The sequence below is a fragment of the Mirounga leonina genome, unplaced genomic scaffold, assembly GCF_011800145.1.
Source record: "Mirounga leonina isolate KUSES-001 unplaced genomic scaffold, KU_Mleo_1.0 Mir_82, whole genome shotgun sequence".
NCBI classification, from domain to species: domain Eukaryota; kingdom Metazoa; phylum Chordata; class Mammalia; order Carnivora; family Phocidae; genus Mirounga; species Mirounga leonina.
Genome location: NW_023270825.1, coordinates 55,656,034 through 55,800,212, shown reverse-complemented (window position 1 = coordinate 55,800,212; position 144,179 = coordinate 55,656,034). Strand labels below are relative to the sequence as shown.

General features: G+C 35.1%; 1 long non-coding RNA gene across 1 annotated transcript; it reads left to right on the top strand.

The window, feature by feature from the left end:
* Nucleotides 1–49,882: 49,882 nt before the first annotated feature.
* On the top strand, nt 49,883–110,075 carry LOC118002216. The gene is made up of 2 exons (XR_004676988.1): nt 49,883–50,158; nt 109,374–110,075. It is a non-coding gene; the product is annotated as an uncharacterized LOC118002216 (long non-coding RNA).
* The last annotated feature ends 34,104 nt before the right edge of the window (nt 110,076–144,179 follow it).

Genomic DNA, 144,179 nt, shown 5'->3' with positions numbered 1-144,179 from the left:
CTCACATGTTTGGATAGAACAATAAAACCAACATTAACTTGACACAGGGCAGAGATAACTAACATTCAATAAAAATCTGTTAATTCCTCTATACCTCCCAGCACCCTAATTTATGTGGAGTGATATGATTAGTTTTGGCTAATAAATTCAATCTGAAATGACTTGTGTTACTGAGCCAGTATAAAGCACCCATATGGCCAAGCAGGTCTCAGTGTCTTTGTTGTGTTAACATAATACCCACAAGTTGAGACTATGGCATCACAAAGTGGAGGCAGTCCGGATGACTGAGTCTAATACTGAGCTGGCCTATACAGTTCTTCTTCTTTAGTCAAATCAGCTACCTGAACAGAGTCTCTGGTTCCTCCCTCTACTTCTGAACTTGGATAGAGCACAACACTGCAGGACATTGGGTCTGGTTTCCTTAGAGTTTGTGCAAAAGGCCAGGAGAATGACCTTCAAGCAGTGGAATTTAGGAGGTAGGATAGAGCCAGCATAGTAATCCACCAACTTTTCTCTCATTAAGTATTCCTAACTTCAGTTCCCAATACAGTTGGTCTGGAGATGTCACACATGACCAAACAATATTTTGTATCTATTTAGGCCTTGTCATGAAGTGGTGCTCAGCATGGAAATGCATCATAATTCACTTCTTACTCTTCTCTGCCTCCCATGCTTTTTCCATCGCTCTGCCTGCCCTGGGAATGCACCTTACAAATAAATCTTTAGCAAGTAATTCTTAAAGCAGTTTTTTTTTTTTTCCTAGTAAAACAGGGATAAGGTTACTGACATTGAAAAATGTTCTAGAAATATACTTTCAGGATAGGTTTTTTGAGTTGTATTGTGCAGAATGGCAATACGGTGATATTCTGGTGGTGCCTGGGGTAGTAATAACCCCTGTCAGGCAGGAGCATCACACTTACTTAAGCTTTCCTCTGTTGCTATTTGGGATGAAGCTCAAGTGGAAGGCAAGGATTAGGAGATAAAATTATACAGTTGTTAATCTGGTGGGATCCAAGGAAGTTACATGCATTTGGGACAGAAAATCTGATTAATGGGACTAAAGACAATAAAGAAAAGGTTAGACTTGAAACAATTCATTGCTAACTGACATTATGATCTGAAACCCAGAGGATATCAATAGAACCTTTGAAAATAACTTTTATCTTGTGTAGTCATAATGTAGTCATAAGGCAGACATAAGTCATAAGTGCTGATAATCAGAAAAGAATCTACCAAAAATATTAAAGAGGTGAAAAGGTAAATAAATGCATAGTCTTGACATACTTCCTACATTAAAGTAAGGACATTGATAGGAAAATAATGGGACACCAATACCTGGAATTAAGACAATTTTAGAATTTTGAAGCCTCACACTTTACTGAGGTAGTAAAGAAACACCTCTTTCTTTTCATAAGAGAAAATTGTATCTTTGTTGAAGAACATGGAATAATCTTACCTAAAGCAGGTACCTCAAAAGTTGAGGTGTAGTATTTTTTTTTTTAAAGATTTTATTTATTTATTTGACAGAGAGAGAGAGAGAGAGAGAGCAGGAACACAAGCAGGGGGAGTGGGAGAGGGAGAAGCAGGCTTTCCGCTGAGCAGGGAGCCCGATGTGGGACTCGATCCCAGGACCCTGGGATCATGACCCGAGCCAAAGGCAGACGCTTAACGACTGAGCTACCCAGGCGCCCATAACTTTTTTTTTTTAAGATTTTATTTATTTATTTGAGAGAGAGAGAGACTGAGAGAGAGAGCACATGAGAGGGGGGAGGGTCGGGAGTGTCAGAGGGAGAAGCAGACTCCCCGCCGAGCAGGGAGCCCGATGCGGGACTCGATCCAGGGACTCCAGGATCATGACCTGAGCCAAAGGCAGTCACTGAACTGACTGAGCCACCCAGGCGCCCTGAGGTGTAGTATTTTTAAGAAAAACTCCCATCACCTGTCAATGCATCCAAGTTGAAACTAGCATTCATTCTAGCAGAAAAAGAATCATGTCACAGAAAAAAAAAATAACCTAAATGCTAAAGATTTGGGAGATATATACACACACACACACACACACACATATGGGAAATATATACATATGATGCAACAATGGATGATGGAGTAATATAAACCTGAAGAGGAGAGATTTCATTGAATAAAGGAGCACTTATCTATAACTTGACATTTGATGTTTTTTCAAGTACACTTGGTGCTTGAAGCTGATCTAATATTCTGAGATGGCTTTTTAAAACCTGAATTTAACAATGGTCTACAGGAGATATTCTTAAACTTTAGTGTGCATAAGAATTATTTGGAGGTCTTATTAAAACACAAATTACTGGGGCTTCTTCCCAGAGGTTCTGATTCAGTAGGCATGGGTTCGGGCCAAAAATATGCATTTCTAACAGGACCCAGATTTTGCTTGTGCTGCTGGTTGTGGCACCATATTTTGAAAACAACAGGCCTACAGTAAAAAGAACATAGATACTAGAAATTCCTTGGAAATTTTTGTGAAAACTTCCTGGAAATTCCCAGAAGATCCATTCTATTTGAATGGGCTGATTATATATGACCTGAGAAACCACCCCCTGAAGATGATCCCCAAGAGAGCCTACAAGACAACTTCTTTAATAAAAAAGTAAGAAACATGCCAGTGATGAAAGCTCTAGAATATTTGAGAAGCTTAATAGCCCTTACTAGCAGCCAGGGTTGAGATTAAGAATGCTGCTATGGAAAGTGAGCTCTTCCGTATCTACAATGATGCAATCCTGGAAAACACAGAGGCAGAGTAGCCATACTTAAGCATTAAAGTCAGAGGGGAGATAATTCCACTTATAAGCAATATAAGAGTAGTAATCAGAATGCCATCTGATGATTGAGAGCTCTATGGTAGATGCACTTTGTTGGGCATTTAGCTGTGCTCATTCTGAAATGTCCATCCACATATATCTTCCATGGACTTTCTTTGCCACCAGCTTCCCAATCTTGTTACCTCTAAGGCCTTGGGCATCAAGCCAAACTATTACTAATCTCTTATGAATTGGTGGAGATCTGTATTGATGGCCATTTCTTACTTCAAACTAAGTAGACACCCTCTGGTACCAAAGTGGAAGTAGTAGTGTTCATCCTCATATTTTTTTCAGATATATCCCTGAGTGGGGCTCTAGTGCTTAAACTGTCCAACCTGTTCAGATTATGCAGCATAAAATGTATAGTAGTCTATAATCCACACTTAAATTTCTTCCATCTTAGTCATCTAGTCATAAGGAGCTTCCTCGGATTCCATAAGCATGGATTGAAAGAGAAGAGGCAAAACAATAGGGATAAATGTCAAAAGAGTCTGAGCCATCTGCTCATCCAACTTACTTTCACTTCTGGGTTTGCCTGAATGCATTCTCTTATAAATCATTTTCATTTGATGATATATGACTGCTGCACATGCTCCACTTTTATGGCAGGTTCAATCAGACAATGCTCAATTCATGATGGGAAGCTTAGGCCTCATGATTATTAGATCTTTTATGGTTAGACATTGTCTTTACTTAAGTCCATTAGCAAGCCAGAGTTATTTGCCAAAAGAGTAGATGCCTGCAGAATAAGGAAGATATACCAGAGTTCTGTGCTATGACTTGCCTACTGATCTTTCCAGAGGCTTCATACAACACTGATGCTTCTATTCTACTAGATCGTAAGGCTCAGGTACTAGAGCAGTTATGCTGCAGGCTAGATTTGCTACAGAGGTGTCTCTAGGTGTCCCTAGAAACTGGCAGCCTTGAAGGTGAATTTGTAGATGGGATAATATAGTCCACACAACTATGGTATATTTAGCCTCTCAGATCCAAAAAGACCTAAAATTATTGTTGTTCCTTTTTCAGGGTAAGTGACATCAGGCTCAAAATCTTGTCTCTGGTGCATTTATCTGAATATGCTCAAAATCATAGAACTCCCAGAAACTTTATTGAGGTGAAAATGCTCTTGCTTTCTTTCAGGTTTATATCCCACTGTCTATTCCATACATCTCTCATTAAAACATCTAAAGCATTGCTATTTTCTGTTCACAGGTCAAGTCAGCATAATATCATTAATATAGTGGGCTAGTATGATGCTTTGTGAAATTTCAGGATTATAGAGATCTCTCTGGAAACAATTTCTGCCTTAGACCAAAATGGAGTAACATTAATCTTATTTACCCTCTCAAAATAAACAGCTAAACTGACAAAAGCTAGAAGTGTCTGTTTTCAGATGTTAGATATCAAGCAGCCCAGTCAAGGCCCCCTGAAGAAAAGAAACAAATGACTGAGTTCTGCAATTGCCACAAATTACAGCTTGGAGAGAATTTTCTGGATGTAGCAAAGAAAGGCAGAACCCAGTCAAAGCACATCAGTAGTCTTGAGTTGAGTATATGGAATTAGAATCCATGGGAGTTCAAGGAACGTAGAGTTTGCAGAACAGAGTGTCAGAGAGTAGAGGTGTGCATTCTAAGGGAGCTCCAATGCCCTGTTACTCCACTGTGGCTGGAAGAAATTTGGTGATGGATGATTTTTTTTCTATACAAATATTTTTGAGCTTTATGCTGGGATATATTGAATCTTCTTGGAAACAGTTTGACCCCTTAACAGATTATCAGGTAGAAACAGAACAGCCTTAATCCGGGGCTTATTCTTCCTCCTGCATAGCAACCAAAACTTGGTGAAATATATGAAAGAATATATTGAACTTCATGAGAAGGACAGTAACCCTTGAGAGACAGGAAACAAATGCTGTAAGCACAAAATTGCCCAAGCTTACTGTTTGAAGAAATACAGAGTTAGGAGTAATCCCTGTCTCCACCAGTTAGAATGAAATACTTCATTATTCATGGAATATTAGGTAAAGTACTCAAAAAGAATTTTGCCTCAGTAGAGAAGAAAATTATTCCTTGAGTAAATACTGCACTAATCTCACCTAACAGAGGCTCATATTTGTCCATTTCAAATCCTTGGGCAGAAAGCCATTCACATGAATTTTATAGAATCATTTAAAACTTCCTTTTTTCCTATTTCTAATGAATATGCAAATATGGTCATAATTGATACATTATTTTCTTTTTACATTATAAAACATTTTCTTTTCACAACTCAAAACAGGACTTCTTGCTGAAACAACTTATTTACTTATACAAATATCTGAGAAAAAACATGTTTTCAGTTCAAACATTATCTAACTTTCATATATATTAAAGAAGATTACTGTTTTCAGCTACAGTTTAGTATATCTAATCATTGTAATTAGGTTATGCTGTTTTATTTGGATAATGAGCTCAAATATTTTTACTGATAATACATGAATATTGAATTAAAATGCTCTATCAAAATTTGTTAAAACTCAACTGCACTGTACCATGGCGTTTGAAATCTACTACCAACGATTGCATGTAGTCAATTAAAAAATTATATATTTAGCTTATTATTGAAAACATAAAGTATCTTCTCTTTGAAATTTTCATAGCATTTAATTAAATTTGTATATACATTCATTTGGCTTATTTTCCATTTATTTTCTAGAACTAACTTATAATATTTGTCTTGAGAGTATTATTTTATATTCTGTGTCTGTGAAAAAAAATGTATTTTCAGTGAATACAACAAATTTTTCTCTATGGTAAGGAACCATTGCTTTCTTTAATTTCTCACATTATTTATTATACCAAGATTGCATTCATTTTAATACTCTTAAATAACTACATATAGCACATGGTTAAATTAACTCTTTGGGGATATACTCAGTTGTTTTCAATTGGAGTGAGGTCCTATTATTTAAGTCATTGCATTAGGTACTACAAAGACTCAACTACAAAATCTATGGCATGTTCACTGCCATAGAGGAAGCTGAGTAAGGATGATGAAAGTAACATTGATGACTACAAAAGAAGGTAAAATACTACAGGAAAGTTATTAATAATATAGGAAGATAGCATGGAGCTGTAATTCATATAGATAGGGGATTAAGAGATAGCTTCCTAAAGTCGGCTGCATCATTTTGGAGTCTGAAGAGCTGAGGAGTATGGGGCAAAATTTCATTCCTGGGGTGCCTGGGTGTTTCAGTCTGTTGAGTGTCCAACTTCTTGATTCCAGCTCAGCTCATGATCTCAGGGTCGTGGAATCAAACCCCACGTCAGGCTCTGTACTCAGTGGGGAATCTGCTTGAGAATCTCTCCCTCTCTCTCTGCCCACCTTCCCCTCTCAAATAAATAAATAAATAAATAAATAAATAAATAAATAAATCTTTTTTTTTTTTAAACGAAATTTTCATTTCTATCAAACTTAAAGCTCAGTGGTGGGATGTTAGGTCATGAGATAGGTGGAGATGGCATCCAAGAATAATAAAGGCTCTGCTCAGAGTGAGAAAGGTGTTCACACAGGGTTTTGATCCACAGAGAGATTGCAAAGCCAATAAGCTTCTGAGAAGGTTAGCCTATACCAGAGAATCAGAACCTGCATGGGGAGAAGATGTCTTTTCCCTGGTAGTGCAACCCAATGTGGGATGTGAGTTTGACTAGGGACAGAAGAGCATTTGTGTAGGGGAGAAGGGCCCTAGTGGAGGTAGGAGATTTTTTACATAAGAATTGATTAAATGAGAAAATATATTAAATCAATGTGAGCAAGATGCCTCACTGCCAGAGACAGTAGTTAGAAACAGGGAAAATAAAATGTACTATGTGCTGCTGGACTAAAATTAGAGATCTGTATAAACTTGTGGTTTTTCAACTGACAAGTAGATATATTGATTGATAAATAGATAAATAGATGGATAAATAAAGACCTAGATGTACATATTTATTACAGTATTATACTTATATACAAGAATTGCCTAGTTCTCTCTAACAAGATGGTCTAGAAGCAGCAGCCCTTTAAATGTAATAAGCATATCAGCATACCTAGCACATAACTCTTGCCTTCTATGACATTTTTCACTAAATAAATGAGGACACCTTGGAGTAATGTCTGATCTGAGGTCTGGGCAATGAAAGTACAAAATGAGTCTAAAGCATCTTGTTCTTCCAGAAAATGAGAAAGTGTTCCAAAAAAAAAACAAAAAAAAACATGCTCAAAGAATGATACCGTATCAAAAGGACACAGAAACCAGTTGCCATTGGTCAAATCTAGGACAATTTAAGCTAAAACATAAATAGCCATCTTAAAAAGTTATAACTCATTGCATAAAATATAAAGACATAAATCTATTCTGATCTAAATAATGAACAAATTTAAGTTTAATAAGAGACAAAATATTATACAATTACATGGTGTCTTTCCACAAAATAATTGATCACAAAAGGGAAATAAGAATAACTTCATAATGGAAAAAGTATGTCAGTCTCCATCTTAATGAAGTAATTAAAGTGAACTTCATCAGTACTGGGACAAATTGAAACTGTTCACCATCTGTTGGCATGCAGTTGAGTACCCAGCATAACTGCTGTGATATTCCTGCCAAGTATACACACCCTGAATCAAATTGGAAGAAAATATCAAACACATTTAAACTGATTAGCATTCTACAAAATAAATGACCTATACACTTAAAAAGGTTATGACAGTCAAAGAAAGAATAGGACCCTATTACCTTTGTACTCTTTGTTTAATTATGTTATATTATACCTGAGAATGTTCTAAATAGTCTCTCTATATTGCCTCCTCCTTCTAAAATTCATAATTTTATGAAATCAATCTGGCAAAAGCATGGCTTTTTACATGCTAATATGATAAATCTAAAATTTCAGCATCATTATATACCATCCTGGTCCGGAACTTGCCCCACTACCTTCTCTAGCTTCTACTTCTTGCTTACAAGAAAATTATTTCAAATCAAATTACTTTCTGATTATCAAATAGAACTCTATTTCATTTCATTCATTTTTTTTCTGTGAAAATATTCTTCAGGACTACCTCATCTTTTGTCTTCTTTATGAATTTTTTTTGATTCCTTAGATGAATATAGCTTCTTATTTCTGCAAACTCATATTGATTATATTTAAATAAATCAACCCTGTGTTTTTGATATGTATAAACAAGTATTTTTCCCAATTTTATGTATATTCCTTATTAGTAGAAATTCTATTTTATCTTCCACACTAATTAGCAAAAATTAGGTGCTCAAGAAATTATTGAAATTGTGAATTATTGCTGTTCACATACTTGATTGAGAAAAGTCATTGAGCATGTAAACATAGCTAAATATGAAACTGACATATGATACTTTATATAAAGAGACTCCTGCTATTTGGATAAGCACTGGTAATATTCCTTATATTTTAAAATACAAAGCTAAGTGAGAATTTTTTTTTTTTTTTTTTTTTAGTAGACTCCACACCCAGCATGGAGCCCAGCACAGGGCTTGAACTCACAACCCTGAGATCGAGACCTGAGTTGAGATCAAGAGTTGGAAGCTTAACTGACTGAGCCATCCATGCACCCTGAGAATTTTATTTATAAATTAACTTCAAAGTTGGATTTACTTGTTCCATACCTTCTAGCACCAAAGAGTTAATACCCTATGCTATTCTTTCAAGGCATAATAAATGCAATAGATTATCAGTGAGTTCTGCATGACCAGAGTCATGAGTAATGCAGTAAAATAAAGGGCTGAACTTTATGTCTTCACATTTTATCTTTGGAAGTTGCTGAGATAGGGAAATCAGAATAGACTCTAGAAGCCTCAAAATCCATCTCCTAATGAATAAATTTTATCTTCCTTATAAATCCATAGACCTCTATATTAATAAACATATTAATATTTATCACTTCAATGTCAGTGTCATTCAGCCATTCATTCATTCATTCATTCAATAAATATTTATTGAGCACTACCCGGTCATGGTACTGTTCTAGGTCCTGAGGATATAGTGGTGAAGAAAAAGGACACCTACTCTGCCATCATTGAGTTTATATTCTATAATGGGAGAAAGGCATTGATCAAATGAAAAAAAATAGTATAATTTACTGAGGTGATAATGTTATGAAGAAAAACTAAAGCAGATTCTACAATTACAAAATACATATTTTTTAAACTAAGATAATTGTGAAAGTCTCTATGGTCAGGAGACATTTGAGCTAAGATCTGAATGAACTGAGAGGCAGTGTGCCATGTGAACATAGAAGGGAAGAGATAACCACTCTTTTCCTTGTTTAAACAACTGTCTTCAGTACCACTCCTTCACACTCTGCCGTCATTTGCATTTGATATTACAAATATCTTGAACTACCGCAACATATGTTAACATGAGACTTCATGCTTCTAGGCTTTTAAATGGGATATTTCGCTTTTGTGGATACCCCTTCAACTCCCAGTTTTACCAAAATTCTAATATCCAGCCTTAAACACGCACACCCATGCAACTAACATATAAACAAAAAATAAGCAGTATAGGGGTCCCACTGCAGTCAGTACCATACCAAGGTTACCATTATCTTCACTTCCTACACCATAAGTTAGTTTTGCATGTTGTTAAACTTAAATGAATGGAATCATACAGCATCACTCTATTGTGCCTGTATTTTTTTAAGCTAAATATTATGTGTCTCTGATTTGTCTGTGTTACTGTGTGGTGTTAGTGTATAGCTTATATACCCTTATGGTTATTTGTCCCACATATGAATTTTTAAATAGGATTTCTACATCAAAGATTTTATGCTCATGAGAAAGAATATATCATGATTATTTTTTCTTGTCTCTTTTTGTGTCTCCTTTTGTCGCATTTTACAATTAGGCTTACTGTGAGGCTTAAAACAGCCTTTTAAAATAATGTTGAGTAACTTCCTTTCTTTTTCTATTCTCCAGAACACTATAGCATGAGTATCTGCTGGGTTGGAATGGTGACTGGCTAACAGAAAGCTATTGATAAAACATGTATTCTACTTAGAGATAATTATATGTTTTATTTGGCATACTGCATGAAAAATCTGATTTAACCTTTGCAAATGCTCATCTGGTAGCAGGTAGTTTCAAAATTACTACCCTTAAAATCAATTTGAACTATATTTTTAGAATCTCTGATATTTCACTATACAGTCATTTCTCAAGCTTGCTTTGTAATGTTGAGGAAATATTGATGTCGATGTATTTTTGTTGAACATATTCCTCTTACTCATAATAACAACTAAGGAATCTTTCTTAAGAAAAAACAATCAAGCAAATATTCCTGGCCATTTATTAAATAAATAATAACATTACTAGTGATGTTTAGGTGAATTTTCACAGATATTTGAATTATCAGAGCTGTCTTTTTATACTATCTGGTCTATCTTAAAAGACTTATTTAGCTGCTATAAATTCAAATATACCTTTTCTTTTTTTGACGAGGATTTTTATTCAGGTTTTAACTTAGACATCACTTTCTTCAGAGATCTTCCAAGACCACCCTAGCTATATCAGCACCATTAACTCCCTACTACAAAATACGATTTTATCTTTGTCACTAACCTTATCAACAACTGCCATTAACTTATCAACTCATTGGCCTGGCAAGATGGGATCCTCAAGAGCAGTGCCAGGCCCCAGGAGGAGCTCTTTGACCAGTTGATGGCTGTGTACTAATGGGGGGTTTCCAAAAGCCAGTAGTTACATGAATTTCTTGTTTATATTCCTGTGGTGGTGTTTATTTTTGTCTTTTATTTAATTCCACTATGGTTTACATACAGTGTTATATTAGCTTCAGGTGTACAATATAATGATCCAACAATTCTATATAATACTCAATGCTCATCATGATAAGTGTACTCTTAATCTCCTTCACCTAGATCACTGATCCCCCCTCCCCCTGGTAACAGTTTGTTCTCTATAGTTAAGAGTCTGTTTTTTGGTTTCTCTTTTTTTTTCTTTCTTTTTTTTTTTTTTTAAGATTTTATTTATTTATCTGAGAGAGAGAGAGAACACGAGCGAGGGTGTGGGTGTAGAGAGAGAAGCGGACTCCCTGCTGATCAGGGAGCCAGACCCAGGGCTCCATCTGGGGCTCTGGGATCATGACCTGAGCCAAAGGCAAACACTTAACCACTTAACCGACTGAGGCTTCCAAGCATCCCTCTTTTTTTTCTCTATTAATTATTTTTTTTTAAGATTTTATTTATTTATTTGACAGAGACATAGCGAGAGAGGGAACACAAGCAGAGGGAGTGGGAGAGGGAGAAGCAGGCTTCCTACAGAGCAGGGAGCATGATGTGGGGCTCGATCCCAGGACCCCGGGATCATGACCTGAGCCGAAGGCAGACACTTAATGACTGAGCCACCCAGGCACCCCAATTTATTTTGTTTCTTAAATTACACATATGAGTGAAATCATAGTATTTGTCTTTCTCTGACTTATTTCATATAACATTATATTTTCTAGATCTATCCATATAAAGATTTCATTCTTTTTTATGGCTAAGAAATAGTCCTCCATATATATGTATATCTACATACCATATCTTTATTCATTCATCTATTGATGGGCACTTGGGCTCCTTCCTTAATTTGGCTAATGTAAATAATTCTGCAACAAACATACGGGTGCATATATCCTTTTGAATTAGTGTTTTTGTATTCTTTGGGTAAATACCCAGGAACAGAATTATTAGGTCATATGGTATTTGGGAACCTCCATACTGTTTTCCACAGAAGCTGTACTAATTTGCATTCCCACCAACAGCGCACAAAGGTTCCCTTTTCTCCACATCCTCACCATCACTTGTTGTTTCTTGTGTTTTTTATTTTAGCCATTCTGACAGGTGTGAGGTTATATCTCATTGTGGTTTTGATTTCCATTTCCCTAATGATGAGTGATGTTGAGAATCTTTTCATGTGTCTGTTGGCCATCTGTATGTCTTCTTTGGAGAAATGTCTGTTCATGTCTTCTGCTCATTTTTTAATTGGATTATTTGTTTTTTGGATGTTGAGTTGTATAAGTTCTTTATATATTTGGACACTAACCTTTTATCAGAGATGTCATTTGCAAATATCTCCTCCCATTCAGTAGGTTGTCTTTTTGTTTTGTTGATTGTTTCCTTTGCTGTGCTTTTTATGTGCTTTTTATTTTGATATAGTCCCAATAGTTAGTTTGCTTTTTTTTCCCTTGCTGCAGGAGACATATCTAGAAAAATGTTGCTGTGTTGATGTCAGAGAAATTACTGCCTTTGCTCACTTCTAGAATTTTTGTGATTTCAGGTCACACATTTAAATTTTTAATCCATTTGAGTTTAATTTTTATTTATGGTCAAGAAAGTGGTCCAGTTTCATTCTTTTGCATATAATTGTTTAGATTTGCCAACACCATTTGTTGAAGAGACTGTCTTTTTCTCATTGCTTATTCTTGACTACTTTGTTGAAGATTAATTGACCATATAATTGTGGGTTTGTTTCTGGGCTCTCTACTCTGTTCCATTGGTTTATGTGTCTGTTTTTGTGCCAGTACCATACTGTTTTGATTACTGTAGCTTTGTAGTATATCTTGAAGTCTGGGACAGTGACACTTCCACTTTTATTCTTCTTTTTCAAGATTGGTTTGGCTACTCAGGGTCTTTTGCAGTTCCATACAAATTTTGGGATTATTTGTTCTAGTTCTCTGAAAATGCTTTTGGTATTTTGATAGGGATTGCATTAAATCTGTAGATTGCTTTGGGTAGTATGAACATTTTAACAATATTTGTTCTTCCAGTCCATGAGCATGGGATGTTTCTCCATTTCTTTGTGTCATCCTCAATTTCTTCATTGTTTCATAGTTTTCAGAGAACATATCTTTCACCTCATTGGTTAAATTTATTCCTAGGTATTTTATTATTTTTGATGTAATTGTAAATGAGATTGTTTTCTTAATTTCCCTTTCTGCTATTTCATTATTAGTGTATTGAAATGCAGTGTATTGAAATGCAGTGGATTTCTGTATATTTGTTTTTATACTTCAAGTATTGGCTCTGGGCTCATTCCCACAGGTGTCTGTCTAGGCTGGGGGTATGGAGAAGAAAATGACATCTGCCAGCCCTTTTGTTCTTGGAGAAGTCTCCCAAGGATCCCTGCCGCTCCAGCCCAGTCTCTGAGATTAGAAAACAAATCTCCCTTGCATATATTTCAGGCATTTTTCAAACTGCTGCTTCTATGCTGTATCTCAGGGGGGGCTATTCGTTGTGCTGTCTCTTCAATGGTAAGGACTTTAATGGCCAGGCTCTCCCAAAGCTGAGCCTGCAGATTTTTAAAGTTCCAGGTGTTAAGCCCCTCTGAGTGGAGGAACTGGCAAAATTCAGCCCCTCCGGTTTTCAAACCACATGTTGTGAGGATTTGTCTTACCTGTGTGGGTTCCCTGTGCCTGGGGTGCCTGGTGTAAAGGTGTGTTTCACTCACTTCTCGGTGCCCACAGTGTCCTTCCCTCCCATGGACAGTCTGTAAGTCAGTTTAGCTCCTGACTGCATCTCTGCCCTTTCTATCTTTTAGATGTGGCCTCTTCTCTACATTTAGCAGTGGAGAGTCTTTCTGCCAATGTTTAAGTCATTTTCTGGGTTATTTACACTGATGTGGATGTTATCTAGTTGTATCCATGGGATGACGTGAGCTTAGGATCTTCCTACACTGCCCTCTTCCTTGGAAGTCTCAAATATATTTTGATGTTTGGCAAGTCATTAGAAGAAATGGAGGGATGCCTGGGTGGCTCAGTCAGTTAAGCACCTGTCTTCAGCTCAGATCACGATCCCAGAGTCCTGGGATCGGAGTCCCGCATTTGTCTCTTTGTGCAGCAGGGAGCCTGCTTCTCCCTCTGTCTGCCATTCCCCCAGTTTGTGTGCACTCTCTCTCTGACAAATAAATAAATAAAATCTTTTTTTTTAAAATGGAAATTTTCTTATACACATTTTTCATTTAAATATTAGATTCTATCAGTGGTTTTGCATTTAGACTATCAAATGATTGAATCTAAGAAATAAAAATTAAAATATACTCTTAGTAGGCCAAAAATTTTTAATAAATGAAGACTTAGTGTTCACAATACATACAAAATAAAAGGTCAAATGACAGATATTTAGGTTTTGCCTGATATGTGACACATTGTTTTAAATTTTTCATTTACTTATTACTGTTTATGAATTTGTGACTTAAAATAATTATTTCATTTATTTTCATGGTTGTGTAATGGTAAATTTCCAAGTTCCTTAAGCTTTTTATTTATTCTTTATATTGTTTATTTTATATTCTTTATTTTATGTTTTATTTCATATTCTTACTATTGATGATGATTTTCTCTTCATTACAAAGCTAGAATGGAATGTTGATGAGCCAATAATCAAATCTAATTTAGAAAGTTATTATGGAAGTGATTGACATCTATTTCAAATTTTGCTTAAAATCAAAGTTTTACAGCTGCCTTGAAAACATGACTTAAATATGAGTTATAATTTACATTTTATGATTTGCCATAACATATATCAACTCAAAACAATGAAATTTTGGACACAATACTTATGAGAACATATTTTAACAATTCTTTATATCATCAATTATTATTGATGATAATAAAACTGACACTAATTAACACTGACATAAAATAGAAAATTAATTGGTGAACACTACAAATTAGCTTCAAAACATTACGCATTGTCCAAATGCATGGCTAATTAGTTGATAAAATTCGGCAACTATGTAAAATATATTTCAAAACAGTATTGAATTAAGGGGCACAAACAATGAAGCCAAAGTGAAAAATATTTAGCATCTATCAATAAAAATGCAAAGCAATACAAATTTGTGATTTTAAGTTTTATAATAGCCACAGTTTTAAAAAATCTAAAAAATAAGTGAAATTAGTTATAATAATCTATTTAACCAGCTATACCCCAAATATTTTTATCTCCATGCTTAATTAAAATAAAATTATTAGTGAAATTTTTTTTGTAATAAGTCTTCAAAGCCTCGTGTTTATTTTACAATTATAGTACATCTCAATTTCGATTTGTCCTATTTCAAGTATTCAAGAGTCACATGTGGCCAATACCACTGTATTAGAGAGTGCAGATATAAAACACGGGTCCTTACATTGTCAGCTTCAGGCTTTGAAAATCCTGATTCTGTGAATGGTTGGCAGCTGTATTGTGACTAAGGAACTTAGACATTTAAGGCAGGTCTTAGCTTCATGAGGGAGGTAAAATATGAAAAATATGTGTGTGTGTATGTATGCACATGCATATCTACATGTATACATATGTATATACATACATAATGTAATGTTCTCTTATCTTCCCCATTTAATATGAGGATTCTAAAGCTTAAAGAAAACAAAAATTACCCAATGTCACATATTTAATCATTTTCAGAGCCTCTCATGCCATTTTCTAAATATTTCCTTTAAAGCCCACATTTTTTTCCAAATGATTTGATTTGATTTTTTTAAGACAATGCTGTTTTTCTTTTTATTATGTTATGTTAGTCACCATACAGTACATCATTAGTTTTTGATGTAGTGTTCCATGATTCATTGTTTGTGTATAACACCCAGTGCCTACATTTTAAATCACTGAATAAATTATCATGTCACCTAAGAATCTTATTTAAGACGAAAATGCTGGATAGAGGTCACATCACTTAACTGGGTCATTCTTTTTTCTTGAAGGAAATAAAGAATGTCATATAAACCTTATTGATTATGCTAAATAATTTTCTGATATATATTTGCTTTCATCTTCTGGTTTGCTTTTATTTAGTTATGATATTTATTTCAATGTTAATGAAGTCAAATAACTTGAAATAATTTTATTAAATTTACTCTCAGGGGATGTTAGAAGGTATCATGTTTTACATTTCTGATTCCACAGCCTAATGATTTGTATATTTTATAATAAGTTTAATGATATAAAGATAATACCAGAAATATTGTGTATAAGTCTGTGTGTAAAGGTATATTCTTCAAAATGTAGTTGCATATAAACAATGTACATTTACATAAGTTGGTAGAATTTAAAATAGAAATTAATGTAAGCTGATTTATAAGGAAGAGTACCATTATCAATACCAGATATTTAAAGCACAGATCAGGCTGCTATTCTGCTGTATATTGGGTAGTGGGATTATAACTAGATCAGGCATTTGATAAACACATGAGCAGATCTATAAAAGCAAGTCATGTTAATAAGTTTTTCTTGCTTAATTTGAAGATAATTTTTAAGGTTAAGCCCTCTGGGAAAAATCCCTTGATATTTTCTTTAAAAAATGCATTCTTAAATAGATATGAAAATGTTAAAATATTCATTTTAATATGAGCCTGGGAAATAGATCTTTTAGAATGAGTTCTCTGTTAGCTTTTAAAATGGTCTTGAATTATTTAATGTATTTCTAAGATCTTCAGTGAATCATAGCATGATAATTTTTTTATGAGTTCAGTCATCACAATGGTAGAATTTTAAGGTTTTTAAAATTCATTTCCTTTTTACTTTGAAGGCGAATAAAATAACTCTTCAGCTCATGTAGACCTAGTTTCCCTAAATTGATGGGGATATGTAATGAGAACTATAATGTCTGATGTTGCAGTTTTTTGTATAAGTATGAAGTTATGATATGTTCAATATAAAATTTATATATTTCCTGGTTTCTGTTTCTGCTGAGGCATCAAAACTCAAAAAATAGAGGGGAGGGTCTGAACTGCTAGGAGATTTATGTAAAACTAGACAAGAAACCATCTCAAAACAGTCTGATCATTGCAAACCTCAAGGAAATATAAAAGGATGGTAAGGAATTGATCAGAAACTTAGTAATTGGGAGTTCTTTGTATAGCACTGGACTTGGAAATTGTGCTTTCCCTCTCATCCTTCAAGTTACATCAAAGGATTTTCAAGATTTCTATTCAGAAACTCTAGTATGTGGTCACCAGAACTCAGGGGAGGGTGAAAACACAGGGACTAATACCCGAGCCTTTAGTGATTTAAACAAATGAACAAACAAACAAACATCCTAAAGCTAAGAGGCAGATTGGAATGATCTGTGGTGAAAGGAAGTAGTTTAAAATTATATTGCAGTGGTGAGATAAGATTCATTTTCCAAATGGATCTGTGGAATGGAGCCAGTCATGATTAGACAGACTTGATCCAAGAGGCTCACTGTAGTGTGATTGTGTGTGTGTGTGTGTGTGTGTGCATGCTCTTGCATGTGTTGCAGAGAATTGTTCTTGGGACTTCAGGAGTGGAAATTTTTCAATGTAACTTTTGTATTTTTGCCATACCCAGAATGAACTAATGTTAGATTATACCCACAACAGCCATAACACTTTAGCCACTTTACCTAATTCCTCTCTTCATTGACCCTAACTTTGTACAATTTTTTTTAAAGATTTTATTTATTTATTTGAGAGAGAGAGAGAATGAGAGAGAGAGAACACCTGAGAGGGGATAGGGTCAGAGGATGAAGCAGACTCCCTGCCGAGCAGGAAGCCCGATGCGGGACTCGATCCCGGGACTCCAGGATCATGACCTGAGCCGAAGGCAGTTGCTTAACCAACTGAGCCACCCAGGCGCCCAACTTTGTACAATTTCAAATTCATACCTTGTTGTGAGTGAAAGAAAAGAATACTATGTTTCCACCTGTCAGGAGCTCAGCTGTTTGGAAAGGAGAGAGAGCAAGCTGAGTTGCCAGGTGTCAGAGTAGCTGATTAAAGCAACAAACCAAAAATGATAGAGTTAAGTCTAATCGCTTACTGATATGGTATAAGCAAGAGTCTAAAACTTAAGAAAGCCCCAATTCATCCTGTTCTATTTTCCTGCATGGAATGGTGCTGAGGTGGAGGGCCAGATGGATCAGCACAAGCATGGGGGTGGTAGTCCTACTGTTGAGGGAACCCTGAGCAAAAGGCTCCAGCAGTTTTATGGACCCTGAGCTTGGGAGGAGTATGAAGGGAAGGGCAGGCGTAGAAAAATACTGGGGTCTGAGTGAGACTGGGGAAAAGAGTGGCCTCAGTGAGGGGACAGATCTCTGCAAAGGCCTCAGATAAAGGTACGTAGAAATGCACATGCCTGGGTCAGGAATGTAAATATGTAAAGAGAATGACTGGCCAGAGGGGTGTCCATCGTCCTTAACTATAACTCTTTTCAGAAACTGCAATGTCTTGGCTGTGCACTGAGTCTGGTACAGGGAAGGCAGCTCTCTCCCAAGAGGAGAGATAAAGACTTTGTTATTATCTGTGATCTGTCCTGAAAAGTTATACATAGGTTTTTAAAGGGGAGCCAGACTCCTCTTCTTTTCAAATTAAAGGTTTACACATCCAAAATAGATCATAAATGAGAGAGGATTAATCCTTATTTGGATAGGACATTGATGTTTTGGGCGCCTGGGTGGCTCAGTTGGTTAAGCGACTGCCTTCGGCTCAGGTCATGATCCTGGAGTCCCAGGATCGAGTCCCACATCGGGCTCCCTGCTCAGCGGGGGGTCTGCTTCTCCCTCTGACCCTCTTCCCTCTCATGCTCTCTCAAATAAATAAATAAAATATTTTAAAAAAAGGCATTGATGTTTTGTTATCAAAGTGAACTGGAAATTTGTTCCTTAATATTTCTATAAAAGTTATAAAATAGATGTGGACTCAGAGTCTGGAAAGAAAAGACATCAGTAAGAATATATAAAGTTTTTTTCTGACTGAATGCTACTAGCCCATCTCAGTCAATACACAAATTATACATAGGTATATATTAAGATATTTCCCATTTAATGTTTTTCTTAATATAAAAACAGTGTATGTTTGGCATAAGAATCTACCTAATAAAAAATGTAAGGTATAATTGAATTGTCAGTTATACCATTGTAACAAGAGAGCATGTCCTCAATTTCCTCTTTGCTCATGCAAGCATGTATAAGCCTATATAAAAAATATGTTTCTATTTATTGGTATATTTGTCTTTTTTTTTAATTTACCAAAAGAATCCTATAACTTTTTCTAATACTCTACTTCCTTAGTACGTGCTGTATCTTTAAAATTAAATGAGCTTCTAGTGAAAACAAACCATGTACGTTTTTGTTAGTTCCAAGCATAGGGATAACTGAGGTTGAATCAGTGCCTACAAGGCACCTAAAGATGAATGTTGATGCTATTATTATTAATTTTTTTATTTCCTGTATGTGCCTAGTTGGTTTAGAAAGCAACCACAAAAACAAACAAACAAACAAACAAAGTCATCTAGTAATTTGCAGAGGATACAACTGAGTATTCAGGTGCCGAACCCAGTGAGAAAGCAGAGAACCCTCCTTTTCCTTGAGAGCCAGATGAGGAGTGTTCCTCATAAGGTACCCAGTAGGTGCCCTTGAATAAGACTCAACCAGAGGTATCAGTGAAGTTCTGTAGGACAGACAGAAAGGCAGGAAACAATTCAACTGTTACTCTGAGACTAGATAAACTTTCCACTACATCCAGTCATTATTGCAGACTGGAAAAAGCAGAGAAATTCCTTTTGAATGGAGTAGAATGAGGTTTGATGACAACTTTGAATTTTTAATTCACTGAGTATATCCAAAAATTGAATGTATTAAATTTAAAGAAAATGGTTTATGTTAGAAAATGCTAATCTACTTTTAATTGACAAAATTTTTAAAAATTGTGTTCTGTTAAGAGTGGGCATGAGCCCTCGGGAACTTTGAGCTTTGTTATAAATAATAAAGAAAGCTACATATTTTTTGTATATTTGAACAGAAGAGTAAACATTTCGTCTTGACTCTAGAAGTGAGATAAACAATTCAAGAAATTATCATTGAGGCAGAATGGAAATTAGATAAGCCATAAGCATATATATAAATAATAGGAGATACAAAATTAGGGTATGAAATAGAAAGAATCTAGACGTTAGAGGGGTTATCTCAGCTTCTTTCATGATATGACATTAATCTCTGTAGTTTAAATAAAAAATATAGTTTAAGTTAATGAAACAGAATTGACCTTAAATTCCTAATAGTATTCCAGTATTTTCTCCTTAACTTTCCTTAGAGAAGGATTTAAGAAACCAACACTGCTTGTGGAGTTTCAGCAATAGTTTCAGCAATTCCTTCTTTTCAGTTCTTTTACCATTAAAAGTGAAATGTAATATTTTATTAAATAGGGACATGGATGTGGAGTTCACACACATACATACATGTATCTATGTACCACATATCTGTGATTTCTCTCTGTATATATAATCATGTATATAATCATAAGTGAGAAGGATAATACTATCCTGCCCATCCTGCCCATCACCTACTCCCACCGGGCAGCTCAGTGGTGTTTAGTCCACAGAAACTAGCCCAGAACCTTGAGTGGGCCCCTGAGAGAGCCAGGTGGCTTGGGGCTCCCCTGGTAGTTTCTGTCTGTTCCAGATCTCCAAGTGGGCAATGGCTCTAGGCCAAGACTTGAGTCTAGCCTCTAGGATGAGACCCCAGAGCCACAGTCAGAGGACTGTGCTGCCTGTCTCATAAGGTTTCTGTGGAGCTGGATTTTCTCTGCTGCAAACATACCCAGCATCTCTCTCTCCTTTTATTCCTGGATGGTGGACTCCTCATGGAGCTCTAAGCAGGCTGTAGTTTGATTCTGGCAATAAAAAGATTCTGGATGCTATAAAAAAAAATAGCCAGTTAATTTACCTGAACTTTTTTCTAAGGGACCAAGTGTTTATTCAGGGACTTATAATCTGGTCGACCCAAGTATTGTCAAACTTGATCAAACTTGGAAAAGGGACATTTTAAATTGACCCTACATGGACAGTTGAATTTCAGAATATCTCTTCTTTGAGAAAAAAAATTAAGAAGTTCCAATAGGTGCTAACTTGTCTGCCACTTATAATCCTGTATGTAAATCTGAAGCTGCCTCAACTTTAGAAATGTTCAATGACAAGCAGATTAAGTCAGCAGAAATGTCAAAAATGACAACTTGCATCTGGGGTGTATGGATTCTCAGCAATCATCAAGACGTCTCCAATTTGTCAAATACAGACTAATAGGAGTAACAGAAAAACATATAGTACTGCAAGTATAAGAAATGGACATTTCAGGAATAACTCAGCAAGCTAGTGCACAAATTTAGTTATACACTTAGGAATGGCTAACTATGGTGTTTTTCAAAGGCATCTTTTTATTTTATGCTAAATATGTTCCTGGATTGAAAATTAGGACTTGCATAGGCCCAGTGTTTCTGAAATGAGAAATTAAAACATGCATCAAAAGAATTTAGAGAATTTGTATACATAAATAAAACAAATATTTAGATCCTTCATTAAAAAAATAAAACTTTCCTATTTCCAGAATATCTCAGAGCACGCTGACCTATTTCAATTCTTGTAAATTATATTCTCTGTTCCCCACCCCCCACTCCAAAAAAAGACATACTTATGGGCTTATGGGGCCTGTGACAATAGAATTGTTTTCTTATCCAGAAGAACTGTGAGTGAAGAACTAGAACATGAAATATGCTACCAAGTTGATTGAAGGTATCTCTTATTTAAAAATATGTTTTTACTCAGTATTTTAATAACATATAAGATATACTCAAAGGATTATTTTGCCTTTCATCTAGCATTATATATTTATTTTATTAATATTATAAAAAACCTCTGTGAAGAAAGTTTCTTTGAGGAAAAAAGAAATAATACTGCTGATAAATTTACATATAAATCTGAAAAATGTTAAACTTTGAATTAATAAAGTGTCACTGATTTAATACTGCTTGACAAGAATTATTTGACATATGAATGGTCTAGGTTGTCTTCTGATATAACAAAATCCATTTATTTCAGAGTCAATCACGAATTAGTTAATGTACACTTTTTCATCATCAACCTATTAAAAATTATATAGGAGACTATTTGCAGTGGCTTTTAATTCTTCTCAGATGACTTTTGTGAAGCAGAAGAAAACTACCTCTCCAAGTCTTTTGTTTAGGTGAAGGCTCATTCAATCTCTCAGCTCCTCAACCTTGTTAATGCACCCATGGTAAATGGAATAATAGAATCATTTATTTTTGCCCAACTTTATCTTCACATGTGATTTAATCAAGTACTTTCAAGACTGCAACTGTTTCCAGAAGACTTTTTAAAAAGCAAGTTATTTTTCCCTGTTATATTATGTCTCAAATAATTGTCTTATTTTCAAACTAGAGAAAATATATTTTGATTTTTTAAAGAAAAATGCCCAAATACACATGATTTACAGTCAGAAGAGTGAGAAATGTATTTCCTTGATTGATTTCCTACTTTAGAGAATGTAATTTTGTATTTTAAAACAGATGTTGGAGCATACTCTTAACTTGCTTTATATTAAGTACAATCTTTATCTGGTCTCTAACTTCAATAGAAAGAATGACAACAAAATACTATTTTGTATTTTATGGAAAGTTTGGCTATAATGCTAGTTTTTTTTTCTTTCAAACATATATACAAATAATTGACAGATATGCTGTGTGATAACATTATAGAATAAAACTCCATGCATATCTCAGTAATTTACCTATGGCCATTATCACAGAAGTGAACTAGTATGCATTTTACTGTATATGTGAAGTATAGGAACTTCGTACATTCAGTATATCTTGTGTAATGAAAAGCCTAAACCTCACTTTGTTTTTAATACACACTTTTCCTTTCTTCAGCTTTATTTCTGCAAATGTGAGAATGAATGGAAGGAAATTTACTCCTTTTAGAAATGTTTTAGACTGAACTTTGGTATGGTAAGGTGTAGTACAACATATTTATAAAATATATATCAAAAACCCTGGTTAAACTTGAAGAAATATAAAATTAAACTTTATTAATACTTACAAGTTTTAAAATCTTTCTTTGCCAACCTAAACACTCATATCATTAATGAAAGATACAGTAGGTTCTCTTATATTCATATAATTTCCTCATTTCTGAATGATATCAATATCAGTCTCATGTGGAAATGCTCTCCAGTATCTGTAAAACAATGGCTATTTGCGCCTCATGATTCACTGTCTCCTAGAATCTACGCATATGTGTTCAATCCTAGCAACACCAAAATGTTGCCTCCTTCAAATAACCCTGGCCAGTGATGACGGGCTAAGTAGCACACCATTAAGAGGCAGCACAGGGATAGCATCAGATATAATCCAATCAGAAAACCTAAAAACACTTAGCAAGAACTATTTTCAGTGTACTCCCATTTGCAGACTCTGCACCTCTGAATATTAGGGAGCCTGATGTGCTCAATATTTGAAAACATATTCCATTCACTCTTTCTTTCTCTTCCCAACCTTCAACTCCTCTAGTACCTGATGCCCTTCATTATTTTAACCCTCCATCCTTTTTTTTTCTTATGCCCCTTTAGATTTTCATTATGATTGGTAGGGTACTGCACAGTCCTCTTCCCAAGAAACAGCACATACAACTTGAACAGGAAGCATTCTTCCTAAGACTTTTGCTTCATTAACCATTTTACAAAAAAAATATTGTATTCTCTTTATACTTATGATTATATGGGACTACTGGTGCTGATAAGTACTGCCTATTCTTAATAGTTTAAATTTTCCTTAGGGGCACCTGGGTGGCTCAGTCATTAAGTGTCTGCCTTTGGCTCAGGTCATGATCCCAGGTCCTGGGATGGAGCTGAGCATCGGGCTCCCCCTCTCCTACTCCCCCTGCTTGTGTCCCCTCTCTCACTGTCTCTCTCTGTCACATAAATAAATAAAATATTTAAATAGGATTTTTTTTGAGATTTTATTTATTTATTTGAGAAAGCGAGAATGAGAGAGAGAGCACATGAGAGGGGGGAGGGTCAGAGGGAGAAGCAGACTCCCTGCTGAGCAGGGAGCCCGATGTGGGACTCAATCCCAGGACTCCAGGATCATGACCTGAGCCGAAGGCAGTCGCTTAAACAACTGAGCCACCCAGGTGCCCCAATAAATAAAATATTTAAACAAAACAAAACAAAAACAAATTTTTCTTTATCATCCGAATCACCCTTGATATACACCTTTCTAATTCAACAGGTAGTTACAGAACTAGAATTTGAGTTCTACAAGGCCAGGGCCTTTCCTGTATTGTTTACTGATCCAAGCTCCTGGAATACTTCCTGGCACATAGCAGTCAGTAAATAAATATTTGTTGATTAAACAAATGATTGAAAGTAGAATTTATATTCATGGTAAGATATATAGTAAATACAAGCAGAATTGCTATATATGGCTATGCAAATCTCAGAATTTCTATTTGACTATTTATAGATTTCCAAATAATTATGCACCATTGTATTATTATCATTTGTCTTCTCCCATTTTGAAATATTAGTTTTGATAAATGCATTCAAAGTTAATTCAGTGACTATTTATTGAACCTCTACAAAGCACCATGTGCTGAAAATAAGCTAGTGAAAAAATTATGATAAATAAGAAAACTGAGGAAGTTCTTAAATTTAGAAGTGTTAAGTTTTATTAAAGAAAACAGTAAAGGAATGGAAAGCGATTGGTACAAAGGTAGCTGGGAGAAATGTTAGGGAGCCTGTAAAGAGAAAATATTTGAGTGGAAATATGGAGTCATGTAAATAAACAGCTGGGAAAAGGGCATTTCAGATGGAATGAGTAGCAAGGAAATGCCCTACAGTCTTGGAACAATCAGAAAACAGCAGGAAGCCCAGTGTAGATGATGCACAGTCAGTAATGAGGAGAGTAGTCATGTTTTGCAGGCAGTGGTTAAGTCATGGGATTTCACTTGATCGTGATGAAGTAGTTTGGATTTTAAACAGCAGAGTGGTATAATCTGACTGTCTCTAATCTCTCTGTAAAAATAAAAGCATCACTCTGATTGATGAGTGGATAATAAATTATGAAGGATCAAGTGTTGAAAAGCATAATGAGAAAGAAAGATTTCAGGAAAAATATAGTTGAATGACCATGCAGTACTAAATAAATGTGAGATTAGTGGTCATGTGTTTTAAGTGTGACTATAATACAGTGAAGTATTAACTGGAGCTGCTTAACTGCTTAAGTGGAGTCATAGTATGTGTAAATTTGAATCTATGACTGGAAATTTTTATTTGTTTCCTTGTTTGTTTTGTTTTTGCTTTATTAGTTTTAGTGTGAGGTTTAAAGAGTAGAGCAGGAGAGATGAAAGTAAATGTAAGGGATTCCTTATTAATTTTGTTGTATTTCTATCTCAACTATGTTTCTCAAATACAAAACATGTATATTTCTGAGAGAACATATGTTACCACCTCACACATGTCAGAATGGCTAAAATTAACAACGCAAGAAACAACAGACGTTGGGAAGGATGCAGAGAAAGGGGAACTCTCTTAACTGTTGGTGGGAATGTAAACTGGTGCAGCCACTATGAAAAACAGTATGGAGGTTCCTCAAAAATTTAATAATAGAAGTACCCTACAATCCAGCAATTGCACTACTAGGTATTTACCCAAAGGACACAAAAATAAAAATTCTAAGTGGTACATGCACCCCGATGTTTGTAGCAGCATTATCAGCAATATCCAAATTATGGAAAGAGCCCAAATGTCCGTTGACTGATGAATGGATAAAGAAGATGTGGTATAAACTGGAGGGTATTATGCTGAGTGAAATAAGTCAATCAGAGAAAGACATGTATCATATGACCTCGCTGATATGAGGAATTCTTAATCTCAGGAAACAAACTGAGGGTTGCTGGAGTGGTGGGGGGTGGGAGGGATGGGGTGGCTGGGTGATAGACATTGGGGAGTGTATGTGCTATGGTGAGCTCTGTGAATTGTGTAAGACTGATGAATCCCAGACCTGTACCTCTGAAACAAATAACACAGTATATTAAAAAAAAAAAAAAAAGAAGAAGAAGATAGCAGAAGGGGAAGAATGAAGGGGGGAAATAGCAGGGGGAGACGAACCATGAGAGACTATGGACTCTGAAAAAACAAACTGAGGGTTCTAGAGGGGAGGGGGGTGGGAGGATGGGTTAGCCTGGTGATGGGTATCAAAGAGGGCGCGTTCTGCATGGAGCACTGGGTGTTATATGCAAACAATGAATATGGAACACTACATCAAAAACTAACAATGTAATGTATGGTGATTAACATAACATAATAAAAAAAAGAAGATGTATATATACACAATGGAATATTACTCAGCCATCGAAAAGAACGAAATCTTGCCATTTGCAGTGACATGAATAGAACTCAAGTGTATTATGCTCAGTGAACCAAGTCAGTCAGAGAAAGACAAATACCATATGATTTCACTCACAGGTGGAATTTAAGAAACAAAACAGATGAACCTTAAGGAAGGGGAAAAAAAAGAGAGGGAAGCAAACCATAAGAGACTCTTAACAATAGAGAACAAGCAGGGTTGCTGGAGGGGAGGTGGATGGGGGATGCGCTAAATGGGTGATGAGTATTAAGGGGGGCACTTGTTGTGATGAGCCTTGAGTGTTATATGTAAGTGATGAATCACTAAATTCTACTCCCGAAACTAATATTACAATATGTGTTAACTAACTAGATTTAAATAAAAGCTTAAAAATATGCTTTTATGATCTACACAGAGGCATGCTTAAGACCTCTTGGATTCCAGTTCTTTTTACTAACCAATATTATTCCATTATTCCAATCCCTCAAGGCTTCCAGGAATGCTAGCTTGATTTAAGTCTATATTAAGTAACATGATAGAATATATATATGTACACATATGTACATATGTATATATGTAAAGTAAATGGTAGAAAAAATATATATAGCATGTGTGTGTATGTGTGTAACAACAGAAACAACAGTTTTGTATGCATCTTATGTTCTAGACTAATGCATTAAATACTTTACACATATCATTGCATTTAACTCTTATAAATTTCCTATGAGATAGATTATATTGCTATTTGTATTACACAGATGAAAAGCCTTGTTGCAAAAGAAATTACACAGGTAGTAGAAGGTGGAAGTTGGATTTGAATTTCTATATTAGTTAACCAGATACTTTACTTTTATCCACCAATTTTCACTTTTTTTATATATCTGAGAGGTAAATAAAATAATTATCTTACAATCTGTAACTACTAAGATTCAGTGGAATATAAAGATCTGTATGATTATTAGTACTCTGTTTATCTTTCTTTCTTTTTTTTTTTTTTAAGATTTTATTTATTTATTTGACAGAGAGACACAGTGAGAGAGGGAACACAAGCAGGGGGAGTGGGAGAGAGAGAAGCAGGTTTCCCGCCGAGCAGGGAGCCCGATGCGGGGCTCGATCCCAGGACCCCGGGATCATGACCTGAGCCGAAGGCAGACGCTTAACGACTGAGCCACCCAGGTGCCCCTCTCTGTTTATCTTTCACCTGGATTCTTATCATTTGCATTATAAAACAACTTATCTTTTTCTCATGTTGTCCACCTTTACTCTGTTTGAGCTTTTTCATTTATGTTATCATTCAGAGTACTACTATAGTTCTGTCAATAATCATTATCACTTTAAGCTCTGTTTTTTCATTTAAATATTCAGAACTGGAAATTATTCATCTTCAGTTCCAGAAGATCCTTTACTGTTGATGCAGTTTCATTAAGCATCTTCATTCTTTCCAAAAGTTCTTATCTGTCACCTCTATTAGGTCTATTTTATTTTTTTATTAAAGATTTTATTTATTTATTTGAGAGAGAGGGAGAGAAAGAGAGAGAGAGCAAGCATGAGCAGGGAGAGGGGCAAAGAGAGAGAGAGAGGAGAGGCAGACTGCCCAACACGGGGCTTAATCCCAGGACTCTGGGATCATGATCTGAGCCGAAGGCAGCCACTAACTGACTGAGCCACCCAAGTGCCCCATTAGGTCTATTTTAATAGGTACCTCTCAGATTTTCCTTTTTTTGTTAAAGTTAGTGACTTTTGGGATATGGCTTGTAATTTTCCTTTGCTAAGTCATGTGAGAGAGTTTCCTAAGCATGTAAGATATATAAATAAGGGTAATGCTAGCCCCAGACCTCTTTAGCTTAATACAAGTGAATTTTTCACCCATTTACAGTGTAACATATTTATTTGTTAGTCAGCCTTCTATATGGATGTTCATGAACTCAAGCTCCTTCTATCCTTGGGTGTATCAAATTCCCTGAGCACTTGAAGTCTTTTGTTTCAAATTTATGGGAAGAGGAAAAGAAAAGGTGAAAAGGATATAATCTATAATATAGAAAATATAATTTAGACATGTGTCTATCTGGGACTGTTGAACAATTTCTGTCATGGAATAAATGACATCTCTGATAAATATAGTTTTATGACACTATTTGGAAGAGAAGGAATAGGGCTCTCAGTAGTATCTTTCAGTTACGGATGAAGCATTTTATACACATTTCATAGAATGGGACAAATTCAACCCACTATTGCTGCCCCCCAAATTTTCCAGTGGTGCTAGTCCCAGGCAAAGAGGATTCTACCAGTAAGGCAGATGCAACTATTCCCTAAAATAATTAAATGATCCACTACTGCCTAGGTGTCACCATCACTTAGGAGAAACTTGCTTCAGACTCACTTTCTTACTGGCTTTTGGGCTCCCCGGAATTCTTCATCAGAACAGGCAAAGTTGTCTGACACATGCTTTGCCATGTAGAAAAAAAGCCTGGGTTTAAAGGTTTCACTGGTAACCTTAATCTGGCTGATGAAAAGGGACTAGGAAGAAAGATGAAAAGGGACTAGAACTAGACACATAGGCTAATAATTTTTAAGGAACTCCTTTCTTCTGAAAAGAGAAAAAAGAAGATCTTCAGCATAGAAGGAGCTTTCTTTTTGAAAATGTCCTCCCTTTTGTCTCTTATCCTTTTTGGTCTAGTAACTGTATGTCTTAACTAAATAAGTAATACTACACTGAGTGGCATTACAAAAGAGTGAGTTAAAGTTGGACTGTTTAATTAATGATACCTATACAATTGGCTGTGCATATGTAAAAACAGGGTATGAGTAAAAATAGTATACGAGTAAATACCTACACTGTATCTTATCAAAGTTATTTTTAGAATGATTAGGACCTCAATATGAAAAGAAAAACTCTAAATTATCTAGAGTATTTTCTTATGATAAGATCTAAGATAAGATTTCTTAAATATGCACAAGACACATAAATAATAAGTGGAAGTTGGGTAAATTTTAGTACATTCAAATAAAAATCTATGTGAACATATAAACATAGTTTTTTTTTTTTAATTACAAAATGGGTGACCATATTTAAATATATATATAGAGAGAAAGGAGCTAAGATGGTGTGGTAGTAGGATGAACCTAGGCTTGCCTAATCCCTTGAACACAGCTAGATAAATATCAAATCATTTTGAATACCCAGGAAATTGATCTGAGGACTGAGAGAACACAATGCACAACTAGAGAGAGAGAAGAGGCCAGTTGTGATACATAGGAGGTATAGAGACATGGTTTGTGGGAGAAACAGATCAGGGGTGCTGTGGAGGGGAGGGAGTCCTGGTTGTAGAGAGAGGAGAGAGAGAGAATGAGAGAGAGAGGGAATGAAAGAGAGAGGAGCACACAGGGGATGACACAAGGAAAACACTTCGCAAAGCCATTGACTGGGAAAACAAGACAGTCTGCTTTTCCTGAATTTTTTTAACCAGCCGGGCTCAAAGACTGGAGTTTTAGACATCTGTGGAGTGTCTGGTGTGGAGCCCTGAGGGCACTGCAGTGCTCCTAAGGAGAAAGAGAGTAGATAGCCCTGGAGAGGACGTTATGATCTAAGGATCCCCTATGATGCACTGGGAGAGACTGTTCCCCCTTCTTAGAGTGCATCTGGGAGAGGTGACATTGACTCTCCAGGAACAAAAGTGTTGGCAGTTACATTTCCTTCCCCTTCCCCTCAGTATAAACTAATTTCAACACGGCACCAATAGTGGTGGCCTAAACTGCGTATACCAAGCCCTGCTCCCATGTGCTCTGCTGGTACACTTTTCTCAGAAGACTGTGCCTGAACCTGTGCAGTGGGCCCCTCCCCCAGAAGACCAGAACAAACCCTGCCCCCCAAGCACCATGTCTACTGACCATAGAGTTCTGCAAATCATCAGCTCTAGTGGAAATAGCATCAGATCTCTTTTAAAAAGCAGACCAGAGCACGCCTAGGTAAAACTTGCCACATTCTGGCCAAGGTCCAAACACTCCCAACTGCAGGTAAGGAGAAACTCTGCCCAGTACTGACCTGAGGGAAAGAGCAGCCAAAACAGAATAGCAGAGTGCACATGGCATACACCAGAGACACTTCCTGAAGTACAAGTCTCTGGACAGTGTATGACCTGTTCTTCATAAAGCCATTACTCTCAGGAGCAGGAAACATAACAGACTTTCTTAATACACAGAAGACAGAGACCTAGACAAAATACCAAGACAGAAGAATTCACCCCAAAAGAAAGAACAAGAAAAGGTCACAGGCCAGGGATCTAATTGAAACAAATATAAGTAATATGCCTGATGCATGGATGCTAGCTGGGGTTGAGAAAGCATAGAAGACACCAGGGATTCCCTTATTGCAGAGATAAAAGACCTAAAAACTAGTCAGGCCAAAAAGAAAAATGCAATAACTGAGATTCAAAACCAACTGGATGTAATGACTGCAAGGATGAAAGACACAGAGGAATGAGTAAGTGATACAGAAGATAAAATTATGGAAAATAATGAAGTTGAAAAGAAGAAGGAAAGAAAAATACTGGATCACTAATGTAGACTTGGGAAACTCAATGACTCCATAAAGCATAATAGCATTTGTATTGTAGGAGTCCCAGAAGAAGAGAGAAAAAAGGAGGCAGAAGGTTTATTTGAGGAAATTATAGCTGAAAACTTCCCTGATCTTGGGAAGAAAACACATCCAAATCCAGGAGGTACAGAGAAATCCCATCAACATCAACAAAAGCAGACCAACACCAAGATATATTGAGGTTAAATTTATAAAATATAGAGATAAATAAAAAATCCTAAAAGCAGCAAAACAATAGAAGTCCTTAACTTACCAAAAGAAGACAAATAAGGTTAGCAACAGACCTCTCCACAGAAACTTGACAGACAAGAATAAAGTGGCATGATATATATTCAATGTGCTGAATGGGAAAAATCTGCAGCCAAGAATACTCTACCCAGCAAGGCTATCATTCAGAATAGAAGGAAAGATAATTTCCCAGACAAACAAAACCTAAAGGAGTTTGTAACCACTAAACCAACACTGAGAGAAATATTAAAGAGAACTCTTTGAGTAGGAAAGAAAAACCAAAAGTGACAAAGATTAGAAAGGAACAGAGAAAATCTCCAGAAACAAAGACAAAACAAGTAATAAAATGGCACTAAATTCTTATTGATCAGTAATCACTCTGAATGTATGGACTAAATGCTCCAATCAAAAGGCATAGAGTGTCAGAATGGATTAAAAAGAAAAAAAAAAAACAAGATCCATGTTTATGATGCCTACAAAAGACTTATTTTAGACCTAAAGACACCTGTAGATTGAAAGTGAGAGGATGGAGAAATATTTACTGTGCAAAAAGATATCAAAAGCCAGAGTAGCAATACTTATATCAGACAAACTAGATTTTAAACCAAAGACTGTAACAAGAGATGAAGAAGGGTACTGAATCATAATAAAAGGGACTATCCAACAAGAAGATCTAACACTTGTAAATATGCCCCCAACTTGGGAGCACCCAGATATATAAAACAATTAATAACAAACATAAAGGAACTCATTGATAATAATACAATAGTAGTAAGGGACTTTAACACCCCACTTAAATTAATGGACAGATCATCTAAGCAGAAAATCAACAAGGGAAAGAATAACTTTGAATGATACAATGGACCAGATGGACTTAACAGGTATATTCAGAACATTTCTTCCTAAAACAGCAGAATACACATTCTTTTTAAGTACACATGGGACATTCTCCAGAATAGATCACATACTAGGTCATGAATCAGGTCTCAACAAATAAAAAAAGAGTGAGATGATACTATGCGTATTTTCTGACCACAATGCTATGAAACTTGAAGTCAATAACAAGAAAAAATTGGGGAATACCACAAATACATGGAGGTTAAAGAACATCCTATTAAAGAATGAATGGGTCAACCAGGAAATTAAAGAAGAAGTGAAAAAAAAAAAAATACATGGAAACAAATGAAAATGAAAACACGATGGTCCAAAACCTTTGAAACCTTGCAAAAACAGTCATAAGAGGGAAGTATATAGCAATACAGGCCTACCTCAAGAAGCAGGAAAAATCTCAAATATACAACCTAACCTTACACCTAATGGAGTGGGAATTAAAATAACAAATGAAATCTAAAGCCAATGGAAGAAGGGAAATAATAAAGGTTAGAGCAGAAATAAGTGGTATAGAAACAAACAAACAGATCAACGAAGATCAATGAAACCAGGAGTTGGTTCTTTGAAAGAATTAATAAGATTGATAAACTCCTAGCCAGACTTATCAAAAAGAAAAAAGAACCAAATAAATAAAATCACAAATGAGAAAAGAGAAATAACAACCAACACCACAGAAATGCCAACAATTATAAGAGAATATTATGAAAAATTATATGCCAACAAATTGGGCATTCTGGAAGAAATGGATAAATCCCTAGAAACATATAAACTACCAAAACTGACACAGGAAGAAATAGAAAACCTGAACAGACTGATAACTAGCAAAGAAATTGAATCAGTAATTAGAAATCTCCCAGCAAACAAAAGTCCAGGTCCAGGTAACTTCCCAGGGGAATTCTAACAAACATTTAAAGAAGTGTTAATACCTTATCTTCTCAAACTGTTCCAAAAAATAGAAATGGAAGGAAAACTTCCAAACTCATTTTATGATGCCAGCATTACTGTGATTCCAAAACCAAGGACCCTACTGAAAAGGAGAATTACAGACCAATACCCCTAATGAACATGGATGCAGAAATTCTCAACAAAATATTAGCAAATCGAATCCAACAGTATATTAAAAGAATCCTTTGCCACAATCAAGTGGGATTTATTCCTGGACTTCAGGGGTGGTTCAATATTTGCAAAGAAATCAACGTTATACACCACATTAATAAAAGAAAGGATAGGAACCATATGATCCTCTCAATAGATGCAAAAAAAGCATTTGACAAAGTATAGCATACATTCTTGATAAAAACTCTCAACAAAGTAGAGATAGAAGGAACATACCTCAACGTCATAAAGGCCATATGTGAAAGACCCACAGCTAATATCGTCCTCAATGGGGAAAAACTGAGAACTTTTCCTCTAAGGTCAGGAACAAGATAAGTATGTCCACTCTCACCACTGTTGTTCAACATAGTACTGGAAGTCCTACTCTCAGCAATCAGACAACAAAAAGAAATAAAAGGTATCCAAATCGTCAAGGAAGAAGTCAAACTTTCATTATTTACCTGATACTCTATGTAGAACACCCAAAAGACTCCACCAAAATATTGCTAGAACTGATAACATGAATTCAGTAAAGTCACAGGATACAAAATCAACATACAGAAATCTGTTGTATTTCTATACACCAATAATGAAGCAGCAGAAAGAGAAATCAAAGAGTCGATCCCATATACAATTGCACCAAAAACAATAAGATACCTAGGAATGAACCTAACCAAAGTGGTAAAAGATCTGTACTCTGAAAACTATAGAACACTTATGAAAGAAATTGAAAAGAACACAAACAAATGGAAAAACATCCCATGCTCATGGATTGGCAGGACAAATATTGTGAAAATGTTTATACTACCCAAAGCAATCTACACATTTAATGCAATCCCTATCAAAATACCACCAACATTTGGGTAGAACGAACAATCCTAAAACTTGTATGGAACAACAAAAGACTCTGAATAGCCAAAACAACCTTGAAAAAGCAAAGCAAAGCTGGAGGCATCACAATTCTGGGCTTTAAGTTATATTACAAAGCTGTAGTGATCAAGACAGTATGGTACTGGCACAGAAATAGACACATAGATCAATGGAACAGAATAGAGAACCCAGAAATAAACCCATAACCAGATGGTCAATTAATCTTAGACAATGGAGGCAAGATTATGCAATGGGAAAAAGACAGTCTCTTAAACAAATGGTGTTGGGAATACCGAACAGCAACCTGCAGAAGAATGAAACTGGACCATTTTCTTACACCATACACAAATATAAATTCAAAATGGATGAAAGACCTAAACATGAGACAGGAAATCATTAAGATTTTATTTTTAAGTAATCTCTACAACCAACATGGCATTCGAACTTACAAACCTGAGATCAAGAGCCACATGCTCCACAGACTAAGCCAGCCAGACACCCTTATCCTTTTTTCAATAACAACAAAAACAAAGCAAGAAGAGCAGAAAGCATTTCAAATAGAAATTCCAGAGGAAACAAAAAGCCATATAGTAAACTTGTGTTTAAAATTTGATATTGATGCTTGGAAAAATCTTTTGAGCTTTATGGTTTTGTGAAATAAAATTACATTTATTTCTTAAAATGTAACAATAATAAAAGATAAATCATGTTAATTTTTAATTTTCAAAACTTTTATAATAGGAAATTTATCATAAATTTTAGAAATATAAAATTCATGATGTGGTTAATATAGTTTGGGATATAGTGGAGAAATGATGTGAAAGAACAGTAATTTTTTCATCTCATGTTTAAAGAAATTAAGCCCTACTTAATAAATTAATAAATAAATAGTGTGTATCTGTGTACTTTTTAGTTACCAAAATAACTAAAACAATGGTCAAAACTAAGAAAAATTAGATAAGGGAAAATACAGCAGTAGATAGAGCAGTGTGAGTTAAAGAATAGGAAGTAGAGACTTAAGAATACTATTTAGTTTGAGGTATATTTCTTAAAAATGAATAAAACAAACATTGAAAAGCCATTACTGCCAAAGTCTTGGCCTGAAAATGGAAGCAGATTGGAAGGCTACTAGATTTTATTTTATAACGTCCCATGACAGTTACCCCTATGTGCATGTATTATTTTGAATTAAAATCTATCTCTATTGAGATTAGATGTATGAGGTATATGGATGGATGTGACAGTGAGTTTCCATGGCACAGTGGAAAGTGTGCTTGAGTACCTTGAAGACAGATGGATTTTAGTTGTGTCTCTGTCTTAATTAGCCATTGGATTCTGGATACATTTCTTTCTTTTTTTTTTAAGATTTTTATTTATTTATTGAGAGAGAGAGAATGACAGAGAGACAGCATGAGAGGGTGGACGGTCAGAGGGAGAAGCAGACTCCCTGCCGAGCAGGTAGCCCGATGCGGGACTCGATCCCGGGACTCCAGGATCATGACCTGAGCCGAAGGCAGTTGCTTAACCAACTGAGCCACCCAGGCGCCCAGGATTCTGGATACATTTCTTAATCTTTGTTTCTTACTTTCCTTTTATGAAAATATAATAACTACAGAATAGCTATATATTTTTTCCTTCTGATTTACAGTGTGATAGTCAATATCCACACATGTGCTTTAAAAAACAAATAGTGTAATCTAATCTAGCTGGTGATGTTTTACTGAAAGTTTCAGTCTATAATTTTTCTCTTCTCATTCTTATAGCTCTATTATATTCACAAATCTTGTGGTTTCAAGTAAAAGATTTGCTGCCTAAATAAATTACTGATTTAGTGTAAGAAAAGACATGAGTGGCATTGTATCTTATGCAGCATGTAAAGCTAGTACTGTTTAGGCTACTGACTAAATTAAATATATCCCAAGGCTGTTTTTAAGCCCTACTGTTGTTGTTTTTGATACTGATAGTATTAATAGGAAGGATGGCCATCACAAATAGTCACGTAATTGGTTTTACATAGAATCTTACCACCACTAGAATCTGAATAGTCAGTTTGATTTGATATATAACCAAAAATAACTTTGCATTTTTTTCTAGAATACAATTTAGGCCAAAAAAATCTATAACATAAAAAAAAAAACCAAACATATTAACTTCCACAATAAACTAGTCTTATAAACAACTGCAAAAATCATCATTTCTTATCCACTTTGTAATCACCTAGTAGTGTAAAAAAAAAATCACTAAAAATCATCCAATCCAGATTAGGTTTTGCCAGGGTATATAAAGCTAAAGAGAATTTTAATTATTAAAGTTGATGAACTTTTTTTTTTAAGATTTAATTTATTTGAGAGAAAGCAGAGAATAGAGCACAAGTGGGGGGGGGAGGTGCAGAGGGAGAGGGAGGGGCATAGGTAGAGGGAGAGGGAGGGGCAGAGGCAGAGAGAGAAGCAGGCTCCCCACCCTGAGCAGGGAGATCCTGACCCTGAGACCCTGAGATCATGACCTAAGCCAAAGGCAGATGCTTAACTGACTGAGACACTCAGATGCCCCTAAAATTGATGAACTTTGAAAAAGTTCTAGGCTCAAAGAGTGAAGGAGAAAAATCTTCATTTATAAAATATTACTACTACAACTACTAAAAATAGCAAATCAGATTAAAGGTCAAGAACAAAACACCTTGTTAGAAAAAGAGCAAACTACTTGGTTTGGATGCTGCATTATGGAGAAGAATGTTTGGGTTTATGCAGTACCCAAAGCTTACTGCTGAATAATCAAGTTCAATAAGATGGGCATACAGTAGTCCTCCCTTATTTTCAGGAATATATTGCAAGATCCCCAGTGGATGCCTGAAACTGCAGATATTACTCAACCCTATATATATATATATACTGTGTTTTTTCCTATGCATACATATCATAAAGTTTAATTTATAAATTAGGTCAGCAAGAGATTAACAGCAATAACTAATAATAAAATAGAATAGTTACAGTACACTGTGATAGGAGTTATGTGAATGTGGTCTTTCCCTCTCAAAATACCTTATTGTACTATACTCACCCTTCTTGTGATGATATGAGATGATAAGATGCCTATGTGATGAGATGAAGTGAGAGAAATGAGGTAGGCATTGTAGCACAGCATTTGGCTACTACTGACCTCTGACCACACATCAGAGGACCATCTGCTCCTAGACCGAGGTTGATCACAGGTAGCTGAAACCACAGAAAGCAAAACTGTGAATTAGAGGGGTTATTGCACATGATCCAGAAGTAGCAGGTTATTCCTGGGAGGACTAGATAACAGTGGCCATAAAGTTCTTTTTCTGTGAGAAGGGGAATTGTCCTTCCTCTACCTTCAAAGTAACGTGTCTGATATGCAGTAATACAAGCCATGCTGGATTGGCTTTATGATGATGGAGATGTTCATCCAGGTCATGGTAAATGCTGTGTTTATCTGAGCACCTTTTGCGTGGGCATTCCATGTAAATTCACTGCTGTAAAATCACGCAACCATCCAAATGTCCATATCAGATTTGTTGTCTCAGTTTCCACTTACAAGTTTTAAAGATGTTTAAAAATTAGGGTGATTCACAAGAGAATGGGAAAAGACAGAGTATTGAAATATTTATATGATTATTAAGAAATGGACTGGGTAAGGAGACATGGATGGGATTGAAATGCAGCACTATCAGAGGTGAGGTGGACTGACTGGAGACTTTCACCATTTAAGGGCCTAAACAAATCACCCTATTTAACCCAGTTTGGAGGAATTTTTAAAACTAAAGGCAAAAATGGAAATGAGAAACCTGACATCAAATCATCAGGGATAAATTAATGAGGAAGAGCATTGACAAAGGGACCAGGGTCCTTTGGTCCAACGCCTGCTGTATGCACATGTGTGGGTAAATGGCCAGGGGTAGAGAAGAAGAAATCTTTCTGAGGCTCCTTGACATCAGAACCCAAAAACTGGGTTCTTTAATGAAGTCCTAACAGGGCTACAGTTAGATTGAAAGGATATGTATGTGCAAACATTGATAAATTAAGGTGAAAGTTGGGATAAAAATTGCTTTAGAGAAGATAAGTGCCAGTATAAAAATTGTGGGGCAAGCTGAATTCACTTTAATGAGGAATGGTGATTCAGCAGAAAATGATTTGTTTACTAGAATGAGGAGATTTGAGGTAATTCTTTTCCAGGAGGAACACCTACCATTACTCAAATTTTCCTGAAGCCTAAATGCTATGTCCTTCCATGAAACACTTTCTGTTTACTTTCATTACTATTCTTTACCAATTTTCAGAAGGATGGAGTAACTCTTCTCATCATGAGCCTTATACGTTTCAAGAATTACAGTGGTATCTAGTGCCTTCTACCTTACTTTTTTTATATTAAGATCTTTCATCCTCCTCTCTTATTGCTTGAGCTTGCCTCCTCTACTTCCTCACCATCACACCACAGAGCCATTGAATGCCCTGATAGAATGCTGTTTCCGTCCCAGAAAAACCTGTTCACCTGACAAGTAAACACTCAAGTCGTTTTAGACAAATCTGTAGTATAAAATTGCCTCTCTTAGTTTCTTTGCATCACTTAATTCCATATTCCTTCACAGAAAAGCAGGTTTTCTTTTTTTTTAAAGATTTGTATTTATTTGAGAGAGAGAGTGCGCGCTTGAGTGGGGGGAGGGGCAGAGGGAGAGAATCTCAAGCAGACTCCATGCTGAGCATGGAACATGATGCGGGGCTTGATATGACAACCTTGAGATCAGGATCTGAGCCGAAACCAGGAGTCGGACGCTCAACTGACTGAGACACCCAGGTGCCCCCAGTTTTCATTCTTATGTCTGAATCTAATATTCCATGAGCATTCGTTTTCTATTATTACTGTAACAATTTTGGTGACTTAAAGCAACACAAATTTATTCACTTAGAGTTATGGAGGCCAGAAATCTGAAATTAGTTTGTGCTAAAATCAAGGTGTTTGCAGGGTTGGTTTCATCTGGAGGCTCTAGGGAAGAGTCCATTCCCTTGCCCCTTAAGGCTTCTGTAGACTGCCTGCATTTCTTGGCTCATGTCTGCTTCCTCATATCATTCTAACTTCTGTTATCACATTTGCTGCTTCTTCTTTTGCCCTCATTCTTTTGGCCTTCTTATAAGGACCCCTGTGAGAATATTTAGGGCCAACCCAGATAATATCCAGGGTAACTATCCAGGAAAGAAGATACTCTTAGAATTATCCAGGATAATTATCCAGGAAAATCTCCCCATGTCAAAGTCCTTAATTTAGTTACATTCACACATCTGTTGCTATATAAGATGACATTCACAGATTGTAGAGATTGTGAGGTGGATACATTAGGGGATAATTATTCAATAACTCATCATATCAATATCATAATTTAAATTTGTTAATATTAGTATTTTGAACTATTTAAATTTCTACTTTCTATTTTTTCCTTGCTATTTATAGGCGAAGTATACAGGTGTTCCATGAATCTCTTTATCTGTTTTATAACATGATTTTCAGTTTATGTGCAATCCACACATATCTGGTGTTTACTGCTGGTGGGGAAAAAGAGAATGGAAAACACTAAAACAGTGTCATCAGTCTTTCTTCTTTAGTAATGAGATGCAAGTGACTTCTGACTTCTTGGTTGATTATCTAATTGGAACGTTAAAACAAAAGTCGTCTTGAACTCTGGCCAACTTAGATCTTGAAGCTGCTGTTTATGTGACTCATTTCTTCCCCTGCCTCATTAATTTCCATCTTTTCAACCCATATTACATGAAATTTATCATCAAATTAACATTAATTACTTACCTCTCCCAAATACTCCCTTTATTATTCATCTAGGCATTTTCCTGTCACTCGTTTGACACTATGGTGAATTAACATTTTTAGAGTAGCAAGTATGTTAGAAATATCTAATTTTAGTAGTCAGAAGAAGTGTCCGGAAGGGCTGTTTACATGATTAAATCATTTTAATAAGTGGTAAAATTTTGAAACCCTCCTCTCCTAAATCAAGTAAGTAAAATCTTGATTCTGTATCACAGTAGGTATAAGATAATTTGTGGGACTCTTACCTGTGATATTTCCAGTTTTAGAAATAGTTGGTACTAATATGTTAATCTTAGCAATTAATTCTATGAAAAGACCCTGGTGCCATAGAAATGGCGTGGGTTTTAGAACCAGATACACAAAGGGATTGTCTACATCTACCACTCACTTTTTGGGTGACTTGGCAAGATTCCTACAGTCTTTGTACCTCAGTTTTCTTTTCTGTAAAATGGAGTTAACAAATACTATCAAATGTTATGAAGTAGTTTTAAAGGGTTGAAGACATAATGGATGGAACCACTCTGTCACAACTTAGACATTCAAAATAAGTTCATTTCTGCCAGATTCATTATCATTATAAAATTTATAATTTGGTAATGAATATTGTTTTTCTTAGACCAAACAGGCCTGGTGGATTGTAGAAGGGAGAGGAAATGTTCCAAAATCTTGTTGGTAAATAACAATACCTTTACTGATTACAATAGGTTTCCTTGATTTCATCATAAGAATATGTTAGTTAGCTATATTATGGCTTTGAAAATGTCTTTTATGCACTATAGTTATTCTTTTTTTTTTTAAGATTTTATTTATTTATTTGACAGAGACATAGCGAGAGAGGGAGCACAAGCAGGGGGAGGTGGAGAGGGAGAAGCAGGCTTCCCACAGAGCAGAGAGCCCGATGTGGGGCTCGATACCATGACCCTGGGATCATGACCTGAGCCAAAGGCAGATGCTTAACGACTGAGCCACCCAGGCACTTGCATAGTTATTCTTTTATCTGATTTTCTGCTATTACTGTTTGGAAAAAATTTACTAATTACACTGAATTGAATTTTCTTAAATCATTGGTTCATAAGTATTATATGGCCATAAAGAAATATTTCTGTTTACTTAATGATATCTGATGACCACTTTTACAGAAGCTTAATTATTTAAACACAAAAATTATGGAAGTGTATTTAAAATAGTAAAATAACTTTATTTTTTATTATTATTATTATTTTTAAAGATTTTATTTATTTATTTGAGAGAGAGAATGAGATAGAGAAAGCATGAGAGGGGGGAGGGTCAGAGGGAGAAGCAGACCCCCCGCTGAGCGGGGAACCCGATGCGGGACTCGATCCCGGGACTCCAGGATCATGACCTGAGCCGAAGGCAGTCGCTTAACCAACTGAGCCACCCAGGCGCCCGTAAAATAACTTTATTAAATATAAGCTTTTTCTACATATTTTAGCCATAGTATTATTAAAATTAAAAATGTCAAAGAATCTGCGTAGGTGGAATGTGTTAAAAAATTAAATTTTAATCTAAAGTCACTATTAAAAAAGACAAATATTGAAAAAATAATGTAGAAAATGCTATATTTATATTTATACTCAAGTAAATTCTATTTTATTTTAATATTTTTAAAAAGCAATAAATCAAATTAATTGGTCTGGCATACAGTGTAGAAGAAGAAAGGTCGAGGAAGTTAGTCAATTTACATTCTCATCCCTACCACTCCCTATCTAGGACCTTCATGGTATTTGAATTCATTTTCTTAGACAATTAATACTCATAAATGAGACTACTATGATCCTTTTACCATAACATATATTACTGATTTTACTGTGGTTTATAAAATAATTACTAGTTCATGCTGCATTTTTCTCTTAGACTATATGATCTCTAGATGATATTGTTTTTGTGCATACTTTCTTTCTCTAAAACTCCTAGAACAATTCTCAGAGTAAAGTATTCACATTCACATGATATTAAGTTGATTTCTGTTATTTTAATTCTTAATCTCAAATTTGGTAGGTTTTATCCTCTGTATGATAAAATTAGACACTTTAAAAAATAACATTTCTGATTATATTCTTGTCCAAAAAGTCATCATATAGAAAAATAATACAGTGGGTTGGATCCCTAAGTTGACAATAAGTCTTACACAGAGCTTGCAACAGAAGTGGTATTCTGACTTGCAGTAAAAGAAAAGCACTTTTAGACTTCTAGCTGTCATTGCTTCCATTTAAATGTTTTGAACATTTTTTCATTATTAAGGGCAAAATGATAGTTAATTCTTAGCATTTGGGGTTGCTTACGTTTAGCCAGCTATTGTGATAGGTCTTTATATTTTCTCTTTTACTTTGAAAAACCACACCATGAGGTATGAATTAATAATATCCCATTGTATAGAGGGAGACTTTTTTCTTGTAATGGCCGTATGAATGGCTTAAAGCAAAGAGCCTGGACAATGTTACACATTTGAAAATCATTCTACTATAGTAGTGGTACTCAAAATGTGGTTTCTGGAACTCTAAGGGAAGCTTGATGTCTAAACTAGTTTCCTAGTAATTCTCAGACATTATTTGCCTTTTTTACTGTGTTGAAATTACACTGATAATAAAACACTGCATCAAAAACTAATGATGTACTGTATGGTGACTAACATAACATAAATAAAATTAGAAAAAAAAGAAAAGGCAAAGGTGGGTACTACTGCTGGTTCCTTACCACGAATGAAGGCAGTGACAACAAACCGTGCAAGTATTATTGTATCCTTTACCACCATGCACTTGTAGTAAAATAAAACAAACAAGAAAGAAACAAAAGCAAAAAGCCAGTTTGACTTTACAATATCCTTGATGAAGTTATAAAATTGATCACTTTTATTAAATTTCAACCTGTGAGTATATGTCATTTTAATATTCTCTGTAATAAAATGAGAAGTCCACATAAAGAACCTTTGGAGCATATTGAACAATGATGCAAGAAAAACACTTGCATAAATATGCAACTCCTAAGTTGCTCTAGCTACTTCTTTTCATGCCACACAATTTTTACTTGAAAGAATGATTAAGAGACAAACTATAACCATTAAGATTTGGATATTTTGCAGACATTTTCCTGAAAATAAGTGAACTATATCTATCCCTTCAAGGAAAACAAAGGAGATTATTTGTTGCCAATAATTAAAGTTAAGCTTCTAAGCAAAAAAATAAACATTTGACAAACTTAACCACTTTCATGAGCTTGAGAGCTCTCTAATACTTAAAATGTTTCTGATTACATCAGTGGCTATATTATCAAATTTGATCTTCCAATATTGTATAATGAAATTTTTCAACTTCTGGAAGATCTCTATAATGTAGTGAACTAATACATTTCAAATGAGCAGAGCATTATATTACAACCTATGCGTGGGAAAATGATTCATTCAAAGTGCAAGATAGATCAATAGATTTTAACATAACAAAGTAGGAAAAGTTCATTGATATGGCTTCAGATTCCATACTGAAATTAATCCTTAAAAGTTACTTGTAGAGTTTTGATGTGCCATCAATGAAGAATATCCATAGTTATTTAGAGAAACTAATAAAATACCTCTTCCCTTTCTGAGTGAGATTGGGTATTCTTCATATACTTCGGAAGAAAATAAAATTTTAAGCCAGCTTCAATGAAGAAACCTTTATGATAATTTGGCAGTCTTCTATTTAGCCAAATACTTAAGAGACTTGCAAAATTATAAACAATGCCGTTCTTCTCACCATTTTTGGTTTTGTTTTTATTTTTTTAAGATGTATTTATTTATTTATTTGAGAAAGAGAGAGTGCATGCAGGTGCATGTGTGCACATGAAGGGAGGGGCAGAGGGAGAGAATCTTCAAGCAGACACCTCACTGAGCACAGAGCGCCAGGCGAGACTCCATCTCAGGACCCAAGAGATCACGACCTGTGCTGAAACCAAGAGCCAGACACTCAACCGACTGAGCCAGGCACCCCATCACCATTTTTGGTTTTGAAGAATATTGTTTTTTTTCCATAAGTAGTGATATTTATGTAAACATGGAAGGGGTTATTATATATAGCTTTAAATTAATGAATACATGTATTTTAACTTCTCAGTTTTAATTTTATGTACATGTAATTTATTTCCACAAAAAACTTTGGAGTACAAAGCACCTATAGGTTTAGAAAGGTAGATAATTGTTATACTACATAGCAAGAGAAAAATTTATAGAGATTCAAGTAAAGAGGCACAGAAAGAAGTCCAGAGGTGAACAGTGGGGTTCAGTTAGTGACATTGGTAACAAAAAGATGGGGACAGATTCAGTGGTATTTAAATATAGACAAAACAGGAATTGTTCATCGATTCATTATGAAACATGAAAGAAAGGAAGATTCAGGAATGATCCAGAGTTATCTAGCATGAATGACGATTCAATGGATAGTGACACCATTTACTAAAATAGGAGCAAAAATAGGCTCTGTGAGTTGGGGGAAGGAGGAGAGTAATCTAGTGCAGTGAAGAATTATGAGTTCAAATTCAAAAGTAGTGAATCCCTTCTTTGGTTGGATCCTATTCTTTATTGCCTTTTCATGAACTATCACTCAGTAATTTGTCACAATTTAAAACTATTCCTGCTCTCCTGCTGGAGACTTTACAACAAAAGTTTAGGTAAAACCAACCTCTTTCAGAATCTTATACTTTTTATGAATCCCTTATTCTTGAAACTCATTCACCCCTTGGTTCCAGGAATCTGCTCCCTCTTGGGATTTTTTGTCCTCTTACCCTTGCAATCTTATCCTTCTCTACCTATGTATCAATTATTGGTTATTTTCAAGACTTTAATTTTGTGCTTGACCTGGAAATGCATTTAGCTGCATCTTCAAGGTATGTAGAAATGAGGTCAGCAGATAGCTTTTAGCTTTCAGCTCCTTTAGTGTCTGCCTCAGATGAAGAAAGCCACCTGTCCAGAGGGCACACTATTCCCAACACAGCTATTTCTGATGACTGAACAAGGCAAGAGGTATAAATGCCCAGCCATTTCAGTTCAATGCTAATAAGCAGTTCTTTTTTTTTTTTTAATTTTTTTTTTCTTAAGATTTTATTTATTTGCAAGAGAGACGATGAGAGACAGAGAGCATGAGAGAGAGGAGGGTCAGAGGGAGAAGCAGACTCCCTGCTGAGCAGGGAGCCCGATGTGGGACTCGATCCCGGGACTCCAGGATCATGACCTGAGCCGAAGGCAGTCGCTTAACCAACTGAGCCACCCAGGCGCCCCTGATAAGCAGTTCTCACAGAAAAAAATCCCTGCCAGGTTGCCTCTGGCTTTGTTGGGAATACATTGAATTTCAACTTCTCCCTCCACTCAACCCTATTCCCCCCACATTTTTTCACAGATATTGAGCTCACAAACTGCATCTCAACATCTGCTTCCAGAGAATAAAACCTGCAGAAGTTGATATTGGGATTGGTCCTAGGAGTAGGTTATAAGATGAGGTTTTATAGCTAGGGGATACATGACCCAGTTGGCACTGAGAATCTCATCACCAACATTTTCTGGCACAAGATGGAAGTCCAGTTGTAAAACATTTATTGCTGGTGAATTGGGACAGTAGCAGTTGAATGGAAGATAGAGCAAGTATGATATGTCTTTCATTTCAAACTTATTATGTGAAATGGTACCTGAAAGAACAATGGGATTGGATGCTTTTTGCTAAACTACACTAAACTACACTAACTCAATAGAAAATAATATATTACTAAGGAAAATTAGTAAGTGATTGAAAACCAAGAGGAAAGGCCAAAGGGTTTCTTTGTAAGATAAATGAAACCTTCCTCTCCTTCAGTAGAGAAGCAAAGAAATCTGAGAACCAAGGTAAAGGCATAATAATGGTTGAGTGGCTTAACTTTATAGAACAATGTCTCCAACCAAAGCTAGTCTACCATTCCAAAGTCAGGGCTCTAGTTGGGAAAACCTGGGGTTTTGATAGGTGCAATGGGATATCTAGTTAGATGTCTCCAAAGATTTTGACCACACAGCCTCCTCTGACACTTCTGAGCCTGTAGAAGTGACCCACCCCTTCCTACAAGAACTAGAACTCCCAAATTATTGGGAAAAAATGCAGAGGCATTTCCCTAGAAATCAAAAGTGCTCTTCTTAGGCTACTTCTTATCCATTAGATCTATAATGAGGGTTAATTCACAGTATAACATAGAGAGGACATGGAAGGCCTGATATAAGGGAGGAAAGAATAAACTCCAAAGGAGCTAGGAAACCTAGATATCATATACCAGCAGGGGTAGGGGGAATACATGTGTGAGTGGGTTCCTGGTCTGTGACACCAGGTTAGAAAATTCAGAGGGGAAGAGTTGATTGACCTGAAGCACTCTCCCAAGATACAGGATTTTACCTCCTGGGAAGGACCCCAGGAAATGGTGTGACTTCACTACTAGGATGACTCCCTGAGGAAAATAAAACATGATAACCAATTTTGATTAAAGTTAAAATGTCAAAGCTGTAATAAGAAATGTTGGAGGAAGGGAATAAAAGGGTCAAGGAATTAGATATGCTAGATTGGATATACTATCTGTAGCTGGAGGAGACAGTAAAAATCATTTTTCACCAGAAAGCTCAGAGGTCATACTATTCTTAAAATCTTAAGGTTTTCACTGGAAAGAGGAATACTTTTACTACTAAAAAGATCATGAGTTTCTCTCCTCCCTAGGCAAGGGCTAATGGTATTGAAAACTTATTGCAGAACTTGGCTGGAAAACATTAAAAATTGTGATAAAACCCTGAAACAATAGAATCATGTGGTGGTGATTAAGCACCAGAAGGCAAGTGGATACAATTGTCATAGTGAGTGTCAAAGTGCCTTCCAAGGGGGTCTCACCACATGGACACGCTTAATAAAGCATAAGCACATTAGGGAGAAAATAAATTGATACCCAAAGAGAATTTTAAATTTATGTTGGAATCTGTGGACATCTTGAATATCAAAATAAAATAGGGGACCTAGTTCTATAATATAGTTATCCAAAATATGTTTATTGGTTTTATGATTGACACTTGTATGACAGTTTGTATGTTTGGGATATTAGGTAGAAAAGAGTTGTCTATGTTTGCCATTACAGTGGAGAATGAGCAGGGACAGGAAGGGCATTTAGGACGCATAACAGTAAGTGAAGATATGAGGAGAAATGAGCTTCAAGTAGGGCTGGCAAGGGAATGAAAAAAAGTGGAATGGAAATATTCAAAGACTTTATAAAGGAAAAATAATAATTGGCCACTCCACAGTTTGAAAGTAGGAATGCTGGAGAAATGAGGAGTAATGGGAAATCAAATATGAAGTTAGTTATTTCAAATTAAACTAAATGGGATAATGAAACCTGAGTAAAAATTATTTTATTCACTCAACACATATTTATTGCGTGATTTTTCTGTGCCATTCACTATGCTAAAATGTCAATATTGAAATTACACTCCTTAGTGATGAAATGAGAAGTAAAAAGAAGAACAAATGTTAAGGAAGAAGAACACCTATGCCCTTCTTTGAGCAGTTAAAAAATTACTTTTTTTAGGTGTGAAAGGGTAACAGGTTGGGGGTTTTTTTGTTTTTTTTTTTTTGTTTTTTTAGTAGTGGTACACAGAAGACTAAATTATTATGGATTAAAATATTGAAAACATTTCAAATAACAAAAATCAAACAGAAAACCCCCTGCCCACACCTCCCTGCTTCAAGTAGTATATATGTTGAAATGTCATCCTAGGGCACCTGGGTGGCTCAGTCGTTAAGCATCTGCCTTCAGGTCAGGTCATGATCTCAGGGTCCTGGGATCGAGCCCCACATCGGGCTCCCTGCTCCGCAAGAAGCCTGCTTCTCCCTCTCCCACTCCCCCTGCTTGTGTTCCCTCTCTCGCTGTGTCTCTCTCTGTCAAATAAATAAATAAAATCTTAAAAAAAAAATGTCGTCCTAGTTTTAGGTAATACTACTTACTTCACTGCTTTATTAAATAATGCACTGTATTGTTTTTTATATGTTCCATTTGAATTCATTTTTACATTCCAATGAGATTTATTTTCCATAAAGCGTTGAGGTAAATTTTTTTTTGTGGGGGGAGGGTTGAGGTGTATTTTATAGTTTATATCTAACTCATAATTTTCTATGAAAGGGCCTACTTGATGTACACATTTAATACACATAGAATAATAATGACCTTGTTACAAGTTAATGTAAGGACTCTTGTTGAAGTCAATATATAAAAAGAAATTATACTAAACTTAGAAAACAATTACCAATGTGGTGCAAAATTGTGGCTCCTTAAAATTAAATATATAATTTTCAAATTAATGAATACATAATGTTTACAATATTGTATATTATAATAATTTTATATATAACAGTGGGCGTATAGCATAATATAATAGAAAGTTTAATGAAAGGTGTCACAGGACATAGATGCAATTGTGAGTGCCCTTTATATCTAATAAAATAAAGTATAACTATAATTGTAGGAGAGGTAAGGCATATGATGTGGGTTTGTAAACTCTCTATTGAATATTAAATCAAATAGAACAGCAATAAAATATCAGACTGAGTCATGCTGAGTATAACAAGGAAGCAGAAAAAGAAGAACATGTAATTACATTTCACAGCTGCAGAGTATACCATCCCTGTAGTGTCCCAGCAATATTTCCTATAAGTGAAATCAAAGATTAAGGACACATTAGGTATTGGCTTTGTAGACAATACAAGTATCACATAGTTCTGGGTCAGTGACTATACTAAAATATTTGTACATCATTATTTAAATTGGATTTCAGCAAATTGTACTGAGCATAACTTTAGGTTTTGAAATACTTTCTCAAGTCTAGAAATTTTTGGTAGAAATATTTTTCATTTGTAACATATGGTACTCATCAAAAATGTTTTGAGGACGTCAGAAATGTCATATAAAGCTTAAAAAAGGAATAACTTTGTTTTACTTGAATTATAGATTCAACTAAACTCAATTAGACATTTTATTTAACTATTAGTTTCTATTAAAGACTTAAATATTGATGACTTAAATGAAAAAGGGATTTAATTGCCTGGCACGAAATCCTATTTCATTGAATATGATTTCTTAGGTCATACCATCACAGAATTTAGAACTGAAAGTAGCTTCCACTTTTTTTTTAAGATTTTATTTATTTATTTGACAGAGAGAGCACAAGCAGGGGGAGCAGTAGAAGGAGAGGGAGAAGCAGGCTCCCCGCTGAGCAGAGAGCCTGACGTGGGGCTCGATCCCAGGACCCTAGGATCATGACCTGAGCCAAAGGCAGATGCTTAACTGACTGAGCCACCCAGGCTTCCCAATAGCTTCCACTTTATTTATAGTTCTTCATTGTATAGTTAGGAAAACAGAATCTCAAATAAAATAGATTGTGTAACTTTGCAGAGTTATCTCAAACCAAATCTCCCAATCCTTAGGCCAGTCACTGTATTTCTGAACTCTTTAAAGGTTTTCCAGCATCATTGAGCAATGAACTTATGTCTCTTTAAAAAATTATGTTGATCAGGGGTGTCTGGGTGACACAGTTCGTTGGGCATCCAACTCTCAGTTTCAGCTCAGGTTGTGATCTCAGTGTTGTGAGATTGAACCCCCGAAAGAGCTCCATGCTCAGCATGGAGTCTGCTTGTGACCCTCTCTCCCTCTGCTTTTGCCCCTCCCCACTGTGCTCTCTCTCTCTCTAAAATAAATAAATAAATTAAAAAAAAATTATGTTGATCAAATTTCCCTTTACATATGATCTAAGTGTAGAAAACATGTATTTTGATTCCTGTTTTAAACTATTTAGATGAAACTTAATGGATTAAATAATTTATAGTTAATATACATGCATAATAGAATCATTATAAAATCTTATAAATTTAAGGTCTATTTTGTGCAAAATATTGCATATACATTTTTAATTTTTTCAGTACGATATAGGAAATGTTATATGATGCCAGTCTTCATCTGGCAGGTATAGAAAATAAAGCCCAGAGCACTATAGGACTTTATCACATCAAAAAGCTACTAAATAACAGCAGTATCTTTTTTCAAACTTATTTTTTCATTTAATTTTTAACATTTTATGTTTAAGCTATACCAAACAATTATTTCTATATTCCTTAACAGTCATTAATCAAGTGCTTACTATTGTGAAAATATTGCCCTAGATTTGAGATACAGGAAGGATGCTCATATTCAAAGACACTGAGGTCTAACTCTATTCTATAAACTTGGTCTCTGGGTCATTTGTACCAGAACTACCTTGCTTGCAAAAAAGTGGAGACTCTGGCTCCAAGAATCAGGATCTCAGAAAGCAAGTTCATGGGATTTATCTTTCTACTTTAAACCTCAGATAACTTAATGCATATTACAGTTTAAGAAACATTGACAGTACTAGAAAATGGATGAAGGTGCATGCTGTGTGAATACCAAAATGGTGAATTTGCTTTTTTACATTAGATGGAAATGAAACATCTTTGCAGCAACTCTGAACTACAGATATGGGTATTTTTCTCGTGTTTCCATATGAAGAAATGATCTCGGAAATCCAGATGATATCTCCCAAAGTGATACAATTTCTGGTGAGTCAGGATTTGGTCTTAACTTTTCAGTTGAATCCTCGTAAACTTTATCTATTATGACACAATCATTTTTGAAAATCCAAACGGATGTAGGTCCTTCAATTGCCTATGTCAATATTTTCACTGGAAAATGTGCAAGAAGTAAAATAACCATGCACTTTTTTTTTTCTCTGTTGATTTTTCAGACCTTAGTCTGAAACGTTAGTATAAACTGAAATTCATGAGAATTTAGTCATAAAGGATTCTTAATTACAAAGCTGAGGCAGGGACCCCTGGGTGGCTCAGTAAAGGTTAAGCATCTGCCTTCAGCTCAGGTCATGATCCCAGGGTCCTGGGATCAAGCCCTCACTGGGCTCCCTGCTCAGTGGGGACTCTACTTCTCCCTCTCCTTCGGCCATCCCCCAAACCCCCTGGCTCATGCTCTCTCTTTCTTTCTCTCTCTCAAATAAATAAATAAAACCTAAAAATAAAACAAAACAAAAAAAAGCTGGGGCAGGATATGAGTGAACTTGCATTTTTTTCATATAGGCTTTCTAGTTTTGAAGGTTATAAAGAAGCTGCTAATTATTTAAAAAGATCCCTTTCCCCTACTTCTGGGCATTAGCGAGACCACATTTTCTAACCTTTCTCATTACTGGTATGACCTTGAAACTGAGTTCTAACCATGAAATAGGAAAAAGAAGGGGGATATTTGCCACTTGCTGGCCGGTGTTCTGAAAACTTCCCCCTTTGCTTTTCCATACTCTTTTCCTCCTCTGTTTGACAAAGATGGAAACCCACAGAATTAAAGTGTAAAGTATTTACTAAAGTAAGCCTAGGTTGCCACCAACCATTTTCCTATTCTGTAAACTTAAAAAAAAAATCCTGTGTGTTCAAACCTTTACAACTGTAGTGATTTATCTATGTATTAATTCAGCCTAGCTACAGTAATACAAAGAAGAAAACTAAGTTAATGTTTGGTGAAGACACTTAAATTTGACCATGAGTTTTAGTGGCAAGAAAATGAGTGAGAAATAATAAAAGCACATTTACAAGTTTTAGGCAAAAACTATAATTTTATTATCCTGAATCACATGGTCTATTTATGCATGAATGGCCAATATATCAAATGATATTAGACAGCACCTCTTATTAGATCCAAGTTTTCTCTTGCCAAATTGCTTGGGTTTTTCACAATGATGGGTATTATAATATTTTGTGAAATTAGTCTTCCTGTTTATAACTACTTCACTAAATCTCAAAGAATGATATAGCCTGACACGAATGTTTGCTAAAGCTGAAGTGTGATATAGAGATTTCAGATGTCTGAACATTCTTTTCAAATACCCCTTGAGTCCCCTGACAAAAGGATATTTTGATTTTTGTGTGTTACCTTTTCAAAACAGATTCATCTTTTCCCTTGGCATCTGTGGTAGTTAATAATTCATCCTGGTTCCCATCTGCAGGGATGATAGCCTTGGTGCCCTTCTTTAGTATTTCAGAAATAACCTTTCTGGAGAATCACATTACAGTTCTTGTGATGATACTTATCTACTGAACAGATAAAATGTGAACTTAAAGAGCAAAGACAGCTTTAGCTTTTCAAAAAATGAGGTTCAGTCTAATTAAAAAAAAAACAAAAAACAGTTCATCTTACCTTAACTAACCATTTTCCTTAACCAGTTTATATAAGTAAACATATAACTTCATTTTTTGAGGAACATTAGTCATCTGCAATTTGGTGATGAAAACACCAATGGGGAAATTATTGCCACAAATCAGAAACCACCAGAGGACTGGAAAAAAAGGTCATGTATGTTTAAGGGGGAAAAGGATGTTTTAAAATTATTTTAAGAATATGTATAGGGCTAAGTATTCATATACTAAAATAGTATGTAGATATTAATAATTATGTTTTAAAAGAACTTTCACTGCTATTGAAAAGGGCTCAAGGTATAGTGGTGAAAAAATTAGGGTTTAAAAGTGTGAACTTACTATTTAAAAAAAGAGAGAAAAAGAATAAATACAAAAAAAAAGGAATGATGAGAAACACAGTAGTCATTATCTATTTGAGGGGTTAAGTGTAGTCTTTGTTTCTTCCAGGTAATCTTTATTTTCTTATGTTTTATGTGTTAAGAATCTATTAATTTTTATTATGAGTAAAATGTTTGAAGCAAACACCTACTTTTCTTTTTTTTTTTTTTACTAACAATGTATTTTATTGTTTGACCAAGCTCTCTTAGAGTAAGCTAGTTATTACACAATATAAAAACAATAGCCTCCTATTCAAAATTATTCTTGATTTAGCAAGTTATATTTTTGTAAAGAAATTAAATATCACATTCAAATGCATTTTATATCTATTTTCCCACTTTTGTACCCTTTCTTACTAAGGCAACGATTCATTCAGTCTCAGTTTTGTCACTATCCATGAAAAACTGGCAGACTACAAATAAGCATTACAAGCTGAATTCACAGAAAATATTTTTTTTTTTTAGATTTTATTTATTTATTTATATGAGAGAGAGAGAGAGAGAGAGAGAGAGAGAGAAACAGCATGAGAGGGGATAGGGTCAGAGGGAGAAGCAGGCTCTCCGCCGAGCCGGGAGCCCGATGTGGGACTCGATCCCAGGACTCCAGGATCATGACCTGAGCCGAAGGCAGTCGCTTAACCAACTGAGCCACCCAGGCGCCCCACAGAAAATATTTTAAATGGCCAATTCTGAAGGGAAAACCAGAATTTGTTTTGGACACACGTTCTCATTTTTTTAAGAATTACTTCACCGTCCTATTTTCCCATGTGTTTCTATACCCACCTCTTCTTGGAAATTACAGGCAGTAAATGGATAGAAGGCAGGAAATGCAAACTTCAGAGATTTTTTTTTTTCTTTTGAAGGACTGCATTTCCAAGGAATAAGATGGATGACTACCACTGTACCTCTTTGGTCATCAAAGGAATAGGAGGAATAACAGATTCTCAGTATACTTATCAACCTCATCTGACACTAATAATGTCAGAGTGAAGAATTTAAATGAAAGGTTCAAATTAAAAGAAAAAAAAAGACATCTTTAGAGATAATCCTCTGATATTTCTAGCATTTCATGTGGTTTTTACAATAAACCAGAATAAAAAGAATCCAATGGAGAACTGACACATATTTAAACTAGAAATTAAACAAACAGGTATTTTAAGTATCAAACCCATTTTTCAATTTAGGTTTCATTTCTTTTCAGAACTTTTACCTCATATTTTTATAACTTGAATTTAAAAAGAATGACCTCTTTTATATTTCCCCTTAAGGACACCTACTTTTCATGTTAATTTTTTCTGAAAATAACTTGTGTCTTCTTTTTAACTATCATACAGGAATTTTTTCTATTGTTAAAATTATTTTAGAAAAAAAAATGCAGTATTTATTCAAAGCCTGAATTAATAACTTTTGATCCTGCAAATAAATTTTAGTTAACCAAATACTTTACTCCAAAATCTTCAATACACTAAATTATCTGATTTTTTTTTCATCTTTTAAAGTTGTATAAATCTAATGTGGAAAGAGTCATGTGATCCTTTAAATATGTAATTGATTTTAGTCAATCTTTACAAAATCTTTTAAAATATTAATTGAACTTTGGTATTCTTTACCTTGGAAATTAAAATCTTAAAAAAAAGGCATTTGACATTGCCAAACTCATGCTATTCTCAGCATTAATAATCTAATTTACTAATATCTTTATAATCATGAATTCTTACAAACTTCATACTTTTTAGTAAGTTCACCTTGTTTCTATTAAAGCCACATTAAGCTTCTAATGATTGGCATTACAATCATTCCAAAGTCATAGGATTCTTGATTACTTTTTGTCAAAGTTCAGTTATTAAGGTAAATCACATTAGTTGCTCAATTCCTGGTTTCATCTTTATTTAAAGGTGCCATAATTGTAATATCTCTCATGTATAGTATAAAAAATGAGAAGACTGATGTAAAGAGAATACATACATTAGAATACAACTGCCCAAGGTTTCATATGGTGCTTTTCAAACCTAAGTTACCAGAGGGCTCTCTACCACAACATGCGTTGGTTAACAGAATCTTGATTTAAAATAAATATAAAAACTTATAAATATATTATATGATTTTAAATGAAAAAATCTACTATCATTATTTAATTAATCTTCACAGTTTTATCAATAGGTACTATTTATATTAATGAACATTTGACAAAACTGAATAGTCTTTTCAAAATTATAAGAAACCTATAGGTTTATAGATCACTTTTAACTGACTAATTTATTTGAAAGTTATTTAGTGGGGTCTAAATATATATCTAAATTTAGATAACATTTTAGATTATTTTTGCCATGAATATGTTTATCTTAACTAAGAGTAAGTCCACAGGAGGTAAACGTCCTTTCTGCTCTGAAATAAGTAAAGGTATATATTGAAGTCACCAGAGCAAATATTTCATGTTAGGTAACTACTAGAAGTTTCTGTAGGCCAAGGCCAAACAGTTCACAATGGCAAAGTGCTGCCACTGTTTCTAACTCAGTCTAGATTGAAAAGAAAGTGATGAAAAGCAGGAGTTTTTGATTCAGTGAATATATTCATAATAGATGGTTAGCTTTTTCTTACTACACATTTTTCTTTATCAAGTTTTCTTTCTTATTCATTGTACTGTTTACTTGACCTGACTTTCTCTTTCCTCTTGAATTTTGTAATCTCCCATTTCTTTTTCTTCTTTTATCCTTTTCCTCCACTGAAGAATAGGCAAATTCTGACTTTGACTAATAGAACTTACGATCAGAATATCAAAACAAAAACAAATTATATAAAGTAATCACCAAAATAATCATTCATTAATTTTTATCTGATACTATGTACTAGCTGAATAACAACATCTGCCAAAGACTTTCCAGAATGCCAATTTAACAGATTTTATTGAAACTTGCCATAGAATGATTGCTTTGAGGACAATATTTTGGTCATAACAGATGGACCTGCTTACCCATGGCAAATTTTAATGGACCCTGTCAGAAATCTAGATGTATGCTAATTTGGGATTTGTATGCATTGCTGATAAACCATAGTGAATATTACAATGAAAGTATTAGGAAAACACACTTTAATTTTGATTTGTAGCACCCATCTATATGTCTTTGGATCAAGGTACCTATTTTAAAAAGACTGCTACTCAGCAACAGGCTAAATAACACCTTACTGCTTGGTCATTACCCATTCCTTTTAACTCTCAAAGTAGTAATTTAATATAAAACTGCAGTTGTTGATTACAGTTGACTCTTGAACAACATGGGTTTGAATTGTGTGGGTCCACTTACATGTAGCTTTTTAAAAAAATATCTACAGTACAATACTATAAATGTATTTTCTCTTCCTTATTATTTTCTTAATAACAGTTTCTTTTCTCTAACTTAATTGTGTAAGAATATAGTATTTAATACATATAACATGCAAAATATGTAATTGACTGTTTATGTTATTGGTAAGGCTTTTGGTCAACAGAAGGCTATTTTTAGTTAAGTTTTGGGGGAGTTAAAAGTTATACACAGATTTTTGACTGTATAGGGGGTTGGCATTCCTAACACCAATGTTCTTCAAGGGTCAATTGTATTTGTTTCAAAAACAGAGGGTGAAAAAAAAAATAGTGAAAGGAGATTGGCTTTGATGAATGTTTGTTACATTGAATACAAGAAAGTAAGTAAAGAAGGATCTCCTTTTAAAAGGTTCTTAGGGTACAAAAGTGGGAAGATGATGTAAAGAATTATGCCATAATAAAACTCTCTATTTTTCTCAACTGTATTAGTTATCTGTTGCTATGTAACTACCACAAAACTTAGTAGCTTAAATGAACACACATTCATCATCTCACAATGTCTGTGGGCCAGTAATATGGCCAAAGCTTAACTGGCTACTCTGCTTTAGGTTCTCTCATACCACTTCAGTTAAAGTATGGGCTAAGGCTAGAGTCTCATCCGAAAGCTTGACTGGCGAAAGTTATGCTCATGTGATTTGATAGCAGAATTTAGTTTCTTGAGGGTTGTTGGTTTGAAGGTCTTGGTTCTGAGCTGCTTGTTGCTTGGAGGTCAGGCTCAGTTCTTTGCCATATGACAGCAGTTCCAGGCAACATGGCAACTTCATCTAAGCATGCAGACCATGACGACAGTAGAGTATGCTAACAATATGGAAGTCTAATCACAAAAGTGACAGCCCATAAATATTGCTGCATTTTATCAGTTAGAAGCAAATTGCAAACATGTTAAAATGAGGAGGTGGGGATCATTGGAAGTCATCTTAGAGGATGCCTACTACACTCGTTCACAAAAATGTTTTGTGCAATGCTGGCGTCCATGTTTTCATGTGTTATATTTTTAGGTTTTAACCAAAAATCCATCTTGGCACAAGGTGTTATTTCTATATCTTTAAATCCTCTTGTAAGTATCTTTAAAGGAAACCTGTGTGTGGCTATGCTAAAAGTTAGGAGGGCAGCTATAACTTGGTCTAGGGTAGGAGATGGAGAGCTTCATTTTCTTCTACCTCTTAAATTAGACAATTCACTCCTGGGAATAGATGGCAGGGAAAGGACTGATGCAGTGATGCCTTTGCCAGATTTATAAGTAAGTTTGTGAATTATATCAAGAGAAGGAGAGTATGAATTAATTTTGTGGATAATTTGAGAAAGGTAGAAGTGGTTACTGAAAGTAAGGGATTCAAAAAGTGAGAGATAATACTGGGAATAATGCTATTTATCTCTTCTATAAAGAAATTCTCAGAATAAGGGAATACCTGCTCTGAGTTGTTTCTCCACAGTGATGGGCACTAGTAGGAAAAGCTATCAAAATTGTTTTTTCTTCTAAATGCTATCATCCTGAAACCCATTTATGAGCTTTAAATGATAATTTAGTGGATAACTGGACTAATATTGGAGCGGTCTGTATCCTTTAGTGATCAGAATAAATGTCACTGGATTGGACTTCTCATTTGCTTCACGATTCTTGAACTATATACATTAGCCAATTTTCAGAAAGTCTGAAGGTTTACCTCTGAATATCACGGACCAGTGACCATACAATAATGGGGCACCTGTACCTTGGGACTGTGCTACAATATGGCACTGTGTTGAGGTAGGTGGTTACCTGTTTGATATAATGTTTGCCTGGTATACCAATGCTTGCCGTGTATCCTGATGCTACTCCCAAAAGGACAATTGTGAGGATGCTCTGAAAAGAAGAATAAGAACTTTTCCTGGGAAATTTTTCTAAGACTTATTTATTTATTTTAGAGAGAGACAGAGAGAGTGAGAGAGCATGCACACAAGTGGGGGAAGGGCAGAGGGAGAGAGAAAGAGGATCTCAAGCAGATTCCCTCCTGAGTGCAGAGTCTGATGTGCAGCTCTATCTCACAACCCTGAGATCATGATGTGAGCTGAAATCAAGAGTCAGACGCTTAACTGACTGAGCCACCCAGGCTCCCCTGGGAAATACAATTTTTATAGTTATATTTTAATAAATCATTGAGACAAATCTGCACTCATGTTTTCAGCATATTGTAGAAGCATGGAAGGAGGATGGATTGATACACATATGAAGCATCAGTGTCACTAAATTGATGGGACAGTGTGCCTGAGTGCAACATTGACAGCAGTCATGTACCCTCATCCAAAAGTGATAATGCAGAGTTGACCCAGGGGTACTGATCCTCTGCATAGTCAAAAAAATTATGTTTAACTTAAAGTTAAGTTATGTATAACTTAAAGTTATAGCCTATTATTGACTAAAAGCCTTACCAATAACGTAACACTTGGTTAACGCATATTTTGAATGTTATATGTATTGTATACTGTGTATTATTACAATAAAGTAAGCCAGAGAAAAGAAAATGTTAGTAAGAAAATCATAAGAAAGAAAAAGTACATTTCCAGTACTGTACTGTATTTACTGAAAAAAATCCATGTATAAATTTACTCCTGCATTTCAAACCTGTATTGTTCAAGGGTCAATTGTCCCCTATTAATGACTGTAGAATAGGATGTGTTCTAAGGACAATGATCAGGTCACCAGGAAGACAAGGCAGAGTAGCATTCTTAAGGGGACAATTAAATCTGCCCATGCTATTATTATAGTATAACATTGAAAAACGTGTTCTTCACTGTTCTTCCCTTATAGTTGAATCATAGAGTTAACTATCCTGATGGGATAAACAGAGAAGATAGAACAAACAGTCCTGTATGTACCATGTCATTCCAGAGCTCTTAAAGGACACTTAGAAACCAATCCTGCTAAAATTTTGTTTTGTTTTGTGTGTGTGTATGGGTGTAACGGCAGTATTGCTATATCCCAGACCCATTTGAATACAATGTTTAATCATCAGTGACCTTTCATGACTATTCCTATTTATGTAAATATATGGTAAATGTAATAGGAACCCTTTTGCTGAAAAAGATAGATATTTGGTATAGCAAACATTTATTTAATGTTCGATAAGTTACATTTAATAATTACTGCAGTATAAATATATATACATATACACATATATACATATATATATATACACACAAGGTGATGATGGGTGTGGTAAACATTTCTTTATATTTTATCTAGTACTATCTGTATAATAAAGAAACTTCTGCAATTTCATGGAAATTGAGATCAATATCTTTGCTGATAAGCATACAGAAGATAAAAAGATATTTGGGGAAATTGAATGGCCTAATTGAAAGCACACTATCTCTACTCTGGGTGTTCTAAATCATGCATACATATAGCATTGTAGTATTGTAAATCTCTCCATAAAAAGAGATTCAATAAAACAAAAGAACAGTTTGTCCATGAAGGTATTAATCCAGAATCAGGGGTGGACCAGCAGATCTGAACTCTTTTCTCAGACCTAGGAGTGCCTGGAATTTAATCAGAATTTGCCTTCTGAAACCACCCCCGCTCCCTCAAATGAACAGTGAGCAAAGATAAATGAGGAATATTCACTGAGCCATTATTTGTGAATATCCAAATTGGTTGTTTCTTAATAATTGCAGTGACAGCAGGAGGGGTGCACTTGGCAATACTCCCAGAGAGGCTATGTAACATTAGTAGAAAGAGAAAGAATGGAGGGGTAATTTCTCCAAGTTCATATGGAAGGAAAATGCATCTGAGATTTCATGATAATTCTGAAGTAATGACTGTTTGGCTGAAGGCTATATTGCCTGTTTTATGTATTTGAAGTTGATGGGGTGCCTGGCTGGCTCAGTCCGCAGAGCATGTGACTCTTGATCTCAGGGTCATGAGTTTGATCCCCATGTTGGGTGTAGAAATTACTTAAAAACATTTTTTTAATTAAATTTACCCTCTTTAAAACCAAATAAAGTTGAGTACACTGGTAATCGATAGAGTGTGTATTATGTGTCATTTGATCAAGCCCTACAATTTACTGATATAAGAGACAGTGATTGTGTAGCATGTAATGATGAAACTTGTTACCATTATAAATTCCTTTCTTTTCTGTAAAAACTTTTCTAATTTTTTTTTATTTGAGCATAGTTAATACACAATGTTACATAGTCTCAGGTGTACAACATAGTGATTCAACATCTCTATACATTATGCTATGCTCACCACAAGTGTAGCTATCATCTGTCGCCATACAACACTATTACAGTTATCATTGACTATATTCCCTATACTGTGCCTTTTATTCCCATGACTTTTTCATTGCATAACTTGAAACCTATATCTCCCCTCCTTTTCACCCATTTTGCCCATCCCTCCACCCCCCTCCCCTCTGGCAACCATCAGTTTGTTCTCTGTATTTATAAGTCTGATTCTGCTTTTTGTTTGTTTATTCATTTGTTTTGTTTTTTGGATTCCACATATGGGTGAAATCATATGGTATTTATCTTTCTCAATCTGATTTATTTCACTTAACATAATACCCTTTAGGTCCATCCATGTTGTCACAAATGTTAAGATTTCATCCTTTTTATGGCTGAGTAATATCCCGTATGTATATGTGTGTGTGTGTTTGTGTGTGTATGTATATTATCTACATTATATATATATAATATATAATATCTATCCCATCTTCTTTATTCATTTACCTATCAACTTAGGTTGCTTCCACATCTTGGCTATTATAAATAATGCTGCAGTAAACACAGGGGTGCATATTATTTTCAAATTAGTGTTTTTGTTTTCTTTGAATAAATACTAAGTAGTGGAATTATTAGATCATATGGCATTTTTATTTTTAATTTTTTGAGGAATGTCCATACTGCTTTCCACGGTGGCTGCACCAGTTTGTATTCCCATCAACAGTGTACAAGGGTTCCTTTTTTTTTTTTCGTCCTCACCATTTATTTCTTGTGGTTTTGATTTTAGCCATTATGACAGGTATAAGGTGATATCTCATTGTAGTTTTTATTTGCATTTCCCTGATGATCAGTGATGTGGAGCATCTTTTCATGTGTCTGTTGGACATCTGTATATCTTCTTTGGAAAAATGTCTATTCAGATATTCTGCCCATTATAAAACCTTTTTTTTTATTATTATTATTCTAAAAGAACCCATGTTCATTGAATAAAGAGAAGAAAATTGTCCCTACAATACAAAGCAAAAGGCAATTCTTCTCTAGAGTTTTGAGAAGCAAAGAGTTTAGTTTAAATTTAAAGGTATCAATGTTCCAATTGGCTCAAAGTGAAGCCCACTGGAGTCTACTAGAGCAGGGTTTACTGATTATGGGGGTGATTCAGCACAGGACTGCTGTCAATGAGTCGTGCAGTGTATGGATATGCATGAGAAGACTGTTCAAGTCCTTCATGTCGGAGCAGAATTTTCCCTTCTTACCTAAGATAATCATTGTATTGCTTTGTTGATAGTTATAAAAACAAATTTTATTATTCTTGATGGAGATGAAGAAGGGGCAAAATTTTTGTCACTTTGGGTATTAGAGTTTTTACACTAAACACTTATATTTCTTATCCCTTCAAAAAAAAAAAAAGAGGCCATGGTGACTTGCTTAATCTTCAGATAATATAAATGTTTTACTTTCAAATACATCAGTGACAATTATGCGTTTGTTAACTCAATCTTGTCAAAGAGAAATATTTTTACTTTTACTGATGTTAAACTAATCAAGTTTAACTTCGATTTAAATAAATGAACCAGTAGTAATTAAATTCTAAAGAAGAAATACGTTTCTGGAAAGTAATTCTTCTCTTGTAATGTTTACAGCTTTGTGGTAGTAAGATCTCTGGCAAGTTCATTATGTTGTGATAGATAGGAGCTGGACAAAGAGTAATATAAGGGGCCTGAGTCCCAGTCAGAAGCCAAGGCTTCTGTGGTTCATATATAAATTTAAATGATAATTTGAGACTGAGCTAGACCCATGTCTTCTATCCATTTAAAAGGGAAGCAATCAACAATAAGAGGCCTTTTCACTACTATCTACATCCATTCTGAGGAAGAATATCATGCATTGGGACTCTTTTTTCAGACAGAGGATGGGTGATTGATGTATTGGCCAGATAGTGACATTTTCAATGGCTATTACAGTTAAACCAGTTGAGTCAACACACACTTATTATCTAATACCCACTACAGGCATACCTTAGATGTACTGTGAGTTTGGTTCCAGACCACCAAAATAAACTGAATGTCACAATAGAGTGAGTCGAATGATTTTTTTTGGTTTCCAAGTGCATATACAACTTATGGCTAATGGGTATTAAGGAGGGTACTTGTGGTGAGCACTGGGTCTTGTATGTAAGTGATGACTCACTCAATTCTATACCAGAAACTAATATTACACTGTATGTTAGCTAACTGGAACTTAAATAAAAACTTGAAACTATAAAAAAAAAGTTATGGTTACACTATACTGTAGTCTATTAAGTGTGCAGTAGCATCATGTCTAAAAGACAACATAGATATCTCAAAAAAAATCTTGTTTCTAAAAACCTGCTAACCATCATCTGAACTTTCAGGAAGTTGTAATCTTTGTACTGGTGAAGGGTCTTGCCTCAGTGTTGAAGGCTGCTGACTGATCAGGGTGTTGTTTACTGAAGGATAGAGTGGTTGTGGCAATTTCTTAAATAAAAATGAAATTTGCCATATTGATTGACTCCTCCTTTCCACAAACAATTTCTTTGTGGTATACAATGCCTTTTTTATAGCATTTTACCCATAGTAGAACTTCTTTCAAAATTGGAGTCAGTCCTCCCAAACTCTGCTGCCATTTTATCAACTAATTTTATGTGATATTTTAAATCCTTTGTTGTCATTTCAATGATCTTCATAGCATCTTCACCAGAGGTAGATTCCATCTCAAGAAACTACTTCTTTGTTCATCCATAAGAATCAACTCCTCATCCATTAAAGTTAGATCATGAGATTTAATCACATCTTCAGGCTCCACTTCTAATTCTAATTCTCTTGTTATTTCCACAATATCTGCAGTTACTTCCTCCATTGAAGTCTTGAACCCCTGAAAGTCATCTATCTGTGAGGGTTGGAATCAACCTTTTGCAAATTCCTGTTAATGTTCTATTTTGACCTCTTCCAATGAATCATGAATGCTCTTAATGGCATCTAAAATGGTGAATCCTTTCCAGAGGTTTTCAATTTACTTTGCTCAGATCCATCAGAGAAATCACTATCTGTAGCGGCTATAACCTTACAAAATGTATTTCTTAAATAATAAGACTTAAAAGTTGAAATTACTCTTTGATCCATGGGCAACAGAATGGATGATTTGTTAACAGTAATGAAAATAGTATTAATCTCATTGTACATCTCCACCAGAGTGCTACGGTAACCAGGTGTGTTGTCAATTTTGAAAGGAATCTTTTTTTTTTTTTTTTTCCCCTGAGGAGTATGTCTTGACAGCGGGCTTACACTATTCAGTAAACCATGTTGTGCACAGAGATGCTGTCATTCAGTCTTTGTTTTTCCATTTATAGAGCACAGGCGGAGTAGATTTAGCATAATTCTTAAGGGCCCCAGGATGTTTGGAATGGTCAACGAGCATTGTCTTCAAATTAAAGTCACCAGCTGTGTTAGTACCTACCAAGAGAGTCAACCTGTCCTTTGAAGCTTTGAAACCAGGCATTGACTTATCCTCTCTACCTATGAAAGTCCTAAATGGCATTTTCTTCCAGTATATGGCTGTTTTTTCTACATTAGAAAATCTGTTGCTTAGTGTAGCCATCTTCATTAATTATCTTAGCTAGATCTTCTGGACAACTTGCTACAGCTTCTACATTAGCACTTGCTGTTTCACCTTTCACGTTAATGTTATGGAGATGGCTTCTTTCCTTAAACCTCATGAACCAACCTCTGCTGGCTTCGGATTTTTCTTCTGCTGCTTCCTCATGTCTCTCACTCTTCACAGAACTGAAGAGAGTTAGGGCCTTGCTCTGGATTAGGCTTTGGTTTATAGGAATCTTACTTATGGCTGCTTTGATCTTCTATCCAGACAACTAAAACTTTCTCCATATCAACGATAAGGCTGTTTTGCTTTCTTGTCATTTGTGTGTTCCCTGGTGTGGCACCTTTTAATTTCCTTCAAGAACTTTTTCTTTGTATTCACAACTTGTGCAACTTTGGCACAAGTGGCCTCGCTTTTGGCCTGTCTTGGCTTTCAACATGCCTTCCTTACTAAGCTTAATCATTTCTAGCTTTTGATTTAAAGTGACATACGTGTGACTCTCCCTTTCACTTCAACACTTAGAGGCCATTGTAGGGTTATTAATTGGCCTAATTTTAATACTGTTGTGTCTTAGGGAATAGGGAGGCCTGGGGAGAAGAAGAGAGAAGAGACAGGAGTAGCCAGTCTGTGGAGCAGTCAGAACACACACATTTATTAAGTTTGCCATCTTATAGGGCATAGTTCATGGTGCCCCAAAACAATTACAATTATAATAACAAAGATCACTGATCACAGATTGCCATAACAAATAAAATAATAATGGAAAGTTTGAAATATTGCAGAAATTACCAAAATGTGTCACAGAGACACAAAGTGAGCAAATGCTGTTGGAAAAAATGGTGCCAATAGACTTGCTCAATGCAGGGTTGCCACAAACCTTCAGTTTGTAAAAAACACAATATCTGCAAAGTGCAGTAAAGCAAAATGCAATAAAACAAGGTGTGCCTGTGCATTCCTGTTAATGTGGTGGGCTCTGGGGATACAATGTTTGCAAAATCAGGAGTGCCCTGACCCTCATAAAACTTTACAGGAGAGGGCAAGATAAATAATAAAAGAACACCATACAAAGAAATGCAAAGTTAAAACAGAAATAATTGCTATGAATACAGTTCCTCAGTTTTATAAAAATTTATTAACAGGGACCCTATAAATCTGGGGGTTCAATGTTTATTTCTAAGGGTATTATTTCTGTAGTGACTTTGGAAGAATATATAGGTGCTGACTTCAGGAGAGAGGTGGGTTTGGGTAGAGCTTAAGGCAGAGGGAGCAGCTTGTACAAATCCCCCAAAGAAGACTTATAGAGTAGGAATGTAGAGATCTAAAATCAATGATGACAGTAGTGCAGGATAAAACTAGAGAAGTAACCATGGGTAGGACTAGTAAGATTTTACAGACAGTTTTGATGATGTTTTGTAATGCTAAATAGTAGTAGGAATCTATTAGAGGGTTTTATTTTATTTTATTTATTTATTTATTTATTTTTTAAAGATTTTATTTATTTATTTGAGAGAGAGAGAGTGAGAGAGAGCACAAGAGGGGGGAGCGGGAGAGGGAGAAGCAGACTCCCTGCTGAGCAGGTAGCCCGATGCGGGACTCGATCCCGGGACCCCAGGATCATGACCTGAGCCGAAGGCAGTCACTTAACCAACTGAGCCACCCAGGCGCCCCCGTCTATTAGAGGGTTTTAAACAGAGTAGTTTAATTAGATATGCATTTTGAAAAGTTCATTTAATTTGCCCTACTGAGAGTAATTTGGAACCAGATGGGTGGTGCAAAATCAACAAGGAGACTATTACAGTAGTACAGGTTGAGAGATGATGGTAGCTTTCATTGAAAGGATTACATTTGAATACATAGAATCCTTTTTTATTGTCTGGTTGTTAAAGAATGCTGAATTTTACTGAAACTTGTAGGTATTCCAGGGAGAATTTATTTATTTATTTTATTTTATTATTTTATTTTTTTTAAGATTTTATTTATTTATTTGAATGAGAGAGAGCACATGAGAGGGGGGAGGGTCAGAGGGAGAAGCAGACTCCCTGCTGAGCAGGGCGCCCGATGTGGGACTCGATCCAGGGACTCCAGGATCATGACCTGAGCTGAAGGCAGTCGCTTAACCAACTGAGCCACCCAGGCGCCCCCCAGGGAGAATTTAAATAAGCTTGTATAATGTAAGCCATTTCTACCAGTGACTATTCTTCCAGATTATGTCTGCAATTTATTTTTATTACATGCTTTCTCTAAATTACAGAATTTACCTACTGTAGAGTGACTTAAGTTCCTTAAGAGTGTTTTGTAATTTATCACAAAAACTATATGTTGTAACTATTATTATTCTTTTTTATTTTACAAGTGAGGAGGTTAAGTAATTAGCCAAAGATTGCTCAGCTAGGAAGTTTCAGAGTAAATAATTTAAATTTAAGTAGTGTGAAACTCAGCCATGGTTTCACCACTGTGTCAAATATAGTAAGTAGATATTCACAAATATTATACCAAAGGGGCAAAGAAAAGCTTTTTTTATTTACTGTAAGTGATCTGATTTTTCTCATATGCGTCCATCTACTCTCTATGAGTGTAGGGGTCATTGAGTTGAAAGGGGTGTTGGAAGAGTTTCTAACCTGGTGCTTGACCAAGATGGCATTAACATTCCCCTCAGCTTGACTAAACCTCAGACAGGTTTCTTCCTAACTATAGGCCCTCGACCTCCCTTTCTGTAGAATTTACTTAGCATTTTCTTTAGAAGATTTGCAATTGTAAATTCTTTCTGTCCCCTTTAACTGTATATAAATATTCTCCCAGCTGCTTGTCAGTTTTGCCACAGGAATTGTCCTTCTCAAGGACCAGGAAATCATCTCTTTGAAATGTAAACATTGAAGGAGATAACACTCCAGTCTCTAGTCTCTGTGTGAGATAGGAACTTAACCCCAATGGGGACAAATCAGGAAACACTGCCAGCCTAATCACAAAGGAAAATACTTGCAAACTCAGGAATAATGTTACATGCTGGACACATCCAGCTTTCCCCAGACATCCTCTGGTATTTTTCCACAAGCTCACCCCAGAGCTTAAAACCCTCTCCCTTCTTGTTTCAGCAAAGTTGAGTTCAGTCTCTGCCATGTTAATAGTCTTAAATAAAACCTTCCTTGTTTAACTTTGGTGTAGTGTTTGCTTTGATATGCTGAATATTTATTAGATACATTTTTTTTTTTTTTTGTCCTCTTAGTTACTACAAACGATATTTTGCCCACATTTCTTTTTGTCACTACACAATATGGGCACCATTTTTCCAACTTTTATGTTTCTTCACTGCCCTCTGCCTAGCTCCACAGCAATGCCACATATTTCAGGGATTCCCCCCCACCTTTGGCAGTGTCCCATTTCTAGTACCAATTTTTTTGTATCAGGCAGCTACATCGTCATAATGCACATGAAAAACTCCCCCACAATTCAGTGGTATATACATGTAATTTCTTATTATTCCCATTTTAGTTTTTCAGGTAAGCTGGTAAGGCTCAGATTTTGGCTGTGGGTCTGAAGTTGAGGTGTTGTAGCTCTGCTTCAGGCTGTAGTTTGGCTAGGCTTGGCTGTAATTTCTGGATCTGCTCCATGTGCCTCAATCTGTGTCAGGGCTGACTGGCCAGGAATTACACAAGGCATGTTTTTCTCTTGATACTGCCAGAAGTATGCAAAAGACCAAAACACCTTCCAAGTCCCTTCTTACATTACATCCACTAACATCATATCAGCCAAAATAAGTCACAGCCAAACCTGAAATTAAGGGGTGGGGAAGTACACTCTGCCTACCATGAAGCCATGGAAAGGGTGCAAATATACACAACTCTTTCAAAGGTCATAATGTTTTTCCTAGATAATTGCATTAGGATCCATACTGCCAGAGTCCATTGTCCAAAGCTGCAGAAACACATCTGGAGTAAACAGTAATAGGTTGATTTAGTTTTTAATTTGTTGTGGTGAAGTAGAGCTGAAGGATTGTTGGCATCTTGGAAAAAGGGAAAGTGGAGGGTTGGAAAATACTGTAAAGGATTTGGGCCTGTGTGGAGTGATTCTGAGGGGTGTCGGTGAAATGAGAGACAGTTTTGGAGTGGATGATGATTATAGAAAGGAGCAATTGAAAGATAATATATCTGGGGGGTTCTTAAAGTAATAGGTGAGTACAACAGTGTTAGAGTTTTCATTGATAAATGTAGTCACCCGTATTACCTGGAAGTGGAGGATATTTAGTTGTCTTAATAGTTGCAGTGGGTTTTATGTCATGGCTTCAGAAGCAGAAGGTTTCTGCTTCCTTAAGGTAGGTTTGGAGAGATTCAGAAAGCAAGTAGGGTTTTATGTCTGTATACTACAAAGGGAGTTGCTTGCTCTTTCAGATCTTCTGCCCTGCCTCCACCTTTCCTCTGAGCACCAGGTGGAGACTCAAGTTGGTGAGTAGGTGAGACTCCTTTTGTGTCTGGGACTTCAGGGGACTCTTAACTGTTACTCCAGGCCATATTAGCCCTTTGAGAGCCCATTAAAATTTTTCTCATTTTCATACCCATGTTTATGGCTGACACCTCTTTCTCCCATGCTTTGCTAAAGGTGAAACAATTTCTCCTAGGAAGGACTTAGTTAACCTTTTGGAATTCAGCTCACCTGCTTGCCTTGAAACTCATAAACTCAAGAACATTTGTGATTTTGGAGTTACAATAGATTTTTTTCTCATTGTAGGAGTACGTTCTCTTGTGACTTCTATGCCCTAAGCCTCTAATCTGTAAGGTTTTATTTTTAGGAAAACAAATGTCATAGCATTTGATATATTAATTACAATTGTCAAATGAGTTAGTTATTATTTTCTTTTTTAAAAATGAGAAAGCCAAATCTCAGAAAGGTTAAGTAACTTGCCTCGGGTCAGACCACTAACATTTGATATGGCTAGAATACAAATCTTGCTGCAAGGTCCAGGTAAATAGCACTATACCATACTGGCCCCAAATGATTTTTCCAGGCCCTGCTTCCTTGTTTCATAAGTGCTAGACTAATCAGTTGTATATTTAAATTGCATTCCCATGCCCTTCTCCATATTGTTCTTTCTGCCACAGAATAGTATCTAAATTTTAAAATTTAACATGTACAAACATGTGTTTATATTTGCATTCTTTTTCTTCTAGGGAGTCTCCCAAATTGAGTAAGTACCAGGCTTCACAAACTTTGACCCACTTATGTCAGGGGGTGCTAATTGGGCATTAACCTGAATTTTAAATTGATAATGCTCACATAATCCCTATTATATAACCGTAGAGAATTATAGTCAGTAGCACATGCATACATGAAATAAGTTAGGAGGAGTAATGATAACAAGTATTTTAGGTATTTATTTTAGAAGAAAAGACCTTTCCATTTTAAAGGGCACACTAATTTACACCCAAGAAGTGGAATCACTAAGGCACAAAGCCACTTTGACGTCAAAATATGTCTTGAATTTTGTGTTAACTATGATTGAATTGTGTTTTAAAGGATGGATCTTTTAATATTTTTGGTCAAATTTACTCAGTGGAGCAGTCACAACCTAGTTAAAAAAATGTCAAGTGTGACACTATAGATGTTATGAGAATATTTTGTAAAGGAGGAATTGAAGTAAAGTGATCTATCTTGGATCTCACTTTCAGCTAGGTAATGCTATTATAGTCCTGTCTCTTTATAATAGAGATGCTTTCTCTAAATGAGAAATAGCATCACTAAGAGGTTCTGTGTGATCCCTACCAATGACTCTGCTTCATTCTATGTGTTTAATGATGCCTGTAGGAAAGCTTACTTACTCTGACAAGATATTTCCATCAGCATCCTTGAGTTGAGCAGAATAAAAATGATGTGAAGATCATGCCTGCTTTTCATTTGGGTGAAGATCATGCCCTTAAGTGTTTGCTTTTAATGTGGCATTTAAGAAATACAAATTTCCATGTTAGAATTTTTAGCAGTTAGTGGATATACCTGGAAAGGTAATAAAAAGAATTTCTTCACAACCAGGATTAAATGTACTCTATCAGTAGACATTATTTTGTCTCAAATTCACATTTTTTTGATTCCCATAGGTTGATACATGAATAGCATTAAATCACCAGAAATACCTAAAATGTCTGTACAAAATGGTAAAGACATTGGGCTCTTCATGGATTTATTGACTTAAGAGTTTGAGACAAAAATGTTTAGATGAGGAACTTAACTATAGCAATATCAACATCATTTTCATTATCAAGAAATTTGCCCTTAATGTCCAAAGTATATTATCTTTATTGTCATAATGGTAATAACAACAACCTATACAGGATGATTCATTACAGAATTGTATACTTCCATAAATAGATTAACAAGCTTATATTAAGGATCTAGACAAAACTACCTTGTAAAAGTTAAAAATTTTCCCTTTTAATTAATAAATATTATAAACATGGAGATATACTGTTTCTCTACAAATTTTCATTTACTAATTATAGCATCAGTTGATCATTATTGCTAGAATGAATATTATCTGAGTTAATTATTTCTGTTAGTTGACAATTGGTGATTAATTCCACCATTACTTCTACATGTATTTAGTTTGTATTTTATTTTAGGAAATAACTTTTCCTATTTTTTATGTATTTATTTATTATTTATTCATTTATTTATTTATATTGTTGTGGATTCATAGATTCCTCACTTGTTCATTCCTCTTTATTAGATTTTAATTCATTGCTAACATTATGTTGGAATAGTTAGGCAAAGAACATTGTCTTAACGGTTGTTATAAATATGGACAACAGGGGTCTTGTTTCATTTTGTCATGCTCCTATTCTCCTATGAGTACTGTCTTTCTTTCTGGCAAAATATGTTGTGTCAGGCTCCCAAGGTCTGGGAACAGCCATTTCTCTGAGGAACCTTGGTTCATTTAGGTAGGGAATACTATTTAGATACCAATTCTGGACACTAGATATGCCAATTCCTGAGTGTCATTATATAGCATAATTCAGAGACTAAAACTGGGAAAATATTTTTATAAAAAAAATTACAAGTTCATACTAATACTGTACATTGAATCCAGGAACACATGATTTTTTTCTCTTCTTTACACATTTCACATTTACATCATCCATCTTCCACAATGAAAACTGTGTCCTGAACATAATATATTTACCCATTTGCCCTACGAAGAAAGAAGTTTCTGATATAGTTCACTTCTTGCATCACATAAATTCCTATTTGCTCTTCCATTACATTTAGTTCCCATATTAAAACAGGATGCCTTTATATTAATGGAAACAAGATGCTCACTTCCTATCCAGAGCAGGGGGGAAAGAACAAGTAATCATCTACAAAGTGTTACTCAGCCTTAATTTATGAAAAAACTAGACAGATTTGGTAGCTGTAGTCATATCCCTGCAGCTGGTCCCAAAGCCGTAAGTGATATTTGTCACCTTATTCCTCCACTACTTTCTAGTTTTTCTTTCTTGATCTGAAGTTTGATTGGCTTTAGCTCCTTGTCTGACACTGAGACACAACTTTATCTCTGAATGACCTTAAGCCTTAGATTCCTTACCTTTATTAAGCAACAATTCTTGAAATTGCCCATTTGCCATTATCACTGTGTATGGAAATGCCAAGAGCCACATTCATTAATCCCTGAGTTCAAGAATAGGTCTGTTTGTTTGTCAGTACAGTAATCTCTTTCTCAATCAGCTGGGATAGAGTGCCCAATGTATCCATTAGATAGTCTCAACTTCAAGTTTAGTGGAATATTCAGTTAGCCCTTGAAAGAACATTGTATTTGTGGAAATCATCAACTCAGTTTTGTAGAGTCTAAGGTGTGGGAATGTTGTTTTCTTTTTTTTTTTTTTTTTAGGATTTTACTTATTGATTTGACAGAGAGAGAGAGAAAGAGAGGGGGCACAAGCAGGCAGAGCAGCAGGCAGAGGGAGAAGCAGGCACTCCATTGAGCAGGGAGCCCAATGTGGGGGCTGGGATCATGACCTGAGCTGAAGGCAGACGCTTAACCAACTGAGCCACCCAGGAGCCCCTAAGGTGTGGGAATGTTAAACAAATTCAAGAAGTATGTTAGTCAGAGTTATAGTGTGGCAGCCAGGACTACCTACTTTTCTGGTTCCTTCACCTCTATGTTCCAGTGCTAGATATTAGCAATTATTTGGCAAATAAACCACATCTTAGAGGACGATGTCCCAAAAGTGAAGGAAGTTATTCCCGAGTCAGCATCTTTGCCAAGTATCAGGCCATTGTATTATGACTAACTGCTTTTGGATATTGTATATATGGATATGTATATGGTATATGCTAAGATTATATGATACCCTTGTCAAGAACCCATTGCCCCAACTCTTCTTTGATATGAGTCAATATCATGTGGAATTCCATGCTGATAGATTAGTCATTTTGTAGGTGATGAGAAGATAATGCTGTAGGAGGCGTCTGGGCAAGGAAGGTAAACACAAATCCAAAGAAGGTATCTATTCCAGTAAGGATGGATCAATGTCCCTAACAGGGCTCCATTATAATCTCCATGTCAGTTAATGGCTCACTTGCCTCCCTGAGCAACATTTCCATATAAAAGTCTCAGGATGGTCTCTGCTGCTAGCAGATTGGGCATTCATAGTGGCAGTAGTTAGACAATTATTGAAGATAACTGCAAACAGTCCCCTAAACTTATGATGGTTCAATTTGCCTTTTTTTTTTTTTTTTTTTTTTTTTAGGATGGTGTGAAAGTAATACTCATTTAGTAGAAATTGCATTTCGAATTTTGAAATTTGATCATTTCCATTTCCTGGGCTAGTAGTATGCAGTGTGATACTGTCTCGTGGGCAGTGGTAGTGAGGTGCAGCTCCCAGTCAGCCACACGATCACGAGGGTAAACAACAATATACTTACAACCATTCTGTACCCATTCAGCCATTCTGTTTTTCACTTTCAATAGAGTATTCAATAATTTACATGAGATATCAACATTTTATAATAAAATAGGCTTTGTATTAGATGCATTTGCCCAACTGTAAGCTAATGGAAGTGTTCTGAGAATGTTTAAGTTAGGCTAGACTAAGCTAGGATGTTTGGTAGGCTAGGTGTATTCACTGTATTTTTACTTAGGGTATTTTCAACTTGTAAAGGGTTTTGTGAGGTGTAACTCCATCATTACCTGCGCCAGATCTGCAGTTCATAGTTTTAGTTCCACATGTAGTCTTATCATTAGCCCATTTTGGCAACAGTGGAAAGCTACAGAAAGAGGCTTCCTTACATCCACAGGATGAAAGATGAGTATGTGAACTTTGAGAACTTGTGTTAGTTTCCTGTGGTTGCTATAGTAAATAGTATAGTAAATTGCCCCAAAGGTGGCAGCTTAAAATGATGTAAATTAATTCTGTCATTGTTCTGAAGGTCAACATAGGTCAAAATTCTTCCTTGCCTCTTCTAGCTTCTGGTGGCTGTTGTCATTCCTTGACTTCCTTGGCTTGTGGCCATATCACTCAACTTTTACATTGCTACCTCCTCGTTTGTGTGTCTGTCCTCTGTGTGTCTTCCAGAAGGACAGCTGCCATTGTCCATTGCATCATCCACAATGATACCATCTCAACATTCTTTTTTCCTTATTTCTTTTTTTAAGTAGGCTCCACACCCAGCATGGAGCCCACTGCAGGGCTTGAACTCACAACCCTGAGATCAAGACCTGAGCTAAGATCAGGAGTCGGATGCTTAACCGACTAAGCAACCCAGGCACCCCTCATCTCAACATTCTTAATTTATTTCCATCTGTGAGTAATCTTTTTCCAAATAAGGTAACATTTACAGATTCTAGGGATTTGGCCTGGACCTATCTTGAGGGCCATCATTTAAGCCACTATACCTGGCAAGTGTGAAACCTTCCTTTTCCTCCAGGAAAGTATTGATATCACCCACATGTCATTCATCTTTTAGCAAACTTAAATTAATTTTATACTGATAACATAATTTCAGTGAGGACATTTTAAAAAATCAACAACAAAAACACGGACAATGTTGCATCCTCATTATTACATATTCTAGGATGTTTTATTCTGAGATTTGCCATATTTGATATACAGTACAAAATGAAAGACATCCTAAGTTCTAGTTAATGCTGCCTATAAGAACCTTTCCAGACTCTGCATCAGAAGTGCAGTGTGGGTAACTGCTGGAAACTGGAAGATGGCCTGGTAGGTGGGAGTTGCTCCTATCCACACAGTCCTATCCACAGAGGGCCTAGATGCATGACAGGTGTGAGGGAGAGAACTTGCATGCACGTGCCTCATGCCTGAACATCCAGGGATGTCCTGGGATGGGTTCTCGTGTCTGGGCTTAGTGCGGATAGACTCCTGGGCCACAGGTAGGAACTTCTGGGGGACACACAGTGCTGCTCAGCTCCAGCCTGCTGGAGAACAGAGATGCCAAGCTATCATATTTTGAACTCACTAAGAATTTATTTCCCTTATTTGGAAATAGTACTATTTTACAAACAAAAATTAGTAATACCAAACTTCAGTATAATTTATAGTATAATGGCACAATCACTACAAGATTAATAGGGAAATATTTACAGCAACAATATCACAAACAAATATTTCATGCCTTTAATATAAATGTTTAAATCTAATTTATTTATAAGGGGCCATCTAATTTTCACCAAGTAATGTTATGTGCTGGTTCTCAATTGTAATTATTATTAGATGTAACTATCAACATTAAATCATAATGTAATTTAGTAACCTGCCTCAGACTAGAACATTTTGTCCATTCATTAACAGATATTTAGTCATGTTCCTAACATATTGATGGAAAATCTGCATTTTAAAATGATCACCTTTGAAATAGGCCTAGGGGTAAATATCAACATTTCAACATTTCTGAGTTAAATTAAAATTCCTCAACCAATAATTAATTGGGTACTCACAGTCCAGAGAAGAAAAAAAAAAAATCCTACAACTTCCTTTTTTTTTTAAAGATTTTATTTATTTATTTGAGACAGAGAGAATGAGAGAGAGAGAGCACATGAGAGGGGTGAGGGTCAGAGGCAGAAGCAGGCTCCCCGCCGAGCAGGGAGCCCGATGCGGGACTCGATCCAGGGACTCCAGGATCATGACCTGAGCCTAAGGCAGTGGCTTAACCAACTGAGCCACCCAGGCGCCCCAAATCCTACAACTTTCTAACTGGGCCATTCAGATGTGTGGATTTTTAGGAAAGAATAAATAGTCTCTTTATACAATTTTAGCTTTTTCTCCAAGAAGTCACACGTAAAGAAGCAAAGAACATGATAATGAAAACTGGAAAGAAGACAAATATTCAGAGCCTTTCAAAAGTTTTTTATTTATTTATTTTTATGAGGTAGTGTAATGCTTCATAAAAAGGATAAAGCCAGAGAAATTGCAAGGTGGAGCTGAGCAGATTTGCCACATACGGAATGCTACATGCACAGGAAATACACGAAGATTGCCTTTTTTTTCTGAGTTTTTAACATAGGCATCCATAAATGAAGAGGTTGAAGAAGCTTTCTGTTTTTTAAGTCTGATTCTCTTATATAATAAGTGTGCTGCAGTTGTTAGTAGCACAGACTTTGGTCTAATAATCTTAGGTTCAAATACCAACTTCACAACAGGCTAGCTTTTTGCCTTGAGCAAGTTAATTAACTTTTCTAAATTTCAGTTTCCTAATTTGTGAAAATGGGACTGCTGTAAAGATTAGCTAAGGGACTGCATGAAACTTGTATATCAACACCAGGTACATAGAAACCATTAAAGAAATGGCTAAAATACAGCTAAACAGAGTATTAATATTAGTGTTATTGTTGGCTTGATATTTCACCTCTTCTAGCTCTTTGCTCAGTTGCCGTTTCTGTGAGAAGATTTTGATCTCCTTGTTAATATGCATAAGCCCTACCCCTTTCCAATTCTTTTCCTCAGCCTATTTTATCTGATAATCATTTATTATCATCAGAGGTACTCTATTTCATTACTTAATAATTAACTAATTAATTAATTCCCTGTATCTGTCCCTCTGTTAGAATTTAAGTTCCTTGAGAAAGGAGTTTTATCTGCTTTGTTAACTCTGCTTTTCCTAGTGACTACATTCTAGATCCTAGAACAACGCTTGGCATAGAGTATATGCATAATAGTCTTGAATGAGTTAATATTATTAAACTATTGTGAACTTCAGCTTATAAGAACAGTTTTAGACTCCAAGAGAAGACTCATCTCACATATAAAGGTTAAGTCTTACCACTCATCTAAGTAGTTTATCCAAAATCAGAATACAATTTAGTAGTGGACTAGAGCCTATTCCTCTGATTCCCAACAATCTTTTGCTTACTTAATAATCATGATCTTTGGGGCGCCTGGGTGGCTCAGTTGGTTAAGCATCTGCCTTTAGCTTAGGTCTTGATCTCAGGGTCCTATATCAAGCCCCACGTCAGGCTCCCCTGCTCAGCGGGGCATCTGCTTCTCCCTTTCCCTCTGCTCCTCTCTCTCTCTCTCTCTCTAATAAATAAATAAATAAATCTAAAAAAAACCCCCACAAAAACAAAATAATCATGATCTTTTATACTTATGCTTTGTTGGAGAGTAGTACATGAGTATTTCTACAATTGATGTCTCACATATTGTGGATATTTAAATTCCTACATTAAAGTTAAAAGAGAGATATCATTTTCTTCACTTGTAAATGATTTTAGAGACTCAGTTTATTGGTGCCTCTCTCCTCACCTCCAGTTTTTTCCCTAACTACCAAGTTGGGACAGTTTTTAAATTTTATTGGCTATTAGCCTTCATTGTTTCAAAGACCTATCACCATTTAATCACAGAACCTGCTATTATGTCTTCCCTTAAATTCTCATAGCTTAGAATAAATAACCTGACCCTAAAGATTGCCAAATAAGACATTGCTTTCTATTGTGCTGTAACATATTTTACTTTTGAAACATCATCCAAAATAAACTCTCATAAATTGAGAATTTAATTTTTTATTACTACCGTACAGGGTCATACATAAACATGGATGTACTGATCATTGATGATGGCTTTTTGAGTACTTAGGAAATCTTACTCCTTTATTAAATAAATCTCTGCCTAAAATTAGACAGAGAGTTTCTAGGTTGGCCAATGAAGCTGATCAAATTGTGCCAAATTTGCTTCTTTGGCTTACCTATTTTTCATGTCCTGTCAATTGCATTTCCACTGACAAGATATTTGAAGAAATGTTTTCCTTTCAAAAACAAAGAAAATAGAGAATTATCAATTAAAAAGACAAACTATTATTTACCGAGTATGTACCAAAACTGTTAGTCACTCTACATGCACTATTTCTGAAAGGTAGCACCATTCCATTTCTTCACTGGAGGAAATAATGCTCAGGATTTACAGTTGATCCTTAAAAAATGTGTAGATTAGGGGCAGCAGCCCCAGTGCAGTCAAAAATCCATGTGTGGGGCACATGGGTGGCTCAGTCAGTTGAGTGTCTGACTGTTGGTTTCAGTTTAGATCATGATCTCAGGGTCATGAAATAAAGCTGTTCATGGGGCTCCGCACTCAGCGGGGAGTCTGCTTGGGATTCTCTCTCTCTCTTTCCCTCTGCCCCTCCCCCTGTGCATGTGCTCACTCTCTCTCAAAATAAATAAATAAAATCTTTTTTTAAAAATCCATGTGTAACTTTTGACTTCCCAAAATTTTAACTACTAATAGTCTTTTGACTGGAAGCCTTACTGACAACATAAACAGTTGATTAACACTTATTTTGGATGTTATATGTATCACATACTGTTTTCTTAACAATAAAATAAGCTAGAGAAAAGAAAATATTATTAAGAAAGTCATAAGGAAGAGAAAATACACTTACAGTACTGTGTAGTATTTATTGAAAAAATATCTGCATATAAGTGGTCCTGCACAGTTCAAACCCATGTTGTTCAAGTGTCAGCTCTATAAGTAACTTGGAAAAGGGTTCAACTGGATGACCATCCGTATCTTCATACATGCAAAATAAAAATCAATGTTATTTCAAATATGCTATATTGTCACTTCACCAGGGCAGGCCATAGTAGAAATAATCATATACAAAGTATTACTGCTATTAAAACTCCACATTACCTCCCACCCACCCTCCCTTTACTGGATAATGGAAAAAAAATACAGGATGTTTGATTGATTATTTGGTTTACCTTTTGTGTCTACTGGTATTATGAGACTAGGAAATACTATATCTCTAGCACAATTCAAATCAATAATCTTCTACAAAGATTTATGGAAGTTGCAACATATTGAACAGTATTCCCCTCTACTTATCTCTTTCTAATGATCACAGAAATCCACATTCAATGTGAATGGCATGGAAGTGTTATCACAAGTATAGAAAGCCTCAAAGATAATTCATTTTTCTTGGACAGTTGTCTGATAATCCTAATTTGTCCTTGTACATATTTGTATATATTATATTAAATTATATCCAGTATATTATATCCATTACACACTAATGCATTATATCTTAAATGAATACAAATAAAATTAGCATAAGACATATCCCCAAATGCTGAAGAAAAATAAAATATCTAGTTATTCTGGAAGCTTGGACCCACTAATTTTGCTTAGGTAAATGTATACCCATGCCAGCATCTATAAATACATTAAACACCAAACTATATAAAAACCTAAAAATTGGAAAGAGGAAAATCTCATCTCCACTCTTTCTAGAATTCTAAGATATAAGCAAGGGCAGATGATCAACTATCTGATATTTTAGTTCTTGGATGTGAAAATGTGGGGTGTTGAGAATTCTGTGAATAGTGAATTCCTCAGTAATAAGAAATAGGCTAAGGAAGAATGAGTATAAATATATGCTCTTCAATATTTCAATGCAATTTTATTTCTATATCATAATACTCAACAAAAAGAACTCTTGAACACAGCATTATGAATTTTTCAGATTGGCTGTATCCCTTTATCAGTCAGAACTCAACAGAGAAACAGAACCAGTAGGATCCCCCTCTCTCTCTTTCTCCCCCTCTCTCACTTCTCTCCCTCCCCAACCCCCCCGTGTGTGTGTGTAGTGTGTGTGTGTGTCTATCTTTATATATATATAGATAGATAGATATCTATGTATCTTTATATATATATAAATTTATAGGCTGAAACCTCTCAAGCAGAAGCTGATTTTAAGTTGACACATAAAACCGATGATGACATTCACCCCTTGCTAATTTGTCACCAATGCATATATTATCCTTAAATCACACCTAATCTAAACAGAAAGACAATAACAAAGTCATACTTCCACTGAACATGATACAAATGTCCCACATATAACCAAAAATATGCTAAACTTTTCCCCAGAAAATAATTCAAAGTCCTTGGGTGATATTCACTCTTTTTAATGCTTTTTATTCAAGTATAATTAACATACAGTGCTATATTAATTTCTGATGTACAATATGATTGAACAATTCTATACATTATTCAGTTCTCATCACAATGATAAGCGTATTCTTAATCCCCTTCACCTATTTCACCCATCCCCCCACACACCTCCCCTCTGGCTAACCACATTCAATAACCATTTGCCACAGTACATAAATCAACATAGACTTATAACTCTTATAACTTATATCTCCTTTCAATGCAAAATGAACAATCAGGTACAATACTCAAACTTTTCTGCCCACTGGGAGGATTTCCCTTCACCACATTTCCTTCAGGGATGTTCCAGAGAGAGGCTATAGTGCTATAGTTATCTACTTTTGGGCAGTACCAGCATATCATGTAGAACCATCTGTAAGCCAGGCCAAGTTTTCTCTTCATTGGTCAACTATTCATAGGGAACTCTCCATGAGGCAACAGGTGTTACTCGGAGAGAGAAGATAATGTATAGCAAGAGTAGAGATCATGGGCATTGGATCTACTTCCTCATGTGACTTGTGCCTTCAGGGCTTCTGAAGCCCATTATCCTTTGATAGTAGAGTTTTGATGTTCACACCTAACCTTAAGACTTGATGGGTCAATGACATTCAGTACATGATGGGCAACTCAGGTGAAATTATACTTGGTGGCTCATGTTTAAGCATTAAGTGTTTACTAAGGCTCAATAGCTAGCCAAAAGCTGTTTCTCTGCTTGACTTATTTCACTTAGCATAATCCCCTCCAGATCCAACCATGTCGATGCAAATGGTAGGTATTCATCCTTTCTGATAGCTGGATAATATTCCATCGTGTATATGAATCACACCTTCTTTATCCATTCATCTGAACTAATGAATCATTGAACACTACAACTAAAAATAATTATGTACTATATGTTGGCTAATTGAACTTCATAAAAAAATAAACAGAGGGCAAAAAAAAGCTGTTTCTCAAAAGAGTAGTTATCCTCAAAAGATAATGAAATTTTGAAATAAAATCCTGAGAGACTGAGGCCTATAGGGACCTACCACAGGCTCCAAACAACCTCTCATTCTGCCAATCACACTTCAAGCAACATCAGATCTGCTAGATTATATGGTCCAAGTGGCAGAGCAATTAGCGTGGCAGTCTAGATCCGTTGCAGAACCTTTTCTAAATGTTCTCAAAACTAGCAACTCTTTGGGTTACTTGGTAAATAGAATGGAGTAACACATTCAAATGAGGAATAAGTTGCCTCCAAAATCTAAATAGTGCTACTCCATGTTGTACCTCATTTTTGGCTATGGAAGGGGCCAGATGCAATATCTTGTCTTTCACCTTAAAAGGGATCTGTATGTGTGTTACACCACTAGACTCCTACAAATTTCACTGATGTTAGAGACTTCTGAAGTTTTGTCAGATTTATTTCCCACTCTCTGACATGGAAATGTCTAACCAATATTTGGCATCATTGCTACTTCTTGCTCACTAGTCAGCATAATATCATCAATATAATGGACCAACAACATGTCATATGGACCAGCAACATGGTCCTTATGAAACAGAAACGTGATCAAGATCCCTACAAGCTAGAGAGTTTATATGCCTGAGATAGAAAGGAAGGTATATTGCTAGCTGAAAGGAAACTGCTTCTGGTGCTTTTTACTCATATATATCTAGAAAAAAATTATTTTCTTGATCAATAGCTGCATACCACATATGAGGGCATGTATTAATTTGCTCAAACAAATTAGGATCATTTTACATTTTGATTCAACAGTGATCTTTACTGTTAATCCTGATAAAACACTTTGAATAGAGCTATATATGTTAGGTATTCTGAATTTTGATTGATATAGTAAATATTTCTTCTGAATCAAAAATGTAAAATGATCCTAATTTCCATAGCACAAATTAGGACATTTTAAATTAGCATAGAGCAATTTTTAAATAACTATTAGCTTGTTTTCCCTTAGGCTGATTTTAAAGCGTATCAACATGTCAGAATTTTTTTTAAAAAGGTAAGGAAGAGAACTTTAAAAGCCGAAAAAATGTTATGCAATGACAGATTCATAAAACACATGCATGAAGAGACTGAGTTTTTGAAACTGAATAATTTTTGCCTTTGTAATACAGATGTTATTACAAGAGTCAAATTGGTATATTAGCCTAACAGCTCCAAAGTGGCAATTTACACATCATTTAGTACAATAAGATTCCATCAAAGTCTATCATTATTATTATCCTTTTCTTTTTTTTTTTTTTTAAAGATTTTATTTATTTGAGAGAGAGAGAATGAAAAAGAGAGCACATGAAAGGGGGCAGGGTCAGAGGGAGAAGCAGACTCCCTGCCGAGCAGGGAGCCCGATGCGGGACTCGATCCAGGGACTCCAGGATCATGACCTGAGCCGAAGGCAGTCGCTTAACCAACTGAGCCACCCAGGCACCCCTATTATTATCCTTTTCTATTCACTGATAAGATAAATTTGATAAGGCACCATGTTAGTAACTCTAGATTAGAAATGGGAAGCATTTTCTCTTTTTCAATGTAGTAATTATATATTAGTTGTCCTTAGCAATTTCTTTAAGCTATTGGAAAATATCTTTAAAAAATTAATCCATTAAATGAACACTCAGTTCTCTTAAACTAAAAGTGTATGAAAAAGCATTTTATTATATCCAGAGATTCTACAGATGTATACCATCTATTTCCAAAATTACAATCCAGTATTTTCTATAGTAATATAATTTTGAAAAATTGTAATGAAATTTTAATTAAAGAACATTTTACCTTTCTTAACAAATAATCTAGTGATGGTTGACAGAATATCTGAGCAGTTGATTTCATCCTTTAATTTCCACTTAGTATCAGTTAAGGACTAGAAAGTTGCATGTGGCTAAACTCAACTCAAAGAGGCTGAGAATTTACCCTGAGCTCAAGTACTCGAGTAAAATTTGAAATCACCAACCAACTCCATTATGTTCATGAATACAGTTAAAGTATTTGACAGTATTAGCTACTTTATCATATAAAAATCTTGGTTTCTATAGACTTTGTATTATCATTATTAATTTAAAACACTTTTGCCATTTCATGCCATACATTACTAGTGTTCTCCTTACCCCAGCAACATGCTTTTATAGATGACTTTAAACAATAATACATATAATTAATATTTACAGATAAATTTTAAGTAGTGCGTGGGGATCCTGGTAAAGAGAAATATAGGCTTGGGTACACATGCACCTGGTCCTTTTTTTAAAAAAAATTGAAATATAGTTGACATATAATATTATATTAGTTTCAGGTATATAACACAGTGATTTGACAACTATAAATATTATGAAATGCTCACCATGATAAGTATAGTTACCATCTGTCACTATACAAAGTTACTACAATATTATTGACTATATTCTGTATGCTGTATTTTTCATCCCTGTGACTTATTCATTTTATAACTGGAAGTTTGTACTGCTTAATCCCCTTTGTCTATTGGAATCAGAAACCTATTTCACCCACTATGAATCTATTTCTATTTTGTTGTTATTGTTTGTTTGTTCATTTGCTTGGTGTTTTAGATTCCACATACAAGTGAAATAACATGGTATTTGTCTTTGTCTGACTTATTTCAGTTAGCCTAATATCCTCTAGGTCCATCCATATTACAAATGACAAGATTTCCTTCTTTTTATAGATGAGTAATATTCTGTTGTATATATCTACCACATCATCTTTCTCTGTTCATCTATCAATAGATACTTAGGTTGCTTCTGTATCTTGGCTATTGTTAATAATGCTGCAGTAAACATACAGGTGCATATATTTTTCCAAACTAGTATTTTTTGGGTAAATACCCAGAATTAGAATTATTGGATTGTACAGTACTTCTAGTTTTAGTTTTTTCAGGACACTCCATACTGTTTTCCATCGTGGCCGCACCAGTTTACATTCCCACAAACAGTGCGCAAGAGTTTCCTTTTCTCCTTGGCAACTCTTGTTATTTCTAGTCTTTCTGATACTAACCATTCTGACTGATGTAAAGTGACACCCCATTGTGATTTTGATTTGCATATCCCTGATGATCAAAAATGTTGAGCATCTTTTCATATGTCTGTTGACCATCTGTATGTTTTCTTTGGAAAAATGTCTATTCAGGTCTTTTACCCACTTTTTAATCAGATGATTTGGGTTTTTATGGTGTTGAGTTGTATGAGTTCTTTATATATGTTGGATAATTCGCTCCTTATCAGATATATGATTTGCAATTATCTTCTCCCATTCAGTAAGTTGCCTTTTCATTTTGTAAATGGTTTTCTTCACTGTGCAAAAGTTTTTTAGTTTGATGTAATCCCAAGTGTTTATTTTTGCTTTTGTTTCCCTTACCTGGCCCATTAGGATCATTGATACTGTAACTGTAAGGAAATCAGATTATTTTGATCAAATCTAACTAGATTTGAGAACCAACTCCAGATTCCCATTCTTTATGTCCTATGTCAATAATTAAACCTTGACTGACATTGAATTGGTACCTGAATTGGATCCAGAATTGCATTCTGTGGGTCTATAGCCAAGCATTTCATATAAGAATTTGGGTCACAGAAATACAGCAGTTGAGAAAAACTAAACACAGAGTGGAAGATAGTGAAGTTGATCTGGAATTTACCAACTACCCCTGCATCTTCCTGACCCTGTATTTATCCACAGTGATTCAGAAGGTAATGATCACTGGTTTACCTCTATCTCCCAAATCTCAGATAGGTCCCTCTTTGGCTAGGTCTAAAGTGAAACAATTCCAAGAGTAACAAAATTAACAATGGACTCGTATAGTAATTTAAGGCTTTACCTTGGAAAAGAAGGTGAAGATAGCTAATGTAAGTGGGTATAAGAAAACATTGAAGCTGCTAATTAAAGGGAACATGTGAAAAAATGTAAAAACAACAAAAGGTTATTTTAAAAAAAGCTAATAAGTAATACCAAAAGGAATACACATGTACCAATATTCAATTTTTTCAGCTCTCTATATTCGGTGCATTTTGGGTCCAGCCATCATTACCTGGTGGCATAACATACCAGTGTGTTAGAAAATTATGTATGAAACAATCTGACTTCTGCCTTATACTGATATCATTTACCTATATTTTTAAATCATCTATGAGCTACTTTTTATATAGAATTGTTTATTGCAGCAGACTATTCACGTTGCAAATATGTGGACACATAATTCCTAAAATACAGGCTAAGATTACCGGCATAAAGTTACTCTTTGTGTATACATATATATTATGTACATATCTTATGCCTAACAATTCTCCTTCCTATATTGTGTTTAATAGAAATGCAAAGAAATGCATTAAAGATATTTGTTGCAGCATTGTTGAAATAACAAAATGTTAGAGGAAGTATATATGCCTTTTGATAAGGAAAAATTTTAATTAATTATGCTACCTGCATAAAATGAAATTATATGTATATGAATGTGTGTATACAGATATGTGTATGCTATATATGAATGTACACATAAATACACCCCTTATATGTATGCACCATACATGTGTATGCGTGTCTGACAGTATATGCATATGAATACATAGGATCATACACATATATGCATATTCATACAGATACATATACCCATATATGCACATATATATCAATAAACTGTCACTTTATTAGGTTGTGATAACAACAAAATAAATATCTTTGGCTTATAAGAAATACATTTCTGGCACAGAAAAACATGTTCACTGAAGCTCTGCTTCACATACTTTTCCTACTGAGACATTATTGTACATGAGCAGTGAGAAGAGGAAAGGGGAGAGATGGCAATCAGGTGATAACCCTAAGTGCTTCTGCAAAAGAATAGGTATATATTAAATTTGCCCATATTTCTTTAGTCCAAAATAAGTCACATGGACAAGATTGATGTCAATGGGGTGAGAGAGTTAAATTCTTCCAAAGGAAAGGGGACGCAAATATACAGAAACAAGAATGTTGAACAAACACATATACATATACACACACAGAGGAAAGAGAGGGATTAGTGTCTGTCTGTGTGTGTGTGTTTGTGTGTGTGTACAATGGAGGAGCAGATCTGTTTGTTCTTATGTTATGAAGAAGGATATTTGTAAGAATACTTACTACCTCATTTCTTTGACTTTGTATCAGAGCGGAGGAGAATCTTTCATTTTGTTTTTGCTGTATAAACATTTTTTAAAAAATGAAAATAAGAAAGAAGTGGTGTTTAATACTAAACATAAAAATATGAAAACTATTTTAATGTGAAATATAAACTAATATAAACTTTAAAGATCATTCTCTCATGGTTTCATTAGTAGGGAAATATTTCATTATCTTTATAACAACTCTAAGGAAGCACAATCCACTTACAGTGAACTGAGTAAATTCAAAGTGTCTATATCCAAAAATTCTCCCCTTGTTCTTTACCTTAAGGAGTATTCAATTTTTCACCATGACTATAATGTTAGTTATGGGTTTTCCCTATATGACCTTTTTTATTATTATGTTAATCACCATACATTACGTCATTAGTTTTTGATGTAGTGTTCCATGATTCATTGTTTGCGTATAACACCCAGTGCTCCATGCAGTACGCGCCCTCTTTAATACCCATCACTGAGCTAACCCGTCCCCCCTCCCCCCTCCCCTCTAGAACCCTCAGTTTGTTTCTCAGAGTCCATAGTCTCTCATGGTTCGTCTCCCCCACCGATTTACCCCCCTTCATTTCTCCCTTCCTACTATCTTTTTTTTTTTTTTTAACATATAATGTATTATTTGTTTCAGAGGTACAGGTTGGTGATTCAACAGTCTTACACAATTCACAGTGCTCCCTATATGATTTTTGTAGGGCTGAGGAAGTTCCATTTTATTTCTAGTGTGATAGAAGTTTCTGTGTGTGTTTTTTTAAAATACATTGGAGTTACATTTTGTCAAATTATTTTTCTTCATTTCAATATGATAAAATGTTTGAATAACATTATTTTAATATGCTCTGAGTGATTTTCAAATTATTAATTCATCATTGCATTCCTGTGATAAATCTTACTTGTGCAAAATGTATTCTTATTTTTATATATTCTTGGGTTCCAGATACTGATATTTTATAAATAATTCACAACGATGTTCATGAGGGAAATTTCCTATTTCTAATATGGATTTGACAGCATAATCTTGGCCTCATAAAATGAGTTTGAAAGCATGCCACTTACCTCTTTTTCTGAGATATTTATTTAGATTTGATAGTATTTCTTTTAAAGATGAATTATAGTACAACTTCACAACTCAAAATGCAAAGATTATACAAACAGGAAAAATAGGTAAAACATATAATAATATGGGCTCACAGCACTTTATCTCATTTAATAAGAGACTTATTTGAAAAAGAGAAAATTATCTTATGCCTATGTAAAGGGAAATCATCAAAAATTTATGTAGATTAAAATTTGCTAAAATGACAAAAATGATTAAGTTATGGCTTCTACTATTTTTAGCACATTTTTCAACATCCAAAATAAATGTTTAATGAAAATATGTTAAATCCTTTTATTACAATTTTATGATAGCATATACACACATACACATATAATTTGTTTCTGTTGTTTGAATAAGAAAGTTATCCAGTTAAATATACTGGGTAACTACATTACTTTATAATAATTATCTCATAGTTTTTCTATGACATGATAATTTATAATTATATATTAGTACAATCTCAGTCTCCTTTAAAAATAGTAATAAGGATAATTTCTAATGTCTATGCCATATCTAAGTTATACCTTATCTACTCTGGAGAAAGAATAAGTTGACTGTGATAATTCCATCACAGTTTGGAAAAGATTCTATTTTGTGACCCAGATCAATATGCAGTAAGTCAATATTTAGTTCTAATTTTTACAATCAGTTACATGTAATTTTTGCCTCACTGAATTTATTATAAAACTTATAATGGAAAATATTTTCCTCATATCTTTTAGCTACTGATTTTTTTTAACCACAGTATGATCCATTTGAAATTATCTGTAACCAAATATATTTCCATAATTTTATATTTGTAAGTATAAATGTTTAGACATTTAAATAAATTTTTATTATGTAGTTTTTTATATAAAAGTGGTAAGCCATTCAATGAAAAATATGATTTTATATTATTTTCCATACATCAAAGTATAAAATATCCTTCCCTTTAAGTCATTTAGTGAGACAAACACTGAACAAGTTTATTAAAGAAAGTATAAGTCAGATATCAGTATTTTTTAGTTAAAAGTTAATTCTGATGTGTGTACTATTTAAAAACAATTACACTTACATCATTTAATCTCCATAAATAGTTATATTTCAATATTAAATTTCAATATTAAAATTTCAAGCACTACCTAGATTCTGAATATTGTAGTGATCAAAGACAATCTAATATCCTCTCTGATCTTCTCACATCTCTTATGTGGTCAGTTGTTTCACATGTGTGTACTCACACACGTCAATCTTTCTTCCTTTTCCTTATCAACAATATGGAAAGAAGTAGGGAAGAAAGTAAAGAAACAATTTTTGTAGTTTTTAAGACTATAAATAGAGATAGTTCCCATTATATCATAGTATTATGTGCACAAAATTGTATTTAATTGTATGAGCAAATAATTTTTATTGCTCTATAAACATATTTAATCTCTTGGAATTTTCATCAGCTAGTCTTGTTTCTTTAACAAACTCTTTGTTGATTTTCATGATGCAACAATCTCCTGTTTATTCTCCATCTTGATCTCTAGTACTGGCCCAGTTTCCTCTCTTAGACATCTAAATCTTAGAGAGTTCTATTTTGGGGTCTCTTCTGATTTTTCACCTTTACATTAGAAGCTCTTATCTAGTCATATGGCTTTGTGTAACATCTCTAAATGATAGTGCCCAAATTGATGTATTCAATTCAAGAGCTCTCCTCTGGGCACAATATCATATATCCAACTGTGTATTTCAAATTGCAACATGATTTCCCAAGTCAGAACTCTGGGAGTCATCCTTGAGTTAGCCACCCTTCTCTCATATGAATTCTTGCAGAGTTAGACTTCTATGTATTTTTCTAATCATTTCATTTCTTTTCATCTCTACTGTTGCCATTCTTTTTCAAGCCACCATTATCTCTGGAACTTATTGCTATAGTTTCTAGTCTTCCTCTTCCAATAATGCCTTCTGCCAATGCATTCTCTATATGATATGCAGTTATGTCTTTAAAAATATTATATTATGGGGGCGCCTGGGTGGCTCAGTTGTTAAGCATCTGCCTTTGGCTCGGGTCATGATCCCTGGGTCCTGGGATGGAGCCCCGCATCGGGCTCCCTGCTTGGCGGGAAGCCTGCTTCTCCCTCTCCCACTCCCCCTGCTTGTGTTCCTGCTGTCGCTCTCTCTCTCTGTCAAATAAATAAATAAAATCTTAAAAAGTATATATATTATATTATGTAACTCCTGCACTTCAACTTAAGCTTTCACTTTACATTATTCTAGGGACAAAATCCAAACTCATTTATTTATCTAGTTAACCCTAATTGTCTTCATAGCAAACTATGAGTAGGAAATTGTTAATTGCACTCTATTTCATATATATTAATATTTATATATGTAAATGAATAACTTGATAAATTATAGAGCTAAACTACAATATTAGGAGGATTAACCAAAATTTGGGGCTCAAAAACAAAGGATCATGAGAAGGATGGTAGAAAAGGAGGCAAGGAAAAAAGTAGAGTTCTTTATAATTTTCTGGGACCAGAGATACTTCAAAGACAAGGATGCATCTGTAGCTCAGAAAGAAACTGGAAAACCATTTGCATTATTTCTCTAGAGTCTCTGCTTGTGTGTGTGTTTGTGGGTCTCCATGTAATTTCTGCTCTCCCTGAGGAACAGATTTCTTGTTAGTTACATGAAGGGGTGGATAAACTTGATAAAATTAACTGTGAAGACATATTTCCACAATCTTTTTCATTCTTTTCCTTTGGCCTGCCACTGGGAAATTTTATTCACTTCTTCCTTAATACACATCTCCCTCAATTCACAATGGGGTCATGTCCCAATAAATCCATCGTAAGTTGAAAATATCCTAAATGGAATGTTCATTTAATACACCCAGTTTATCGAACACCATAGCTCAGCCTAACCCACCTTAAACATGCTCAAACATTTACATTAGCCTACAGTTAGGCAAAATGCATTGGCAGATGCATTAGGCCTATTATATAATAAAGTTTTGAATATCTCATGTAATTTATTGAATACCATGCTGAAAGTGAAAAACAGAATGGTTGTATCGGTATCAGTTGTTTACCCTCCTAAACAAGTGGCTGACTGGGGGCTGCAGCTTGTTGCCACCACCCAGACTCATGAGAAAATGCTGTATTGCATATTGCTAGCCTGGGAAAGGATCAAAATTCAAAAGTACAGTTTCTGCTGAATGTGTATGGCTTTTGCACCATCGTAAAGTAGAAAGATCATAAATTGAACTATCATAAGTCAGGGCACATCAAAATGTGCCGTGCTTTTGAATTATCTGGCTTCCAATTAAATCCCCATGTCATACAGAAATTTGTCTCAGCTAGTTTTTAAGGAGAAAACTAATATGCTAAATACAATCTGAATAGAATGAAATATTTTCATGTTATAGAAGTTGATTTATTAGATAAATAGAGTAGATTACAGTTAAATACATTTTATACTACAAAGTAGAGGTTTTGATAATTTAGTTTGGTAAGTTCTTAACTCTCTCTAAGCTTCTAAAAATAGTTCAATTTCTTAGACTATATCACTTGAAGTATAGACTCCAAAACAATATTTTCTAGAGGATTATATTAATTTCTTAGTAATATGCTCTAAGAGGAAGTTACAAACTGTTGAATGTCTAAGAGCATGGACTTGATGATGCAAGGATTTGAAATCATGCGATAAAATGATTGCAGATATTGGAGATAGTCCTGACACCTGTTTTTTTTTAGGGCTTAGAGTGTCTGCAACAGATATTTTTATATAGTTAATGGTGTTAAGGAAGAATAATTTGAATCCTTATCTATTGTTTGAGAGGCAGATCATTAGAGCCATTAAAAATTTATTTAAGAAGCAATGGTAAAAGTACTAATCATCATTATATCATTAAGTTTTCTGTATGGGTAGAAATGTAAATATCACATAAAAATTTTTAAATGTTTGCTTTAAATGTCAATTAATAAACTGGAGTCACAGAGAATTGCAAGTATCTCACTGACCTTACTAGAAAAGGAATCAGAGTACACATTTATTTAACACTCATTAAAACCATTCCCATCTATTCCGCACTTTTTTAGAGCAAACCTAATTATTCCCACTGCCTTGACATTTTTACTACTTCATATGCCTCATCAGTTTAAAACATTTACTTCTGTGACTGCTGAACCATTCAGCAAATTGGTTCTTCAGATCAATATTCTTGCTTCAAAAAAAGAAGCTCTACACAGGTGTCTGGCAATGTTTATTCACTGAAAGCAGTTCATCATCTACTGTTGTTGATAGCTGGCAAAGTGACACTCCATTTTAGGTCTTTAATCATTTATCCATTTCCTAAGAAAACTGCAACTTGAAAAAAAAAGAGAGAGAAAGCTCAATGTGTACTATTAAATAGAAATAGCCAATCAGTCAACACAGACACCCTCTCTTCATAGCAATCAGCAACAGCTGTATCCCAATTAAGGCTATGATTTTGCAGGTGCTCAGAGAAGTCTATGTCAAAATAAATCCACTTATTTAAAATGTTTTGAACCATTATAAAGTCTTCATAGACAAGTTCAAGCAAAAAAAACCTAGGGATTTTATAAGACAACTTATTTATAAGTGTCAAGATTCTTGGGTAAAAGAAGAAAATGAGATCAAAACAAGGAGATGTCTTTGCGAAAACATCATTCCCTTATTAGCTGTAAAGATAGACAGAAAAGAGGAGTTTGAACAACACTCCATATAACTGGTAGAAACTGATGCCACCCTATTCAATACATTTCTCAACAGCTTATAGGAAAATAATCCCTTATAATATCCAGTTCAACCTATGTGTGTACCTCATAGCATATACACTTAAGATCATTCCTCTTGAATCATTTTAAGTGGATTTTAATAAATATTATTTACAAATAAACAGTAAACAGTTGTTTTAAATTTTACTTTACACAAAAATTACAAGGTGATGTTATAAATTTAAATTCCCTCAAACTACTTCTAGGGATTCTGATTTTGTAGGGGTATACTTAATTTGTCTGAGGAATCTTTATTTTTATCAAACATACGTAGTAAATATGATATGGGTATCCCCCTCAAACAGAATTTTGATAAAACCTACTCTAAATTTGTGCAACTAAAAGAATCAGAGTTATTAATGTCCTTTCAAATATTTGTATTTTTAAAATGCTGATTTCCACAAAAAAAATACATACTAATTTGCTTTCATACACCAAATAGTTTCTGATAACAGATAGCTTTTTCTCTCTCTGAGTCCACTCACTGGTATAATGATATATCTGTTTTATATTAAACAGACATTATCATGAATGTTATCTAAAGCACTAGGAAACTATAAAGTTTAATTATTCAATGTTTGCATGATGCTTTGAAGATGAGATGTTCTGTTTAAGAGCTAAATATTATTGTAGCTATTAAACATCTGTTGTATTCTAGTTAGAGTTGATGACATTTTACTGCAGCATATGAAATTATTCCCCTAGAAATTCATAAGTTGTCAGAGTTGAATATATCATACAGGGCAACAACATATTATTGATTTATTTTAAGAGATTAAGAGAAGAGAAGGGTTTTCATTGTCCTTACACTTTTTAATAGTATTGAGAGAAATTTAAAATAAATTCAATTTGAAACTAGAGGAATAGCAATTTGATTTCATCTCACTTCTCAACAGAAATGATAGAAGACAGAAGACAATAGAATTATTACATTAAAGTGCTGAGAGAAAATTGTCAATTTAGAATACTTTATGTAGAAAAAAGATTCAATATTTTGGGCGCCTGGGTGGCTCAGTTGTTAAGCGTCTGCCTTCGGCTCAGGTCATGATCCCAGGGTCCTGGGATCGGGTCCCACACTGGGCTCCCTCCTTGGCGGGAAGCCTGCTTCTCCCTCTCCCACTCCCACTGCTTGTGTTCCTGCTCTCGCTATCTCTGTCTCTGTCAAATAAATAAATAAAATCTTTAAAAAAAAAGATTCAATATTTTTAGAAAGCGTTCTATGGTTTTTGCAGGTGGAAAGGTAAATTACAATAGCTACTTATTCATTTTACATTTCAAAGTATAACATATACATTTTATTAAAGTGTAAAGTGTACCAATTATAAGTATAAAGTCTGATGATATTTTACAATGTAAACATACCCACATAAGCAAAACCCAGATCAAGGTGTAGAGTATGTTTAGTACCTCAGAATCCTCCCTCATGCCCTTTCCAGGACTTTTTAAAAAATGTTATTTTGACTTTAAACTCTTTGATCTTGGATTAGTTTTTCTTGATTTTGATATTTGTATAAATGGAATCATGCGTTATGCATTATTTTCTGTCTAGCTTCTTTTGTTCAGCAATATATATTTTTCAGATTCATCCATGTTTTGTATGTAGTGTAAAATTCACTATTTTATTGTTTTGTACTATTCCATCTTACCAACATGCTACAACTTATTTTTGTACAACTTTATTATGGTGGATAGCCATTTGGTTGTTTCCAGATTGGGATTATAAATAACTAGGCTGAGATGCTACATTATATGATGCATCTCTGGATATATGTAAGAGTAGACTTCCTAGGTAATAGCTTGTGCATTTTGATATGATGGTTTTATTATTAATCAGTTTAATATTTAAAATTTTCTAATGTGCATTTTGACTTATAATTTGAAATGCATGGTTATATGTGAGCATGCGTGTGTGTGTACATATTCTCATATGTATAAATTATAGAATGCTATACATATTTTTTAAAGATTTATTTATTTATTTTAGAGAGAGAGGGAGAGAGCATGTGCATTAGTGGGAGGAGGGAGAGAGGGAGGGAGAGAGAGAGAGAAATAGACTCCCTGATGACCACGGAGCCAGATGTAGAGATTCAGCCCAGGACCCCAAGACCATGACCTGAGCTGAAATCAAGAGTTGGATGTTCAACCAACTGAGCCACCCAGGCACCCCACTACTATACATATTTTAAATTGTCCACAGTTTATATATATGAGGATACACACACAAACAGAAATATATGACCCCATCAACTCTAAAAATACACATTCAAGTATATATGTGACACATAATTTCAAGTATTATAATACATAATACCATTATCTATAATATTATATATTATACATATTTCTAATTTACTAGTTTTTAAAATGTGTTTTTCAGTTACTCTAAGAATTGTATCAAAATATTTTACTATGATGTGGATTTGTATATTTTATTTTTAGTTATGTCAGATTTTACTTTATATATTACGAGATGATCTTATTCTTTCTTGTTGGATTAACATTTTAACATTATAGAATGGAATAGCCTTCTTTACTTTAGTACTAATTCTAGCATTAAAGCCTATTTCATCTGATACTAATAAAACTACAATAGCTTTCTTTGGTATTGCATGATAATAATTTTTTCATCCTTTAATAATCAACATTTAAGTATTCTCATATTTAAGATAGCTCATAAATAGTGAAGAGTGTTGCATTTAATTAGTGTATCAGTATTTGTATTTTGCTAAACTAGTCTACTTTACAGTTAAGATAATTATAGGTATATTTCACTTTAAATTGTCTCTTTTTATTTTTCATTTGTATTATCTTTCCCTTTTCCTTGTGTTCCATTATAATCTTCTTTATAATTAAATGGTACTTGGTCATCTTCAGTGTTTCCTTTTTAGATATATTTTTAATTCATGTGTTTATTATTTTCTACAGTAAGTACAATACATATTTTTTAAAATTATAAATTAATTACAAGATGAATACTTGAATCAATAACATCTACCTACAACTTTTGCACTCTCTGACATATATAAGGACCTTGTAGGTATATTTACAGTCTTCTGCTTTTTGTGTTGTCATGAAATTTATTTTAATATATTTTAAATCAGCCATGGTGTTATTCATGTATTTTAAATATCACAAAAAACCAATATTGTTTTAGATTTAATTACATGCATACTTTTACTGTTCTTTCATTTATTCTAGAATTACTCTATTTCCATTCAGTATTATTTTCATTCACTCAGAAAAAAAGGCTCCTTTTGAGATATTTTTTGATGTAGTTCTTGTTACAATGGATTTTCTCAGTATTTATATTTTGCCATTGTCTTTTCTCTATTCTTTACCTTTGAAAAATATTTTCTCTGAATATATAATTTTAAATTGACACTCTTTTTCCACATTTTAAATATATGCATCCATGGTGTTCTGAATTATATATGCTTAGAAGTAAACTGTGAGTGGTATATTTTTAACCTCTTGCTGGTTTTAAGATAGTCTCTTTGTGTTTAATTTTCAGCAATTTTGCTATATTTTAGGTGTATTTTTTTCTTGTGTTTTTATCCATCCCATAGTGCAGAAATCCAAAATCCATAGTTTATGTCTATTTCCAATTAAAAAAAAAATCTCAGTCAGATATCCTTCAATTCTTTATTCTTCAGTTTATAGTCTTTCTCCTTCCCCTTTGGGATTACAGTTACATATATATTTAATCATTTCACCATGGTCTATACAATGATAGCACTGTTTCATTCCTCTCCTCTTATAAACCTTTTTGTTTTAATGTGGCTATTTTGTGTTAGCATATATTTAAATTCAATAATTTCATTTCTACTATGTATAATTTGCTTTCAAATGCATTTATTGAATAGTTTCAGATGTTGATAACATTTCAGTGAAAGAATATGATATTGGTTCCTTTTAATAGCTTTTCTAATTTCTTATGCAAATTTTTAATTTTTATATATTTTCTTTAAATATTATAGTTATTTAGTATAGTTATTTTATAGTTATTTCAAAATCTGTATCATCTATGGATATATTTCCTTTTGTCCCTTTTAACTCTTGAATTTCAGTCATTGGGATTTGTATTTATTATATCTTGTAATTTTTATCACATGTCAGATACTGTGTTTACAAAATTGTGTCTCTGGGATGATGCTACCTTTTTCCAGAGAAGTTAAAATTTTCTTCTTGTACATAAGTGGAGTAAAGGCAGATCATCTGGAGGTCCTGGGTGGCGCAGTCAGTTAAGTGTCTGCCTTTGGCTCAGATCATGATCCCAGGGTCCTGGGATGGAGCCCTGCATTGGCCTTCCTGCTCAGCAGAGTCTGCTTCTCCCTCACCCTCTGCCCCTCCCCACCCAGCTCATTCTGTCTCTGTCTCCCACTCGCTCTCTCTCAAATAAATAAATAAAATCTCAAAAAAAATAAATAAAAGTGTATCATCCTGAAAGTGATTTATTTCCATTTCAATATTTTTTTCTAGATAAAAACTTTCAAGAGTCTCAAAAAATGGTCTGGAGTACCTATTATGTCCCTTTATCTTTGTGGCCCTGAATCTAATTTTTTTATCTATATCCTGTGAGATTGCCAACATTTATTTTTAGCATTTTTTAGCCTTTTGACATCTGTTCTCTGCTTTGTTAGTGGGAGTCTTGCCTCAAAAAATGGAGCTTGGAGTTACCAAATATCTTGAGAGTAATTACATACAGAATGGCTCTCTTTCTGTTTCCCTTTTCTGCTGTATTTTAGAAGATATCTTTCCTTCGGTTTTCATTAAGGGTTGACCAGGCTTCCTTCAATACTGCCTCCCCTCCATACACTTTCTTTCTCCCGTCTGGGACTACAGTTGTGTGTGCGTGTGTGTATATGTGTAAATATGCTTTCTGCCTCTGTTAGGAGAATTCTAGTTTCTGTAATAAATAAAATGCAAATTTCAGTGGCTTAAAAAATGTGTTTACTTTATAATCATGGAACAATGTAATAGATGCCTTCCTGATTAATGAGAAATTTTCCTTTGCATGTCCATTCAAGAATCCAGGCTTTTCAGTCTTATAACACTGGCATTACAGAGCCTAGGAGTCCTCTATTTTTATGAAGTTTTATCTCATAAAAACTTGGCCTTACTGTGACAAATATCACTTCCACTTACATTTTATTGGCAAGAATCATAGCTACATTTGGAAGCAAGAGGATTGGAAATTGCTGCCTTTGAATTGTCAGCTGACTTAGAGAGGCTCCACATTATGAAAGTAAAAGCATGGTTTCCTTTCTATTCCTTCTTTTAAAATTTTTTTATTATCTTTTTTATAACACTAATAGAAAAATCAATCTGACTTGAATCAAGCAATGAGCAAACACACACACACACACACACGCATATAATTTATAGCATCATTTCAACATGGAAATAAATAGGTAAAAATCCTAGATTGTTGAAGTGAACATACATGGTAGAAACGGTGTTGGCAAGTCTCACTCTGTGGGTGGAATTTCTGGAAACCCAAGTAAAAGAGTAAAAATGAAAAAAAAAAGACAATAATAAGATAGTATTATGAAATAATCCTATTTTTATAAAACTATACATATGCACACAAAATCATAAAAATATGTTGGACATAGAGCTTACATTTAAAAAATTGTATATTACTTGATTTTTATATCCCCAGTACTTAACATTTGGTCATTTTTTTAGATAGTGAATTTAAATACTGAAAGTTTTGTTGTAATTTTCAAACACTTGACAGGAATGATGAGTATGTCTCTGTACACTTTATGCTATCATTTAAATGCATTATACACAAGTACATGTAATTACATGTAATTTTGTCTTTCAACAAATAAGAATGCCATATAATTATTTTTGTTATTGTTTATGAAAGGCAGTCATATTATTATTCTGCTTTTAAAAACACATTTATTTGCTTTTACACACAAAACATTTTCACAATGATTTTTGATTATACTCAAGAAGTCTATTTTTAGAAATAATTCTGTGTCCGCACCTGGGTGGCTCAGTCATTAAGCGTCTGCCTTCAGCTCAGGTCATGATCCCAGGGTCCTGGGATCGAGCCCCACATCGGGCTCTCTGCTCGGCAGGGAGCCTGCTTCTCCCTCTCCCCCTCCCTCTGCTTGTGTTCCCTCTCTCGAATAAATAAAATCTTAAAAAAAAAAAGAAATAATTCTGTGTCTGCAATAGATTTCCTCTCAGTATTGACATATCTTTAATGACTTTCAGTGATAAATGTTTGCCCAAGAGAAATTGGAATGGATGGCAACTCTGAGTAATAAAATAAGCCATTGGTTGTCGGGATACTATTATTAGTAAAATATAACCCATACAACTTAAAATTTGGCACTAATATAACAATATAAATGACTTCTGGCAAAGCTTAATATTTGCGGGCTTTATTACAAACTTTGTATTTTCTCTAATAAATCTCACTGAAATGTGAAAACTAAATACAGGAGCAATTGATGTGACACATTATTTTAGCGATATTCACTGAGAGACAAATATTTTATATCTCACTATTAGTGTCTTTGGGAATGATCAAATGTAGATATGTGTATTTTAATGGCAAAATCATTAGTATATTATTGATTTCAAAGGAAGAAATAGCAATAGGAATATCAATAATAGGAAATAACATGCTTCAATATAGAAAAATCTTACCACTGAGTCAGGAGCATTTATAAACTTCCAGGGAAACAAAAATCAGGGCTGAATCACACAACTGGATAGATTTTTGAAAAAGAAATTTAGTCAAATATTTGTTCTATAAAGAGTTTTGCCTTATCCATCCAATATAAATATATGTTTTTATTTTTTAGACACTGAAATGTTACAGATTTACATTATTTTCTAACATTTTGGCCTCAGTGACAGGATTATACCTAAATCATTTTGTTATTTTATAAAATAATTTTTACATGATCTCTTATTGCCTAAATTTAGAATATTTTACTTTATTTTCTGAAATGAATGAATTAAAAAGTACTAATCCATTTAAAATAACATTATGAGTTTGATCAACATGATTGCAAATGAAAATATTTTTCTACTCCAAATATTTGGATTTATCTGATACTTAATTTTTTTAATTCTCAGTGTTTTATTAATAGCTTTTCTGGGTTCTTTAAATATATTCATTAAGTTTTTGTAGTGTATATGAATGATTGTGATAGCAATATTGATGACACTGAGGAGGAGGAGGAGGATAAAAATGACAGAGTTGAAGTTTTTATAATTTTCTAGGCAGTCTGAGAATACAGCTAAATAATTCATTAAAAGGTTTTTAGGACTGTGCCTTACATGATGAATATTCAATATCTTCTGTTATTATTGTTAGGAAAATATGCCATTTTTCCTGATTTTAATATATCTTCACTTTTGCTCAAAATACTTAAATGAAAAAAGAATATAATATAAATTTTTAAATTTTATTTAATTAAAAAGAGAGCATATATATTAGAATTTTGATAATTCAAAAAAATATTTTCCTTTTTATAATAAACACTGTCCATTCCTATGGATAATTCTTTTCTGTTTTTTCTATTAAAACAAATCTTTGAATCTTCACTTCAAAATTGATCAGCAATGTGACCCTAGTTATTTGTTTTAATTTTCTGCATCTGAAGCAGTGTCTTTACCACCTGTACTACTTAACAATATGATAGAAATTTTTATTCCTACACTAATTTTTAATTTTTATTATTTTTATTTTTTTAAAGATTTTTCTTTATTTGACAGAGAGAATGAGAGAGCACAAGCAGGGGAAACAGTAGAGAGAGAGGGAGAAGCAGGCTCCTCTCTGAGCAGGGAGCCTGATGCGGATCATGACCGTAGCCAAAGGCAGATGCTTAATCATCTGAGCCACCCAGGTACCCCTACAATAGTTTTTTTAATTGATAATTAACAAATAGTGTTATATTAGTTTCAGATGTACAATGTAATGATTCAACAATTTTATACTCGATACTTGTCAAGGTAAGAGCACTCTTGATCCTCTTTATCTATTTCACTTCTCCCTGCTCCCACCTCCCCTTTGACAACCACCATTTTGTTTTCTGGATTTTAGAGTCTGTTTTTTATTTGTCTCTCTTTTTTTTCTTTGTTCATTTGTTTTGTTTCTTATTTTTTAAATTTTTTAAAAGATTTTATTTATTTATTGGACACAGAGAGAGAGCACAAGTAGGCAAAGCGGCAGGCAGAGGGAGAGGGAGAAGCAGACTCCCCACTGAGCAAGGAGCCCAACACGGGGCTCAATCCCAGAACGCTGGGATCATGACCTGAGCCCAAGGCAGCTGCTTAACTGATGAAGTCACCCAGGTGCCCCATTTGTTTTGTTTTTTAAATTCTGCATAGGTGTGAACATATATGGTATTTATGTTCATAATTTTGGCCTATTGCCTAACAAATGTCATTTGAAATTGAAATTATGTTTTTAATTACATGAAAATTTTTTTTGTTATTGGTATATTCTTAAATTGCTTTCCAAAAAAACCACGTTAACATTCTGTTCCACCTATAAGGTACAAGAACATTTATTTCACTGAATTTTAATGGAGTTGAGTATTTTTGTTACTGCTAATCGTTCTTCATAGATGACCAAAATGAAAAAACAAACATTTTTTATTGTTTATTTGATGACTAGAGAGGTTAAAATTATTCCCATGAATTTTTTAAATTTTGTCTTTATTTTTATGGAAATTTTCTGTATAAGATCAACTTATACAGAAAATTTCCATAAGAATAATTAGTTTCAGATGTTAAACTGATGTTGACACATATATATGCCAATTAAGTACAAATTCATTACTCGTATAGTATAACTTCTTGGGAAGAACAGGACATGCTTCCCAATGGGTATGAAAATGGGCAACTGACTTGGGTGTAGTTAAGGGACAGCACTGAGACAAGAGCTCCTATGCATGAATGTGGGGCTTGCATAGTTTGAACTTCCTGTTTGTGCCAGGGAGAAAGCATGCCAGCTTTCTTATAGGATTTCCCAGATGTGGAGCAAGTGAGTAAGAGGGAGGATGGAAATTGAAATGTCAGCAGTCAACTCTGATATAACCAGGTTTGAGGGAAAGCAAATAAGAAGCTACATTTACCACCCAATTAAATAAGAGCTTGGAAATATAAATCTGGAGCTTGGAAATATAAATCTGGACCAGTAATATACAAATGAAAGATATTAGTGCAGAGATGATATTCAAAGCCACGGAATTGGATGACAACCTAAGTAAAAAACTGTAATTAGAAAAACATAAAGCAGTACAGGGAGATCAGGTAAATGCTGATGAATGAGCAAAGTAGACTAAGGAGACAGAGTTGGAAGTAAAGAAGTGCTTAGAATATCAAGAAGAGAAAGTGTGTCAAGGAGGCAGTAATAGGGGCACCTGGGTGGCTCAGTGGTTTAAGCATCTACCTTTGGCTCAGGTCATGATCCCAGGGTCTTGAGATTGAGCCCTGCATCGGGCTCCTTGCTCAATGGGGAGCCTGCTTCTCCCTCTGCCTGCCATTCTCTCTCTCTCTCTCTCTCTCTTTCTCTGTCAAATAAATAAATGAAATCTTTAAAAAAAAAAAGAGAGAGATGTTTTTTTCAAATGTTGGCAGTCATTTTGACATAAAGCTTTGTTATATTGCCTAACTTAATTGCTTAATAAACAGAACTGTTTATTATTTTTTTTTATATGTGGGAGGCATGTAAAAGTTAACAAGACACTAATGGCACTATGAACATAGAAAGCTTGGGTAACTCTGATATAATCATCGAAGACAATGGAAGAATATTTGAACTAGGTGACATTTCAAGTGCACTTTATGTTCCCAGTCAGAATTTTAAAGTGAGATCCATCATCATGATTTTGTGTTTTTCTTCAGCCTTATTCCAGACACACAGATGCAGTATATAATTTGGGGGGGTTTAATTTAACAAGGTTTGTAATTTTTTCAACCAGCTAAGAGTTCAGTCATGGAGAAATGATGGAAAGTTGAAAATACATTAAAGGGAGTAATTGTAATGTTTGATCATAGTATCTAAGATGGATTGAAGGAAAATAAGAATGTGAGGTAGGAGGGGGCCAGTAACTAATATCATAGGATCAGAAGGGTTTAAGGTCCCATTTAGATCAAGGAGTTGTATTCAGTGCACAAAAAGAATGGAAATGGGTATGACTATAAATAATTTTAAGATCTATGAATGCGGGTAAATATCATAAGAGGAATGAAGAAAAAATCGGTTTTATCAGATGTCAAACTTGACTGAGGTTAGTTCAAAAAAAAGTGGGAATAGAAATTGAAAATAGCGAGTAAAAAACAAAGGTTTTGAAGAAAATATTTATTTACTTATTTATTCTAATGTAAAAGAAAGGCAAGCTCATAGAGGGACAGAAAGTAAAGGATATAAGAAATCTCCTCCTACCTCTTGCCTTCTGCAAAGTTGTACTTGGAATCTGAATACTAATTACAGTTATAAAAAATGTATAATAAATTAAAAGATATATAATAGGATTCTTTTGACGGTCATCTTTGTGGCTGTAAAGAAAGGTGGTCATTAGGATTAGAAAATTCCTGGTATATTATTATTCATATGTTATCATTGTATATATAACTTAATACTAGTAAAATAATCTAATCTATATTTATACCTCAGATGATGGACAAACGTCTGCTTCACTCATGTAAACATTTTTTCTCTGTGTTACTATCATATTTACTTAAGTCTTTTATTTAGGGCTATTTTTAAGATCTATAAAATAGAAACTGCTATATGGAATGAGGTGAATAAAATTAAATGAGTGTATAACATAAATAGGAAAAGGCAATAGAATTAAAGTCATTGTGGAAAAATGGTAGGTGCTAGATTAGTACAGGGAAATACTTCACTTTTAGTAGTTTAGTGTACAAATTGAATGTAAAATTATGTAAGTAATAAATATTTTTAAAGCACTACTGCTAAAAATATGGACTACAAGGCCTATTGTCTCAATATCATATCTGATTGCCTGCATTTCAGCACAGTATTCAATTTAAGAATCATCTGGAAATATGCTTGAGTCCAAATATCTTCCCCACTAGGAGGATCTATGAATTCTTTTTTGAGTTAAATCTGATTTTACTAAGTTTGGGTGGTAACACACAATTGTTGAATACATTGAATATGGTCTGAGTGATAATTTGAGCAGCTAGGAAAGGCATCCAGTACAGGTCATAGTTTCTAGTGTTTAATGTGTGGCCAAGAAGGAGTAATTTTAGATGATAATTATTGAAATTGGACAAATACGGTTTCTGAAATAGAAACATATGGACACTAGACCCAGGACAGGGTGGTAATTAAGAAGAATACAGTAAGAGAGGAAAGATCAAGTTAAAAACAAATTGCCCTACTTCACAGTTTTGCCTAAGCATACGAGAATACTAACTTCTTGTAAAATGATTTTTTGTTTTTTTTGGTAAAAACCCCTGATCAGGAATATCTATTTCTGGACCTTTCTGATTTGGTCAGGACTCTGAATCTAAAAATAATTTTAAATTGTCAAATGATAATACCATATTATTTTAAAAAGCGCACTATAAATTCCCATAGTGTATCAGTGATTATATAAGGATTAAGGATTTAAGTTTTCCAATGAAAAAAGCATGTACAAATGACTGACTAAATACAAATTTCAGATTTGTATGGAGAGAAGATGTCAATAATACCTGAAGTGTTGGGGTCCTTGGGTGGCTCAGTCGGTTAAGCTCTCCTCCTTCTGCCCCTGCTCATGTGCTCTCTCTTGCTCACTCTCTCTCTCAAGTAAATAAATAAAATCTTAAAAAAAAAATACCTGAAGTATTGAAAATAAAATGTTCAAATAAGTAGTGAGTAGAGGTAATTACTATTTTACTAATTTCTATTGTAGTACCCTATTTCACATGTATTATAGAATTCCAGGAAGAATCTAATTATTTGTTTGAGTCTCCATTCCTTAGGAAAAGAAATGGAAAGAAATTTGTAACTTTTTGCTTAGGAAAGCCAATATACATGGTATTTGAAATTTTGAAAAGTCTTTTAATATGTGCATCATGTTTTGCACACCCATAGATACAATAATGAATGCAAATTATTATTTTTTACCACTTCCTAGATCAAGTTGTCAATTAACAATTTACAAAATTTTATCTAATAATATAATATTAGGGTTGAAAGGAATAGATAGCTTTTATAATGCTATATTTTTATAGAATTTTAATGCTAAGACTGGCATATAAAATTTATTAAAGCAAATTCCCATTGATAAAAGAGGAAGGATAGGAAGACTCCATTGAAGCTTATTTTATAATCTATTTAATATTTTAATGTATATTGCCCCAAATATGGAAAGTTGCATAATCATTTTCCCTTAATGCATTTACCATGGAATTCTTTGTCTGATAGTTTTCTGGTGAACTTAAAATTCTTTTCATCCTTCCCAAAATCTGAATTTCTTTTATGCACTATTTTATATGAAAATTACTTTCTATATATTCTTATCACAGCTTTGAGATTTTCAATTCCAATAAGGGAGACCATGAAGAAAATATTTTTTCATTGTATGATTTGTAAAACAGGAGATTGGAACTAGCTAGAGAAAAGAGATATAAAATGGAAAGCTGGGCAGGACTAGAAATTTCTTCAGGGAAGCCCTGGAATGGTAAATTGGGGAAAACTAACATTGAATTTTGGGATTGCATTCCTATCTCTTTTGATTTGGGTAGTGATGTTCAGACAAGAGGCAGTTGCAGGATATAGTCACGATGGTGTTCTAACAAAAAGTTACTGTTTAAAATCTTGTTGCCATAGAAATAAGTAGTTTGTTAAAACATATACATCAGCAAGTGAGAACTGTCCTCAGGTTGATTAGTAATTAAAATAAATCACACTTTACCAATAAATTATTTTGCATTCTGGGGACGATGTGAGTGCATATAGAGTACCACAATATTGTTCATTAGTTTGCACAAACTCAGTGACTCTGAATATAGAACATCTGTATGAAAGGAAAAATCAATGGGTAAGTTAGCAAGAAATTGTACAAACTTATCATTAAAAATACTTTACTAATTGTAAGAAAACATTTGACAAACCAAAATGGAGGGACATTCAACAAAAGATGTATCTTCTGTAAAGTGTCAGTCATGGTGAACAAAGACAGAACTGTGAAAGATTAGAAAAGATCTAAGAGATATGATTAAATGCAACATGTTATCACGGTTTGTGCCCTAGAACAGAAGAACGTTCGTTGGAAAATCAAATCAAAGTCTGTAGTTTGGTTAATATTGTATCAAAATTAATGTCTATTTTGCGGAATATACCATGGTTATGTAAGATTTTAAGATTAGGGGAAGCTGATTGAAGGCTTTATGGGAATTCTCAATATTATATATGCAAGTCTTCTGTAAATCTAAAATATTTCAAGATGAAATTTAAAAAAGACACCAGAACAAGGCATTTAAAATATTTCTAAGAAAGAAGCAATGTTACATATCAATTATTTGTAAAATACTCATTATCTTAAATGTTAATACATGCTTTATGATTAGCATATGGCTTCAATGTTTTCTTCTTGTTATGAAAGTCAAAATATTAATTAAGGTTCTCATAGATTTATATAAAATCTAAGTTCATTATCCTTTTTTCCTCTAAGGTATATGTTCATCAATTTTTACTTCTATTAACATATCTTTAATTAGTGGGTTTAACATGTCTGAAATAATATTGATTGAGAAAATATCAACTATAAAGAAGATATGGAAATATTATATAAAATCTTGGTGCTCCTACATTCCTTTTTCTATACCTTTTTTTTACATTAAAACTTTAACATATTACTAATAGATTTTAATTATTTCTGATAGTTTGAACATCTGTGATTCTGATTGTTGCTTTGTCCTTTTACACTATTTTTTTTATGTTTTTTCATTCTTCATAATTTTTGTTGAAATTCAGTAGTATTACACTGCTATATGTTACTCAGCTCTCCTTAGCCTGCTGGTGAGAGGCTGGGCAGTGGTGTAGGGCAAGATGGGGAATGGAGGCCAGGTGGGATTATTTTTCTTCTCATCAAACCTCACTGTGATTCTGGGTTTTGATGGTGTGGCCTTCCTGGTGCTCCTGTCGCTCTCCCTATGATAGCTCTGAGCCCGCTATACATTCCTGCCACTAGCCTCTTTCCCATTGCTGAGATCAGAAATGCTACTTTGGCTGATAGGTACCTCTTCCAAATCCTCAAACATCCCCTGAGAAAGAGCAATCCCAAATGCCCATCTTACCTCTCTCAACTTCTGTTTTCCCCTTGATATTAGCCAGAGAACCCCTCTTTATGATACATAGAGAAATTTCTTCAGTTAACATCATTTTCCCAGATATTTTTATTTTCTTCTGTCTTTACTAAAGTACAAGTCCTTGAAAATACTTAAACGAATGTATCTGTAAAATAAATAATAAATAAATAAATAAATAAATAAATAAATAAATAAATAAATAAAATGAAGTAGGACCCAGATGATATGGCTTACAATGCTGAAGGTGACAAAAGCAAGCAAACACATAAATAATACATTCATGTATTTATTACCATGGTGGTATTTGCCTCACCACAATGAAATAAATATACCTTAATAATAGTATAGTAGTTAAAGCAAAGGAGATGATACTCCTATTTTGTAGGTGTGTGTCCATGTGCACGTGTTGTGTGTGTTTGTGTGTGTTTGGTATGTGTGCTTTTTAACACCTGACAAAAATTGCTGTGGTTCTGTGGTCAGTTTTGGATTGGTTAGATAAATAAGGACAAAAGTAAAAATACTTTCAAATGTATTTGTTGAAAGACTGGAATGATTGAATGGAGACCCTAGTGGAAAATGTATGACAAAATGTAACAAGGGAACTTTATAACTCTTGAAGGTTGTCTACAGACTACCTACATGGACTGAGGTTATTACACTAACCAAGCTTCCATTGCACAGAATATAGCCTTTTGACAACATTAGTTTTAAAAATTGTGCAAATTTTAATTTATGTGATGTTGAAGGTTGAGCAGGAGGACAATATGTATATGTTCAATAAATTCCATAAGAGAAACATATAAAAGTTAAATAGATAACTTTATTGTTTTAATTAATGTATACATATGTTTATTTTCTTATATAAATTATAACTAGGACAAATGTAGGTCATATAGTCATTTATTTATTTATTTTAAAGATTTAATTTATTTATTTGACAGAGAGAGACACAGCAAGAGAGGGAACACAAGCAGGGCGAGTGGGAGAGGGAGAAGCAGGCTCCTGGCAGAGCAGGGAGCCGGATGCGGGGCTTGATCCCAGGACCCCGGGATCATGACCCGAGCCGAAGGCAGGCGCTTAATGACTGAGCCACCCAGGCACCCCTCATTTATTGTTTTTAATGAAAGATGTTTTTTCTAGTCCTCATTAAATAGTATAGGCAGAGTGAATGGATTTTTATGATCCTTTATCTTATTAGTTTATAAATATTTAATAGAAACTAAAATAAAAAATATTTACAACCTTCATTGATAACTATTCTTTCATTTATTTATTTATTTTTAAATGTCTCATTAGTCAATCTAGGTACTGATCCTGTAACTTATAAACATAAAGTCCTTGTCCCGTGTGTGTCAAAATTCAGTGCAGACACTGTCATAACATCATGTAGGTCCTATAGTATAGGGGAAATGAAAGAAATGCTACAGGAGCAAAATAAGGGAGTCCCATAGTTTACATCATGCAGTTATTTGAGTGTTTGTTGAAGAAGGTAGGTTTTTATCTGAGTCTTCAAGGACGAAAAAAAAAATTGCCACAGGAATTGCAGTACTAGGTATTTACCCCAAAGATACAAAAGTAGGGATCCGAAAGGGTATGTGCACCCCAATGTTTATAGCAGCAACATCCACAATAGCCAAACTGTGAAAAGAGCTGAGATGTCCCTCAACTGATGAATGGATAAAGGAGATATGGTCCATATATACAATGGAATATTACTCAGCCATCAGAAAGGATGAATACCTACCATTTACATCGATGTGGATGGAACTGGAGGGGATTAGGCTGAGAGAAATAAGTCAGTCAGAGAAACAATTATCATATGGTTTCACTCATATGTGGAATATAAGAAACAGCGCAGAAGATCATAGTGGAAGGGGGGGAAAACTGAATGGGAAGTCATGAGGGAGAAAAACCATGAGAGATTCTTAACTATGGAAACAAACTGAGGGTTGCTGGAGGGGTGGGTGGTGGGGGAATGGGGTAATTGGGTTATGGGCATTAAGGAGGGCAGGTGATGTGATGAGCACTGGGTGTTATGTACAAGTGATGAATTATTGAACACTACATCTGAAACTAATGATGTACTATCTCTTGGCTAATTGAATTTAAATTAAAAAAAAGAAAATAAAATTGCCAAATGTGGTGTAGGGTAGAGCCTCCAGGCAATGGTAAGAGCAGTAGCTTTGAGGCAGTAAATTGTGTGATCTGGTTGGGAGATAGGAGGTTCATCAAGTTTGAGCTATGATAACTGGAAAAATAAGAGTTAAATCACATATTTCAGAGATTTACATATTATATTAAGGGATAAAACTTAGCTTGAGTTGAGGTGTATGGGAGTCTTCATGTATTTGTCTGAGAGCAGATTTTTATTTTTGGAACGTAATCCTAATAGCTGCATAAAACATATTCTGATGTAGGAAGAGAGTAATGTTGTCCATATAACTACTTCCAAAAATAAAATATTTCTCCAGAGATAGATATCAGGTCCAATACTTAGAGCCACAGGGAAATATATCTGGAATCCTCAAAGTACTACCTTTGTCTACATTAATGGGTTAGAAATATAAATGTCTAGTCCCAGGGTACCCAGTTACTAACATATGAACATAACTATTATATAAAACTTTACACATGTATTTCCTTAGCCATCCTAGATTAACTCTCTTTGCAGTAATCAAATGGTTTATGACTGAAAATCCCCTCTAATTCCCGTCACCTATAAGGAATTAAGCCATTTCTTTTATAACATTGTGTATCATCAGAAACTAGTTTTTAAAAATTCACTTTTGTTACACTGGTATTGATGATACAGTCAATTGCCTATTTTTTTTTAAATACACTTCTAACATAGTTTGGGCACTGAGCTATTTCTAACAAGTGTTTGGTTTACAAATAAAGCTTTTTTTTTAACTTAAGGAGTTTAGAAAGGAAATTACGATACTGAGAAAAATGTCTCATCGGGAATAAGAAGTCACATGTCTTTCTAATAGTAATTTGTGGCTTTTTTTTTTTTAAGATTTTATTTATTTATTTGACAGAGAGAGACACAGCAAGAGAGGGAACACAAGCAGGGGGAGTGGGAGAGGGAGAAGCAGGCCTCCCGCCGAGCAGGGAGCCCGATGCGGGGCTCCATCCCAGGACCCTGGGACCACGACCCAAGCCGAAGGCAGATGCTTAACGACTGAGCCACCCGGGCACCCCAATTTGTGGCGTTTTCAAACTGTGTTTTTCATTTTCATTTCTCTTTAAACCAGTCTATTATTAAAAGCAATTATATAATTAAAAATAATTTCATATTCCCTAAAAATATGTGCTTTTGGGGGGTGCCTGGGTGGCTCAGTCATTAAGCGTCTGTCTTCGGCTCAGGTCATGATCCCAGGGTCCTGGGATCGAATCCCACATCAGGCTCTCTGCTCGGCGGGAGGCCTGCTTCTCCCTCTCCTCCTGCTTGTGTTCCCTCTCTCACTGTCTCTCTCTCTGTCAAATAAATAAATAAAATCTTTAAAAAAATATTTATATGTGCTTTGGGATCTATTGGAATGTGACTTTCTTTAGCATTCAAAATACGTCATTGTTTTAGAAATAGCAAGAATAATGAACATTTATTTAATGATACCATGGAAAAAATAGAATTTATTAAAACATTAGGGCGCAAGTAATGATCCATGGGCAAGCGTGGACATGCACATAACACACTGATTCTCTGACTCTGAGAGAAATAATATAAAGCTATAAAATATGTAAGATATTTATTGAAATATGGCCATTGGGCATATTTAAATTCTTTAAAAAGATATGTAGGAGACTTATAGTAATGAGTATATCAGTTCCTGCTATTAAATGATCTCTATTTAGGCAAGAAAACTTAATAAAATCAAGTTCTGAAGTAGTTTGCTACAAAAAATATCTTCAGAGAATAAATAGTCAAAAGAATATCCTATTGGAAATATCGAAGGCTGCCTCTGTTTTATACATAGGCACATTAGGGAAAAAAAAAATGTTTCGAAAAACAGTAAACAATGCTTGTGAAATGATTACTTACATTTTAATTCGCGGTCTAGTACTTTGTTTACGGTATGCGAAATGGCAGGTTCCAAAGCTCCTTTTCGAAATGTGCCTAATGATCTGTGAGAACACAAATTTATCTATTGTAACAAGCTGTGCAGCTCTGTGTGATAGCTAGATGCAAGAGTGATCTTCTGATAATCTACTGTTTACTGACAGACCAAAATATGTCTTTAAGAAAACTGCCATTATTTCCTTTATTTCCTTCACAGATGAAGTCAAAGATCCTTGAAGCAGAAGCTGTATCTGAAGAAGCTATATATGAACCCAGTTCAAAGCAAGTAGACAAATATGATTCTAGAAAGCAAACATTGGCATTAGGAGACAATTACTTAGTTTTCCTAACCTTTTTCTTGTGGCATTTGAAATGACAAATAGATTGGGGCAATATGTGTGCATGCCATTTAATTAAAAATAAAGATATATGCCTGAGGTAATAACATGGCTCATTTCAGAAAAACTTTTAAACAGGATTGAATAGAACTGCCTCAAAATACCTTATAGGGAAGAATGAAGGGACTGGACTCCAGGGCTAAAAGAAACAATACTGAACAAACAAACAAATAAGCCAAATCAAAACAAACAAAACCTGCCAAAAGAAGCCAAGACAAAGAAAAGATTAAGCAATCCTAGGAATAGTAAATTTACGACATGACAGACTATTAAATCTGACTATAGAGATTAAGCCAAAAATCAAGTACACAAAATAACAGCTGAATTAAATATGAACTTCTCATGGATTCTCGATTCTGGAAGCCCACTCATTCCTACAAGTCCATACTCTGATGGCACTGATGTGTGTGGTTGGACATGGTAGAGAACTGAGATTTCCCGTCATCATATGATTGTACTTTGTAAAAGAATGGTTAAATAATTTTCATAATCAAAACATTGAACTGAGAAATATCCACATACTGAAAACAAAAAAAGGAATGAGGAAAACAATTCAGTCTAGCTCTTAATTCTTTGCATGTATAAGTGGAACAAAAATAGACTAATACCCTAAATGTCCCACAGGCTGAATTGGGAGCACTGTCCCAGAGGTGGCTTTTTTTGTATCCCACTCCGTGGTCAGGATGGCAACTGAAAGTATTTTCTTCTGTCTGGACAGCAATCAGCACCCAGTGAATAAAGCTAGTCAATTTTAGCCTCACCTTCCAAATTCCTAAGGAAACAACTGGAAATATAGGCTACAATACCAAATATAAGAAATTATTTCAGTCTTTAATTTGGTATATTAATGTATTAGACACATTTTAAAAATGAGTAGTACTTTATACTAAACATATCTTTTCATTTAAATATTCCACTTGTTTGTTATTTATAGAAGTACAAGAAACTGTATAATGCACTTGATAAAAAAAAAGTACAGTATAAATCACAATAAATGAGCTCCCTAAGGCTAAAAGAATGTTTCAACACAAAATATTCAGCATGGAAATATGGCTTCTGGCAGGCATGATGGAACAAAAGCATGTTTTAAGCTAGATTTAATAATCTGCTTACTAAATTTGTTACCTGGTATACACAGCATTTTCCCATTTTGCTCAATAACATGAATATATTAAATAAAAGCTTCTAATTTTATTCCCTGTTTAAAAAATATTTCTTTTTTGCTATTAAGAACTGTCATATAGAGTTAACGTTTTTCTCCTAGAATTTTTCTTAATAATGTAGCTTTGGATACACTTACTGAAAATTACTTGGCATATTTTATAATAATCTTGCTTTTATTGAAGAAATTATTTCCACTATTCTTTTTTTTTCAGTTGCATCATAAGACTGTTTATATTACAATCATAATACATGAAACTTGATGGTAATAACTTTCACCCACACTTCATTGCCTCCTAATAGCCAAAGAGACTATAATTTTGAGTTTTTAAGTTTTATTTCGACAGTGAATAGAAGTGTGGAAGTGGGGGATAGAGAATTACTGAGTTTGGTGCAAGAGGCAAGAAAGAGTTTCTGGAACATATAAAGCCTCCAGTGAATGTCAAGATAGATAAAGAATGAGTCTCATGGCTGTCCTCAATATCTCTTCGGAAGTTGATAGCTAACTATCAGTTACCTTTGAGGTGATTTTCGCTTGTGTCCATGTGACCTAATTCCATATAAACTTCATTTCTGAAGGGTACTGTCTAGGAAAAGTGTTGTACCCACGTAAACTTAAAGGGACAAATTAAAACATGCGGAGAAGAATAATTCCACTCATCCTCTTTCCTCACGCTGCCCTTTTCCTTACACAGTTCTTCTATTATATCACAGGCCAAGTTTAAGATATATGGTATCTGGCATAACATTTCATTTTTTTTAAAGATTTTATTTATTTATTTGAGAGAGAGAGAGTGAGCAAGTGAGAGAGAGAGAGCAGGAGCAGGGGGAGGGGCAGAGGGAGAGGGAGAAGCAGACTCCCCGCTGAACAGGGTGCCTGACTCAGGGCTCTATCCCAGGACCCTGAGATCATGACCTGAGCTGAAGGCAGACACTTAACAGACTGAGCCACCCAGGCACCCCTGGCTTAACATTTCAAATGATATGCAGCTCTTCATGTGTGATACAAATGGGTGAGAAGAGACCCCACTTACACACTTCATGCATGTTTTCATTTTTCCAAGGATACGGACACTTAACCAGGAGCAGGCCACATGCAGTCTATTCTATCAAACGTTTTCCTGACTCGTAGCTCTGTGATGTGCACCCACGCTCCTAGCTTCATGCGCTCCTAGCATCCAGGGTAGGGTTATGCAAGTTCAGGAAAAGCTCAGTTCTTACAGGGAGACAACCCTTTTATATCGTGTTTAACCTGTCAGTGAGGAAGAACTTTGATGAACATGCTGTGTGCTTCCTGCTAATGAAATAGATTTTCCTGTTTTGACCATCACATCATTTAGGTAACAAAGGGGCATCCAAGCCCAGGTGTCCCTTAATGTCTCTTACTCCAGGTATTCGACAGTGTCAAAGTGCCATTTTATCTTAGTTCTTTATGGACCCTGTTGTGTAGATTTCTTTGTAGTTAAATAATCTTCTCTATAAATCCAGCTTCTCCGACTGACTTTCCTTGTGTAAGTCTGGTGAATTGTGGCATTAAATATGTAAAATTTGTTCCATCCAGGGGCAAGCTCCCTAGGAACCATAGCTGGGTAGAGACCTCTCTATTTCTGAATTGAACCATGAAGATCTGCTCTAAGAATCATGACTTCAAGAGAGCTCAGCACAGAATTTCCCAGCAGGAGTTTTAGGTCCTTCTAGTCACAGAGCCAAGCCAAGCTATCTAAACTGTTAAGCAGATAAAAATCATTAATAAACAAAAAGTGAATCTGGGGATTGCTAGAGGAATTTAAGATTTTAAAAAGCACATCATAAATCCCACTGCCCTTATCATGGCCAGGAGTGGCCAAAACCAAACATCCAGACCTCCCCAATGATGAAGATAGAGCTTTTTCAGTACAGCTATAAATCAGCTCTATCCTACACAAGTGTATATTAGTTTATAAATTAAAATTTCACCAGGTACACTTTATACTTTTTAGGAAATCTTACTGTTATGTTTTACATTATCAATTTGACAAGGTTACAACTACTGTTATACATGATTATAAACAACACAACATACATTTTTACCCTGAGAAAACAAAATGATGTATGTACAATAATAGAGTATTGTAATAATAATACTGTAATAATAATCTTGCACCTAGAACTCTAAAACATTTTAATCAGCTCTTATTTTCCTCCAAATATTATGAGTTACTAAGTAAAGTTAATAATGGACACCAATAATCAAATTAGATCTATGTCAATTGAAAAAGTGTGAAATATACAATAATTTTGCATTCATAGTTTACTCTCAGCATCTCATCCAATTTTTTTTCCCCTAATTTTTCTATGAAAAGATGCCAAGGGGTGCCTGGGTGGCTCAGTCATTAAGCGTCTGCCTTCGGCTCAGTCATGATCCCAGGGTCCTGGGATCGAGCCCGGCTCCCTGCTCCGCGGGAAACCTGCTCTCCCTCTCCCTCTCCCTCTCCCACTCCCGCTGCTTGTGTTCCTGCTCTCGCTATCTCTGTCTCTGTCAAATAAATAAATAAAATCTTAAAAAAAAATAAAAAATGCCAAAGTAGATTTGAGCATGGTCAAAAATGATTTAATTATACTGCAATTCTCAGTTTTTTCTCAGCATATTATTTTTGCCTTTCTCTCTGAACAGTCAAAATATCCACCATCACAGTTTATATGTAAACTCAAAAATAAATGAACTGAGGTGAACTGACCACATATGCAATGCCAGGTACTCATTAAACTCGAGTATACATTAACTTCACCTAGGGAAGGAAGTGAAAGTAAAATTTTAGCTACTTCAATGGAATAAAAGCTGAATTCCTGAAAACACCTAAATCCTGTTATTACTGATGAACAGCTACAAGAGGTAATTGGACCCACTCTTATGTAGTTGAAAAACTTTGGTGTGGGTTCCTTTAAAAGCAAACTGATAATACTGAAAACTTTGCAGTCTATGCAAGAGATTGAAGTTTATCAGAAAGAATACAGCTGGCACATTTATTCAAGTACCTTGGGTCATCTGCCAGAGCTTTTGTGTTTTTTTGTTTGTTTTTTGTGATAGATGATTTCCATGGAAAAAAATCTTACTATTTGAATTGAAATGTTTGAAAAATTGCATATATCTGGTTAAAGTGATAAGATAATGAAAAAAGTAAATTTTAAATTGAACTTCTTTACAAAACTAATGTAAATTCTGTCAATCTGAGATATTAGATGCCACCATGCAGTGTATTTTATATCTTCTATTAAGAGAATAAACATTTTTGTAAATTCAAAAAAATAATTCTCTTTACTTTCAATGACATTTCATTGTTCAATCTCCAAAGAATCTTCAAAATGCATAATTATTTTTAAAAATGATGCTTAATGTCAACCAACTTATTTCATTTTTATGTGGAAAGTGAAGGGCCCACATCTCAGAAGAGTTTTGGAACATTCAGAATGGTTTTCATCCATTGATAGTTCTATTGTTGCTGTGTCAATGGAAATGTATTTCAGTCTTAAACAACAAGCCACATGAATGAGTTACATGCTAAGTGAGGTTTATGGCTTGCTGTGATTGTATTTTAACCTAAAAAGAAAAAAATATATATATTTCTAGAGGAGATTGATGTTAGAAAGAAGAAGTAAGGGGTTTAAATTCATTATCCTACCAATTTGTTTACTGATATTCAGCACATCTGTTAATCTGCTCTTAAACATTTTCATGTGGTACAGTTGCAGCAATTCAGATATTAATTGATTTACTGAACACCAGTGTGTTAAAATTACAGTTGTATTATTTTAAATGATTTTGATTTGCTTTCTTTGACATTGAGTTTTATTATCCCCCCAAAAGAAGACAGAAATAAAGAATATTTCTGAAAAGTGAACTAAACTGAGAACATCACGCTTACCCCAAGTATCCTTACAAACACCTATTATTAATAAACCCATGGAAAGATACCCTAGAACTGTAAAGGCAATATCCAAATGCAGTGAATAAAATAGATTTGTAGTCAGTAGGTGCTAATAAAACATTTGCCCTGTGCTCAAAACATTACCCAGTCTTCGCAGCAGCCCCATTTTAAAAACAAAACAAAACAAAAACCAACCAAACAAAAAAAACCAATGCAGAACAGTTGCTTTTTCATCCCCATTTTAAATGTCAATAAACTTACATCTGTAGAAGTTTAGAAATTTTGCCCCATGTTGCATTGCTAATGAATGATGTCACATTAGTATTCAGATACCTATTTCAGAGATTTTGTCTCATAACCCTTAAATTAAAAATAAAGAGGAGAGGAGGGCTAGGGTTAATAAGACTTTTGTTATATATACTTTCAGTAGAATGGTTTAGTTTTAAAATGAATTTTTAATGTTGAAAAATTAGAAATTAACTAATCACTAAATTAAAATTTCTCTCTCTCTCAAACCAGAACTCTCCCTGACTTCTGGGTTTTGAGGTTATCTCCCTGAAAATTTAGCACATATAAAATATGATATTGATTTGTTATAAATGCTGCACAGAAAATAAAACTAGGTGATGTGAAAAAGAGTAATAAGAATGGTTTGCCGTCTGAGGTAGGATATTCATGAAAGGACATTCATTCTATGATGCGATTTGAGTGAACATTAGGGTGGTGATGGAGCAAGCTCTAACAAATAACTAAAAGAGTATTCCAGAGAGAATAATTATCAGGCTCAAAGGCCTGGGGTCCAGAACATGCTGGACATCATTTCTGGACACAGAAAATGCATAGATTTGTAAGAGTGAGAACTGAAAGCTCATGGGAACAATGTATGTATGGTAAGAAAATTTGAATAATATTGTTAGTGTAATAAAATGTTTTTGTAGGATTCTGAGCTGAGAAAAAAATAATGACTTAAATTTTTAAAAGATTATTTCAACTGATTGTGAAGAAAAGATTATAGGGGAATAATAATGGAAACAGGATTTATTTCTGGACTCTATTCATTTCCGTTAATCTATGTGTCTGTTTTTGTGCCAGCACCATACTGTTTTGATTATCACAGCTTTGTGGTATATCTTGAAACCTGAAACTGTGATACCTACAGCTTTATTATTCTTTCTCAAGATTGCTTTGGCTATCCAGGGTCTTTAGTGGTTCCCTACAAATTTTAGTATTATTTGTTCTAGTTCTGTGAAAAATGCTGTTGGTGCTTTTATGGCGATTTCACTGTATCTGTAGATTGCTTTGGGTATTATGAGCATTTTTAACAATGTCAATGTTTTCAATCCGTGAGCATGGTATCCCTTTTGATTTGTTTGCATCATATTCAATGTCTTTCATCAGTGTTTTATAGTTTTCAGAGTACAGGTCTTTCACCTTCTTCATTATACTCCTCGGTATTTCATTCTTTTTGATGCAGTTGTAAATGGAATTGTTTTCCTAATTTCTCTTTCTGCTACTTTATTATTAGTGTATAGAAATACTACTAATGTAACATTGTATGTCATCTATACTCCAATGAATTTTTTTTTTTTCTTAAGAGTGGAAACAGGAAGGAGATCTTGGATGCTGCTGTGGTGGTCTACTTGGGATATGATGGTGGTTTAGATAAAAGCTCATTAGCAGTGAATGTGGTGATACATTGTCCAGGATATATTTTGAAAGTAAATCTAAAGGATAATTCTTGGCTGTTGAGATGTGGGATGAGACAAAAAGAAAGGATTTAAAGATGATTATAAGATTTTTAGGTTGAGCAACAGGTACCATTTACTCACATGGGAAAACTGGCAGAGAGCATATAAGTGGAGTTTAAAAATAGAGACATTAATTTTAGAAATGTTGAGTATTCATTGGACATTCAAATAGAGATGGTTTTTGTTTTGTTATTTTTAAGATTTTATTTATTTTATTTGAGAGAGAGAGAACACAAGCAAGGGAAGAGGCAGAGGGAGAGGGAGAAGTAGGCTCCCCGCTGAGCAGAGAGCCCTACATGGGACTCGATCCCAGGACCTGGGATCACTCACGACCTGAGCCAAAGGCGGACGCTTAAGCAGCTGAGCCACCCAGGCTGCCCAAATAGAGATGCTAACTAATTATTTGGATATATACTTCTATAGTTAGAGAAGTATGAACTTGGATTCATGATTATAGATGGCATTGAAGCCATGAGTATAGATGAAAGCAAGGTACTTATTACAAAGAAGAGAGGAGGTCGTAACACTGAGCTCTGGGACATTATAAAAATTTGCCATCAAAAAGAAGAGGAGGGCACCTGGGTGGCTCAGTCAGTTAAGCATCTGACTGTTGATCTCAGCTCAGGTGTTGATCTCAGGGTCGTGAGTTCAAGCCCCACATTGGGCTCCACACTGGGTGTGGAGCCTACTAAAAAAAAAAAAAAAAAAAGGAATAAAAAGAGATAAATCTAGCAAGGACAATGAAGAGCAGGAGACCAATGAGGTAGCAAGAAAATCAGTGTGTTAACTCTGAAGTCAAGTGAAGAGAGGTTTCAAGAAACAGCAGGTAATATACTATGTAAAATGATGCTCCTAACTCAGGTGAGATTATGACTTAGTGACCACTGGACTTAGTGCTTAGTTTTGTTTTCAGTGTTGCCGAAAGAATTATAGAAAATATAAACAAAAATATTAAAAAGAAAGAGATTTAATTTTACTCTTTTCAAGGTGAGGATAAAATCTTCTAAGCTGTGTGTCAGACCCATATGTAACATTTGATGTGTGAGAGAATATTTGAAATGGGCCTTGGGAGATAAATTAGATTTTAGCAGATGGAGTTAACATGGAGGCATAAACAGAGGGACAGAGAATTAACAGTTTGTGTGGAATAGAGTATAAGATTTGGTGGTTGTGACAGATTGTTTACAAAGATAGCCACCAATAATTCCTTCCTTCTCTATATCCACATGCTTCACCTGCTATTGAGAGATGAATCTATTACCCTTTCCCCTGATTTGCTTTGCTAGTCTTGTGACTTACTTTAAGTAATAGAATGACTTAGAACCCTTGGAACCTGAGTCACCATGTAAAAGACTTTGACTCCACACCCCGCTATGGTGCGAAGACATGGACATGCCTTGAAAGATGTGATTACAAAGAGGACTAGCCAGTCTCCAGACTTTTTAATCACCCCTTAGCAATAACAGCATATGTGAGTAAAGCCATTTTGGATCCTACAGTCCCAGCTAAGCTGCCCAAGCTAACACCACAGGAAGAGACAAACCGAGACTAAGGAGGCCTGCTTAGTTCCTGACCCACAGAATCAGAAGCAGTAAAATGGTTGATATAAGCTACTAACTTTTAAGTAGTTTGTTATATAGATGGCCATAATTGATCCAGTAGTTGATTTTAAATTAGATTAAAATATTATGTGAACATATGAATGAAATCTAAACTCAAGGTTTATTTCTTATCAAGATGAGCTTAAAGATATTTTTAATGAATAATGAGATAACTGATCAAGGGAATCATCCAGTACTATATATTTCTGTTTATAAATATTGACTTAAAAATATCCTGAAAGTTTTAGATGATAGAAAGGAGGGGAAATCACAATAAAAAACAAAACCAGTGGGGGTGCCCAGTTATTTTAAATTTCTATTAATTATAATCAGACCTAACTAAGACAATGACATTAAAAAATAGTGCACAAAAATGTGTATAATTGAGGGTGGAGGATTATCTCTACATAGCTTGTGAAAATGAAACAAAATGAATTTTTTAAGTATCTGTAAAGTGTTTTAGGCTTCCCAGATAAAATTTAGGTCAAATACATTTATTGCTTATGTATAGAAATAGAAAAACTATTAAAAATGACCACCTACATACATAACACAAAAATGAGACTTTGATGAAAATTTCAATATATACAAAGCAGAGAGTCTTTTTTTTAATTTATGCATATTTTGTTGAACTAAGTTGTTGAATGTCATCCTACAAGTAAACTTCACAGAAAATTTCTCTTATTTTCACTTTTGTTTGTACAAAATGTCTCTTCTCCAAAACTGAAAAACAATATTGTTTTTCTACACAGCATGTTGGACTGATATCCAGCCTTTGCTTCCTCAAAGTATATTATTTCCCACAATTGTACTACTCTTAAACCAGTAATTTTTATATGTTATTAAGTCATGCATTTTATAGAACAGCAAGATTAAGCATAATCACAACCTAGACTTTTGTTATTTTTGTATAGAATCCCAATATGCTATCTCAAACGGCTTTTTAAAAAATAATGTGGAAACTTATATTTAAGTGATCATCTAACCAGAGGGAAGAAATCAATGAGGAATGATGAAAACATCATGTTTCCTTCCCCCCAGATTCAATGTTCCCAACATGTTCTGACAATTGGATTTTTCTTTTGAACAAATAACTCAAAGTCTTCATATAGAAAACAGCTCAACTGAATAAGAATGAAAGTTAACTTCAGTGCAATTTTTAAAAATCCATCTGATTCGTCTAGCAAAGAGGGAACAACTGACTCACTTTGACAAGGTGCATTAAACTAGGCCACTGTTTAATAAATTGCCATTTTCACTGAGGAAATGGCAACAAAATAATGTCAGGATCTATGGAAACATGGCATCTACAAGAAGACCAAAATTAGGAGAGTAATTTTTCTTTGATTATCTATAAATAAGCTGAGAGCTGGGTAAATGTGGGGCATTTGGGGGTAAGGGAAAGAGCTGAGGTGCTCCGTCCCCTAAATCACATCTTTCCTTTTCCAGAACAAGGATATTTCACATAGAATACATTGTATAATTGATGGATATACTTTACTTCTGCACTTTCCCTATTCCCTAGTAAGTGCTTATTTCCCAGATTGCTACACTTTTCTAAAATCAAAGCCAAAGGCAAACAGCCTCCAATAATCCCCAGATCTTTTTTTTTAATGAACAACTTTGTTCCTGTTAGGACAAGGGGTGTCTGAATGGAAACTCAGGGATTTAATATCAATTGTTATTATATATGCAAGTAAGTAGTCAATGAAAATGTGTGTTTATATTATCAACATGTGGCATCAGATGCTACATAAGGACGTATGGGTGGGTTGCTCAGAGTTGATAATATTGCTCATAACTCATACCCCAACCAGTCTTTTGAACCCTGAGCAAAATGTGTTCTCTTTTCTTACTCCCTAAAATGACACAACCTATTCATCATGTCATTTTAGATGACAAAGTGATTATGTCAAAATTATCACCTCACAAAATGAGCTCATTTAATGATTTGCACCAATATCAATTGGGTATTGCCCTTTTGTGCACAGCTCATCTACTGTTTGGGGAGGGTGATGAAGAATGTAATTATGTAGCACTTGATAAATCCTAGGGACTATTATAAGCAGTTAAAATCATATTCCTTAATTCCAACAAGGAATTTTTAGAAGGAGTAATCTCTCTGTTCCCTTTCAGATGTGAAAACTGATGATATTGAATGACAGGTGATTTGATTCAGAAATCTATGTTATCTCCAGTACCACTGCTGCCTATTTATTTTTGCAATATCCTTATTAGCTCCTAGCACTGTTCTGTTTTCCCAGAAAGGTCACAGTGACCTTGAAGCTTAGTCCATCTCATTCAATTTTTTTTTATCATTTTGGCAGCCCTGGCCTTGATTCCTTATACCAAGCTTTATCTATTCATTCTCAAAATGGTTTCAGGTCAATGTCCTGAAAGCACATTGTGATGCTTAATTTCAACCCCTTTCTAGTATTATCTATTGGCTATTGTTCAGTCACTCTTAGACTTACTGCTGTGTCTCCTTTCTCTGTCATATACAGGTCTATTTTTATAATTCATCTTTCAAACTAATATGTATTATCTCAACAGTCATTGACATTCTCCATGTTATTTCCTTGAGATTTTCATTTGATTTGTACTATCCTGGGAATTACTATCCTGAGATAGTCAAATGACAGTGATGCTTGAAGACTATGTTCTATATGAACTACTAATATTCTTTATTAACTTTTTATGGTTCCAAAATTCTAGAGTTGTACCACCCAATACAGGAATAGCCTCTCCCATGTGGGGCTATTGAACACTTTAAAAGGGGATAATCAAATTGAGATGTCCTACAAGTGTGAAATACAGATTGGAGTTCAAAGATCTAGTACAGATAAAAGAAGAAAGTATCTCATATTTTATATTGATTACATATTGAAATGATAATTTATATAGTGAGCTAAATTAAATATATTATTAATATGATCTATGTATTTTATCTTTTTAATGTGGTTACTAGAAAATATAACCTATATAGCTTTTATTTATGGTTCACATTATATTTCTGTAGAGTTTCAAATTAAATTTACCTGCAATCAAAAAAGGATGTGAGGTAGGAGTGATAATAGAGGCAAGGAGAAATGTACGGATGAGACTGAGGGAGAAACTGTGAAAGGAAGAATCATTTGGCACTTCTTTACTGTTAGAAGTTGCTGGTAATTGCTAGAAGAGTTAGCAAATAACTTTTCATGTGGCACTTGATAAACATGTTAAACTGTTGATAACTGTAAACCTTTATGTATGTATGCTCTAGACTATAATTTTGGAGGCCAGAAGGGGCAATTCCTTTTCAAGCTAGCACCTGGCATATACAGATGTCTCAATTAATATAGTTGGACTGAATTGAATCAAATTGAACTGGGAAAAAATAGAATGTGTAAATCCACTTAAGATGAGATTTGAGTAGTGAGAGATCAAAAGCAGATAAAACAAAACTCATATTCTTCCTTATATCTTCCCCCTTTCAGTAATGGTACCATCATCCTCCCACAGGATCAAGCCCAAAACGGAATGATTTTTCATTCCTTCATTTCCCTCAGCATCCACACCTAACCTAGTATTGAGATACAAACATCCTCTTCTCTCCATCTCTTCTACTAACATTATAGGACAAGCAACATTATAGTACAACTATAGTTCTCTCCCATGTGAACCACTCTGCCTATGTTTCCACTTTGTCCTCTTAAACTTATTCTTCACAAAGCAACCAAAGTGATCTTTTAAAAATGGTCATCATACCTTTTTATATATTTCCTAAAATCCTCCATGGCTTGATGTTGAATTTGGATTAAAATCTAAACTCTACTAGCTCTCAAAGTACTACAAACCCTACTACCTGTCAAATTGTCCATTGTCAGGTCTTATGACCATCCAATTTGCTCACTGTGGTCCAATCACACCAGCGTTTATGTTTCTTCAACAGTCTATGGATGTTTCTCATTAGGGCCTTTACTTTTGGTATACTCTGATCCACAGATCTTTCTGGGGTGGATGTCTCAGTTCAAACATTTTTTTCTTCAGAGATGAATTCCTACAGAGAGGATTTCCTACAAAGTAATATGCCCCCGTAGACACTTCATTACCATCTTTTATTTTCTTCTTGAAACTTATTTCTACCTGAAATCATCTTCATTAGTTGTTTGATTATTTTAGTATATGTTTCTCTTCCAGTAAATTGCAGTCTTCATTAGAGCATGCATCTTGTCTGTCCTGTTTCCTTTGCATTATCAGCAACCTTAATGGTTGCAGATATAGAACTGATGCTAACAATGAGTCAAAATATGCATAAAGGCAAAATAAATTGTTCACTAAGATGTAAAAGAGGAGTTTAGAAATGAAATCAGGACATTGAAAGAAATCTCCCACTATTTATCATTTTTAATGAGCCACTGTATGCTATTGGATCTATTTTCTGAGCTTTGTATGATATTGTAAGAAATGATATGTTTTCAGATACTAACAATGAGTACCCTTGAGAGGTAATGATTGTGTATATCAGCTTATAAATTGATGATAAAGTTCTGACACTCAAAACTAGGGCCAGTTCTATCAAAATAATAGACAATTTAGGATGTCCGTCTATAAGCCTACTGCCCCCAAGGATCTCTTGAACTAACCTTCTGGGTGACTGAAATGAGATGTCATAATAATTCAGAGTAGATATTCATTCAATTGTTATAATTTTAAAAGGTATCTGAGCAGACTACCCTATCTAAATATTTGGTCCTACATTAATTGACAGAGGTCTACCATTAGATACTAACTCTTTATATTAATATATTTTTGTCTTTAGCAATAATATTTGAAAAACTATAAATATTTTCTGATAGAGAAACACATTAATTTAGATCTAATATTGACATCATAGGATATGATGAAGAGCACCAGGCTAGCTAGTTGAGAGAAGAGCTCCAAGTGAATGAAAATTTGACAAGAGAAACTGAAAATAACTTAAGGGTCTTCCTGTTCCATTTGCTGGGATAGGTGGTTCTGGAAATATGGTGGTAACATAAAGGTGGCTGAAAGGTGAACATGGATCTCCTCAAAAATGAACAGTGATGAGCAGAAGGGGATGAGGATAAAAATATCCAAAATAAATGCTTGAAATAATTCTAATAAGAATCAAGTAGGATAACTTTAATGGCAAAAGAGAGAGCATATATATATATATATATATATATATATATATATATCTTCTGATGTAAGAAGTGAACACATTATAGATATTTATAGAAATTCATAGTTTACAAAACATTCAAACATTAATTATAATTTTTTTCTTTGGAAACTCACAATATTTAGGGAAGAGGAGAAACTGTAAAGAGTTACACACTAACCATAAAATTAAGATACAACAAATAAATAGCCACAATTAAATTAAAAGAAGGTAAGACATTTGGTAAGGATAATCGGTTTATAAACCTAAACAGTGTCATAAATAGTGAAAGGGCTGTCATGATATTAAAAACCTCCTTGAACAGTGGATACTGTAAGAAGTATCTGAATTTAAAGTCTATGGGATATATCTGACAACAGCACATTTATCATAATGTCCTGTACCTATCCCAGGATAGATTTAATTACTGTGCCATTATGGCTTTCTATTAAGTATACTGTGTGCTGTACTATTAAGAAAGGTCTGGATGTATCATTACAAGATATTTTTAACAATTTAAAATCTTTCCTAAACAATATATGGTGAATTAAATTAAAAGCTGCAGGATTTTTCTTTTCCAGCTTTAAGTCAAAAAGTTTATGATGGAGTTGCCTAATATTTTGTAATAGAAAATCATACAAGTATGTCAACTACACTTCAATTAAAAAAAAATCCAATCAATCAATCAATATCATACTACATGACTTAGAAACTTCTAAGAAACACCTACAAGTTTAGCTGCAGTAAATTCATCTCAGTAAGAAATAATAATATGATATAAGAATTACAATGTGTGGGGTGCCTGGGTGGCTCAGTCGGTTAAGTGTCTGCCTTCCACCCCAGTCATTATCCCAGGGTCCTGGGTTCCAGCCCTGTGTCAGGTACCCTGCTCAGCTGGCAGTCTGCTTCTTCCCCTCCTTCTGACCCTCCCTCCTGCTCATGCTCTTGCTCTGTCTCTCTCAAATGGATAAATAAAAAATGTTAAAAAAAAGAATTACAATGTTTTTCTTTACTTTTAAAAACTTTAAGATTACATGCCTAGATTATGTATTAGCCCTATATAATGTTCACTATTATGTGAAAGAACTCTAAATTTACTTTTGAACAATTAACATGTCATTCACTTTAATCAACATAAAAATTCATAATAATAAAATGAAATAAAGGGATTATTATGTTCAGAAATTAAATTCTAAATTGCAAACATTTTGCACATACTTCTTTTTTGCTAGACTTTAGTTATAAAATAATAATTGTTAACACTAACAACATATATATTTATATATAATAGTTGTTATATATAGTTAAATTATATAGTTAAATATATAATTATTATATATAATTTTTATATATAATATTTTACATGTCCCTTGATACATCCCCAGTACATCCCCAATTATTATTACTACTGTTATTCAATGACAAATGTATGATTTTTATTTTTAGAATATGTTAGTATTTAATCACTTTTGAATATGGGGACTTTTTCCTTATTGAAACTGCATCTCCAATATGATGTCATATATGCCAGGATTTTGTAGAATAATTGCACTAGACTTTTGGTCAAGTTTATCAAGAGAAACACTTAGTAAGTAATTCAGTATCAGAAAAAAAAATTTAAAAAGCCCATGCTGACCTGTTAAAACTGAAGGATTATTTGTCTTTTTCTGTATTTGTATTTGATTAAGTGTTGATACTGCTAATTCTGACTCCATCTGATTTTAGCTCTTTTTCAATCTCATTGTGTTCCAAGATAACTCTTGATCTGTGGGATTTTATAACCCATACTTTCAAAACTATAAAGTTCACAGAGAAAGCCACTTAAATAGTTTTTTTGAGAATGAAGTCTGCCTTCATATGCTAACTGGTCACATGATATAACCCTATTACCCTCTTTCATTATGATTTGGACTCCTAATTAAATAAAGCAATTCCTCTGCAGACCTAGACTTAACATGTCCTTCCTCCTTCCATGCTGCTGGAGTGTTCTGATGCCATTTTTGGGGTTAGATTTGGGGTGATTTGTAAAAAGACCCTTCCAGTTAACATTAGCCCTGTGCTTCATTTCAATATATATTTGAAAATCCTGCACTGGAGTATTTCTACAACTAGCCTCGCTATAATAAAGTAGGACATTTTTCATAAATTGAATAGTAGGCTAATTATGAAGTGGAAAAATAGAAAACTCCTCTATTAGAAAAAATGCTAGAAAAAAATCTTAACTCTTGTCAATAAAAATGTGGTTAACCAGTAAAGAAGATGTATAGTGTGAAATGCTACTCAGAGGCCAAACATAAAGAAAGGATTCATTTGAACTGAAGTGGCAATAACCTAAAGAACTATTGTTAAATTTAAAAAGTATACTTTGGTGCACTAGGTACAATATCATACAATTTATAGAAAAATCACACAACACAATGATTTATAAACATGTGTATATATGTGCATATGGAATGAGCCATGTTTTTGAGGAGGGGATGTTGCATTACTTGTAATGTAGGATTTTTTTGTAATAGAAAATATGTACAGGAAATAGTTGTGCAAATAAGTGTAATTTTTTTAAAAGAAAGAGACAATGGCATGAAATTATGTAAACTCTCAACAGTCGTCATCTCCAGGTCCTGAGATTATGGATAATTTATCATTTCTCTTTGTATACTCTGTGTATTCTCTTTGTGCACCTAATTCCAATGGGAGAGGGATTCTAACACCAAGAAATTCTGTGATACCATCTGGGTATCTTACACTTCAACTCAATTCTGACATTACTCCTGGAGATAGCATCAGATCCCACAGGTTAAAGGCTTCGTCCTGCAAGACTACCTCCTCCCATTTCAGATGCCAATTGTGAGTCCTGGTTATCACCTGTGCTTCTGACTGACTGGCTATAAATGGGAGGTTCCAATGATCCCCTTCTTGGGTTCAATTAATTTGCTAGAGCAGCTCACAAAACTCAGAGAAACATTTTACCCACTAGATTACTGATTTACTATAAAAGGGTATAACTAAGGAACAGCCAGCTGGAAAGACACATAAGGTAATGTATGTGGGTCAGGATCTCAGAGCTTCCCTGCTTACTCCTTGCACACCACCCTTACCACATCCTTACATGTTCACCAATCCAGAAGCTCTCTGAGCCCTCTCCTTTTGAGTTTTTATGGAGGCTTCATTACTTAGGCATGGTTGATATAAATCATTGGCCATTGGAGATTGAACTCAGTCTCCAGGTCTTCTCCCCTCCCAGGAGGCCAGGGGATAGGATTGAAAGTTCCAACCCTCTAAACACATGGTTGGCTCTTCTGAAGACTTAGTCCCCATCCTTGATGATCTAGGGGCTTTCTAAGTAACCTAATTAACATAACAAAAGGCACCTTTGTTGCTCTCAACATAGGAAATTTCAAGGGTTTTAGGAGCTCTGTGCTGGAAGCTGGAGGAAGACCAAATATATATTTCTTATTATAAATCACAATATCTCATATACTTTGGGGGTTTACCTGGAAATTTTCTTTGCATGGTCCTGCATTATGTTTACAAAAGGACAATAACAAAGTTACTGTTAATTTAAATATACTCTCATATATATTTCTATTCTTTATTATTTATAATGTGCTATTCACATTTTGAGTCACAAATATTTAATAACTATATTTGACAGGTTTAATTACTCTTTCTATTGATAGATGTTATGTTTTCTTTGTTCAGAAAACAAATTGTTACCTATTTCAAGGCTTGAATAGATCATTTGCATTTCTGATATTAACCAATGTTCTTAAAAATATACTTTTAATTACTCTTAAATGTATTTAAGAGTCCTCATTTCAGCTCTGATACATTAAGAACTTGGAAGTGCTCATTCCTGTCAGTATAAATAATTACTTTTCTTGGACCCATCAAAACATTGAGAACATAGGGCAAACTGTTACTTTGAAATCTGGAGAGACAGACACAGAAGGTCACAGCCAAGATCGGTTTACCTAGAGCAAAAACTGCTGGAGCCATAATCTGGTAGGAACACTTACGTGTTAATGACAAATTGCTGGATGCTAACTGTGGACTATCTTGACAGTGAGAATCTCCTGGGAGAACAGAGGCTTAGAAGTCCTCAGCACATTCCCTGGGTTCACTTACAAGAAACTCAACAGATTGTCACAGTGAAGACCCCAAAATAATCCTACTCTTTCTGGCAAGGGGAGATGAAAAGTAACCATTTTCAAGTTCATGATCTATTGTGTATAAGAGCTCCACTTTAAATATAAAGACACAGGTTAAGAGCAAAGGGATAGAGAAAGATATAGCATGCTAACTTCAAAAAGAAGGCACTGAACAGTAAAAAAAAAAAAAATATTGCAGGAATAAATTAGACAAAGGGAGGGGGATAAGGTGATGGGTTAGCCTGGTGATGGGTATTAAAGAGGGCACGTACTGAATGGAGCACTGGGTATTATATGCAAACAATGAATCATGGAACACTACATCAAAAACTAATGATGTATGGTGATTAACATAACATAATAAAATTTAAAAAAAAAGTCAAACTGGATAAAATAACTATATCCCAAGCTTTTCTCTAATCGGAACTTTCCTATAAATTGTTTTATTTGAATTTGCAGAATATAAAATGATATATTTAAATTATTATGTGATCATATCCTATATTTGCTTATCCCATAACTATTTGACCTTAATGGATTATTAATTCCTTAAAAATTTTCAGAAAAGGTAAATATTTGAAGATCATGGTATAAATAAATATTCAAATGTATCAAGTCTCAAATGAATTAATAATTTTCTATTCACTAGATATTTAAAATGTATCCAAATAAACAATGTGATGGCAACATAATTGTGTCACAGCATAATAATAATGTAAAGCATAACTTGTAAAGTAGTCTATTTTACCCATGTACATAATAGTCAGTATGATATTCCAACTAATCCTGTCTTCAGGCACATGGGATTTTGATTATGACCCTAAAGTCACAAAGAATAATTTTCTATTTCATAACTTGTAATTCATTTATAAAATGCTAATATAGTCTATTGGGCTTTGCCACTGTTGCTAAGTTTATTCAAAAGAGCTATACCAAATTATAATTAAATGAACAGGGATCTGCTTGGCCTGTTTTACTGTAAATATTATAATTGGTTCATAAATATGTAATGCTATTAATTAATGTGTAGTCCCTAGCAATTTTGAAATAAGAAGTATTGCTGTCTCCAATGACCATCTTATACATAAAATATTTTATCTCCCAAGAATATATTTTGGAAAAAAAATTCAAAGTTTATTTAAGTAGAACTTTCCTTAAATGTAAATACTAGGAAAATACTAGAAATTATGTGTTATAATGTGGATAAAAATTCCCAATAACATTGACAAATCACTCTTAATAGAATTGTCTCCTGGGCGCCTGGGTGGCTCAGTTGGTTGGGCGACTGCCTTCAGCTCAGGTCATGATCCTGGAGTCCCGGGATCGAGTCCCACATCGGGCTCCCTGCTCAGCGGGGAGTCTGCTTCTCCCTCTCCCGCTCCCCCCTCTTGTGCTCACTCTCTCTCTCTCTCTCAAATAAATAAATAAAATCTTTAAAAAAAAAAAAAAGAATTGTCTCCTTTACCACCATGTTTTATGAGAAGGTGCTGCCAGAACTTCTGTCCTGTATAATGGCTACAATGCTTTCCCATTAGAAATACCCATGAGAAATGGAAAGTTGTCCTCAACTATCAACTTCATGTCTTTACGACAATTTAAAAAATTTCTCTTCACAAAGAGAATTGCTTGGTCCTCATTTAGAAACACATAACACACATTTTTAATCTTAGAGGTAAAAAGCTACATAAAATAAGACCTCACATGACCGTAAACCTTCAACTTACATTCATCCTCTCTCTTCATTTTGATTTTTATCAAGTTCACTGCTAAAATGTTACATTGTCTTCATTTACCTTTTCCTTTCTGTATTTTCTAAAAGTTCTTTCATGAGCAAATTAACTTTTAATTTAAGAAGATTTAAGAATAGAATGTTTTATTTACCGACATCTATTGTCTATTTTCTCTGTGTTGATTTTAAAGAGCACAGTGTGAGATGGCTACATATTTTATTCCCTAATGGAACTGCTGAAGATTTCATCATAAAAATTAACCTTTTAAACATTTTTAAAGTTATTTTATTTTCAGCAAGCCTGTTCATTCGTGAGTCTTTATTTGTTTTTATCAAATGTTCCAATTAAACAGATGAAATAACAGTCCCCACTTTGTTGGGGATTAAAGTTTAATTTTCCTTTAGGAATATATCTTGTCAATTCAGAATAAGCAAAGCTATCCAGGAATTTTCTGGCATTCAATAGTGTACCTATAAATTATTCATTCATTTGCATATTTCATTTATGTCAAATCTTGTTAGAACAGTTAATTTTACATGAAAGTTATCCTCAGAGGAAGTTCTTAACAATTGGACATTAGCATTTTTGAGTGAGTCAGCATTTTTCATGTAACAGGATTCCTGTCTTGTTACATTTTCATAATTTAATCATTACACATCATAGTATAGATCTAAGAATGTCATTTTTTGGGTTATATATTAAAATTAAATGCTTAATAGTCACTTATAAGAGAATAAAGAACAACGTTAGCAAACATATATAATCAATTTGTTATATTAGGGAATTAGCAGGAGGGAAATATGTCCTTAATTAAGCCACTGTTTTGTAATCAAAATGTTAAATCAGTCATAGGAAGTAAGAATTCTATCATGTTAAAAAAAAATACTTTAGTTTACTATAATGATGTTTTATAGGCAATGATTCTGGATTAGTATAACAATTTACCATGTAAGATTACTTTGCTATTAAACTTAGATCTATGGCCACTGGAAATATAAATGTTTCTCTTATGTCAAGAATCTTTTACATTTAGTACCTAATAAAGTTAGTGTATTTTATCTAAAGGTTTCCTTTGGATTCTTTAAAAATAATAGTAATAATAAGGCTGGTGGTTGAATTAATACTCAGGATTTTTAGCATATGGCCCTCTGAGTCAGTCTTCCATGTCTTCCCTGACTAATTTCAAACATTAGCCTCTTCTCAATGCTTATTTGAGATCAGATGAGAATTTGGTTCTGACAAAGGCAGCCGTAACATTTCCCTCAACTTGACCAAAATTTAGACAGCCTGCTTCTTGCTGCTAGGCCCCTAACTTTCTTCCCACCCAGGACCTTATAGAATCCAGAGGGCCTAAAAACAGAGTTCCCTACCTTCCCCTTTCTTAGAACATTTACTTTAGAAGATTTGTAAATTCTTTCTCTGCCACTTTAATATATAAATCTTTTAAAAACTTCTTGTTAATGTTACAAGCCATGACTGACTTTCTCAAAGACCTGGGAGGGATCTCTTTGAAATGTAGTTTCATGGAAAATAGTATCCATAACTCATGGTCTCTGTGGGAAAATAAAACCCTAACTTAGGTGGGCACCTAGCCCCGAGTTGTAAAATGACCTTCTGCCATGAGGATATAAGTAGGTTTACTTTTCCTTTGAGTAAAGCCAATGAGCAAACACAGGCCTCCTATCCCACACCCCAACTCTTAAAAACCCTCCCACCTTTTTTTCAGTGGAGTTGAGTTCAGACTGTGGTCTTCTGGTCTCTCCTCTCTATTGCAGTAGTTTTTTTGCTTTAACAGTCATTTTCCTTGAAACCACACATGATGAGAATTGTTGATTGGATGTGATAAGTCATTCTTGTCCCTGAGTATTGGAGAGCATGGTGATTACAGACGAAGTTCACTACAAGAGAGTTCAGGGAGAGACTAGAGGACTTTTCATGCTATGCAGTTGGCTCCCCACGGGGAGAGAGTGATTTCCTTTCTCCACTTGCAGGACTGAAGACACCTAGAATGATCTAGCATAAAGACCTGATTCTCACTGAATACATGGATAATTAAACAAACAAACAACTGTCTTCACACAGGCCCTCTGAGGAAGACAAGGAAAAAAAGAACCATAAAATTCATAAAATAGAGCTGCTGTAGGGTGGAGACGATGATATGATTTCTCAGGAAAACAACTTAATGAATACATTAATGTTGCCTTTAAGGATCTGACATCGAATACTCTATTGTAGTTAATGATCTGAAGTAGTAGATTAGAATATCAAATGGGAGATTTTTGCTGAAATGAGAAAAAATAGAGAAGGAATATATGAGGGAAAATCTTAGGAGATTATTTGAAAAACACAGGAGACCCAACATGCAAATAAGAGTTTAAAAATTAAAATATAATATATGAGAAAAGTAATTAGTTAATAGAAAAAAATATTTTTATCTGAAAGATTCATGTCTAAGTTTGAAAGCTTCATAGAGTTCCTGGAAAAAAACAATGTCAAAGAACATCATGTTTCCAAAAATTGAAACAATAGGTTAATAATAAGTAAGAAGATATTAAAATATCACCATCAGATGCTTTGAAAAACTTGAAGCTAGAAGACATTAGAATATTAACTATATTCATTAAGTGTAGAAATTTGATTAGTGGAACACAGCAATCCTACACCCAGCCAAGACATCTTTTCATTTTTAGTGCAGAAGACATTTCTGAATATGCAAGAATTTAGAGTGTATACTGCAGATTTTGTAAGAGGCAATGCTCATCAAACAATGACTCCAAGCAAAAATATAAAGGATTGAAATGTAAAGCTATCAAAGTGAGAAAGATGTAGAAGGAGAACTATAGTGGTGAATTATAAAAATTTTATGACTGGAAGAAATGTGAAATGGCACATCGTTCTAGAAAGTCCTGCACACACACACACACACACACACACAGACACACTACTATCTACAACCCTACACACATGAATCTGTCAACTTAGATCAAATTAACTATTTTCTTATAAATTGCAAAAAATCACAACCCACTCAATATGAAAAGTTAGTTTAAATACCACTATAGCTATTAAATAAATTGATTTTCAAAATACTTAATTTTTAAGGGTAGTTTTAGTTTACAACAAAATTGAGAGGAAGTTACAGAGATTTTCCATATACCTCTTGCTAGCACACATGCACACCCTTCTCCATTATCAACATCCACAACCAGAGTGGTACATTTTTTACTGAGGAAGAACCTACATTGACACATCATAATCACCCAAAGTCCATGGTTTACCTAATGGTTGGTTCACTCTTGGTGTTGTACATTCTAGATGTTTGGTCAAATTTTTACAGAACCTGGACTGGACCACCCGACGGAAGAACCAAGCGGCACTCAGAGATCTTGGAGGATAGGAGGTTTATTTAACACCAGCAGGCTCAGAGGAGAGTGGTCTCCAAAGGTCTGAGCCCCGAGCACAAACAAAGGGGGCAATTTATACAAGTCTACTTCCGCTTACTTGGCACTTTTGGCACGTGCGTGAAGTGGGGCAGGGAGAATAACACGGATTGGTGTGCATGGGAAGCAGAGCAGGGAGAAAAACCTGGAAGAGCCCCAGGGCAAGGACTGGGACTCTCCTGCTGGCTCAGTTGGCCATCTTAGGACACAGATTTTCCTTATCATTCCCTCCTTTGATGCCCCTTTAAACACCTAGTTTAGAGGGCATCTTTCTGTTTGACTCTGAGGGTTGACTGCAAGGCTTGGGGCAAACACAGACTTAATCATAAACTTAACAGCACACCAGGTAGCAGAAGACCAGGACTGACTGGGGCCAGGAAAACCACAGTGAAATGCGCTCACGAGTAGATGGCGGAGGGCAGTAAAAGTGGGTTCTATGACCTTAAGTAGAAGCCTCTAGTGGAAAGTCCAGTCAGGAGGAGCAACAGTGTAGAGTCTGACACCCAAGAGGAGGGAAATCACGCTGATGAGAGCCAGGGACCACAGCTGGACTCTCCACTGGCACAGCTCCTCATCCAAATGATGAGCTTTCTTCACTCTTGAGTAGTGGACCCATGGGGTGACACCTGAGACCTTGAAGGCAGTAGGAGTGGTTAGAACAACAGTGTGGGGCCCTGTCCACTGCAGTTTGAGGGGTTCTTTCTTCCAATCTTTGACCCAAACTTTGTCCCCTGTCTGGAAGGAGTGTACCTGAGACCTTAAGGAGATTGGGGCTCTCTCAATAGTGTACTTTTGTAATTTATTTAGGGTGGTCCCCAGGGCCTGAAGTTGCTCCTTTACCCCTTTATCTCCATCCTGATGGAAGTTTCCTGGAAGGCTTCCCAAGCATGGGGAAGGCCGTCCATATATTAATTCGAATGGGGAGAAACCTGATGTCCCGGGCATGCAGCAAACACGCAGGAGGGCTAGGGGTAGCAGATCCAGCCATGGGAGTTTAGTCTCCTGACAAAACTTTGCTAAGGTTCCCTTGAGGGTGCAATTCATTTGCTCAACTTTCCCTGAACTTTGGGGCTGGTAAGCAGTGTGGAGTCTCCAGGTGATGTTGAGAGATTTGGCCAAGACCTGTACAATGTCTGCCACAACTGCGGGTCCATTGTCACTATGGATTGTTAATGTCAGGCTGAACCGGGACACAATCTCCTGCAAGAGGACTTTAGCTACTTCCTGGCTTTGCTCCGTCCTAGTTGGGAAGGCTTCGACCCACCCAGAGTATGTGGATACTATTACTAGGAGATATTTGAACCCCCTGCTTGGCTGCACATCTGTGAAGTCTACCTCTAGATCTCCCAAGGGGGTTGCTCCCATCCTCTGGAACCTGGCGGGGGCCGTGGTGCAGACCGAGCATTATTTTTAGCACATGTTATGCATCGTTCACTCATTGCTCAGCATAGTGCTGGCAGCTGACTGATGTAGTAGCGCTTCTTGAGAAGGGCCTCTATGCCGTTTTCCCCAGATGAGCGAGTTGGTGGTGTTCCTTGACTAGATGCCCTCCAGTTGCTGTTGGAACAAAGATGTACCTATCAGGCATCATCCACCATCCCTTTTCAGTCTGGATGGCCCCCTCAGTCATGGCCCATTCCTTTTCCTTTTTAGTGTAACTGGGCAGAGGGACTTCTTCCAGGGGTGTTAGGGTCATGGTGGGGGAAGGGGCTCTGTCTATGTCCTCACTGGCTGTGGTCTTGGCTGCCTCATATGCCAGACAACTTCCCTGCGCTATGGGGTTGTCTCCTTTCTGGTGTCCCGTATAATGCAGGATTGGTACTTCCTTTGGAAGCCAGATGGCTTCGAGGAGTGTCAGTATCTCCTCCTTGTTCTTAATAGTTTTTCCTGCAGCGGTTAGGAGGCCCCTTTCCTTGTAGATGGCTCCATGTATATGTATAGTAGCAAAGGTGTACCAAGAGTCAGTATAGATGTTGATTCACTTGCCTTCACCGAGGGTGAGGGCTCCAACTAAGGCATATAATTCAGCCTGTTGAGCTGACCATCCAGCTAGTAATGCCTTAACGTCTAAGACTTCAGTGATTGTGGTTACTGCATAACCCGCTTTCTGGACACACTCTTGTAGGTAACTGCTGCCATCGCTGAACAGTGTGAGCTGTGGATTCTTTATGGCTTGATCCCGCAGATCTGGACGCCTCGCATAGACTTCATCAGTCACCTCAGAGCAGTCATGATCTTGTTCCCCCTCTTCTGTGGGGGGAGACAGGTTGCTGGATTTAATGTCCTTACTGTTTTGAGAGTGACCTGTGTGTTTTTGCAGAGGAGCTCTTGGTATTGTGCTAGCCGAGAGTTGGAAAGGAAGTGGTGTCCTTGTGCGTTCATGAGGGACACAACTGCATGAGGGACCTTGACATTAAATTCCTGCCCAGGGTAAGTTTGTCTGCCTCCTTGATGAGTAGGACTGTGGTTGCCAGTGCCCTGAGGCACGGTGGCCATCCTGCTGCCACGGGGTCCAGCTTCTTTGACAGGTAAGCGACTGGCTGTTGCCAGGGTCCAACAGTCTGGGTGAGTACCCTGAGTGCTATTTTTTCCTTTTTTCTACATCTGGTAGGCCCAGGGCTGGAGGCCACCCCAGGGCGGTCTTTATCTCTGTGAAAGCTTCTGCTTCCTCAGTCCAGGCAGGGGGTTCTCGATCTGGTTCCCCTAAGAGATCATAAAGGGGTCTTGCTATTGCTGAGAACCCAGGGATCCAGATGCAGCAGAATCCTGAAGCCCCAAGGAATTCTCATAGGCCCCTTTTTGTCTGGGGCTGTGGTAGGGAGATGATAACCCTTTTCCTCTCTGGCCCTAGTTCTCTTTTCTCTTGGGTGAGGAGGAAACCAAGATATCAGACCTGCTGTTGGCAGATTTGTGCCTTCTTCCATGAGGCTCGGTATCCCGAGTCTGAGAGGAGCTGTAGGAGGGCCTTTGTGCCTTTTGTGCAGTCTTCTTGTGTGTCACAGGCAAGGAGGAGTTCATCCATATACTGGAGGAGGGTGCATCATGTGGCCAGGGCTTCCCCAAAGAGGGCTGGTGAGTTTTTAAACCCCTGCGGGAGGCGCATCCAAGTCAGTTGCATCTGGTGCCCTGTATCAGGTTCAGACCATTCAAAGGCAAACAGTGGCTGTCTCTGAGGAGCTAAGCGGAGGCAGAAGAAGGCATCCTTCAAATCTAGGCAAGTGAACCATCTGGCCGACCCTGGGATTTGGCCGAGGAGGGTGTATGGATGCAGGACTAATGGGTGCAGAGAGATGGTCACCTTGTTGATGGCCCGCAGGTCTTTAACTGGTCAGTATCCCCCCTCCTGGCTTTTTGACTGGCAGGAGTGGGATATTCCAGTGACTGGCACTTGACTAGAATACCTGCTTCTTTGAGTTTGGTCAGATGTTCTTGGATGCCAATCTTAGCTTCTTGTGGAAGGGGGTATTGCCTTTGCCTCTGAGGTTGGGCTCCTGGGATCAGTTCAACAATGATTGGGGCCCGATTCTGGGCTAGTCCAGGTGGATTGTTTTTAGCTCATACTAAAGGGAAGGCAAGTCTGACCTCTGGTGGGCTGCTCTGTTGGGCCTGGGCACAGAATAGCCTCCATTCTTCTTCCCGTGGTGTGGTAATTGCTAGTATTAAAGACCCCGTCTCCTCTTGCCTTGGGTTCAGTCTAGTGGCTAGTGTGTCCAGTGAGCTCAAAGGTTATCTGAGCCCTAAGCTTGGAGAGTATGTCTCAGGCCAGGAGAGGGATGGGGCAATCAGGCAGATAAAGGAATTCGTGTCAGACTTTGTGGCCCCCAAGTTTGCACTTGCAAGCCTGGCAAAAGGGCTGTTGTATCGCCCACGTCCCAGTGGCCCCAAGGATGGTCACAGTCCATTTGCTTAAAGGTGCCACTGGGGAGGTGACAACAGAGTGCTTGGCCCCAGTATCAACCATAAAAGTCACTGATTGGCCCCCTACCTTCATTTTGACTGTGGGCTCATAGGGGCCAAGGAGGAAAGAGTCTGGTCCCCCTCAGTCTGTGTCCATTCCCTGAGTCCTATGAGGTCCTCCTCTTGGGGTTCTTCCCTGTAGCGGCTGGACTTTAGAGCCTTTCCCCGGTTGGGACATTCATTTTCCAATGCCCTTTCTCTTTACAGTAGGCATCCTCTGGGCCTGGGGGCACTGGTGGATCCTCTGGGCCTGGGGGCGCCGGTGAAACTGATGGTGGCAGGAGTGTCTGGAGCTGAAGGGCCAGGTGTAGGCAGCCTTGGGGGTATGTATGGTGGGGGCAGGATTGTTTCGTCCTCGGGATCTCCAGCTAGGATTTGTGGAGACTGGGGCTTTTGCCGATGTTCTTTAGGTCACTTGGATGAAGTGATTAAGACCCTGGCCTGTCCCTGCCTATTGCAATCAAATCATACCCAGGGGGGAAGGGTCTGTGCAATTCCTAGCCAGGAGTCAATGTATGGAAACTGGTCAGGGTGTCCTGAAGGCCACCCGACATCAAAGGTGGGCCATTCCAATTCACATAGGGTTCTCAACTTACTGGGGTTCATCCTGACTCCATAGTCTCCCAAAAACCCCTTCTTGAAATTTTTGATCATGGTCTCTAGAACCATAGGTTTACTCTGCTCTGACCCCATGGTGATGTCCCTGTGTGTGGTGGCACAGAGACAAAGGGGGGGTGCCTCCTGAGGTGAGGAGACCAATCAGATGCCCATCTGGCTGTGTCCTGAAGGAGCTTAGGTGAGGCTTAGCCGTAGCAGTCTCAGCGTTTTGACTTAAATCGGAAACTATTCCAATGCCACCATAGACTGTATGCTGTTCACCATGGAATTGCAGATGGGCCCACTCAAACTCCGTAGGCTTCTGGGGACCTTAAGGGTGCCAGCCCATGGAGTCACAGAATCAGTCCGCTTGAGCAAGCCAGGTCGGACTGCACATTCACTCACACATTCACACTCTAGAAGTTATTACATTCCCTCCCTGGGAATCCCTACCTGTGAGACCTCTAAGAGGGCTCTGGGAGGTGATCAGGCTCCCCTTCTGCCCCGGTGGGCCTGTCTGGATCCTGGGGCCCCAGGCCTTACCAGAATCTGATGTTGGGACCAGGGCCTCACCTGCTAAGTCTCCAAGTCGAGTTTGGGGAGAACAATGGAGGGGGCTGGCCCAAGGCGACCAGGTGGGAGACTGCCAAAAATTAGGCAGGGCACACCTTCTCCATTAGGATCCCCCATTCCGCCACTGCCCCGCTGTTGCCCCCAAACTGGTGGCAACAATGGGCCAGTGCAGTTGGGTTCCCAGTCAGGGAACCAAATATTATGGAACCTGGACTGGATCACCCGACGGAAGAACCCGACAAGTAGCACTCGGAGATCTTGGAGGATAGGAGGTTTATTTAACGCCGGCGGGCTCAGAGGAGAGTGGTCTCCAAAGGTCTGAGCCCTGAGCACAAACAAAGGGGGCAATTTATACACGTCTACTTCTTCATACTTGGCAATTTTGACACGTGCATGAAGCGAGGCAGGGAGAACCCAGAAGAGCCCCGGGGCAAGGACTCGGACTCTCCCGCTGGCTCGGTTGGCCATCTTAGGACAGATTTTCCTTATCAAAATGAATAATGACATATGTCCATCGTTATAATACCATAGAGAGTATTTTGGATGACCTAAAAATCCTCTGTGCCCTGCCTATTTATCTCTCTTCCCACACCCCTGCAGCAACTGATCTTTTATTGACTCCATAGTTTTGCCTTTGGAGAATGTCAAACAGTTGGAATCGTATAATATAAAGACTTTTCAGATTGACATCTAACATTTAATAACATGCACTTAAGACTCTTCCATGTCTTTTCATGGCTTGATAGCTCATTTCTTTTTAACACCAAATAATCCATTTTCTGGACATACCACATTTTATTTATCTATTACTTACTGAAAGACATCTTGGTTACTTCCAGTTTGGGCAGTTATAAATAAAGGTTATATAAACATCTGTATGCAAGTCTTTGTATGGACATAAGTTTTCATCTCCTTTGGATAAATACCAAGGAGTGTGATTGGTGGTCTGTATGTTAAGTATATTTAGTTTTCGAAGAAAGTGCTAAACTCTCTTCCAAAGTGTCTGTATGGTTTTGCATTTCCACCAGCAATGAATGAGTTTCTGTTTCTCCAGATTCTTTCTAGCATTTGGTGGTGTCAGTATTTTGGATTTGGTTATTCTAATTATTATGTAGTGGTATTCTATTATTAGTTTAATTTTCATTTCTCTGATGACATATGATGTGGAGCACCTTTGCATATGCTTATTTGCCACCTGTATATTTTCTTTGGTGACGTGTCTGTGAAGGTCTTTGGACCATTTTTAAATACAGTTGTTTGTTTTCTTATTCTTGAGATTTAAGAGTTCTTAGTATATTTTGGATAACTGTCCTTTATCAAATGTATCTTTTTCAAATATTTTCTCACAAGTTTATGGCTTGTCTTCTCATTTTTTTTGATACTGCATTTTGCAGAGCAGAAGTTTTTAATTTTAATGACATTAAGTCTAGTTTATCAATTAATTCTTTCATGGATCATGTCTTTGGTGTTATACCTAAAAAGGCATCACCGTATCCAACCAAGATCATCTAGGTTTTCTCCTATGTTATCTTCTAGGAGTTTTATAGTTTACATTTCACCTTTAGATCTCTGATCCATTTTGAGCTAATTTTGGGAAAAGGTGTCTTTGTCTGCCTTATTTTTCATGTGGATGGTCCCGTTGTTTCAACACCATTTGTTGAAAAGACTATCTTTGCTCTATTGCATTACCTTGCTCCTTTGTCAAAGATTAGGTGAGTATATTTATGGGAGTCTATTTCTGGCTCTGTTCTGTTGCATTGTTCCATTTATCTGTTATTTTGCTAATACACTCTTTTGATTACTGTAGCTTAGAAAGTCTAGATATTGGGCACTGTCAGTCCTAACTTTGTTCTGCTCCTTCAATATTGTGTTGGCTCTTCTGTGTCTTTTGACCCTCCATATAAACATTAGAATCAGTTTGTTAATATCTATAGGATAATTTGCTGAAATTTTGATTGGGATTGCATTGAATCCATAGGTTAATTTGGGAAGAACTGACATCTTGACAATACTGAGTCCTCTTACCATGAACATGAAACACCTATTTATTTAGTTCTTTGAATTTGTTTATCAGTTTTGTAGTTTTCTTAATATAGATATTATACATACTTTATTAGGTTTATACATAAGTATTTCATTTTGGGGTGTTAATGAAAATGGTATTATGTTTTTAATTTCAAATTCTACTTGTTGTTGGTGGTGTACAGAAAAACAATTGACTTTTTGTGTATTAACCTTTTATTCTGCCACCTTGCTATGATCACTTACTAGTTCCAGGAAGGTTTTTTTTTTTCTATCTCTTCTTTCAGATTTTCTCTATATATGATCATGTCATCTGGAGGAAAGACAGTTTTAAGTCTTCCTTCCCATTCTGTATACATTTGTTTCCTTCTCTTGTCTTATTGCATTAACAAGGATTTTCAGTACAATGTTGAAAAGGAGTGGTGAGATGTGGCATTTCTGCCTGTACCTAATTTTAGCAGGAAAGCTTCAAATTTCTCACCATTAAGTATCATGTTAGCTGTTGGTTTTTGGAGATAATCTTTACCAAGGTGAGGAAAATCTCTTCTATTCCATTTTACTGAGTTTTTATCATGAATGGCTACTGGATTTTGTCAGAAGCTTTTTCTGCATCTACTGATATGATCACGTGATCTATTTTTTAGTCAGTTGATGAGATTGATTACATTGATTTTGAATGTTCAACCAGCCTGCATACTAGGGAGAAATTCCACTGGGTCATGCTATATAATTCTGTTCATGCTTTTTTGTATTAGATTTGTGTAGGAGTGCTAACAACACTGACTCCATCTTTGGCCCTCCATCTTGTTCATGCCTACACAATGACCTCCTTCAGGGCTATGTGTTCCAGGCCCCACAGAGGTTAATGTATGTTCCAACTGGAATGTGGGGAGGCTTGTTCTGATCTTCCCTAAAGTGCCACACGGAAGGCTCCACTTCAGATAACTAGTAGAGGTGACTGGTGCACAGATGGTGTCACTCTAGGTAACTACCCTGTGACCTCACCACCATGCCCCTCACTCTAGAAAAGCTGGGGATTAAAGTTTGGACTTGGCAGAGAGTAGGGGTGGAGAATAGCTGCATGGAGATAGAATTGTTTGTCCATCCAATCCCTCCATCAGTAAGTTACCCTGAAACAAAACTCTGTAAATGTTAGGGAGTGGCTTACTTCATTTTTGGTCTCAAAGTCACTTCTCAGTCTGGAGGATACTTTACTGACCCTCCTCCACCTTCTAACAGATTTGCTAATATTTTACTGAAGATTTTTGCATTTATGTTCATGAGAGTTATATAGGTCTATAGTTTTCTTGTAGTGGCTTTGTCTAGTTTGACATAAGGTAATGCTGGCCTCATAGAAGGAGTTAGAAAGTATTTATTCCCTCTGCTTCTACCCTTTGAAAGAGATTGTAAAGAATGATACAATGGGAAGAAACGTGATGGGCCTACAAGAGTAGAGAGCAGTCCTTTGCTAACAATAAGACCTACAGCTGCAAGGAACTGGATTCTCCCAATAAACTGATGAGTTTGGAATCAGATTCTTCCCCTGATGAGATGTTAGCCTGGGCAGAAACCTTGATTTTGGCTTTGTGAGATCCTGAGCACAGAACCCACCTCAGCTAAACCAAACATCTGATTTATAGAATAATAATAAATAATGAATACATAATGGAATGATAATTAGGTATAGTTTTAAGTTGATAAGTTTGTGGCAATATGGCTGAATTATCAATCCCAGTGTTATTCTTTCTTGCAGAAGAAAATAGATGGAGACAATCCCTTTGAAACAGATCAGTTTCCTTTGCTTCTCAGTAGCATTTGTTGATTACATATTCCATCAATCATCTGCTGCTCTATGGAATGTTTTATTGTCCAATAAGTAAAACATCTTTGTTTCTTAAATGCAATTTTTGGAAAATGCTCCACTATTTGGCTTTCCCACAGCTGACAAGAACTGGGGAGATAGTACATAACTATAGTCTCTCTTCCCAAGCGGATTTCAATGTAATTTAATTTAATCATCCCCTGTAGGCTTGCTTATATATCTTGTTGATCAGTACAGTTGACACTTCTATTCTGGAAAATCTTTTATGATTTACTATATCTTCAGGCTTCACTCCAATTGGTAGGAAATCTATTTTGCCAAGACAATAGATTATAAATAAAACAAATAGTGCTGTATGAACTTTAAAAAAGTCTGAGTCCAGTGTCAGGTCAAAGCAAAACGACTACGTTCCAAAAGCCATAAAATATAATTTTAGAACTTCTCAATGATTATTTGTTAAGATAGTCCTAAGCTATTTTATTATAGACTTTTAAACAAAATTCTAGCTGCCACCATAAATGAGAGAATACAAACAAAAAAGGAGGTAATTGATTTTTTTGTAAAGCGTGAACACATTTTCCATCCGTAGGGAAGGCACAGATAACTCCCAATGATACCAATTCAAGAATAGAACCAACAGCAGGTTGTGAGAATGTCATTCATCAACCCTCAAACTCACTTATCTAAGAAAAAACAAACCCTTAGATATCAGGGATTATCAAAAATTATATTTACATTGTATTTTACCCTCTGAAGTAAAAATAAAATATTTTTCTGACCTGAAAAATCTACTGATAAACCAGAGTATGCTTAAGGAGAATTTTTTGTTGGTATTATTTTTGATTGATACACTTTTCATTAGGTGTTAGGTATGCACATGGTTACTGAGTACTCAGCATCTAACAAGGGAAACAACAGATGCATAATACTTTATTCTCAAAATTGTTTATCATGAAATATTTTGGTTACTTTTCTAACATTAAAAAATGAGAATGTACTAAACCCACTGAATGATAAATTTTTAAAATGATTAAAATGGTGAATTTTACCATTCACCTTTTAATGGTGAATGTTATATATGTTTGCCACAATAAAAACTGGTTAATTCATATGCCTTAAGAGAAAACACATTTTCCCAAGCTCAGTAAGAAATAATTCATAATACTTATAGGGCTCCCTTAGGATTAGAGCTGCACTGTGCAAGACATTTCTACCAGTAGCCACATGTGAATATTGAGCACTTAATATGTGACTAGTGCAACTAAGCAACTGATTTTTAAATTTTATTTTAATAAATGTAAGTTTAAATTTAAAAGCTGAAGCAGTCTAAAATGATTTTTCTATTAAACTCAGTATTATTGTCCCGGTAGGATTTTCACTTTAACAGTTGCATTGCACAAGGTATTACTGCTGTATTGTAGTGGGCCTTTCAGATACATACCTTGATTCCAATAATATACAGAAACAGACCACTTACCTATTTTGTGTCAAAGGATTGATTTAGTGTGAATGACATTTTCTATACTCTGATAAAATTGTCATGTCACAATTTGAGTATTTTACTCAAGAAACATGAATTACAATTTTACCTATGAAATCATCAGTGGTAATTAAATTGAGATAATAGTCATTATTTTAATTATAATACACTTAAATCATAACATAAACATAAGTATAAAACATAAGTATTAAGCACATTGGTAAATTCATAATGAAAGCCTACTACTGATGCTGAACTGAGCAGAAATGCAGGAACTACTGTGAAGACCAGAACACTGAAGGAAAATAAATACTGGAAAATGGTATGTCACATATTTCATAAAATGACAATAGCAAATTGTTGTAACAAAGTCCAACAAAAAATTGTTTGCTGTGTAAACTCTTTTGGAGATAATAATGCAGATAATATTAAGAATTTTTTTTCAGCAAACACAATGAATTTGGTAAGAAATTTCTTCTCAGAAGTCAAAAAAGAATTGATGAAATTAGTGAACTAAAATCAGAATCAACAAAAATTTTAAATTATTTTTAACAGGATCTGAGATTGTAAATTTGACCAGCTATAAAATGACTTGAATTCCCTCCCAGAAATGGAAAACCATTTTTAGATGAAGATATGGTATAATAAATTACTATTTAATTCATGGGATCTTTGTTAGAAAATTACAAGTAAATGACTAATAAATTAGATTTTTTAAAAATGTGAATGATTTTCAATAAGCATGAAATATTTACCTACAGAACACAAATCTTTCAAAAAATAATGAATATCAACTAAGTCAAAATTTGAAAATTACAATTTTCTTTAGCTTTAGATGATTCATGCATTGTAAGACACTGCCCAGTTAATACTTGGTGTGTCTTTCGTTTCCTATGACTTCAATTTATTGTCTAAATAATCAGTTTATGTTATGGGTATTTACATCTGTTTGACAAAGTATCGGTTTGATATGAAGACATTACCTTCTATCATAACAGGATTATGATAGTTATGCCAAAAATCAGGACTGTTTGCACTTTTAAAACAAGAGAGTGGTAATTTCCTCACTGATATGTTCCACTCTAGGATGCATAATGAAAACAACTGTGATACTATGAAAAGTATCATGCATGTAGTTTTAAAAAGTGTTCATTATTTATGTGCAAATGCTGTGAGTTATTTAAAACAATTTATTAATTCTAGTGATGAGGTTATTGTGATCCTTCAAGGATTCTAGTTAATCTTGTGCCATACAAAAGCTTCTTGTTCACTGC